Raw genomic sequence first — 144179 nt, 5'->3', positions numbered from 1 at the left:
TTTACGTAGATATATTTTCGATTTATAGTTCAGAATAATTTCTTAATTAAAAATTCAATTGCATTACCGAACGTTAAATACAATATTCTATGTCTAGTTTTTCTTTAAGTACCATTTTCTGAAGTTAGAACAAATGCTTGTATGCAACTACTGACAAAATTAATAACATATCATTTAAATCATTATTCGAAATTGTTATAGATTATTTCTTATAATCTACAAATTGCACGAAAATGTCGTATATTTTTTGGTTAATGGAATAAATAAAACGCAAGCTATCCGGTTGGAAAAATCGGCGGTAGTGAAATATATAGTTCCCAATTGCAATTACTTATTTATTTATTTTTATTTTTATGCACTGCAGATATAATGTGAAAAGCACCGATAATAATTTACTTCATCAAATAGACAAAAAGTTTTTTTTTCAAAAAATCAATTATACTTTACCTTGCATGATTAAGCTAGAAGAACTGTTTTACTTCGGTCTTAAGATTGATGTGTTTTTAAAAAGTGTACCTTAAATTCAACTTTACAACCGTTTGTATTGCTCATCTGCAAAAGAAAGATTTTATCATTTTATTTTAGTGTTAAAAAAAAACACTTCCAATTCATGTAGTGTTTATGTGAAAATGCCCATATCATACTTTAAAATACAAATTCGGTATCGTATTTCTATGTGATTGAAATATATCGTCATTATCATTTGTGATACATTTTTCGCTTATCATTTATATCAAAACAAAAAGATAAGCTGTCATTTTAAGAGATTGACAGGAGAATATAAATTCAAAATGTGATCATAATACTGTTACTTGTCCTCACTAGCATATATTTATAATCTAATGCACTTTTATTTATACCGATATAATAACTCGATTGACACATTTAAGATAGATACGGTCTCTTCCTGCATGTTGGTTTTTGAATTACTAGAAAACAATTGGGCCAGATCTTTAATAAAATGTGCAAATGTTTAGCGCAGCAGGTAATTCATGTGTAGGAATTTTAATTTTAAAAATGACATGTTTTATCATATATATAGTTGTCCATATAGTATACATATTTGTTTAGGGGCCAGCCGAAGGACGCATCCGGGCACGGGAATTTCTAGCTGCATTGAAGACCTGTTGGTGACCTTCGTCTGTTGTCTGCTCTATGGTAGGGTTGTTGTCTCTTTGACACATTCCCCATTTCCATTCCCAATTTTATTGTATTTTTTCAAACACTTTTGTTTGATTGAATTTTTTTCCAGCTTCATAAGGGGAGGCAACTCAAATATAAAGGCAGATAATTCAGATAAAGTGACTTTTACGATAGGATGTGTTAGGATTTGACCTTTTTTTATTATGTAGCAAGAAAATGAGACACGTTACCCATTTTTGGTTTTTCTTATCTGAAAGCATACTATTAGAACTGTCTTCTAATATTATATCTCGTGCCTTGCTGATCATTTGGCTCTAAACAGTTCCTTAATATCTTCTATAAGTTCAGCCAGAATCACAAAATTAACCGAATATATTTTTTGTTGATACATCCACAAATAACACAAACAAGTGGTTAAAAAACTGTAGATTATCGGTTTGCGTTATTCTGCCTTCTTTTTATGAGCACAACAAATCGTACTTTGTAAACAATCACATGAATTCAAACAAAATGTTCTCTGAAAATTACAAAATCAAGATGTTTAAATGTTCGTTACGTTTGCAGGACGCATTTTCAGTATAAGAATTCAGTGCGAATCTTTATTGTTTGTAAACAAGGCCATGTGAATGCCCAAAAATGCCGCATGACCCTATGTTTTTATTAGTGCAAAAGATAGGGCTACATTTGTACTTTCATGAATGTTATATGAAAGTTTCCAATTTCTAAAGGTAAATCAGGTATAAATTTGATTCCATACATAGATTAGGATTAAAGTCAATGGGAAATTTTTTACTGAATTTACCCCTATAGGAAAATATGCACTCTTTCACTGTACTTGTCGAAGGCCACAAAATAATCCACAAACTCATTTCCTGTAAATTTGAATGTTACGGAAGGTTTTTTGAACCATTTGAAGTTGTTTTTTACACAAATTTCTATCTTAGCCGCGGCTATTTAGGATGCACTGAGTGTACTGTGAGAGGAAGCATGGGGTATATGTTAAAAATCAGTTTTTGTGTGCAGATTGAAAGAAACAATAGAAATGACTCTTTAGAGTTATGATATCAATGAAAGGCACAAATATCCTCCCCATTTACATCACATTTTGCACATATTTCTCCTCATAATATATATAAATTCATATGAAAAAATGGATTACCTCCCTTTGACATAGTGATTTTTTTTTAGCTATGTTCCCCATGTTAAGTTGTAGAACAAGTGGTAAATAAGCACTTTTCTAGTATTTTAACACTCAAATAATCTGACCGCATGAAGATATTCATTTATTTTTACATAACGCATTGCGATTCTTTATTTAAAAACTATACTAGACAACTTTTCATGATTACATGTCCTTCATCTAGGAAACTAGTGTTGAAATGTTTGTAATTGGATTCTTTTGTTAAATAATTGCTTTTAAATATTCTAAATTGTTACTTTAATCTTCCAAATGCAAACTTTGGTTATATTTAGACTTATTTATTCATATTTGGCCCTTTTTTCTACTTCAGTTTTGGCTGTCTAGTTTTGGCGAAGAATCCATCCTGATGTTGGGGTAACAGGAATTTTCTGCAGAGTGATTGTCAATGACATTTTGTGAACTTTACTAGTAATTAAAACACAGATTTAGTATAATTAAACATAATTGTTGTTTTATTTGGTATCAAACTGCTTAAAAAAGCCTTTAAAAAGTCCTTTTGTGCTCTTTTCAGGGCATTTAATCAAAAACTTCCATATAAGGAAAAAATTAATTAAAAGTACACCAAGTCTTTAGTTTCTAGGTGTACTTGCAATACTGGTCAAAGCAAACACAGAAAACAATTCATATTTATTAAAAACATAGCATTTTACACCATTCTTTTAAAAACAGTCAATGTGCAACTTTATATACCAACTATACATTGGCCGCAGTATGGGCTGTAGTATAAATTTTGCTCTATCTTTACAAACTCAGCATTTATGACTGTTGTATTGAAACTGGAACTTGAAAATTGGATACCTTACATGTTTATTACAAAAAAAGAAGGAAAAGAAGTAAAAAAGTCCCTTATAGGGGTAAATTCAGTAAATGAATATACGTCATCAGGGACCGCCCATTTAGGGGAGAGCTTTCTGTATAACACTGAAGTCATATGCTCTTCTGATTGGTAGATAATGTTTGTAATAAATATTTTTGGCAGATGGATCAAAACTAGAGTTGAAAAAAAATAAAAAATAAATGCTAAATGTACTAATTTTTTTTACTAAAGGGTTGAAAAGTAATGGGGGTCAGTATAGGAATTCAGTGCGAATCTACATTGTTTGTAAACAAGGCCATGTGAATGCCCAAAAATGCTGCATGACCCTATGTTTTTATTAGTGCAAAAGATAGAGCTACATTTGTACTTTCATGAATGTTATATGAAAGTTTCCAATTTCTAAAGGTAAATCAGGTATAAATTTAATTCCATACATAGATTAGGATTAAAGTCAATGGGAAATTTTTTACTGAATTTACCCCTACAAAATTTTGTGCGATATGAGCATGCATAAATAAACTCATCATAGATACCAGGACTAAATTTAGAATGTGCATGACGCTAAATTGAGGAAGTAAAATGGTAATTAAATACTCTTTCTTGTAAGGGTAATTGATATTTGCTTTATAATGGTTTCATTAAACGCGCTTTATGACAATACCACTTATCAATTAGAATATTTTACACTGTTTTTAGAAATGATTTCGGTATGTGTTTCGACTATACCACATATACCATGTATACGGCAAACGAAATTATTGTTATGGTGTAAATAATGAAAACTTTTAGAATATAGCTTGAACTTTTTCGCTTATTCCGTATTTCTTATCAGACATCAGAATTTAAGTATTTATCATCAAGTTGAACATAACTACAGTGTTGTCATACTTCTTTATAATTGCGAATTTTATTGCATCAACAATCGGAATTGAAAGGATAGCCACGTACTGTATGTTTGTTGACGATGCTCTATAAGCCATCGAAAGAGAAAAGTAAAACGTTTGGTGATGTATTCTGCTGATCAATCTATTGATAAACAGCTCCCTATGCTTCTGACCAAATTGTAACATGCAGAACTAATAAATCTTTTGTCGAATTGTTTAATAAAAATTGCAGTTGAGGATGTTAAATAGATAATACGGATATTATTTGTTTTGCTTAAATTTGTTTGATATGAACTGTTTCAACAGATGACCGATGGATTGAAATGAAAATAATGCCGTTTTTTGACATAAAAAGCACAAATTAGAGATTCATTTGATTAAAATTTCAAATTGTTCGTTTTTTTCTGCAATGCAAGAACAAAGGGTCTATATTAAAATACTAGTTTGTGTATTTTTGCAAAAAATAAAGGAATAAAGGTGTCTTACTTATCAATAACGTAAGCATTACAATTGAAAATTGGAATTTAAATACTGTCATAACATTTTGCTAGTTTTGCATTGTATGGTTACATTTCTTTTTAATAAAGACAAACACATTATGGTAGATTGATACATGCAACACTAAATATAGAGGTCCGTCACAAAATGTTAATTTGTAAATATATTTTAAAGTTTATTTATGTGTTGATATAAAAAAAAAAGTATACTATTACAAATTATATTTGGTAAATATTAGGTAAATTTTGATAACCATTGCAAATTTCATCTGCGCCAGTGTGCCTAAAAACAAACAATAAAAACTAACTGCAAGATACAGACGTTAAAAGATATTATGATTCACGCTTTACGTGTAGTCGAAACTAATGTTGTTAACTGAATACATGTAGAACTTTGGTCTAATTATGTCTTTCTTTAATTTTACAAATGAATAAGAAAATACCTTATACTTTGTTAACGTATGTGTATAAACATCAACGAGTCTTATCAAGCGTGTTCCTATAGCCTTTTCGTTTATATTATCGTATGCATTGGAAAATTAAGCGATATCCCAACTTTATCGCTATCTGAATTAGAGCGTTTACTTAACCATATCTATGAATACAACTGATTGGAAATATTTTTGTTGCCTTATATCTTAATACTACTAAAACTCTATATCAAGTAGCTGTTGTTCTAACTTTGATGACGTTATTGTTGTGGGTACAAATGTGTTAGGGTTGTTTCTATAAATTATTTTTGTGTATGAAAATATGATAGTGTAATTTCCTTTAAACATATCTGGGACGAAATCAAAATGTTTATCTATACTAGTTAACTATAGTATGGGCTCTGTGAAATATATTCAATGAAAAAAATATACAAAAAACAAAATGTCATTTGAAAAATTTGCGGTAGAAATATACATGTGTAATATGATAAGAGTGTTTGATGGTCCTGTTTGACTTCTGGCAGCAAACTAAGAAAAACACTTGAATAAAACATAAAAAACAACTAACTGTATGAAATGTAGTATCCGATATACGTAGCTGTATTTAAATCATTATCGTGAATACAGTGTTTAGAAATAAGCTAGCTTCTAATTTTAACTACTTAATTATTTTTTTTTTTTTCGTTTAATATTCTTCATTTAACTTGGATGGCTAATATGAAATATAACAGAGTGAAAGCTGTCGGCAGATAAATAAATGTTAAGACACAACATGTTTGAGTAGCAATGTCTACAACTTCGATTTATAATAAACAGTGTTTCCTTCGCAAATCTGAAACGTAAAATTATTTGAAGATCGTAATGATTCTGTTTAAAAAAAAATATGTGTAGTTCCAAGGATTAAACCACATGATCTTATCAAAAATAACGAATTAAAAATATAATTCTTTTTTAAGTCTTGATGTTGATCAATAGTGTTTATAAACATATACAACGTAAGTGAGAATTATTTCTATGAGTTTGTTATATCATCGAGAAGAGCACATGATAGCAAAGAAATATGTTATCATTTTTTTATCAACAATCTGTTTCATATTACATTTTTTGATTCATTATTTACTTTTGAAAATGTTGTTTATTCTAAACCTTTTGGTAGTATTTGCGTGCAACAAATTTTGAAATTTAAAATGTAGTGATTAAACAGCTAGATAAACAAATCCCAAAATGAAATGATAAGACTTTCAAACGATTAACTTACATTAGAATTAGATGTATAATGATAACATGAGGCGTGAACAACAAATATATAAGTCGGGACGACAAAGTAATAATTAAGAACCCTTTCTTCCATAACATCGACAGTGTTTCTTTTTATATATAATACAATCATTATTCACCATTGATATATTAAACATGTATTTCTACTAACATGACTAAAGACACTTACAGAACGCGATTTTTGGATCATTTGTCAGTTGTCATGTGTATTGATCATATTCTATATAAATAAAGAATACATTTGTATTTTTAGTTTCCGATATCACGTGACTATATATTTATGAATGGCGTGATTCACACGGTATGCACTTGGTTATTTAAAGATCAGTACTTGTGATAGTAAACACTTTATTTGTTATAGTATATGATTCATATAACATATGTGCGTAATTGTTAGAACCCATAATTTAAGAACTAAAAAGTTTGAAGCGTTACATTATTTTATCACAAAACGATAATTTCAACACAACCACTCTTTAAATTAAAAAAATAAATATTTTAAGAACAAATTTGTTCTTATTACTGAATAGACATACATAGATATACAGTGTAATTGATGAGATGTATTTATACATCATATCTTAAGTGCTTATCACAATGTACTGTTTAACGATAAGTATATACCTTGGTGTTTTCAAATAATTAAAAACCAATGCATAGTTATTTTATGAGGACCATGCATATTCAAATTTACAACGATTGTTATGATCTGATTATTGGGTCTAATTCTATGAATGGAGATAATATTTCCCACGGTATTTACCCGATTACAGGTGAATAGTTATGATAGTAAATAGATGTAAGCAAATATCGTTTAACAGGCCATATCAACTAGACTTATGACGACAGAACACCTTCGCACTGTTGACCAATCAAATGACTTAACGTCACATCATTGTTGTTCACATTATCATTACAATCGACCCACAAGGTAAGTGTAAGGCAAAAAAATTGATAAAATGTAAACAGTTCAGCGATTGGAATATGTTTCTTTTTAATACGAAGAATATGGACCAACAATCGTGCATAGGAGAGATTGACGAATGGAAAATCAAAACAATCGGAACTGACTGGTTCAGTATATAAAGCATTATGGGTAATATCTTCAACAAGGAACAAAACATTCAACAAATGGACAAGTCATTTAAATAAAACTTAGAAAATTATACGTTATTTTCAATGTCATAAAATTAGCAAAAATGTAATGTGATATTGAATCTTTTTTTTTCTTCTCTTGTTTATTAAATACTTTATATCAACTTGTATATACATGATGTACTTTTTTGTGTTTTATTTTTGTCTAGAAAATTTGCTCAATGACGTTTTCATCATTATGTTCACACATGCAGTAGTCATATATTAGATCATTGGTTATTAAAACCAACAGGACGATTAAAACCAAACTATACATCTTTTTTAGACTTTTCCCATTACTAATATTTCAATCATAAATTATTACACAAGACATTACTGGGGATAGGGATACTATTAATAGAATAGAGAAAAATTGAATGGTTGATAAAAGTGGGTCTCATTGGGGTCTAAGCGTGACGCGGGATTGCCGATTTTTTGTAAGCGTGACACGTGAAAGTCAAATTATTGTATCGGGAAAACGGGAAATGAGGTCTAGCGGGACCCGGGAAATGATAAAAAAATGAGAATTGCTTACGTACATAGTGTAAGCGGGATACGGGAATCTGACAAAACAGTAAGCGGGATCCGGGATCGGAACCCCCCAATGAGACCCCCATAAAAAGGATAGAGCATAATGGACAAACTTAGTAAGTTTCTATGTCAGTCATACCTGCCAATATTTCAAAATGCCCATGGGGTTTTCATGTGCAATGTGGCTGTTAGTCCTTCAAAATCTTTAAATGGGGCTTCACATTTTTTTTTATTATTCTTCATACTCTATAGCCATGTCAAATTATTTGTTTGTTTGTTTTTCAATTGTGGACGTAATTGTTCTTTGAATTTGAGTGCTTTCATGCGGGAAAATATTTTATCATAATATTTCCCCGCAAATATTGACAGTTAGCAGGTATGGTCATATGGTCTCTGGTGGATTGTAATCTCATTAGCAACCGTACCACATTTTATTTTCATATTTAATAAAAGAGTAGAGAACATGGATTTAACAAAAAGAATACAGACATTAATTCACCCTCACCCAGGACCTCATTTATGACTGTTGGCTACTTATGTCTATACTCATGTGACCATATATTAAGTGTTACACTTGAATAACTCACCATGGACGTAACGACTGTCGTGGAACTTTTGAAATCTGACAGATATACAAAAAAGATATACAGATTTCAAAAATGTTATTTCCTACTGTGGATGCCAACGACAATTGTGCATGTATCTATGTATTGATTGATTGTTGATGTTTAGCGCCACTTCTGTACTATTGGCTGTTATATATCATGGCGGCCCTGTTTTATTTGTGAAGTATGTTAGAGTTCACAGAGAGGAGCACAAACATTAAACCTGGCGATCCTTGTCAGTTATGATAGAAGTCCAACACCATGTATATACACTATTAAGACAGCTCGTCCAGTGTATATGTTACAGTGAATTTGTATAATCAGTGATTACGTAGAATCCCTGAAATTTTTTAGGTATTATGTAGAATCACTGGCTAGTTTAGGGATTATATATAATCACTGAAATGTTCTGGGATTATGTATAATCACTAGAATACACGTCAGGGATTATACATAATAACTGAAATGAAGAAATAGTTTTATTTATAAAGAAATGAATAAAAGTCAAATAATTTACTCTGTAAGATCATATTAAAACATCTTTATAAACATATATTGTAAAAGTTAAGCACAATTAATCAAAATGATAACCCCTAATTTTTAAAATGTTAGGCACAATATATTAAAATAATATGCTTCACATTTGTTTTTACCACAACTTCCACATTTAAAAAAAACGTTTCTTTCACATATCGAATCAGATTGTTATCGTAACGCCTAAGAGAAATAAAGTGTTCAGTAAAAACATCTGAAAGTAAACCCCCGAAAAGGGAATTAGCAACCTCGAACTGGTTTGATCAAGATGCCATGTTTTGTTGCCAGGCGATATCCCTTTTCAGACTTTTTGTGAACAATTAGCATTATGCTTTTTGGGTTTCCCTTTCCCTTTTTTTACCCTGTGGAATTGCTATGAGAATATTACACCAAATTTTAGTTTCCTCTTAAATTTTGTTCTTTTTGTCAATCCTTAGTTCTGCCTGTTTTTCTATACAATTAGATGCGCAACTTCTCTCAGTTTGAATTTCTCGTTCATTTGGAAAAAAAAAAAAAACAAACACAAAAAAACCCACATATATATATAACATTTGTGTGCAGCAGAGCGTATCACGTTTAAAAACAAACTACACACATAAGCAGAACTAACGGAAAAGCAAAATTTTGTGCCGGTACCAAGTCAGAAAATCTGTTCCAGTGGGCTCGGGGCTTGTTGTCCTTGTTGAATTATACTCTTTTCTTTTCGGAGGAGTCGGGTGAAGATTTTTGGTGTTATCTCTGCATGGCACTGGCCAATATTTTTTTTATATTCCTGTTTAGTGTTATCGTTTTTGTATGTTTTATAGCACAAAAAAAAAAAAAGACAAAAAAAAAAAATACATAATCTCAAAATTTGTGGACACAGAAAAAGATAAACGAAAAAACGAAATATATTACTTATGTTTTGAACGTACAAGATACGCATTTCGACATTTAATCATTTCCAAAAAATAGACCTTGTGGCAAACGTTTGCAGTAAACTAGCCGCACACATTAGCTATGATGAACCCTAGCATACACTATGCAATTTTGTCATGCTTTGTTGGAAACTCCTTTTGAAAACAGTGAAAGACTTTGCATCAAGATTGTTTTCAATCCGAAATAAGTTATTGAGATTTATTGATATTTATTTGCATAAGGTCGATATATATTTGTCATAGCTCATGTTTATTGTACCGTACCATACTGTTAAGATATAAGTAAAGTACTGACAATCACTTATGATTTTATATATTTCAGAGATATATTATACGTATACATTTCCACTGTGTCTAAACCGGCAAAATTTGTTCGAACTCGATGGTACCTAACAACTGGCACAATGACGGAACATCAATTGACAGAAGAAAGACAGATTTCTCCTTATTTTCTTATTTTTTTTATGATATCGAAGAATATATAGAGAATAATACATAATCATTGCAAAATCCGTATCATATGTCGTATCATCCCGAGACATCAATATCAACCCAAGGGCCTTAAGGCCCGAGGGATGATATTGGTCGAGGGTGATACGGCATGTGATACGGATTTTGCCATGTATTATACGCTTTATCATATATCTAAACAGAAGAGTATTATATTATATGAATTGTTTTCTGATCCATAGCACTGGGTTACCTTCAGTTCTACTTTTTTCTTGTTTCAAAGGCCTTAAAAGAACTGCTCAATTACTTATCGGAAGCACCTGGGTTACCTTACAATTTGCGTGCTGTTGTTTTAAAAATATTTTGTTTAATATTGTATTTATTTGTGTGTTTTGTATTTTTTATAGTTGCATTTAGTGTGCCAAAAAATATGAAAACTTGACGTTCGTGACGTCACATACAATATGAAAACTTGACGTTCGAGACGTCATATACCAAACAATGACGTCATTCAAAAAATTGACCCATTTTGAGGAAAATTTTTCTTGAGCAAAAAAAAAAACAAAATTGACTTTATGTAAAAAAAAAAAAAAAAAAAAAGTAGGGGTGTGATAAAGGGTATGCGATAAAGGGTAGGGGTGTGATAAAGGGTATGCGATAAAGGGTGCGCATCAAAGTTGCGCGATATGGATTAAACAGCAGGCTATTTATCAAATATGCAAAACTACTGTATTTACTACGAAACATATGATAAATATACATATACAACTATTTTCTATTGTGATATGCAATCTAGGCCGTAGCTAGGCATCTTATTTTAGCGAGGAAAAATGATTGAGCCGAGCGAAGCGAGGCAAAATATTTTTTTGGAGGTATGAAATGAATGGTGCAAAATCCTGCATTCTAGGCATTTTTTAGAGAGTTTGATAATGTTTTGAATTTGGACACTTTTTATATAATTTTTTTATATTTTAAGAATTTACTAACACCAAATTTTTAACAACTTTATTTAAATTTATATGTAAGATAATCATCCAAATATCACTGATTTGAGTCTGCTGCCAGAACATAGAACAAACATCGATTCAGTAGAGTTTGCCAAATTTTTCCATGGCCGGTTCAGTCAAATCGCTTCAGAATCATAATTTGGTCTGCTGATATCCTTATCGCGATGAACATGACAAGCCACAATCTCTCGCTACTCATGCATGCTCTTTTCCAAGTTTTCAGTCGTTTCAGGGCAGTCTGTGTTTCTAAAGGAAGCACATTATCATCAATACAATGATCAATGTCTTCTTCCAATTCCTTCTCCATCAGCAATTTGGTAGCAGCATTGATAGTTACAGTTTTGTTTGCAAAAGGGAATTAAGCTTTCCTGTAAGCAACATCATACAGTTGCAGTTACAAAATATTAAACTCGCTTTTATGCTGACAAAGAGTAGACAAACTAGGGATAGAATGAGATAAGATAAATGTATATGATTCTATCTATAGTTATATATATATATGTGGGTTTTTTTGTGTTTGTTTTTTTTTTTCCAAATGAACGAGAAATTCAAACTGAGAGAAGTTGCGCATCTAATTGTATAGAAAAACAGGCAGAACTAAGGATTGACAAATAGAACAAAATTTAAGAGGAAACTAAAATTTGGTGTAATATTCTCATAGCAATTCCACAGGGTAAAAAAAGGGAAAGGGAAACCCAAAAAGCATAATGCTAATTGTTCACAAAAAGTCTGAAAAGGGATATCGCCTGGCAACAAAACATGGCATCTTGATCAAACCAGTTCGAGGTTGCTAATTCCCTTTTCGGGGGTTTACTTTCAGATGTTTTTACTGAACACTTTATTTCTCTTAGGCGTTACGATAAAAATCTGATTCGATATGTGAAAGAAACGTTTTTTTTAAATGTGGAAGTTGTGGTAAAAACAAATGTGAAGCATATTATTTTAATATATTGTGCCTAACATTTTAAAAATTAGGGGTTATCATTTTGATTAATTGTGCTTAACTTTTACAATATATGTTTATAAAGATGTTTTAATATGATCTTACAGAGTAAATTATTTGACTTTTATTCATTTCTTTATAAATAAAACTATTTCTTCATTTCAGTTATTATGTATAATCCCTGACGTGTATTCTAGTGATTATACATAATCCCAGAACATTTCAGTGATTATATATAATCCCTAAACTAGCCAGTGATTCTACATAATACCTAAAAAATTTCAGGGATTCTACGTAATCACTGATTATACAAATTCACTGTAACATATACACTGGACGAGCTGTCTTAATAGTGTATATACATGGTGTTGGACTTCTATCATAACTGACAAGGATCGCCAGGTTTAATGTTTGTGCTCCTCTCTGTGAACTCTAACATACTTCACAAATAAAACAGGGCCGCCATGATATATAACAGCCAATAGTACAGAAGTGGCGCTAAACATCAACAATCAATCAATACATAGATACATGCACAATTGTCGTTGGCATCCACAGTAGGAAATAACATTTTTGAAATCTGTATATCTTTTTTGTATATCTGTCAGATTTCAAAAGTTCCACGACAGTCGTTACGTCCATGGTGAGTTATTCAAGTGTAACACTTAATATATGGTCACATGAGTATAGACATAAGTAGCCAACAGTCATAAATGAGGTCCTGGGTGAGGGTGAATTAATGTCTGTATTCTTTTTGTTAAATCCATGTTCTCTACTCTTTTATTAAATATGAAAATAAAATGTGGTACGGTTGCTAATGAGATTACAATCCACCAGAGACCATATGACCATACCTGCTAACTGTCAATATTTGCGGGGAAATATTATGATAAAATATTTTCCCGCATGAAAGCACTCAAATTCAAAGAACAATTACGTCCACAATTGAAAAACAAACAAACAAATAATTTGACATGGCTATAGAGTATGAAGAATAATAAAAAAAAAATGTGAAGCCCCATTTAAAGATTTTGAAGGACTAACAGCCACATTGCACATGAAAACCCCATGGGCATTTTGAAATATTGGCAGGTATGACTGACATAGAAACTTACTAAGTTTGTCCATTATGCTCTATCCTTTTTATGGGGGTCTCATTGGGGGGTTCCGATCCCGGATCCCGCTTACTGTTTTGTCAGATTCCCGTATCCCGCTTACACTATGTACGTAAGCAATTCTCATTTTTTTATCATTTCCCGGGTCCCGCTAGACCTCATTTCCCGTTTTCCCGATACAATAATTTGACTTTCACGTGTCACGCTTACAAAAAATCGGCAATCCCGCGTCACGCTTAGACCCCAATGAGACCCACTTTTATCAACCATTCAATTTTTCTCTATTCTATTAATAGTATCCCTATCCCCAGTAATGTCTTGTGTAATAATTTATGATTGAAATATTAGTAATGGGAAAAGTCTAAAAAAGATGTATAGTTTGGTTTTAATCGTCCTGTTGGTTTTAATAACCAATGATCTAATATATGACTACTGCATGTGTGAACATAATGATGAAAACGTCATTGAGCAAATTTTCTAGACAAAAATAAAACACAAAAAAGTACATCATGTATATACAAGTTGATATAAAGTATTTAATAAACAAGAGAAGAAAAAAAAAAGATTCAATATCACATTACATTTTTGCTAATTTTATGACATTGAAAATAACGTATAATTTTCTAAGTTTTATTTAAATGACTTGTCCATTTGTTGAATGTTTTGTTCCTTGTTGAAGATATTACCCATAATGCTTTATATACTGAACCAGTCAGTTCCGATTGTTTTGATTTTCCATTCGTCAATCTCTCCTATGCACGATTGTTGGTCCATATTCTTCGTATTCCTGTTTTGTTATCCAGTACGATTGAAATGTGGATAAAGATCCTAAAATAGATCCACCAATCCACACTGAGGATTTACGTTCTGGGTAAGCTATCACTTTCACTTTCGTTGTTTTTGGAACAAACGATTCTATTCCTTTCCTAATTCTCTCAGGAAAACCTGATTATTAAATTAAGAAAAACACCAACATTTATTAAGTATTACATGTTCTTAAAGGAATATATATATCTGCATGGACATTTGTGCGGAGTGTTCTCCAGTTTGGACCGAGACCACAATTATTTCGTAGTGCATTTCTTTTAGAACATAAATGAAAATTAAACAAGAATGTGTCCAAAGTACACGGATGCCCACTCGCATTATCATTTTCCATGTTCAGTGGACCGTGAAATTGGGTAAAAAAACCTAATTTGGCCTTTAAAGTAAAAAGATCAGCCAATAGGGAATATGTGTACTAAGTTTCAAGTTGCTTGGACTTCAGCTTCATCAAAAACTACCTGGACCAAAAACTTTAACCTGAAATGGGACGAACGGACGGACGGACGAACGAACGGACAGACGAACGAACAGACGAACGTATAGACGGACGTACAGACCAGAAAACACAATGCCCCTCTACTATTGTAGGTGGGGCAGGAAGGACGCACAGACCAGAAAACATAATGCCCCTCTACTATCGTAGGTGGGGCATAAAAAATCCCACCGGCGCTTTCTCAATGAAATTTTTACAGTGTGTTGTACTACTTTTGGGACAGATTATATCAAAATTATAGAAAACGTCATCGGCTCTAACTCAAAATATGGACAATTTCATGTTTAGGGCTTCTTGAAGTCTTTTGAAGTCTTCCGAAGTGCTAATTTTTAACCTTTTTCAGCTGGACCAAATCACTACTTTCCTTTAAAATTCTGGACCCAAATTTTTTTACAGTGTAATTTCACCCCCTACTTGCAATTTGATGCATTAAACATGGAGAAATAAATTTGGAAGGGGTATAAAAATTAATGGCAAGTAACCCACTGTCAACACTAGGGACTATATTAAAATCAAGGACAACGAAAATCAAGGACAACGAAAATCAAGGGACGACAATTGTGGTCTCGGACCGTTTGTTAACTTCAAGGCGTTATTTTCCTTTATATTAAATAACAAATTCAATATATTTCAATTCATGAATTACAACATGTACTAGTCATATCATTGTTTGTCAGGGATCGCATGTTTTATACTGTCTTTTTGTTGATGAGCAGAATTTTCATTAATTACTGTTAGTTATTCAAGTTTCTTTACAATTTTCCACTATAAGTTTGTATATTTTTATATACAAGATGGCCTAAGGCAGCAACCATTTGATTTTCTGGGGGGGGGGGGATTCTGAGAAAAAAAAATTGTTTGTTTCATCCTCAGCTGCCACTATATGTAATGCTAAAATTGAAAGAAAAAAATTGTGTTCGACTTGTCCCCCCCCCCCCCCCAGAAAATCAAATGGTTGCTGCCTAAAGAATCACTTGTTGACAATACAAAAAAAAATACGAGTGTGCTTGTAATTCGCATTACCTGGGTTGCGTTCAATATCGTAGCGGCTACGTAGTACTACGTAGATTTATGACTATTGAACGAGTAGCTAGCTTATAGTTTCTACATAGATATTGATATCAGACCCTGTTTTGATTTGTAATCTTAAGGAGGTGTTTTGTTTTTTTCGGTTGTTTTTTTATAAACATTCATCGTTGATTGACAGATGACCTATGCTAGATTATATCTTATCAGATATCGATTATAAAAATAAGGTCAACAATAGTTTACAAATGTTCGAATCCCGTAAATCCATAAAGAACATACGGGTTAAAAGAGTTGTCTCATTGGCAATCATACCACATCTTCTTATATCTCTATATACATATAAACTTAAAAAAATTGAGGGAATCACGTGAACTCAAATACGATATCGTCTGCGTCGAAAGGGTGTGTGTCTCCAGCTATGCATCATTCAACTGCCATGTTAATCTACACGGAGTCAAAATGTTTCAATGAGGAATAATACACAACCTGCAGATTTAAAGATAGACATCTTTGCTTTACATATAAAGATCTGGAACCCCGAAAAACAGCTAGTGAGTTGAGAAATCGTATCTCAATAATACTATACGGAGACCTAGTTTTAAAAGTACATATATAACGCTGTTTTGAACTAACAATGGCATTTTTGGCAGGGAGTAAACAAATACCTCATGTGAGTTGAGACATCACATCCCAGCAATCCTATACAGATAACAAGTTTTGCAGTACACTTTTAAAGCCGTTTTGAAATTACAATGGCATTTTTTGGCAGGGAGTAAACAAAAACCGAATGTGAGTTGTGACATCGCATCCCAGAAATCATATACAGAGAACAAGTGTTAGAAGTACATGTGTAGCGTTGTTCTGAAATTACAATGCTATATTTTGTCATGGAGTAAACAAAGACCGCATGTGAGTTAAAACATCGTATCCCAGTTATTCTATACAGAGAAACTGTTTTCAAAAGTACATTTAGAGCGCTATTTTTAACTTAAAACGACATTTTTAGGCACGGAGTAAACACAGACCAAATGTGAGTTGAGACATGGTATCCCGGTTATCCTGTACAGAGAACAAGTTTTAGAAGTACACATGTAACTCTGTTTTTGAACTTTCAATGGCATTTTTTGGCAAGGAGTAAAATTATTTATGTTTACCCTGCCCTGAACATACAATTTGCTGTATATACTTACCAGGGAACATAGTAGTTGCTCCTGACAGAATGACATTACATAATAAATCTTTTTTGCAGTCTACGTCTGTTGAATCCAAATTACTCTTCAACATATCCACTATACCTCCAGATCCTACACCTACAAAGATGCAAAAATGTTTACAGCAAGTTTAAATTAACCGGCTAAATACAAATATGAAATGAAAAAAATATTTGACGGTCTATCATTTTTAAATAAACATAGCCTATGTGTATGTGCCCCCAATGGTGACTGGGTCACGTGGACACTGGTATTTTCCCGATCGACAGTAAAATGCTTGCCAAAGTGGGGCATTCGTTTTGCTTTGCGGGATGTACAAGTTTGAAGCCACATCTGGTCAAATGGGGGACGTGAAATTCGATACCGCGTGTCCAAATTTCCCCGTGCTACATCCCTCTATGGCCTCTATTACCAGACCGTTTGTATTTATTGTTCACTTAAGCTTTTTAACATTGAAGTGCATTAGAATGAAACGATAACGCAATGTAACCGTAGACTCAAATAGTACTGTTACATTCGTAAATAATCGGTTACTTACTTACTTACCCATCACTGCATTCCAGCAATTAGTCTCCAATGTAACAATAATTATTTTGTAACATTTTCAAGTAACCGTAGTCAGTGCCATCAATATATGTGTATGTTCATGGTCCAAAGACCGTATGCTTAAAACAGTTCAAATCATAATGAATTTACAAGAATATTCATTATGTTGAATGAAGACAGTTATTTGAAGAAAAAGAAGAGCATGCTTTTGTGTCTTTATATTCCAAATGATTTGACAGAACCTTCACCACAATTTTTATTCCATACGGAACAGTCAAACAACTGAACGGGTTTGCATCCTAACGATCAGACGGACACACTAGCAATATGCCCATGCATACTATCAATCGGCAATCCTCGGGTAACTCCGCTACTCTCCGTCTATCATATGAAGGTACGGAATTGGCCGAGTTGTGACAAATGCCCATAATATCCTATGAATACAACCGTTTTGTTTATTTTACCAAAAATCTTTAAAAACAAGCGATTGAAATACCGGAACTATTGAACCCGCTTAGGCCAGCCGTCGCTTGAACCCCTAAATTGTGAGTACGTGCGAGGTGGAGAATCCGAAACAAGTATAGCAGACTACTATAGTATACGGTATGGGTTTTTCTCATTGTAGACGGTCGTACGGTTAATTGCCTATACATGCTTACACCCACTTCATTTGAACTTTGGTGGATAGTTGTCTCATTGGCAATCATATCGAAATGAAATCTCCTTATATTAATATAGTAGTAAATATATCATTCAACATTCTATTCTGCCTTTAAATTTAGATCATGGTCGAAGGTTTGAACTGTGGCTTAACCTTTAAGCATTGACTAATCAATTTACATTGTTCTAACCCGGGATAGGTCCAAATAACGCTTCCGGGCACATAAACCTCTCTTTCCCGATTGTGATTGTGTTTCCATCCGGAAGTTCAAATTTCTCATCGCGAACATTTCTGGCCTCTTGTTCACAATCTAAAGCTACATAACACAGCTTTTCTTTCATTTCTCTAACAATCTCCAATTCAGCTGCAAAAAAAATAAGAAAATTAAATTTGCAAATATATTTGTCATTATTAAACGTTTTGACACTGAAACCTTGTTTCTAAGTATCAGTAGAACATATATGATAATCTTCTTCTTCTTCTGTAAGTCCACCCTATCTGCAGGGTCACCACATTTAAAAAAAATTATCTATTTTCAAAATTGCGTTTTTTTAAATTTTATGTACTAGTTAAAATTTAAAAATAATAGTAACAGAGTTAGAATAGGATAAAACTAAATCATTTAAGTAAATTAGTATATTATTCATCATACTAAACATACTGTAACATGTATAATGATACTCTTTCCAGTCTAAGTTTACATTAGGTTTGAAAGTACCATTTAAAAAAATAATGTCAATGTTCCATGTATTAATTTGTTTCGTTTACATTATTAAAATCTAACAAAGCAACATTCATCTTTCAAATAAGCTGTGCTGTCCGCTGTTCTGGATCGTTTGTTATTGTTTTTAGTTGGTATTTGTTTTGGTTTTTTTTCCTTGCTCTCACTTAGGTCCGAGACCACAATTGTCATCAAATATAGTCCCTAGTGTTGACAGGGGGTTACTTGCCATTACTTTTCATACCCCTTCCAAATTTATTTCTCCATGTTTAATGCCTCAAATTGCAAGTAGGGGGTTAAATTACACTGTATGTAAAAAAAATTAAGTCCAGAATTTTAAAGGAAAGTAGTAATTTGGTCCAGCTGAAAAATTAGCACTTCGGAAGCTGTCAAAAGATTTCAAGACGCCTTTAAAACATAAAATTGTCCATATTTTGAGTTAGAGCCGATGAAGTTTTCTATAATTTTTATATAATTTGTCCCAAAAGTAGTGCATCACACTGTAAAAATTTCTTTGAGAAAGCGCAGTTGATATTTTTTTTATTTTCATTTATGTTCTAAAAGAAATGCACTACAAAATAATTGTGGTCTCGCACCACTTCCTTGTTATCATTTCTTTTGTTTCTTTTATTCCCCTTTACTAATAAATTCTGATAAAAATAACTATTCATCGATGGCCCTATCAATATTGGCTCTCTGTTATGCTAGTATATTCCCCATTCTCCTTTTAACCCTATTATTTTACTTACAATAATTTACAAAATCATATCCTTTCTCGTGCAGCAATTTTTGTAGATTCAGTGTCAAATCCCGTCCTCCAAAATCAAGTCGTCTTGTAGCCGGCATGATACAGTGCCCTGAATATAACCAAAACTTTCTAGTTATGTGTAATCAGAAATTGCCACCCTATCCTTCGGCTGTAGTCCCTTTCATTAACGCCTGAATTTTTCAGCTATGTGATAATATTTTTTTGAGAATTTTATAGATATTTTCTAAAACTATCAATAATCAACAAAGGTTAAGAATCAATTCCTCATAAAATTTATAATTAAAAGGTATTCTTGTCATTTCAAAGCTTTAAAAGCGATAAAAGGGTTGATAGATGAATACCGTCCAGCGGCAAATATTCCTCACTTATCCAGAGCGAGAATATATGATTTTTGTCCTATAATGTGGTTCTTGCTTTGAACTAGTCCGACGCCAGGTGCTGGATAGTTGTCTCATTGGCAATTCTTCCACATCTACTCATCTAATATGATATACTAAATCGTAATGTAACAGTTTGTTGGAAGTCATGCCGCCCTTACCTATCAAATATCCAGAGTGTGGGAGCCGAACAGTGTTTCATATTTCATATAAAATGCATGCTGTTCGCTCAGCGGAGAATCAGTGTATATACATTTTCAAGACTTTTCTTTCGCCCCTCCTCTCCAAACAAAACACATTTTATCGATTTACGGCAATAGTAGGACCAAAATTCAAAGCTTTCTGAAAATCCTATTTTCTTTTGATTTTTAAAAGCCGAACAGGATATTTGTTACCTTCATAAATCGTCATAGCATATGAAACACCGTCTCCTACATCCACAGTGATACCTGAACCACGACCAGAAGCGTATAAGGCAAGTTTGGACGACAAGGCAAGAAAAAAGGCGCACGCATTCAATTTTTCAAACATCACTTGAACAGTCTTTTCTTTTTGCATTTTTGGATTTAACGGGGGTTCTGTCATAATTATCGGATGGTCCGCCGGGTCTACCCTCAGTTCGTCCTTAAAACAATGCTGCCAAATTTTCTCCATGTCGTCCCAATTCGTAATGATGCAATGTTCTATTGGATAATTCAAATTAAGCGCTGAACGTCTGTGCTGAGCCTCGTCACCGACATAAAACTCCTTATGGTCCCCGTCAGATACCTATAAGTGTAACTAGTATATAGAATAGAAAAACAATGATATATGATATAGGGTATCCATTATTACACAAAATCAGTTTACATACAAAAACGAAAATCAAGGGACAGCGTTTTTGTTTCTGTTCTTCATATCAAATATAAAAAAGAAGAGATGGTATGATTGCCAATGAGACAACTCTCAACAAGTGACCAAAATGTCACAGTTTAACCTTCAACACGGAGAAAAAATCAATGGCCCCTAGCTAGCACCGATTTGAGTGGAATTGTTAGAAAATTGAAGATCACGCCACAACTGTGAATTGATAAAAAGCCTTCAAGGAAAAAATCAATTAAATAATCTGGCAAAGAAATCAAAAATTATCTGTATTAATTTAGCCTGACGAACTTTTTTTTTATATTTAGATTAATATAAAGAAGGCACAATCAGAGCAATCGAAATAAATTTTCGAAAAAAGACAGACACCGCAATGACAAATAAACATAAAAAGAACAGACAAAAACAGCCCACTAGTACTATAAACATATAGATTACATCACTGCAACAAGTGTTACGATATTTCTCCACTCGAGACAGCTACATTTTAATATAAAAGCGCAAGATATGCCGATCTGTTTAAAATTTTTTAATTTAACTGTTGAGAGTGGAGAAATATCGTAATACACAAGTTGTATAAGGGGAATCTGCATGTAACTCTAATGATTTTTATCCTTCCTTTTCAAAGATTTGCAGAAAGTTGTGTTCTTTATATTTGACGTTATCAGGCATGGTCGCTTTTTTTCAGGATAAAAAATCAAGGAAATTTATAATCAAATTTCGGAAAATTATTTTACTTAAAACTGATACTTTACTATCGACAAAATATTTTTCACTCAAGAAAAATTAGAGAAATGCAATTTACTGGTTGAACATGTATCAAGGAACAAATAACTATATATATAGTGAATTCGTGTGCTCAAGACGGCAAGCAGTATGGTTTCCTACACCACTATGGCACCCGTCTTGTTGCTGACAAATAAAAAGTAATGAATAGTTTATAAGAATCTAACAATGTATAAATGGTTATTACAGTGCATGGAAACAAATTATTTCGAAACAACTTTACACGAAAAAAAATCAGTGTTGATTCAATTTTGATAAAAGACTTCCGATGTCCCCCACGTTGCACATATTTATTTATCAATAGTACAATGGTTATAACAAAAAAACATTCAAAGTTGTAAAAATGAATGCTGAACAGAAATTAAGGTTCAATATTCGATATAATTAATATTTCAAAGGTGCATTACTCACTTCAAATATATTTGACCAGCACTTATTTTCAAAAGTGGCCAAAACATTGCTGAACATTGCTGATATGAACCAATGATATCACTGCTATAACGTTCTGGAGAGATGACCCTTACGGCAGGGGCATAAAAAGCAAAACAAAAAAAGACTAGCACTGCAATGTTTAAATGTACAACACTTTTACAGGGTCCCTAATTTATATATAAAATGATGATATGGAATAGTCAGGGCTAACGTTAATTAGAATCTAATGATTTTAACTGAAAGCTTAAATGAAATACCTGATATGCTGGGCGACTAGGTCGTCCAACTACTGTCGAGAAAACAGATCTATGGCAATCATCTCCCGCAAACCCCGCCTTGATTTTATAAGAACCGTTGTCAATAACGACAGCAGCTACGTCATCATCTGTCATGGTATAGCTAGCTTGTGTCAATCAGCTTACATTGTTATTGTATTTGTATAATGCATTTGCCTGTAAGTTAACAAATCATCATTATTACATACTGCATTTATGTATGATAGTCTGGGTGGGGTCCTCCATTTCGATATCATTTAATTTGTTGAGCCTTTTTCTCTATTCTATATATGTTTGCCCATTATTCTCTATTATTTATATTTAAACATCTAATTATTCTTTAATTTTTTTTTCTATTGTTCGGCGTATATTTTGCAATTTGTCTACTATTTTCTATATTGTAAACCCCATTCACGGAGACCCTCGTGCATACCAGAATTTTACTGGTGAGTAAACTAACCCTCTCACATGTAAACTGGATGAGGTGAAACTTGTTTGGTTGTAAGTTATACACCAATAAATTCTTTAATTCGTATTTTTTTTAATCTACTAGTATATTGTATAAGGGAGATGCTATTTGATTTTAATGAAGGACAAGGATAAAATTTGAAACAAATAGGTAGGACAGGAGTTTTGAGTAAAAAAAGTCAGGATGAGCAACTTGGCAAAAAATGACAGGATAACAATTTATGTAAAAAAATTCAGGATAAGCTAATAAAAAAGCAGGACCGAATAGAGTGAAAAATAAAAGGCAGGACAGAGATTACAACAACAAAAAATTCAGGACATTTTTTTTCATCCTATAGTCCCCACCCTTCATAGCTCCATAATCTCTACAGAAATTAAAAGTCTGCAATATGGATAGTTTACTACATGTATCACATAAACGTAACATTATATATTATCATTATAAATGATGTCTTGCTCAGAAAAACACTGTCAAACAGTCATGAACAAACTTCAATCGTAGCATGCATCACATATAGTTAGCCTACTGTTAGTGCTTATAGAATCCGCGAAACATTAGTACGACCATTCAGCATCTTTTCACACCAGACTCAAGCTAGCGAACAATAAACCAGCGAACAATAAGATGCATCAAGCTAGCGAACAATAAGCCAGCGAACAATAAGGAAAACGCGCCAAACTGATCATGCCTAAAAACCGAAGACTTGCAATAACACGAAACGTACTGATAAATATGACGACAAATACTTTCCAGTAGGAAGATGAAATGTTATTCCATTTTAACACAGACATAGTTTAATTATTTGTTAGTGTATTAAATACAACTTTTTTAAAAGCCGGGAATCTAAAAAAAACTTTTTAGCTAAGTAACCCTTTCTCCTTTCTCTCTGACATGTCTGATACAGGATGGGTTTATGTTTGTATAATGATAATAACAATTGATAGCAACAGGTTACACTAAACTAGTGTAGCGATACAATTAGATCTTATTATAGAATTAATAAATATTAATTAATAAATTATAGAAATTATACGATTGAAAAATAAAGCTGATAAGCATTATATTCACTTTTCGCCTAAGAACTAGCTAGTTCACGTAATTATTCAAAAGTAAATAGTCACTCTAGTAATTTATTTATTACATTCTTATAAGAAAAGCGATAAGTGTAAGAACTACACACGTCAAATAGAACGAAAACGATTTGACATAAATATTTTGGTTAATCTAAACAAAAAATTATTTAGATTCAAGCCTATGTAAAATAACTATAATCCGTAAACATTTCCCTACGGCAAAGTCCCGCATGGGGTAGGGTGACCCTACCATCACATTTCCCTACCGCAAAGTCCCGGATGGGGTAGGGTGACCCTACCATCCCCCTTCTTTCGTTCATAAAATTTTCCCTACGGCAAAGCTTTTTTGCCCACTAGGTACAAATGACAGGCACTTGCCTAAGGTTGCCTGGGCCAAAATACCCAGGTGGGTAAAGTTACGGAACTTTTTTTTTAGGTCCAAAGTTGGGTGACCCTACCATCCCCCTTCTTTCGTTCATAAAATTTTCCCTACGGCAAAGCTTTTTTGCCCACTAGGTACAAATAACAGGCACTTGCCTAAGGTTGCCTGGGCCCAAATACCCAGGTGGGTAAAGTTACGGAACTTTTTTTTTTAGGTCCAAAGTTGGGGTAGGGTGACCCTACCATCCCCCTTCTTTCGTTCATAAAATTTTCCCTACGGCAAAGCTTTTTTGCCCACTAGGTACAAATGACAGGCACTTGCCTAAGGTTGCCTGGGCCCAAATACCCAGGTGGGTAAAGTTACGGAACTTTTTTTTTAGGTCCAAAGTTGGGGTAGGGTGACCCTACCATCCCCCTTCTTTCGTTCATAAAATTTTCCCTACGGCAAAGCTTTTTTGCCCACTAGGTACAAATGACAGGCACTTGCCTGAGGTTGCCTGGGCCCAAATACCCAGGTGGGTAAAGTTACGGAACTTTTTTTTTTTAGGTCCAAAGTTGGGGTAAGGTGAACAACGTACAAAGTTGCGCACCCTACATTGATACATAATATAGTTCTCAGTCATTAAACAAAAAGAAGGACGAAATCTGCTTTTTCAACAGAAGTAAATTTTCTCAAACGCTTTTGTTTTTCAAGGTTATCGTCTAAATAGTTTATACATTGTCTTTACGTTTAATATACAGAAAATGTTATTTTGGGAACTACTTGACAGGATGCCGAAAGTAAGGAAAGCCATTTTACACAACACATAATTTCTAGTTGGAAAATTGATAAATAATAGGAACACCGTTTACACTTTAGATGCATTAACATAACACAGAAATGTATCAGCACAATATAAACAGTCAACTGACGACAATAAATAATAAGTAGATCTTAATGAGCAATTTATTTTTGAGGAGAGTCTTTTGTAAAAGTAAACGAATGTCGGCGGCGGACGACTACGGATTACAAACGACGGACACCAATTTTTTTGAAAAGCTCACACTGACCCTATAGAGCAGGTTAGATATGATAGTGAATGTGTATTTATTAATACATAATATTACTTTAGACTATTATTTTCCACTAAGCTAGCCTAATAACCCCGTATATTTGATTAAGCATTCTCGTTACTGAAAAAAAAACATATTGTTAGTGAAGCTGATAATACTAATTTGTTTTTCTTTTATAGTGTGGAACTGTAGATTCATGTGACATAAACATTTGTTTTTAAATACAGTAGTAGGGAACAACAACAGAACATGTTTAAAAACTTGCCATTTATGTATTACTGGTAAAATTATTAAGCCAGTGATTTCTTTACCAAATTACTTAAAAGCTTTACTTTATTCTTCCCTAGATAAAAAGCTTTGTTGTACCAGTAGAAAATTATTTCAAGCGGAAAAGAACATCCTCATTTTTACGGAAATATTGTTCACCGTTCCCGGAAATTTAGAAACGATCCTGATATACTTATCGATCCGTCAAATAAACTTGTTTTAAAAAGTTACCAAATCAACACTGTATATTGTTTTCATGGGTATCAGTATCGATTTTATTATCAGTAAATTAAAAGCAAACTAAATATTACTATTATGTTATATACATATACCAATTCATAGATCTACGATCTGTCGATACCTGTATCGTCATAACACAAGGTTATGTTTTTCTCTAACTGTTTATGACGTTATTACACTAAATCCATTGGATGTTGGATGTGTACTGATTGATAAGTTAGTCTCAGATGCATGATTTTTTTCATTAGTTGTTAGTGGCTTTGAACTAACGGTCAGTAACTGCGAGTACTATAAGGTATGTACTCCAGTGTTTTTTCTTGTTTTTAGGATGTAAAAGTACCAGGCCATGGCCACGCCCAATCGTATTTTCAGTATTTGTATTTTTATCCATCTGATGAGTTAAACTTTGTTCAAATGATTTTGATAGTTCGTTCTTAAATAGTACTGTTATACCAATGTCCCAGGTTAGTAAGGGTTGGAATCCCGCTTAAATGTTTAACCCCGCCACATTCTGTATGGATGTACCTGTCCCACGACAGGAGCCTGTAATTCAGTAATTGTCGTTTGTTCTTGTGTTTCAAAACTGTTTTTTTCGTTCATTTTTTGTACATAAATTAGGCACGATCTCCTAGAAGTTTTTAACTAGTCTAATAATGTCTATCAACAAAATGGACTTCAAGAATCATATATTTTTTAACCTTGTAAACATCGTAACAATGATGACCCAGTTCCTTTATCAGGGTACTATCAGGTGCAGCCTCCATCATCGGCTGTTTCGGCGCTATTCAACACCAACCTGCAGAGGTGCGCCGGCTCAGTCTGACTCTGAAACTGGATGGCCTACGCTGCACCCGATATGTCAGCTGATGTAACTTTTGCACTGTCACTGAATGATGCTTTCACCAGAGCTGTTATACAGTCTCTTCTATCATTAGTTCATTATTTCCACTAATTGTCTTCAAATCATTTAATATCTCTAATTGCTACTTTTACAGATCTCATCGCTCTCCCCTATCTTCACTATGATGACAATTCCACCTGTCTATACAATTCTGAAATTTAACTTCTCACTATCTGCCCCTCCCAATCCTAAGGTTCTGAGAGCTTGTCATATTGTCTATTCCACAAAGACCCCTGCACACTTCTTCAATAGCAAAGCACCAAGTTCTCCATCCCTGCTCTTGGCAATTTGATACAAGCTGCTGGACTTTTACCCTCTTCTTTTCGTGTACCTCATACATCCTTTCTTCACAAAGGACTGTCAGTTCCAGCAAGACTGTCTGAACAGTTCCCTGTGACCATAAAACCATATCTGGTTTTGGCGATGTTGCTGCTATTGCTGCAAGAAAGCTCATACATTGCTGGATATCTGTAGAAAATTTCAGTCTGTTGTTCTTGCATGGATCCCATGGCCTTCCGGTGTGCTGACATGCTCTCAAAAGTGATGTGTTATCTTTACCTTTTTCTTCTTCCTCCTGATGAGGTACAACCTCGCTGCTAATGTGTTCAGTGCACTATATCATGTCTCCATGTGTTCCTAAAAAATTTCAGTGCCACTTGACAAGATGACGACAACACATGTTGTAGAGATGCTGGTTCGTCTTTGCAAAAGGTGCACATTGGGTCTTCTATCAACCCCTATCCATAGGGATTCGATGGACTTGGTAGAACATCATACACTGATCTCAAATTGAAGCTGAAACGGTATCCCTCCATACTCCAAATATCGCTCCAGGCAAAAGGCCCCGCTTCTAGTTCCTTGCCAAATAAACCATCTACCTTGCTGCTTCATGACTTCCGCCTTGCTATTCCTGCTCTATTATTTTATCTGTCGAACTTCCTGCTTCTTGCTTGCTTCTTGTCCGGATCCTCACTTTGACATCTTTGCTGTTCCTCTACATCATGACCTGTCGTGTTTTTGAAACTTTAAACTCTTAAGTCCACGCATTAAGTGAGTGGTAATTTCTGTTTAGTCACATCATTGTAAAAGTCAACGATGCTGAAACTTCTTATTACGCCAAACCAACGTCACTATTTTTTTTCTTCTTAAACTTCAATTTTGGACACGGAAAAGTCATATACCAAGAACGGCCACAGTGTTCTTGGCAAGACACCATGTTAATACATCCAAGCTTTGTATCTTCCTGGCAGACACTTTGGTCTGTTTTCTACAGCCAATATACCTATATCAGCTGCCTTTGTATTTATATGGTGGTTTTTCTGTCTACTTGTGTCAAACTTTTCCCAAAGCATTTTATCTCCAACTGTTGGTAGAATTTCCCTGCTAATGCTAAGTTTCATCTCTCACTTTGCCTTAACTCATAACTAAACTGCTTGAATTTACTGGGTTCGAATTTCATTGTTGCCCAATTGATCATTCCTGTCAACTCCTGTAAGGTCCATTTTCCCTCTATTTTTGGGTTTGCTGTAACAGTCATGTCATCTATAAATGCTCTTATTGGTGGTTGTCTTCTTCCTGATTACATTAATGGTCCTCTTCTTGGTTTTTCCACTGACTTCATAATAAAGATTCACAGCTGCTGCAAACAATATTAGGACAATGTACATCCCGTTAATATTCCTTCTCATAGTCTCAGCCAAGCTGTGTTGAAATCTCCTACTGTAAATACTTCTCAATGTGATGAAAGTACTCCTGTAGCATTGTCCTTTTGTGGTTGGCACAAAGTACCTCTGCAATGTCAAATTTACCAGTTTGTGATGAATGAATCCGTACGCATAAGCAAGATATAGCCAAAGTCGCTTTTCTTCTCCTTTGATTCTCTTAAGATCTGTGTCAAAACACTAGTATGTTCAATACATCGGGATACCTCTGGCATGCCTCATTTCTGAACCGATAAGTCTATGCATTCATTACTTAGCAGAAACCTTGTTGTTCTTTGCTAAAACTGGTAGGATTTTACCCTCGATGTTCAGTAAAGAGATGGTTCTAAACAGCTTAACTTTTATGGAGTTATCTCCCTTCGGAATAAAAAATCCATCTGTTTTATACCATACATCTATCATCTTTCTTCTACTCTCAAAGACTTCTACAATCGTCTGCCGGTTAGCTTGGGACATTTTTTGTACCCGATACTGAATACTATATGGCCTTGGTACTGATGCTGCTCTTGCTTTCCTCAAAACATCCTGCACTTCGTTAAACTTCAGTTCTGACTCATCAATTGCAAATAGTTATATTGGTTCCTCTGGTGTTGCCAGTTTCTCACATTCTTCCAGATCTTCCTCCAGCCTTTCATCACTTTGTGTCTTTCTTTGGTGTTCTTCGACTTCATCCTTTGAGTTTCCCAATAAACCAGATCCTCTTGTTCCAAATAATCTCTTCATATGCAGAAAAGGTTGTGCTGTGAATTGAACTCTTTCCTTTGCCCCTTTCTTTCTGTATGTTACCAGTATATGTGTTTTTGCTCTTGTTAGTATTTGAAATTTTCTTAGGTTTCCTTCCTTAACTGTTGTTACCTTTCCTACTCCATAGCATCTCTATACCTCTTCTCTAACCTTCTGAAGTCCACTCTCAGTTCCTTTTTCTTCTACTGTCTGCGGTTACTCTGAAGTTGTTTTCTTTCTCTTTTCCCAGATATAATCAACCCAAAATCTCTCATTTCCTATGAAGTAAATAATGGACGTCACTGCTCTTACCTTTTCCTGCTAATATTGCTTTTAAGATGTTTTCGAGATCATCATCGAAAGCTTTCCATATCACTGTGTCTGCACTAGTTGACTACTTAATATTTTCCTTCCTTGGCTGTAACATTTTTCTTCTGACTGTTGGTTTTATCAGGTTGATCTCTTCTCCTTCCGTGAGGTGTTCTATCTTTGTAAGCTGATCTGTTTCTTATCCTAACCCTAGTTCGCATGGAGGTTATGATCACTGTGATTTGCTTTCCTTTTAAATGGTCTGACCAGATATCACTGTGCATCGATTGCCAGAATGTGGTGGTACACATTTCATTCCACATTGATGGATCTTCAAATATCTAGCATTCTTGCAATATCGAATTATGGTTATGTGATGGATGTATAGAGCTAGCTTCGATATCAAATCGAAATCGATTCGACTATGTCGATATCGTCGATATCAACATCTGGTATGTCTGAGTTTGTCATAGATGTCTTATGAAAATTTCCTATCATGTCGACATTGTTGATATTTACATCTGGGTATTTCTTGTTGTGTCATGGATGTTTAATTTGAAGCAACCATCAATAACGATACGATATCATGTCAACATTGCCTATATTGGAGATATTGATATGATTGACTCAAATGCATCATCTAATAGTAATCAGGACAACTTTGTGCCTTAAATTGTATATGTATCTGATGTTGTTCGGAGCGTTTTTGCATACAGATTTATTTTCAGGAATTACAGTTTTGCCATAGGGATTTTTCTATGAATTAAAGAAGAGAGGTGGTAGGGTCAACATACCCAAAAGTTGGACCTCAATTAAAAATTTCCATCACTATACCAACTGGGGTCTTTGCGTTCATGCAACCTTAGTCAAGAGCCTATCTAGTGTTCCTAGTGTGGACAGAAGCTTTGCCAAAGTGACTTTGCTATGAATTAAAGAAGGGAGGTGGTAAGGTCACCCGACCCCAAAACTGGACCTAAAAAAAAGTTCAGTAACTTTACCCACCTGGGTCCTTGAACCCAGGCAACCTTAGCCAAGTGCCTATCAATTTTACCTATTGGGGACAAAAGCTGTACCGTAGGGGATTGTTTTATGAATAAAAGAAGGGGGATGGTAGGGTTACCCTACCCCAACTTTGGACCTAAATTTAAAAAGTTCATTAACTTTACCCACCTGGTTCTTTGAGGCCAGTCAATCTTGGAAAAGTGCAAATCAATTATATCTAGTGGGGACAAAAGCTTTGCCGTAGGGATTTTTTTATGAATTAAATAAATGGGCTAGTAGGGTCATTCTACCCAAACTTTGGACCTTAAAAAAAAGTTCCGTAACTTTAACCTCCTGGGTATTTGGGCCCAGGCAACCTTAGGCAAGTGCCTATCATTTGAACGTAGTGGGCAAAAAAGCATTGCCTTAGGGAAAACTTGATGAAGGAAAGCAGAGGGATGGTATGGTCATCCTAACCCAACTTTGGACCTAAAAAAAACGTTCCGTGACTTTACCTACCTTGGTATTTAGGCCCAGGCAACCTCAGGCAAGTGCTTATCATTTGTACCTAGTTGGGAAAAAAGCTTTGCCGTAGGGATTTTTTTATGAATTAAAGAAATGGGATAGGTCACCCTACTCCAACTTTGGGCCTCAATTAAAAAGGTTCCGTAACTTTACCCACCTGAGTTTTTAGGTTCAGGCAACCTTAGACAAATGCCTATTAATAATTCCTAGTGGGACAAAAAAATTTGCCATCGGGATTTTTTTTTAAGAATTAAGAAGGGGATAGTAGGGTCACCCTATCTCAACTTTGGACTTAAAAAAAAGTTCCGTAACTTTACCCACCTGGATCTTTGGGTCCAGACAAGCTTAGGCAATTGCCTATCGAGTGTATCTAGTGTGGACAAAAGCTTTGCCGTAGGGACTTTGCTATGAATTAGATAAGGGGGATGGTAGGGTCACCCGACCCCAACTTTGGACTTAAAAAAAAAGTTCCGTAACTTTACCCACCTGGATCTTTGGGTTCAGGCAAGCTTAGGCTATTGCCTATCGAGTGTACCTAGTGTGGATAAAAGCTTTGCCGTAAGGACTTTGCTATGAATTAAACCAGATGCTCCGCAGGGCGCAGCTTTATACGACCGCAGAGGTTGAACCCTGAACGGTTGGGGCAAGTATGGACACAACATTCAAGCTGGATTCAGCTCTAAATTTGGATTGTGATTAAATAGTTGACACAGCATAGGTTTCTGACACAGAATGAATGTGGTCTAATGAACTTAAAAAAAAATGTTTGCCTTTGAGCAATTCACTATGCTGTTGAATATTAATCCTCTCAAAAAAATGTTTGAAGAAATTTTCTTTTTATTTATGAAATCTGAAATGAAAAAAATTGACCATCCAATTTTTTTTTCACATCCCCCTTTCCCTTATTTCAAAACTGATCTCAATTCAAATTTCTAATGAAGTTTGCAACAATAACTACTCATTTAAATACATCATAAAATATTAAAATGTAAAAAAAGTGCTTGTTATCACTGAATGGTAAAGATTGTTTTAATCTATCAGTTGGTAGTAAAAGTGAATATACATTGTATATTGTATAAAACAATGATTTAAGTTGATTCAACTACTATTCTGGACAAAGAAAGATAACTCCAATTGAAATCCAATTGGAATTTCTTGCTATTGCACAATATTGTGCAATTAGATATTTCTTGCTATTGTGCAATACTGTGCAATTGAAAATATTTGCTATTGCACAATACTGTGCAATTGAAGATTTCTTGCTATTGCACAATACTGTGCAATTGAAGATTTCTTGCTATTGCTGAATACTGTGCAATTGAAAATTTCTTGCTATTGCACAATACTTAATATAATAATTTTGGATCCTGATTTGGACCAACTTGAAAACTGGGCCCATAATCAAAAATCTAAGTACATGTTTAGATTCAGCATATCAAAGAGGCCCAAGAATTCAATTTTTGTTAAAATCAAACTTAGTTTAATTTTGGACCCTTTGGACGTTAATGTAAACCAATTTTAAAACGGGACCAAAAATTAAGAATCTACATACACAGTTAGATTTGGAATATCAAAGAACCCCAATTATTCAATTTTTGATGAAATCAAACAAAGTTTAATTTTGGAACCCGATTTGGACCAACTTGAAAACTGGGCCAATAATAAAAAATCTAAGTACATTTTTAGATTCAGCATATCAAAGAACCCCAAGGATTCAATTTTTGTTAAAATCAAACTAAGTTTAATTTTGGACCCTTTGGACCTTAATGTAGACCAATTTGAAAACGGGATCAAAAATTAAGAATCTACATACACAGTTAGATTCGGCATATCAAAGAACCCCAATTATTCAATTTTTGATAAAATCAAACAAAGTTTAAATCTGGACACTTTGGGCCCTTTATTCCTAAACTGTTGGGACCAAAACTCCCAAAATCAATACCAACCTTCCTTTTTTTGGTCATAAACCTTGTGTTTAAATTTCATAGATTTCTATTTACTTATACTAAAGTTATGGTGCGAAAACCAAGAAAAATGCTTATTTGGGTCCCTTTTGGGCCCCTAATTCCTAAACTGTTGGGACCTAAACTCCCAAAATCAATACCAACCTTCCTTTTGTGGTCATAAACATTGTGTTTAAATTTCATTGATTTCTTTTTACTTAAACTAAAGTTATTGTGCGAAAACCAAGAATAATGCTTATTTGGGCCCTTTTTTGGCCCCTAATTCCAAAACTGTTGGAACCAAAACTCCCAAAATCAATCCCAACCGTTCTTTTGTGGTCATAAACCTTATGTCAAAATTTCATAGATTTCTATTTACTTAAACTAAAGTTATAGTGCGAAAACCAAGAAAATGCTTATTTGGGCCCTTTTTGGCCCCTAATTTCTAAAATGTTGGGACTAAAACTCCCAAAATCAATCCCAACCTTCCTTTTGTGGTCATAAACCTTGTGTTAAAATTTCATAGATTTCTATTCACTTTTACTAAAGTTAGAGTGCGAAAACTAAAAGTATTCGGACGCCGACGACCCACCTATGTCTTTGGGTCAAGGCAAGGTTAGACAATTGCCTATCGAGTGTACCTAGTGCGGAATAAAGCTTTGCCGTAAGGACTTTGCTATGAATTAAATAAGGGGGATGGTAGGGTCACCCGACCCCAACTTTTGACTTTAAAAAAGAGTTCCGTAACTTTAACCACCTGGATCTTTGGGTCCAGGCAAGCTTAGGCAATTGCCTATCGAGTGTACCTAGTGTGGACCAAAAATTGTTGTAGGGACTTTGCTATGGATTAAATAAGGGGGATGGTAGGGTCACCCGACCCCAACTTTGGACCTCAAAAATAAAAGTTCCGAAACTTTACCCACCTATGTCTTTGGGTCCAGGCAAGCTTAGGCAATTGCCTATCGAGTTTATATAGTGTGGACAAAAGCTTTGCCGTAGGGACTTTGCTATGAATTGAATAAGGGGGATGATAGGGTCACCTGACCGCAACTTTGGACCTCAAAAAAAAGTTCCGTAACTTTACCCACCTGGATCTTTGGGTCCAGGCAAGCTTAGGGAATTGCCGATCGAGTGTACCTAGTGTGGACAAAAGCTTTGCCGTAGGGACTTTGCTATGGATTAAATAAGGGGAATGGTAGGGTCACCCGACCCCAACTTTGGACCTTAAAAAAAAAAGTTCCGTAACTTTACCCACCTGTGTCTTTGGGTCCAGGCAAGCTTAGGCAATTGCCTATCGAGTGTACCTAGTGTGGACAAAAGCTTTGCCGTAGGGACTTTGCTATGAATTAAATAAGGGGGATGGTAGGGTCACCCGACCCCAACTTTGGACTTAAAAAAAAAAAGTTCCGTAACTTTACCCACCTGGATCTTTGGGTCCAGGCAAGCTTAGGCAATTGCCTATCGAGTGTACCTAGTGTGGACCAAAACATTGCTGTAGGGACTTTGCTATGGATTAAATGAGGGGGGTGGTAGTGTCACCTGACCGCAACTTTGGACCTCAAAAATAAAAGTTCCGAAACTTTACCCACCTGGGTCTTTGGGTCCAGGCAAGCTTAGACAATGGCCAATCGAGTGTAACTTGTGTGGACAAAAGCTTTGCCGTAGGGACTTTGCTATGGATTAAATAAGGGGAATGGTAGGGTCACCCGACCCCAACTTTGGACCAGAAATAAAAAGTTCCGTAACTTTATCCACCTGAGTTTTTGGGCCCAGGCAACCTTGGGCAAGTGCCTATCATTTGTAACTTTTGAGCAAATAAGCTTTGCCGTAGGGAAAATTTTATGAAGGAAAGAAGGGGGAGGGTAGGGTCACCCTACCCCATGCGGGACTTTGCCGTAGGGAAATGTTTACGGATTATAGTTATTTTACATAGGCTTGAATCTAAATAATTTTTTGTTTAGATTAACCAAAATATTTATGTCAAATTGTTTTCGTTCTATTTGACGTGTGTAGTTCTTACACTTATCGCTTTTCTTATAAGAATGTAATAAATAAATTACTAGAGTGACTATTTACTTTTGAATAATTACCTGAACTAGCTAGTTCTTAGGCGAAAATTGAAAATAATGGTTATCAGCTTTTCTTTTCAATCGAATAATTTCTATAAGCTTGAAGATCTAATTGAATCGCTACACTAGTTTATTGTAACCTGTTGTTATCAATTGTTATTATTATTATACAGATAATAACCCATCCCTTATCAGAGAGAAAGGAGAAAGGGTTAATAGCTAAAACGTTTTTTAGATTCCCGGCTTTAAAAAAAGTTGTATTTAATACACGAAAAATAATTAAACTTTGTCTATGTTAAAATGGAATTACATTTCATCTTCTTACTGGGAAGTATTTGTCATCATATTTATTTATTTGTCATCATATTTATAAGTACGTTTGGTGTTATTGCAAATCTTCGGTTTTTAGGCATGATCGTGTTGGCGCGTTTTCTTATTGTTCGCTGGCTTATTGTTCGCTAGCTTGATTCATCTTATTGTTCGCTGGCTTATTGTTCGCTAGCTTGAGTCTGGTTCTTTTCACTGATCCGTGAAATCAGATCGAGGTCAGGTATACGTGAACCTCGTCTGGTGGAAATGCAGACCTTGCAAGGATCCCATAAAGAATCCATATTTACACCAAATATAGTTATTCAATAACTTATAATAAGCTGGGACTAGTATAAAAGTCCCAGTAATAAGTAAGTATTTCACATAAAAAAGATACAATATTTTTTAAGCAGCCAATGAACCATGAAGTTGAGGTCAAGGACAAGCGGCATATGAAAGACGGAAACATGTACATAAAGTCATCATACAGTTCATCGATACTTATTTGAACACCGACCCTCGAACGATAATTCTCTCCAAATTTCGTAACATTCCATGAAAGTTTGACAAATTTATTGATGTCTAAAAAAAGAATTAACTCTTTACCGCAGATGAGGGATACAAAAAATCACACAATCGAAAAAATTTCCAGCATCCGTCATGATTACCTGGACTAGAAGTACATGTTATAACCGTAAAAAAAACTAGCAACTTCATCTTTAACATATAGTTATTGATAAATGTGGGGGGATGTACTTCAAAATTTTTCTCTAGTTGTTTTCTCACATTAATACTAAAACTTTTTTTTATTTCATAAAATTATTTGGAGAATATAAAATGTATTTGTACTCGCAACGAAACAAGGACAAGCCTCACTTTTCTCTTGCTGTCTCTAGTATAGATAAAGCTCCATCCCTTCACTGTTAGAATATTGTATATTTATATTATAAAGTTTAGTGCTTGTCGATGAATCTAAAAAAAATAAGGCCAAATAAACTACATTTAAACAGGGACTATCATACAGTTTTACTTGTATATATCATCAGACATGTCACAGCCTTACTTGAGACGAAATTAATCGAAAATGTTCTGTTAAACTGGCTTTCCATAATAAAAAATAGTAGTATCAAGGAAACGAGAAATTTCGATTTTCACTAATACAACAGAAAAAAAGTATATAATACAATTAAATACATGTTGTTTAACAACTACGATGATCTAATATACCAATATCAAAATACAGTAACATTACCGTTCCCAGTTTAGGAAACTTGTTTTGAGGGCAATCCCGTCGCCATTACAATCCCATCAAGTTGTAAATAAATGTTATTTATGGTTATTTATAGATAAGAAACTCCAGGTATACTATTATGAGGGTCTGCATAGGATAACAGAATTGAGAATAATGATCAATATATAAAATGGTCAAGCACATAATGAATAGAAAATGACATTGAAAAATAACAGAAATTTTCAAAAGAGAATAATGATAATGGGCAGTTAAAGTTAACGAATGTCTGTGTAATTAAATAGTTGATCATACAATACTAATTACTGATGACTTAGGGTAGTAATGCCCTTTACCGTCAGGCGTTAAACGGCCATTTTCGACTACCGTTTAGTAAGTATTTCTATGATGAAAAAAGAAACAAAGTACATAAAAAAGGTATTATACCTAAACAGTGTACCAAATATGTAATGCTTAAAAAAAATACAGGTAAATCTGTGAAATTCTAATTAACCTTGAATTGTTATAAAAACAAATTATTTATCAAAACATATATTGTTATTTGCAAGTGGGAATAGAAGGAACAGTATTTTTAAAAAGTGGAAATAGGAGAAAGACACCGAAATAACATAAAACAAAAATTGGTGCACACTGAATAACGCGCGTAGCGGGTTATTTAACAGTGTGCTGTGTGCACCACATTTTTTATGTTATTTCGAATAGAAAGAAAAAATATTACAGTCATTTCTTATAATTTAATTCTAAATTCCATTTTAAACCGTAGAAAACCATGAAAAAACGTTGATGACGTCACGGTCAAATGACTAAATTATGTCTATGGGCTAATAACAAAATAACGTCAGCCAATCAGAAGACGCGTCACATCAAAAAATAAATTATTATTTAATATGGCATTAAAAATTTTTGGTAGATTACTTATAAGAGAAAAGTATAACTTACTCATACGTTGGGCCACTGGACGTAAAGCAACCAACAACAAAGCAATCGGCCAAACTAGCCTGCCAGTTGGTATCTTGGTACCATAAACTTATAAACACAACTGCTGAGTAATTTGTATTTTGAAAAAAAAACTTTTATAATCTTTATTTTAAATGCGATATCTTTTTTCTTAGTAATAATTCAATTATTTAAACCAAAATTCTTAAATGCAAATTATTTGTCTATTTTTTGATTTTCTTGTTTGTTTGTTTGTTTGTTTGTTTGTTTGTTTGTTGTTTTTTTTTTTTTTTTTTCCTGGATTTTATTATTATATAAATTTCAAAACTTTTTCCAATTATTAACGGATCTATTTTATAACTTTTTTTTCTTATTTTGTAGATGGAGATGATTAATGATTGTTCAACGTCAAGTTTGCCTCGATGGCCGAGTAGTCGAACTAGTGTGTCATTAGTCTGTCAACACTGAGGTTGTGAGTTCGAATCCCGTGGCATTAGTCTGTCAACACTGAGGTTGTGAGTTCGAATCCCGTGGCATTAGTCTGTCAACACTGAGGTTGTGAGTTCGAATCCCGTGGCATTAGTCTGTCAACACTAAGGTTGTGAGTTCGAATCCCGTGGCATTAGTCTGTCAACACTGAGGTTGTGAGGTCGAATCCCGTGGCATTAGTCTGTCAACACTGAGGTTGTGAGTTCGAATCCCGTGGCATTAGTCTGTCAACACTGAGGTTGTGAGTTCGAATCCCGTGGCATTAGTCTGTCAACACTAAGGTTGTGAGTTCGAATCCCGTGGCATTAGTCTGTCAACACTGAGGTTGTGAGTTCGAATCCCGTGGCATTAGTCTGTCAACACTGAGGTTGTGAGTTCGAATCCCGTGGCATTAGTCTGTCAACACTGAGGTTGTGAGTTCGAATCCCGTGGCATTAGTCTGTCAACACTAAGGTTGTGAGTTCGAATCCCGTGGCATTAGTCTGTCAACACTGAGGTTGTGAGTTCGAATCCCGTGGCATTAGTCTGTCAACACTGAGGTTGTGAGTTCGAATCCCGTGGCATTAGTCTGTCAACACTGAGGTTGTGAGTTCGAATCCCGTGGCATTAGCGCTCGACTCAGATCTTAATTGACTAGGACTTTGTGTTTTCCTTCCGAAGTTATGTGGTTCTCTCCGGCTTCCTACACAGATATCACAAATATTATAATTACTGACCGCTACGTCAAACTAAATACAAATTCAGTACGTGAACATGTTAGGGTTCATCATATCCAATGTTTGCTGCTAGTTTACTTCAAACGTTTGCCACAAGGCCTATTTTTCGGTAGGGGTTAAATGTCGAAATGCGTATCTGGTGTAATAACATTGGTACTGTTTATGTATTTATACATTCAAAACATAACTATTTGTAATATATTTCGATATTTCTTTCATCATTTTCTGTGTCAACAAATTTTGAGATAATGTTGAGGTTTGTTTGATTTTTTTTTTGGGGGGGGGAGGGGGCTATTCTGTATACAAATACGATAACACGTATAACAAAAAATATTGGACAGTGCCAGAGATCATAAAAACTATCTACAACCGACATATCCAAAAAAAAAACCAGATGCTCCGCATGGCGCAGCTTTATACGACCGCAGAGGTTGAACCGTGAACGGTTGGGGCAAGTATGGACACAACATTCAAGCTGGATTCAGCTCTAAATTTGGATTGTGATTAAATAGTTGACACAGCATAGGTTTCTGACACAGAATGAATGTGGTCTAATGAACTTAAAATATTTTTTTGCCTTTGAGCAATTCACTATGCTGTTGAATATTTATCCTCTCAAAAAAATGTTTGAAGAAATTTTCTTTCTATTTATGAAATCTGAAATGAGAAAAATTAAACCCCCCACCCCCATTTTTTTTCACATCCCCCTTTCCCTTTTTTTTAAAACTGATCTCAATTCAAATTTCTAATGGAGTTTGCAACAATAACTACTCATTTAAATACATCATAAAATATTAAAATGTAAAATAAAGTACTTGTTATCACTGAATGGTAAAGATTGTTTTAATTTATCAGTTGGTAGTAAAAGTGAATATACATTGTATAAAACAATGATTTAAGTTGATTCAACTACTATTCTGGACAAAGAATGATAACTCCAATTGAAAATTTCTTGCTATTGCACAATATTGTGCAATTAGATATTTCTTGCTATTGCGCAATACTGTGCAATTGAAAATATTTGCTATTGCACAATACTGTGCAATTGAAGATTTCTTGCTATTGCGCAATACTGTGCCATTAAAAATTTCTTGCTATTGCACAATACTGTGCAATTGAAGATTTCTTGCTATTGCTGAATACTGTGCAATTGAAAATTTCTTGCTATTGCACAATACTTAATATAATAATTTTGGATCTTGATTTGAACCAACTTGAAAACTGGGCCCATAATCAAAAATCTAAGTATATGTTTAGATTCAGCATATCAAAGAACCCCAAGAATTCAATTTTTGTTAAAATCAAACTTAGTTTAATTTTGGACCCTTTGGACCTTAATATAGACCAATTTGAAAACGGGACTAAAAATGAAGAATCTACATACACAATTAGATTCGGCATATCAAAGAACCCCAATTATTCAATTTTTGATGAAATCAAACAAAGTTCAATTCTGGACCCTTTGGGCCCCTTATTCCTAAAATGTTGGGACCAAAACTCCCAAAATCAAACCCAACCTTCCTTTTATGGTCATAAATTTCATAGAGTTCTTTTTACTTATACTAAAGTTATGGTGCGAAAACCAAGAATAATGCTTATTTGGGCCCCTTTTTGGCCCCTAATTCCTAAACCGTTGGGACCTCAACACCCAAAATCAGCTTCCTTATGTGGTCATAAACCTTGTGTTTAAATTTCATTGATTTCTATTTACTTATATTAAAGTTATTGGGCGAAAACCAAGAATAATGCTTATTTGCGCCTTTTTTTTGCCCCTAATTCCTAAACTGTTGGGACTAAAACTCCCAAAATCAATCCCAACCTTCCTTTATCTTTGGTCATAAACCTTGTGTCAAAATTTCATAGATTTCTATTTACTTAAGGGCATACGATACAGTTTTGAACCTGTATTTACAAGTTGCTGAAAATTTGCATATAGGCTATTTTTTACCTGATTAAATCAAATATGTAATTAAAAATATACCTTCATGTGCTACTTTTTGGGTAAAATGAGGTCGAAATTTTGTATATTTGCTCAAAATTCAGATTTGTGTCTGTATTTTCTTTTTCGAAAGAAAGACATAACTTTTTTGTTTTAAAAGATAAACACAAATTGTTTTTTGTTAAATAATCGGTAATTTCTGTATTTTATAAGTATCATTAAAAATTATGCAATTTTTATTCCGAAATAACTCTATATTTATCAAATGTTCATGAATAGAGGAAAAAACGTCATTTTTTTATGCATGTTTATCAAAATTAAAAAAATTGCGCTATTTACAGTTTTATAAAATTTGGGTCACATAATCTCCTTGCAAAATGAAACAAATTGCTGTTTTAAAAAATAGGGGTCCATGCACTCGTTTTCAAATTAAATCAGTTTGAATGATAAAAATCAGTCGAAAAATGCATCTTTTCCCGATATGTCATAGTTTGACGTCGCGAAAATAACATTTTACGTTAGCAACGTCATTACCTTCCCTGTAACTGTATCGTATGCCCTTAAACTAAAGTAATAGTGCGAAAACCAAGAAAATGCTTATTTTGGCCCTTTTTGGCCCCTAATTCCTAAAATGTTGGGACCAAAACTCCCAAAATCAATCCCAACCTTCCTTTTGTGGTCATAAACCTTCTGTTGAAATTTAATAGATTTCTATTCACTTTTACTAAAGTTAGAGTGCGAAAACTAAAAGTATTCGGACGACGACGACGACGCAGACGACAACGCCGACGTGATACCAATATACGACCAAAAAAATTTCAATTTTTGCGGTCGTATAAAAACCCACAATTCAACATCTTGACTTGGAAAAGGCACCTAATTGGCCTTTTCCGTTAGTTTTGTTTGTGTGTTTTTCAAAGCCTTTTGTTATCTATTTTTTTTTATCGTGATACACTCTATTCAATTCAGACACAACTTTGCTATATATACACTGGCCGAGCTGTCTCCATAGTGATCACTACAGATTATCTATACAAAGGTTGTGAGTTTGTATCTCGCTCATAATAAGTTATATGGTTCGCTACTGACCCCATACGGATCCAGAGAGGGTTAGTAAAATTCATAGTGGGTGAGGCCGGAGGCCGAATCCCCTATGGATTTTATTCACCCTCTATGGTCCGTAGGGGGTTAGTAGTTAACCGTATAACGAATTTATCGCACGCTGGACTTTTTCTGCTGCGTTATGTTGAAAAATAAACAATAAAACACAACAACATCGATAGATGACGTCACCATTAACTCGTCATGAACCCCCTATGAAATACGGTCTCATAGGGTGTCACCGAGTGACGGCGTTAAACCAATCACGTGATATTTTACCCGCGGTGCGATAAAAATAAATACAGGCCGCCATAATATAGTCAATAGTACAGTCAGGGCCGTAACTACATTGAGGCAAACGAGGCAAATGCCTCATGTTGGAAATTTCCAAAACAAAAAAAAAAAAACAAAAAAAAATGAAACAGGATTGTCTTCATATCAGCCTGAATTGTGTTCACGGAAAGTGTCTTGCAAGTCTTTCCGATGTCTCCCGTGCATTTTTTTCGAGATCCATGTTTCTATTTTACTTTTAGTTTTCAGAGTTGATGGTCTATTGTTTGTACTTCTGTGTCCCGGGTTTGTCTTTTGTTCATTTATTGTCCTACTTTATAACTATAGTCTGCAGAGTGTTGATTTTCATTCGTAAACTGTGGTTTTGCCATGTTGCATGATCACCGATGGCCAGACATTGTACGAGAAACTATTTTAAGAATATACGATGCTACTGGACATATAAAAAAAATGTCTTTTCTGCATGGAGAATAGAACTTGATATCAAAGAATACAAAACTGGCTCTTTTTTGTAGATGAAACTAGATAGCTGACATGGTTTAAATTACAGTAAGACCACCAATTTTCCGGTATCAAATCATCTTTAAAAAAGTCAATGTATTGCCATATGACCTTTTACATTGAAGGATTAAACTTGCATGAAGTCGTGTTTAGACTCTTAAACAGAAAAAAAGAATATGGAGTAAACGTGCACAGGACCTTATCTCACACGAAGTCAATGCATAGAAAAAATACAAATGATCAATGGCCAAAGTTTTTTTTTCCCTATTCTTCATCTTGATAGTTGATGGAGGGTCTTCAACAATAAAAGAATCATTAATACCATAAAACAAGGTCAAGATGGTCCTTAGTGTCGACTTAAGCAGTACTAGTACTTAAAATATAATACTGCACTGTCACTCTATTTCAATCTAGCCATAAAAAAATCACCAAAGTCTGAATTAAGCACAATACAAGACAAGAACAGACAGACACAATGATTATGAGAATTTCGGTTTTTGCTTTATTCTACATATCGGTCTACTTTTAATGTTGTCCCCGTAAAACCTAAAAGTCTTAAATTACAAAGAGTTTTTGCTTTGAGACAAGAATATTGTCAAAAGAAATAGATTAAAATTAATTGCGTTTCAATGTAAGAAAGAGTCCGGGAAACGCTCAGAATGCACGATCTTGCGTTATTTTTCTCAGAGCTTCTGGGGGCCTTAAGCGGCCCCGAGACCCCACGCATAATTTTTTCACCTCGCTACGCTCGGCGAATATATTTTGCCTCAATATTATAAAAAGCTAGTTACGGCCCTGACAGAAGTGGCGTTAAACACCAACAATTGATCAATATACACATAAATACGCAACTGTGGTTTGCATTAACAGTAGGAAATAACATTGATACACCTGTCGGATTTAAAAGTTCCATGGCAGACGTTTCGCCCATGGAGAGTTATTCAAGTGAAACACTTAATTTATGGTCACATGAATATACTAGATACATGTATCAGTACGGACAGTCATAAAAGAGGTCCTGGATGAGGATGAATTTATGTATGTATTCTTTTTTTAAAAGCATGTTCTCTACTCATTTCTTAAACATAAAATAAGAAGATGTGGTACGGAAACTAATGAGATAAAAATCCACCCGAGTCCAAAAGGCAGAGAATTCTACAACTTTTACCGATTATTCTCTATCCTTTATAATTCAAGGATCCAATTATTCTCTATTCTATCAATCTAATTCCTATCCTTTGTAATGTCTTGAGTAGTAATTTATGATTGAAATAAGTCTCAAAAAAATGTATAGTTTGGCTTTGATCGTCTGTCAGATTTATAATAAAGGGGCAACAATTTAACTTTAAACATTTTTTGTGAACATTTTTTTAATTTTTCGACGCTGTCAATAAAATTATTTTTTTCTGATTTTTTTCACTTTAATGTATGGGGGTAATCTGCATGCAGAATTTTTTTTTTTGTCATCTGCTTGAAAAATCCATTTCAAACCACCAATCCCCCACCTTTTGAAGTTAAATGGTCGTTCCCTAATCAATGATTTACTATATAAATACTGTGTGAATATAATTATAAAAACGTCATGGGGTAAATTGTCTACGAAACAGATATATAAAAAAAACCATACACACCAAAAGACATCATGTATATACAAGTTGATATAAAGTATTTAATAGACAAGAGAAGAGAAAAAAGGTTCAATCAATATCACAATATTACATTTTTTCTAGTTTTATGACGTTGAAAATAACGTATAATTTTCTAAGTTTTATTTAAATGACTTGTCCATTTGTTGATTGTTTTGTTCATTGTTGAAGATATTACCCATAATGCTTTATATACTGAACCAGTCAGTTCCGATTATTTTGATTGTCCATTCGTTAATCTCTCCTATGCACGATTGTTGGTCCATATTCTTCGTATTCCTGTTTTGTTATCCAGTACGATTGAAATGTGGATAAAGATCCTAAAATAGATCCACCAATCCACACTAAGGATTCACGTTCTGGGACAGCTATCACTTTCACTTTCGTTGTTCTTGGAACAAAATATTCTATTCCTTCTCTAATTCTCTCAGGAAACCCTGATTAGATAAAAAAAAAAAAAAACATTTATTAAGTATTACATGTTCTTAAAGGAATATATATCTGATTGGACATTTGTGCAGAGTGTTCTCCAGTTTGTTAACTTCAAGAATGGCGTTATTTTCCTTTATAAATAACGAATTCAAATATATTTCAAGTCATGAAATACAACATGTACTAGTTCCATATACCATTGTTTGTCAGGGATCGTATGTTTTATACTGTCTTTTTGTTGATACGCCGAATTTTTATTAATTACTCTGTTAGTTATTTAAGTCTTCTATATAATTTTCCACTATGATTTTGTATATTTTTATATAATTTAATTTTGGATGTAACGCGTCTTCTGATTGGCTGACGTTATTTTGTTATGAGCCCATAGACATAATTTAGTCATGTGACCGTGACGTCACCAACGTTTTTTCATTGTTTTCTACGGTTTAAAATGGAATTTAGAATTAAATTATAAGAAATGACTGTAATATTTTTTCTGTCTATTCGAAATAACATAAAAAATGTGGTGCACACTGTTAAATAACCCGCTACGCTCTTTATTTAGTGTCACCAATTTTTTTTTGTTATTTCTTCATAAACAGAAAAAATATTACAGTCATTTCTTAAATACAAGATGGCCTAAAGAATCACTATTTTGACAATACAAAAGCAAATGACTCATTTTCAATTGATTGCAGCAATGTTTTTTTTTCTACCTTTTTCCTGGCATTATTTGAGTGCAAAAGATATCACTAAGTTATAGGGAAAATTTAAATACTTCGTTAAAAGGTCATTAACTGATTATTGATCGCAAATTATTTACGAGTTTGATTCTAATTCGCGTAACCTTGCGTTCAATATCGTAGCGGCTACGTAGTGCTACGTAGATTTATAGGTATTGAACGAGCAGCTTGCTTATAGTTTCTACATAGATATTGATAGCAGCTACGTAGCTGCTACGATATTGAACCCAATCCTGTTTGGATTTATAAGCTAATCAGGGTTTTTTTCGTGTTTATTTTATAAACATTCATCGTTGATTGACAGATGACCTATGCTAGATTATATCTTATCAAATAAGGTCAACAATCTATAATAATACTAAAATTACGAGGTCCAATTTGTCAGCCGTCATCGGGTAAAAACGACAAATCAAAGAATTCAACTCTATATATAACTAATATAGGACAATGGTGTAGATTAAAAATTACACCACTCCAGACCCTTTTGTTTTCCACATAATTAATATTGCCAATAATTAACAAGTTCCGGGTCGAACCGATACCGATACCAATAGTATATTCACCTGTTAGCTATTACCTTATCTGTACGTTCCGCATTTGACAGGCGCACCACCAAACGGTGTATTTAGGATTTTGCTATATACACGGGTCATAATCAAAGGGCTGACACTACTAAATTCAATCATTGTCAAATTGTTCCCTATTGTAGTTTTATTCAGCAATCAGCAAGACTTTCTAAGATAACCAATATAGGACAATGCTGTTGATTAAAAAATACCCCATTCCTGGATAGCCAGGACCTTTTGTTTTCCAAATAATTCATATTACCAATAATTGATAAGTTCCAGGTCGACGGGTTCAAACAGAAAGATTTGAAAGCAGAGAAAACTGTGTATCTTATAATCGAGATGACTTTATCAGATGACAATACCAATTACTTAAACAAGGCTTATGCATAGTTATATACTTTACTCAGTCACGGACCCGCGATATCACGGGTGTGTACTTGTAGTTTACAAAAGTTCGAATCCCAAAAATCCATAAAGAACATACGAGTCTCATTTGCACTCATACCACATCTTCTTATATCTCTATACATATACATATAAATTTTACAAATATGAGGGAATCACGTAAACTAAAAGAGGAGCAATATCGTCTGCGTCGAAAGGGTGCGCGTCTCCGGCTATGCATCAATCAACTGCAATGTTAATCTACACTGAGTCAAAATGTCTCAACGAGAAATATTACACAACCTGAAGTACACTTTTAAAGTTGTTTTGAAATTACAATGGTATTTTTTGGCAGGCAGTAAACAAAGACCGCATGTGAGTTGAGATACACATCCCAGTAATCCTATACAGCAAAACAAGTTTTGAAGTACACTTTTAAAGTTGTTTTGAAATTACAATGGTATTTTTTGGCATAGAGTAAACAAAGACCGCACGTGAGTTGAGACATCGCATCTCAGTAATCCTATACAGAAAACAAGTATTAGAAGTACATGTATAACGTTGTTTTGAACTTACAATGGTATTTTTGGCATGGAGTAAACAAACACCGCATGTGAGTTAAGACATCGTATCCCAGTTATTCTATAAAGAGAAACAGTTTTCCAAAATACATTAAGAGCGCTGTTTTGAACTTACAATGGTACCTTTAGGCACGGAGTAAACAAAGACCAAATGTAAGTTGAGACATGGTATCCCGGTTATCCTGTACAGAGAACAAGTTTTAGAAGTACACATGTAACTTTCAATGGCATTTTTTGGCAAGGAGTAACTGTTTACCTGCCCGGAATATACAATCTGCTGTACATACTTACCAGGGAACAAAGTAGTTGCTCCTGACAGAATGACATTACATAATAAATCTTTTTTGCAGTCTACGTCTGTTGAATCCAAATTACTTTTCAACATATCCACTATACCTCCAGATCCTACACCTACAAAGATGCAAAAGTTAAAAGCAAGTTTAAATTAACTGGCTAAATACAAACATGAAATGAACAAAATATTTGACGGTCTGTCATTTTTAAATAAACATAGCCTCTTTGTATGTGCCCCAAGGGTGACTGGGTCACGTGGTATTTTTTCGATCGACAGTAAAATGCTTGCCAAAGTGGGGCGTTCGTTTTGCTGTGCGGGATGTACAAGTTTGAAGCCACGTCCGGTCAAATTTCTCCGTGCTACATCCATCTATGGCCTCTATTACCAGACATACCTTTTGTATTTATTGTTAACTTTTTAGCGTACATTGAACATTTGAAGTGCATAAGTATGTAACGATAACGCAATGTAACCGTAGACTCAAATAATATTGTTACAATCGTAATTAATCAGTTCCTTATTCAACACTGGATTCCGGCAATTAGTATCCAATCTAACAATATTATTTTATTATTGTTACATTTTCAAGTAACCGTAGCCAGTGCCATCAATATATGTGTATGTACATAGTTCAAAGATCGCATGTATTCTTAAAACAGTTCAAATCATAATGAATTTACAAGAATATTCATTATGTTGAATGTGGACAGTAATTTGAAGAAAAAGAAGAATATGCTTATGTGTCTTAATCTTCTAAATGATTTGACAGAACATTCATGGTAAACTTCCCTAAATGTTTACCTCATACGGGAAAGTCAAACAGCTGAACGTATTTGCATCCTAACGATTAGACGAACACACTTGTAAGCAATATGCCCATACTATCAATCGGCAATCCTCGGGTAAATCCGCTACTCTCCTTCTATCCAATAAAGGAACGGAATTGGCCGAGTTGTGACAAATGAAAATACTATCTTATGAATACAACCGTGTTGTTTATTTTCCCAAAAATCTTTAAAACAAGCGATCGAAATACCGGAACAATTGAGTCCGCTAAGACTAGCCGAGCTTGAATCCCTAAATTGTGAGTGCGTGCGAGGTGGAGATGTCGGAACAAGTATAGCCGACAACTAGTATACGGTATGGGGTTTTCTCACATTTGCCTATAATTGCTTAAACCCACTTCATTTGAACTTTGGTGGATAGTTGTCTCATTGGCAATCATACCAAAATTAAATCTCTTTATTTTAATATAGTAGTATATACGTAGCATTCACCATTCTGTTCTGCCTTCAAATTTAGATCACGGTCGATGTTTGACCTATGGCATTGACCTTCAAGCATTAGGTAATAAAATTACATTATTCTAACCCGGGATAGGCCCAAATAAAGCTTCCGGGCACATAAACCTCTCTTTCCCGATTGTGATTGTGTTTCCATCCGGAAGTTCAAATTTCTCATCGCGAACATTTCTGGCCTCTTGTTTACAATCTAAAGCTACATAACACAGCTTTTCTTTCATTTCTCTAACAATCTCCAATTCAGCTGCAAAAAATATACACAAGAACATACTGTAACATGTATACAGATACTAATTCTATCCAGTATATTTCTACATAAGGTTTGAAAATACCATTTTAAAAAGTAATGTTCCATGCATTAATTTGTTTTATTCACATAGTTAAAATTAAAATCTAACAAAGCAACATTCATCTTTCAAATAAGCTGTACTGTCCTCTTTTCTGGATCGTTTGTTATTGTTTGGCCGTGGCTATTTTGCCGGCTGCGGCAAAATAGCAATTTGAATGGTGTTTTGCTATTTTGCCGGTCTTATTTCTGTTTTTTTAATCAAGACTGTATGAAATATATTTTTAAGGAAACTATTAATGCACAAACGATAACACAAAGGTTCCTGGTTCGATTCCTGTTTGGGATGAGAATTTCAGGAACTCAATTTTCGGCTCTCCCTTGACACCATCTGCGAGTATGGTCTTGAGGAAACGATAATAGTCCGTCGGAAGGGGACGATTAATGGCTGACCCGTGTTAAGAGAGAGCCATATCTCTTGCACGTTAAAGACACCCTTGTAGATTTCGAAAAAGAGTAGGCTAATGCCGCTTTAAGGCAGCACTTACACCCGCAAAGTGGAAAGGGATTAATATAAGTTGCAAAACTTCATTTTTTTACATAAATAAGGCCGTTAGTTTTCTCGTTTGAATTGTTTTACATTGTCTTATCGGGGCCTTTTATAGCTGACTATGCGGTATGGGCTTTGCTCATTGTTGAAGGCCGTACGGTGACCTATAGTTGTTAATGTCTGTGTCATTTTGGTCTTTTGAGGATAGTTGTCTCATTGGCAATCATACCACATCTTCTTTTTTATATTGTTTCCCAATCCACTATAAATAAATATGTTTAAACTAAACAAATGATATATGTGGCTAGATGTCAATGACCTTTGTGTTCGCCTCGCCTTCCTAGTCATTCAATTTCGGTGAACTGCACTCATTTAATTACATGTACATACGTTAATTTCGGTTGAATATGAAAACAAGAGTGCACACGCTGAAATGTCTCGCCTCCTTTACTATATCATTTATATTACGTTGATAGTCCTAAATATAAAGCTTTATTACAACTGTCAAATAAACTCAACATTAACCAAGAAAGCTAAACATTTATCAATGAACCGTGAAAGTGAGGTCAAGGTCAAATGAAACCTGCAGGACTGACAAACAGACCATAAAATATTTCCATACACCGAATATAGTTGACCTATTGCATATTGTATAAGAAAAACAGACCAAAACACAAAAACTTAACTATAACCACTGAACCATAAAAATGAGGTCAAGGTCAGATGACACCTGCCAGTTGGACATGTATACCTTGCAGTTTTCCATACACCTAATATACTAGACCTATTGCTTATTGTATCTCAGATGTGGACTTGACCACCAAAACTTAATCTTGTTCACTGATCCATGAAATGAGGTCGAGGTCAAGTGAAAACTGTCTGACAGGCATGAGGACATTGCAAGGTACGCACTTACCAAATATAGTTATATCCTATTTCTTATAACAAGAGAGAATTTAACATTACAAAAAATCTGAACTTTTTTTTCAAGTAGTCACTGAAGCATGAAAATTTGTAAGGGTTCCGCGGAACCCAGTGTCTCGCCTACTTTTGCTGTTAATCACACACTCATCAAAAATGATGAAAAAATCAATAAAATTATTCCTCTCGATACTATCTTTTGATTGTCAGAAGCTTCTGTCCAAGTTTGGTAAAAATCCAGGTTAGTTTAAGAATCTTAAAAATGTTTTAAATACTTTAACTGCAGAGACTGTATGTAATGTTAACTGGAAGAAAAACTTAAGTCCATTTATAAGTAAAATACAGCCATGCAGCTCTTGGGCTGATATTGAACCTAGGGCTGATAATACATGCTATATGAAAAATGCCACACATGTAATAATCTGATAATATTCACCAACGGCCCTATAAATATAACCTCTCTGTTATGCTAGTATATTCCCCATTCTCCCTTTAACCCCATTACTTTACTTACAATTATTTACAAAATCATATCCTTTCTCGTGCAGCATTTTTTGTAGATTCAGCGTCAAATCCCGTCCTCCAAAATCAAGTCGTCTTGTAGCCGGCTTAATACAGCGTCCTGAATATAACAATCACTTTCAAGTTATGTATAATTAGAAATTTCCACCCTATATCCTTTGTAAACACGGATCTAGCCCCTTTCATCAACGTCTGAATATCTCAGCTAGTTGATTAGATTTTTTTGAGAATTTTAAAGACATTTTCTAAAACTATCAATAATCAACAAAGATTATGAACAAATTCGTCATCAAAGGAGTAGGTCCTGTAAGACCCCTTTTTGGCCCCAAAATTTAGAAGTTTTACAAAATTGTTAAAATGTAAACTTTTAGTTATTCATTGGACAGTAGAATGCTTCTGCTACATAAATATGGGCTGTTTTTGACAACACAATGCACATATATCGGTACCATTAAGTCATGCTAAATTACTGAAATCTTCACAATTCTAGCATTTTATTTAATTTTTAGACAGTTTCCGTGTAAAACGAAAGTGGCCGCATTCGTGTTTATCCTTAATATTGAAATGTAGGTTGTATTTGATGATAATACATAACATATATAAAGGTTGAGGATGAACACGGATGCGGCCACTTTCATTTTTGACAAAAAAACATCCGAAAAGTGACATTTTTCGGCATATTTGGTAGATTTTTCATAATTGAGCTTGAATCGGATCGTTTTTTAATGCCTAATCAGTTAAATACATTTGTATCTTTCACATAAACTAATGCAATAAAATGAAATAGACACTTAAGGGTTTAAAAAGTGGCCAAAATCTTTCGTCAGATGAACCTGAAATTTGAGGCCAAACGGTCCTTATCGGACCTACTCCTTTATAGTTAAAAGGGCTGTTTGTCATCTCTAAGCTTTCTCGATAAAAGGGTTGATAGATGAGTACCGTCCAGCGGCGGTGTTGGATAGTTGTCTCATTGGCAATCCTCCCACATCTACTCATTAGATACTAGATCGTAATGTAACAGTTCGTTGGAAGTCATGTCACCCTTATCATACACATTATCCAGATTGTGTGAGCCGAACAGTGTTTCATATTTCTCCAAATTAATGTATGCTGTTCGCTCAGCGAAGCATCAGCGAAGCATCAGCGAATATACATTTCATGTCTTTTCTCTAATCATTTCTCTCCAAACCAATCAAAGTTTTATCGGTTTACGGCATTCATAGGACTAAAATTCAAAGCTTTCTAAAAAAAAATACTTATTTCTTTTAATTTTTTAAGCCGGACAGGATATTTGCTTTCTTAACTCTTAAACATCACAACTACCAATCCAGTAAGTTTTCGCAATAAAAAAAATAAAACTAAAAAAACTTTGCGTTTACCTTCATAAATCGTCATAGCACATGACACTCCGTCTCCTACATCCACAGTGATACCTGAAACACGACCGGCAGCGTATAAGGAAAGTTCGGACGACAAGGCAAGAAAAAATGCGCATGCATTCAATTTTTCAAACATCACTTGAACAGTCCTTTCTTTTTGCGCTTTTGGATTTAATGGGGGTTCTGTAATGATTATCGGATGCTCAGCTGGGTCTACCCTCAGTTCATCATTAAAACAACGCTGCCAAACGATCTCCATGTCGTCCCAATTCGTAATGATGCCATGTTCTATTGGATAATTCAAATTAAGCGTTGAACGTCTGTGCTGAGCCTCGTCACCGACATAAAAGTCCTTATGGTCACTGGCAGATACCTACAAGTAAAACTTGTAAGATTTTTTCTTAAAAATTTGGATTTCAAAGAAGATACAAAAGATGGAAATTAAAATTAAAGAAAGAGAGGACCATATAGGAATTACGGTTCCGCTGCTGCAAGGAACACATAAGGTGATTATTCATTTGACCAAAGACGCGTTAGCAGTTCAAGTCCGGATCCTTCCCAACTATTTACACCCGTCTTATGTTGTTGATAGCAGATGACAATTCAAAAATATATACAGAAATAAATGTTTGTGATAGTGCATGGAAACAGACTGGTTTATATATTTACACCCGTCTTATGTTGTTGATAGCAGATGACAATTCAAAAATATATACAGAAATAAATGGTTGCGATAGTGCATGGAAACAAACTGGTTTATATATTTACACACACACACACAAAAACACACAAAAAAAAAATGCGTATTGTCATAATCTTAATTCAAATTTCCAATTTTGCAACCATAATTTCCCATAAGAATACATCAAAACAGTCTAAAAATAGAAAATGATTTACATAATTATGTCTAAAAATAAAAACTAATATTCCTTAATCAGCATTTTAAAGTAACTTCTAAAAATAGATTGACAGCTAATCATCTCAATACAATACAACATTTCTTTATACATATTTAAAAGCAATGTAAGGGAGGTAATCCAAAGATTGTGTTTGGATTAGTCTTTTCCACTGCTTTTTTAAAAATTGTCATATGTAATTGTCCATTAACCAGGAAACCCTTGTTTTACCCCTTTATGCCCTTAATTCCTGAGCCATTACACACATCCCCTTATTCATAAACTGTTAGGACCTTAACCCCCAAAATCATTCCCAGTTTTTCCTTCTATTAACTTATCCTTGAGTTATTATTCGGACGGCGCTGAGGACAACGACGACGACGTGATACCAAAACGACCGCAATTTTGTTTTTGGTCGTATAAAAAAAACCAGGCAAATCAAATCAACAAACTTTTCCTTTTATACAAATACATTGTACAACACTTTAGCATTGTCCCTGAATTGTCTATTAGGCAAAACAAAAAGGATGTGTGATTACTGTACCCCAACCTACACTATGTTTTATCACCTACCCTAAAGTTTTTTGGGCCATTTTTTATTAAGCACTGTTATATTAAAGTCGATCACAATGTTTCTCCCATTGACTCAATGTAAAAAAATTAAAAATTCCCTACCTACCTTACCTACACTGTTTTTTTTTCAGCATGTGACTTTAAACACACATACTTATTTGTTTGGCCTTAAATGACTATAGAATTTAAAGCATAAATGAAAACCTGATATGCTGGGCGACCAGGTCGTCCAACTACTGTCGAGAAAACAGATCTATGGCAATCATCTCCTGCAAACCCCGCCTTGATTTTATAAGAACCGTTGTCAATTACGACAGCAGCTACGTCATCATCTGCCATGATATAGCTTGTGTACACCAGCTTACATTACAGTATGCATTTGCCTGTAAGAAATTCAATCGTTATCATAGCATACATGTTCGCTAGCCAAAAGTTACGACCCATTCTCCTCCTCTCCTTTTTTTTTTTTTGCTCAATCAATAATGAAATGCAAATAGTCAATTCTAATATGACATGCTTCTTTAGCTTTGTGAACAAACCCCTGCTCTAAATCCAGTAAATGTTTGCACATCCGTATATTGACTACTGCAGAATAATCATGATTATGAAGTTTATCAAATTTTCATGCACTTAATATATTTCCTTAACTTTAAAACACTTTCAAACTCTTAAATGGTGCAAATGATGTTACTAATTCATTTGATTATGACTGTAATATGTTGCATTCCGAAATTGAGACATATTTGACCTAGATACGACAACCGTTCATGCTGGCTGTTCAAACTCCTAGCTCCCTCTGAAAAATCACAGTGCCAGCCGTTTGCCGATGAGTCTTTTGTAGACGAAACGCGCGTCTGGCGTAAATACAAAATTTAGTCCTGGTAAAAAAATCATTCTTGTACAGGTAAAAACGATGATAAACATTTATTTTTCATCTACAATATAAAATTAAACAGACCTAGGAAAATTCAACAGCACGTGTTTGCTTAATCTATGTATATCTATATTTATGTTGACATCGCTTTTATGTTCATCAGATGACTTTAGAGGTCAACTCGATTAATAATTAGATGGCGTCTAGACTAAAATACACACGAAACGAAGCTACGTATTTTCATGCCCGTGCCCTGTTAATTGTTTTTTTAGACTTTTAATATTTTGGATAAAAGTTTTACATAGTTATAAATCAAAGATGAGGATTTGATTAAAACTGATGAACATTAATTTGATAGCTAGTGCCCCTTTAACGTAAAAACACTGGCAAGTTCATCTTTCATAACATGTAGTTATTGATAAATGAGGGGAAAATGTAGTTCAAAATTGTTTTCTCACATTAATACTAAACTTTTTTTTTAAATTTAGATAGAATTATTTGGAGAATATAAAATGTATTTGTACTCGCAAAGAAACAGGAAAAAAGCTCGAAGAGCCTCGTTTTTGAGTTTTCTCTACTGAGCTGTCTCTAAACATTGCTAAAGCTCCATTCCTTCACTGTTCGAATATGTATTTTTATATATATTATAAAATAAAGTTAAACAGCTTGTCGAGGAATCTAAATAAAAGCACAAATAAACAACGTTTACACGGCGACTATAATGTATTAATTATGTCCCAGATTTACACGAGACGATATTAATCGAAAATGTTGTGTTAAGCTGGCTTACCGTATAAAAATAGTGTTATATTATCAGGGAAACGAGACCATTTAAAAAACAACAACATATAAACGTAAATAATATACTGAAATATATTGTTTTACAATTATGATAGAACTTATATTGAACTATTTGAACATATAGTTACATTACCGTTCCAAGATTACGAAAACGCCTTGTTTACGACGGCAATCCCCTCGCCATTATTATCCTCAAGTTATAAATAAATGTTATTTATGGTTATTTATAGATAAGAAAATCCAGGTATATTATTATGAGGGTCTGCATAGGGTTACAAGAGCGCAATTATTCGTAAAGCATTTTCCATAGGGTACCACTGGTGATCCGGTTTTTCTCACGAAGACTATTACACAAACTAGGGAAAACAGGTAGCAGTTCCTGTTACTAGAAATGCCAGTGTTGCATTACAACCCGGCAAAATATTTTAGGTCATGCGTCAAAAATTGTCTAAAAATGCAGTTGAAAAAGATCGGCTATTTTTTTTTTCGCTTAATGTAAGTGAGGTGTAAAATGCTGAAAAATGTATTGCACATCAATGGAGTATATTCATCTTGAGAGCAGTGGCGGATCCAGAACTTTTCCTAAGGGGGGGCCCTCTGACTGACCTAAGGGGGGCCCTCTCCAATCATGCTTCAGTGATTCCCTATATAATCAACCAAATTTTTCTCACGAAAGGGGGGTCCGGGTCCACCAGGCCCCCCCCCTGGATCCGCCTATGGAGAGTTTTCATTCGCATGACAGTATGTTTTGAGCGCATTTATCATTCACTAAATTTCGTGGATTTTTTTTAATTTTTATTTCATACGTGAATTTTAGAACGATATACATGATATATGAATTCTTTTTGTTATGCATTAGAATAACGGTTCTGTAGTTAACTTTCTTTTTCATTTCAAGTTAAACACAATGAAATTCAAATAGTGTCTGCACATGAATTACATAACATTTGGATTTAAATTACTTTGGAGGTAACTCTACTAGTAACATCCATTAATATGTTACGCTGTTCATCTCTGAATCTGCGCTAAATATAGATATATATCTAGATTTTTTTATTACGCTGTTGTTAATCACGTGATCATCAGTTTCATAATTTTTCTTAGTGATCATATTTGACTTTTTTCAAACGGCCAATCAAATTGGTGTATACAGTATTGTTAATTCACTGCTATTGATCATTTTATTACGTCAAATATTCAAATCTCCAGAATATTCATAATGTAAAAGTGACCAGTATCTGGAAGAAGAAATTGTGTAGCTAGGCAATATGAAATGCATAATATCATGATCATATTGGCGACTTTTATTGTTTTACTTTTATTCATGTGTGTTTAAATGAACAAAGATGAATTCGATCAATAACAACATTGTTTGCACAAGCCAAGTTTTTGTTAAGACATTTGGATGATATGAAATATCTTACTCATTTAGGAATTGAGCTTGAAGGAATAACTTTGCATACACAAATAATATATATGTTACAGGCATTTTCTGAATTTAGGCATTTTGTAAAATGACTGAATTTTTAGGCATTTTCTAAAATGCCTAAAGTTGACAGGCATTTTGTAAAATGCCTAAAAAACCCTAGATGTAACACTAAACGTTGCCTTTGCAAAAAGTCAGGACAAATGTGTAACAGTCGCTGTCATCCAAACATTACATGCAGCAACAAATAATTGTCATCTTCAGTGTTTATGTAAAAGATTGATTTAATTACAATTATAAAACTTTTACTGTTTAAATTTCATGCAATATTTAATGATAGAATAAAATTATTTATTTGATATTTTTAGTCGTAAAATTTTGAATACATTCCATTCAGTTTTAGTCTTTTAGTCATTTTGTAAAATGCCTTACCATATTTTCAGGCATTTTGTAAAATGCCTGAAAAAAATAGTCAATTTGTAAAATGCCTAAATCATCCAGGCATTTTAGAAAATGCCTAAAAATTTCAGTCATTTTACAAAATGCCTAAATTTAGAAAATGCCTGTAACATATACATGGCAGGTAAGCCACTGCTGAAAAAAATAATTTACAATATAACTTTTAAAATGTTTATCATGTTTATTTATGAGGTTTAAAAACAGAACGCACAGAATACAAATAACTTTATATTTCCATGGATGTACATATGTTTTTTATCCTAAAACTTACACCCGACACTATAAGGTTTAGTTGTTTAAAAACCAAATAGTTGTGACCGATATTTCTATGAAATAGACATAGTTTAAAAGCAGACCGCCAAGAGGAACCAAAATGAACTGTCACACAAATAGAGATATTCATAAAACTGTACGTTTAATTTACCTAAACATAAAACTTTGTATGAAAAAGAACAAAAACAGTTGAATATCTGGCCAACTGGACGTCGGATGACGATCAACTCCAACATATTCTGGAACCAAGTTCATATTTTAGAATACAACACAAACTCTTGTACTTGTTCTCAACTGTTCTGCACTAGACACTATATATGTATAAAAAAAAAAATGGTTTCATATCCGGTATCCTCCTCGAAGCGGTAGAGGTAGAGGGTTTAACTTGAGGGAATTCCTACATTATTTACTAGTATGTATGTTTTTTTTACTTTCTATACTATTCGTTGGTACCCAATTTTCTAGTATCTTCTATTTGTACAATTGTTGTTGGATTTTGGAATAAACATCTTTATATTAAATAGTTTTAAATCAGTTAATATTATAGTGTTATTAACTGGCTGGTATAGATTCGGGAGAGATCCGTTTGCGCCAAAAAAAATGCGTCCTTCTGCGCCACAACTTTTTGTCTTCAATACTACGTTTGTGCCACCTGTTTTAAAATTACATGGTGTCATTTGCGCCAAAAATAAAACATACGTTTGCGCCAATTACAAGAAAAAATGACTTCCCTCCTCCTTTATTCGGACTTGGAACCGGTAGTTTACACAGTAAATGTCCTTTTCTGGCACATACTTTCTTCTTACTGCTGCTGCATGGGTACTTCCCAATTTTATGTATGTAGTAGCTTGTAACTTCACTTTATTGTTTTTTTAAAAGTCAAACATTGAAGAATGAAATGCATAAAACAGTTCATAATGATTCCTGTGGAATGCTTTTGCTCCATTACTGGTACGTCTTGCCGTAGATAGAGTTTCAGTCCATACGGATGTTGGGAACAAAGCACTGTGTCATGAAAGTATGTGGCTAAAACATAATCAGCAATTTGAAGCTTCTATTTTCTTCTCTTTTGGCATATCTTGTATTAAATATTCAGAAAATCAATAAGTTTTCTTCTCTCTCAAACATGGACTGTCTAATGCATTTCAAGTAATTTCTCGCCAGATGCTCACCTTTATGGTGAAATATCTCCAAACATTTGATACTTTGTAAGCCGAGAATAAATATTAATCGTTAATATTTATGATAGATATGTGTACAGGCAAATTGGCGCAAATGAGTCCCGATTATTGGCGCAATTGATACATTTGGAAAACAAAATTTAGCGCAAATGATACCCCTGAAAAACAGCAATTGGCGCAAAAGGACTGCTGCTATAGATTCAAGGTTTGCTGTTTTGGCCTCGAGACCGTAGAATATATATATGATGTGAATATAAGGCCAATATTTTCAATACGGACTGGCAATTATGTGAATATAGGGCCAATATTTCCAATGCGGACTGGCAATGATGTGAATATAGGGCCAATATTTCCAATACGGACTGGCAATGATGTGAATATAGGGCCAATATTTCCAATACGGACTGGCAATGATGTGTATGTCGGTGATTTAGAGACAGTTTAACTTACGCGTCAAACGTTAACACTACTTTTAACGCCGTTTCCATTCACATTGTTAACGTCATCATATCTTCTGTTAACGTTGTTCTATTGTTATGTATCATGTTACTATATTGAGTTGAGATTATACGATCAAACGAATCAGACGTTGTTTTACTGCCTTGTCCAAACTTTTAGTTAACCCATCCGTCACATTGGTGTCGTGACCAGAGGATAATGACGAAAAAGAAAGCCATTAGAGTGGGTCATCGAGGAGCCGCAAGGAGATTAATTGCAAAGATTGAAGAGGAATTAGAGAAAGAAACAACACAACGCGACGAAATAGAAAGCCTATGTGAAACTTTGAAGAAGAAGAGGGATATTCTTTCGGAACTTGATAATGAAATATTAGAGGAGATTGCAGAGGAAAACATGGAAGCAGAGATAGAAGACTCAGATCGGTATGTTTTAGATATAGAACGAATTTTGACAAAAGTACGCAATTCATCAAGTTCAAAACAGAAAAACAAATCAAATGAAACTAGCTCTAATCAGAACTTAAATCCAAATGCAGCAGATTTTGTTTTTATAAACTCAACATCTACATGTAATACTCCACATCCTATGCAGAATAATGATATGCAATACAGATCGTCAATGAGCGCAACAAATTCTAGCATCTACCACAAGCTACCAAAATTGAATCTACCATATTTTAATGGCAATTTGTTAAACTGGCAACCTTTCTGGGATGCGTATCAATCAACAATACACGATAACCAAACATTAACAGACGTGCAGAAATTTACGTATTTGCAAAATCAAATTCAGGGAATAGCCGCGCAATGTATCAGAACCACAAAATCACGAACGCATATATTCAAAATTTAATTGATTTACCCGCACCGAGGTCAAACGCAGACAGTTTGAGAAACTTTTCCGACAGAATTGAGTGTAGCATACGCGGATTAGAATCGTTAGGAACAAACGAGAGTACATTTGGAGCCATTCTTACGCCTATAATATACAATACGTTGCCGTCCGATGTACGGAAAAACATAACCCGAGACCGCGGAAACGACGACTGGGACATCGAATCATTGAGAACAGCCATAAAGAGGGAAGTATGCGTACAGGTCGCAGGACAATCTACAGGTACAAGTAATGAAGATTTAGAAATATTACCGACCGCTTCGTTTATTGCCGAAACATTTCCCGGAAAGAACAGAAAACAGTCACGTAAGAAATGTTTATTTTGTGAAGAATCCCACCATCCAAATACATGCAAAAACGTGAAAGATGTTGAGAAACGAATAGAAATTGTGAAGCGAAAAAAGGTATGTTTTAACTGTTTCGGAAGTCATAGAGTAGCCGAATGTAAGTCTGAATTTAAATGCCGCCAGTGCGGAAAGAAACATCACACGAGTATACATGTCCAAGTACATAACACAGAACCAAAGAGCTTGACCGAAAACCAGTATAGTACACAAAAGACCGTAGCACATACCGCCGTAGAGGAAACGCCACTGGAGCTAACCACATCCTTACATTCTACTGTTACTGCACATACAGATGTTTTACTGAAAACTGCCGTAACTCCAGTTTGGTCCAAAAATCGATCGATAATGTCAAATATTTTACTTGACGAGGGAGCACAGAACTCATTCATAACTGAAGATTTAGCTAGAAAATTAGAAATTGAGTCCACCGAAAAGATTGCACTGAAAATATCTGGATTTGGAGGAAACGAAGGACAAGTTCGTCATCTTGATAAAGCAAACATAGCTATTGAAACAGTTGATAATCAAAGAATAGAAATAGAAGTAATAATTGTACCGAAAATTGCCGCTCCTATTCAGACAAAATCCCAAAGGGAAATCAAAGCACTGCCATACTTACATGGTTTACGACTCGCACATCCGATATGCGCAGAAGACAAGTTTAACATATCTTTATTGATTGGCGCAGACTATTACTGGTCAATAGTTGAAGATGAAATAATAAGAGGAAATGGACCGACCGCAGTTAAGTCGAAAATTGGTTATCTCTTGTTAGGACCCGTACTAACTAAGAACGGAAGTACTTCAAAACAATCGGCAATGATGAATATTTTGACTGATCACAGAGCCGTTGTTTGCGACTTGGAAAAGTTTTGGATCTTAGAATCGTTGGGGGTTTCAGGAAGCGATAATATTAAAAGTCAGTCTGAAGTTGTAAAAGAATACGGAGAAAAGTCTATTATACTAGAAAATGGAAAGTACACAGCTAAGTTACCATGGAAACCAGATTTCCTTCCGCTGCCGCATAACATGGAATTGGTGAAACAGAGGACAGGTAACGTTATTAGACGTTTAGCAAATAAACCTGATTTACTTAAAATATATGGAGATATCATAATGGAGCAGGAGAGAAGACATTTTATTGAAAAGGTTGAGGAAACAAAACTTCCTACCGATCGACCCGTACATTATATCCCACATCACCCTGTTGCCAAGGAATCATCTACTACGCCAATCCGCATTGTTTATGATTGTAGCTGCAAAGATGGAAGAGATAATCCAAGTCTAAATGAATGCTTAGAATCACACCCACCTGTTATGAATGACATTACGGGAATACTTATGAGATTTCGCGCTAAGAAATATGCTACAACTTCAGATTTAGAAAAGGCATTTCTACAAATACAGCTTGACGAGAAAGACCGAGATGCAACGAGGTTCTTATGGCTTAGCGATCCTACAAACACATCAAGTCCGCTAATAACATATCGCTTCAAGTCCGTACTCTTCGGAGCTACATGTTCGCCATTCATTTTGAGCGCCACACTTCTCAAGCACTTTAAGGAAAATCCGGGGAAACTTTCAGATACACTTGAAAATGGGTTATATGTGGACAACATTTTAACTAGCTTTGATAACGAAAATAGCGTAATAGATTATTACAGGAGATCGAGAGAATTACTTACGAAAGGCGGATTCAACCTACGCTCTTGGAATTCAAACAGTCAAAAATTACAAGAAATCGCTAGCAAAGAACAAACCTTAGACAAAGATGAGCTTACTAAAATTCTTGGTATGCAATGGAACGCTAAATCGGACAAGTTGTTTTATCAAAGTAACACGTTCGAGATGGACAAAAAAGGAAAACTAACTAAACGATATATTTTACGGCAATCATCCAAGATTTTCGATCCGTTAGGACTATTAAGCCCAGTTACAGTAAAAGCGAAAATCTTTATGCAATCACTTTGGAAGCTTAATTTGGAGTGGGACGAAATATTACCGGAAGATATCCAATCAAAATGGATATTAATTTCACGAGATCTGGCATCGAGCTTAGAAACAGAGATTCATCGAAGTACTCAGACACAAAACGAGAATAACAGAAATTTACCAACTCTTCATGTATTTACCGATATTTCAACTCATGCGTACGGCGCATGCGCGTTCATCATGTATGACAGAAAACCAACAATAGTAATGGCAAAGAATCGAGTTGCGCCTATCAAGACTATAACTTTACCAAAACTATAGCTCATGGGAGCTGTAATTGGAGCAAGACTTGCTGATCATATTTGCAAAAACTTTCCGGAAACTTTCAGTGAAATACAATTTTGGAGTGATAGTCAAATCGTACTTAGTTGGCTTGCATCCGTAAAACCACAGAGACAATTTATCAAAAATAGAATTGAAGAAATTAAAAGTATGTGTGGAGATAATGTATGGAGATATTGCCCTACGAAAGACAATCCCGCAGATCTGCTTACACGTGGTATAACATCTGAAGAATTGCAACAGAATGAAATATGGTTTAGTGGACCTAAATGGTTAAACAGCAAAGAAGATTGGCCGACGTGGAACGGAAACAATGTAACGTCTAGTGTATGTACAACAATGTCGGAGAACGATGACAAAATTGAAACAATGGAAAATAATCAAAATGTATGTATTGGTATAGGAGAAATCATAGATATCGAACGGTACAATTCTTATAGAAAACTAACCCGCATTACCGCATATGTAATGAGATTCGCAACAAACTGCAGAGCAACGGAAACTGAACGAAAGAAAGATTTATTACGTATTGATGAAATTGAAAATGCAAAATTCCTATGGATAAGATATAAACAAGGTAAAATATTTAGTGATGAAATAAATTGTATAGATAATTCTACAAAACGTAAAACACTTGTGCGACAATTAAAGCTCTTTCTAGACGAAAAGCAATTATTACGTTGTGGTGGCCGCCGAATAGACAATGCGACAGTAGGAGAAACAGTCAAGTTTCCATATCTGTTACCGGCAAAGGACCGTCTCACACATTTGATAGTGTTAGAAGCACATGAGAACACACTACATTCAGGTATAAATATCACTCTAGCATACATACAACAAACATTTTGGATTCCGAAATTAAGACAATGCGTGAAATCTATATTGATGAAATGTGTGACGTGCCGAAAAGTAATCGGAAAATCTTATCCCGCACCAGAAATTCCACCATTACCAAAGGAGATAGTTCAAGATGCTACACCCTTTAGCATAACCGGTGTAGACTTCACAGGAGCGCTAACGATAAGGAACAGACACAACGAAGAATCGAAGGCTAACATTTGCCTATTTACATGTGCTGTCACTCGAGCAGTACACTTGGAATTAGTTTACGATCTCAGCGAAGAATCTTTTTTATTGTGTTTCCGGAGATTTGTAAGTCGACGATCAGTGCCGAAAATAATGATGTCAGACAATGCGCTAACATTTAAAGCTGCTTCAAACGAAATTTCACGACTTTGCAATTCTAGAAAAATGAAAGAAAATATTCAGAATTATGGCATTGAATGGAAATTCATCCCAAATAGAGCTCCATGGTTCGGGGGTATGTGGGAAAGAATGATTGGCTTAACAAAAACATCACTTAAGAAAGTATTAGGACGTGCACATGTCAACGATGAGACTCTAAGGACTGTATTAACAGAGATCGAAGCCACACTCAACGATCGACCAGTGACGTATATTTCAACAGATATCAGAGATCCGGAGCCGCTTACACCATCCCATCTTATACATGGACGAAGAATAACAACTTTACCGTATGTTTCGTCAAATAGTACTATTGACAATCTAAATGTTTATGAATTAACGCACACAAACTTGAACTATCAAGCGATACGACAGAGACAACTGATTGAGAACTTCTGGACAAGATGGAAAGGAGAATACCTTACTTCATTGCGAGAATATCACCAAAGAGCTGGAGTCGACGTTCGGAAGATTAAAGAAGGCGATGTCGTTCAGATACACGACGAATCGAAGCGCGTGCATTGGAAACTTGGAGTTGTGCAGGACACTATTAAAGGCAAGGACGGTTTAGTTCGCGTTGCTATGGTACGTACCAATTCAGGAGTTACAAATCGACCCGTGACGAAACTCTACCCATTAGAAGTCAACATCATGGAATGTTATCTGAGACGAAGTGAACGAAGAAACTAACGTGTGTGAACAGACTTGTCAATTTTTCTTATTTGTGAAAAGACTGTCAAATTCAAAGATTTTTTTACGTAATCTAATAATTTAATATTTTTTTAATTATTTGTGAGATCAATCTATTTTTGTTCTTTCCGCATACCACTATATATCACAGCTAATGGACATTGCATCTGGTGGCCCCGAGTATGTCGGTGATTTAGAGACAGTTTAACTTACGCGTCAAACGTTAACACTACTTTTAACGCCGTTTCCATTCACATTGTTAACGTCATCATATCTTCTGTTAACGTTGTTCTATTGTTATGTATCATGTTACTATATTGAGTTGAGATTATACGATCAAACGAATCAGACGTTGTTTTACTGCCTTGTCCAGACTTTTAGTTAACCCATCCGTCACAATGTGAATATAAGGCCAATATTTCCAATACGGACTGGCAATGATGTGAATATAAGGTCAATATTTCCAATACGGACTGGCAATGATGTGAATATAGGGCCAATATTTCCAATACGGACTGGCAATGATGTAAATATAGGGCCAATATTTCTAATACGGACTGGCAATGATGTGAATATAGGGCCAATATTTTTCAATATGGACTGGCAATGAATCCCGAATTACATGCACAATATATGTTTACATGTAAATTTCAGGATACATTGCCAGTCCGTATTGGAAATAATGGACCGGAACGAGAAGCAATATAGATCACATAATTTGCATGACCAGGACGACGTCACCAGTATGACACATGCTGTTTTGGTAGTATTAAGGCTGTTTTAATCGTATTAATTAAAAAAAATCTTGAAAATCTATTTTTTTTATGAATTTACGGAACATTATCAAGAACTCCCACCCCTCCTAAAATAACAATTAAGAATGTGTTATTGTATTATGAGTTTTACTAATCATAAAAACAACTTAAGATATTATCAAGCTTATATTTTTGTCTAATATATATATCATATGTAAGTCATCTTACAAAAATGTACCTGAAGTATTCTCCCTTTATTATGTTAAGATATCACAATTTTCTTATTAATAATCGCGTTTAGATCGAAGTAGAATGATCATCCCAAGATTCGATTATGGTTAAAACTATGGGCTATGGTACAATTGCCCAATCTAATTAAAATATTGATCTCTGATTACGTTATACTACATATGAGCTCATATGTAGTATTTATAACATAATCAGAGATCAATATTTTAATTAGATTGTACAATTGCCCAATTTCATTTTACCAGAATACAGCTTTCCCCTAAAACCCCGTTATAAACCCTTTTATCCGCTACTGTCAATTGTTAGTCTGACATAAATATAAAATGTCTATTATAAAAGTACACAACTTTTGTTTTATATTAGTTATCACTTCATTTTCAGGAAATCGTCGGCTTTGCACACAAGAGAGTAACTTTTCATCAAGCAGTGAATTAGTACCTACTGGATTAATCTACAGGACATTTAACCATGCGGACTTTATCCCCGTTCATCAATTTACACTAGCTTTGCAAATACACGCGCAACCTTTCATTAGTAACAGTCACATAAGAATTCCTTATGCAACTGTGACGCAATTTGTACCATGTGGAATATTGTATAGTTACCAGTCAACAGAACCTTATGATGGAAGAAATTGTCAACTCATTCTCCTTCCGATTAACCAAGAGAAAATAGGAATACAAGAAACATCTAGACTACGATAGACAATATATGGTAAATTATTACAAGGAACATAATTTGACCAAAAATTAAATAAATGCAAAACCAATTTAAAAAAAAGCAATAAAGAGCTATAGCTAAGTACGTGCTGCAGCGACGATAGTGGTTCTCTGTACCTCTTAACCAAGGGTCTTCATGGCAATGAATGCATCGATGAGCTTTAATGCAAATCAATAATTTTAGCAATGATTTTGTGCTTCTCTGTGCTTTATCTGTATGGTATCTTGATGAAAAATGAAATTTACAATATCTACCTAACACTAAGAAACCTCTGCAATTTTATACGATGTATTAACAGTAAGCTCACTCATTTTTAACAACATCATACTTATACACAAAAAGTATTTCTTTATACAATTTTATAGCTTTCACATTTGACTGCATAAGTATATATCTATTCTTTTATATGTTATCTCAACCGACATTTTATGCATTTTTAATGCATATTTTTTTTTTATTGTGTATAAAATGATTATTAACTTCTCTGTAACCTTTGGGATCCCGCTAACATGTTTAACCCCGCCACATTATTTATGTATGTACCTGTCTCAAGTCAGGAGCCTGTAATTCAGTGGTTGTCGTTTGTTTATGTGTTACATATTTGTTTTTCATTCATTTTTTTACATAAATAAGGCCGTTAGTTTTCTCGTTTGAATTGTTTTACATTGTCTTATCGGGGCTTTTTATAGCCGACTATGCGGTATGGGTTTTGCTCATTGTTGAAGGCCGTACGGTGACCTATAGTTGTTAATGTCTGTTTCATTTTGGTCTTTTGTGGATAGTTGTCTCATTGGCAATCATACCACATCTTCTTTTTTATATTTGTACTTGCATGGTTTTATGAGAATACACTATCTATCTACCTACCTATATATTTGCATGATTCCGCACACCAATTATTGAACACGCAATTAGCGGTTATTCATGAATGACTAAAAAAAACTTAGAAAAAAAGCTGAAAAAGATAAGAACTAGAATAAGCTAAAATGCAAACCAAACAATTTGTTTCAACAGTAGAAGCCACTTAACTTAAATAAAATTGGGTTTTCGGAAATGAAAATAATTGACACCACTGTTTACAAAATAATATGTTTTTGTTACATTCGAGTTTTACATACTAATCATAACATGGTGTCTTGCACACCCCCCCCCCCCCCTCTTCAATAAAAAAGAATAATAAAATACAAAAAAAAAAATAGACAAATCATGAATCACAAATAGGACTATGTATAAGAATCATTAATGTGTTATTGGTATTGGACGCCTATCAATTTCTGATTATACATCTCTATATAATGATTAAAAAAATTAAACACAGTCTTGGTTTTCTTTTGCAGATTTACTGCCACAGAAGATAAAAGAAACTAAATATTAGTTGTGATGCATATACAGATTATACAATTAATATCTTAATTAACTGAACATGATAAATGTTTCATTCGTACAATTTATACCTTAATTGTATCATGTGTGCATGATTTAAATAAAAAAATATCATCAAATGTAAAAAAAGAAAATGTATTAGTCTTTAAGGAGTATGCCCTTATGCAGAAATAATTCTTCAAAATTGTATTATTTTTTCAGGAAGCATGTATAATCAACTCAGTGGATCTTAGAAAATACGGATAGCAGAGGCGGATTTAGGGGGAATAGGGCCCCCATTTTTGGGAAAAAAATTTGGTTGCTTATATAGGGAATCACTGGAGCGTGACTCGAGCGGGCCCCCTCTTAGGCAGTCAGTGGGTTACCACTTACAAAAATTCCTGGATCCGCCACTGGATAGACATATAGGGTGTTAAAACGTGTGACTTCGCCTTGTTATTCACTCAAGTTTGATATAAGACACTATATTTGTTTCCAAAAATATTCTTAAGGGTACAAAAATGTAACTTGATTAAATACATATTATATGATCATTTTAATCATAATATCTATATCCTACATATCTATGTCGTTTTCTATCCGAAATGCGTGTTTTATATGTTTAGATTAATAAATCTAGAGTAATTGTTATTTCTGACCATACAAAAATAAGAACCACAAACACATCAAATAATGCATCAAAACTGGAATAGTTATATTCCTGACTTGGTTCAGGAATTTTCTTATGTAGAAAATGGTGGATTAAACCTGGTTTTATAGCTAGTTAAACCACTCACTTGTATGACAGTCGCATCAACTTCTATCAAATTGACAACGATATGTGAAAAAAAAAACAAACACACATACATGTAATAGGTATAAATGTCTCTCTTCCTATTGGTTGTGTGTTTGCTACACATGTTATGCTATTTTAGGTCATTTTAAATCATAACTTATTAATAAGAATGTAAATACAAATGTAGTTATCAAAGGTACCAGGATTATAATGTAGTACGCCAGACGCGCGTTTCGTCTACATAAGACTCATCAGTAACGCTCATATCAAAATATTTATAAAGCCAAACAAGTATAAAGTTTAAGAGCATTGAGGATCCAAAATTCCAAAAAGTTGTTCCAAATACGGCTAAGGTTATCTGCCTGGGATAAAAAAAAATCCTTTGTTTTTCGTAAAATTCAAAGTTTTGTAAAATGATCACATTATTGATATTCATGTCAACACTGAAGTGTTGACTACTGGACTGGTGATACCCTCGGGGACGAAACGTCCACCAGCAGTGGCACCAACCCAGTGGTGTAAATGTTTGTATTTCATTTTAATTATTATCGTTATTGTCTTTTACTGTGGATTTACTTATTGTCGTGGGTACCAATTTTCGCGGATTAAGGAAATTTACATATTTGTTGATATTTAATTTCGTGGTTTTTGCCGAAGATTACATACAAGCCTATAGGAAATTTGGCATTCGTTGGAAATTTAATTTCCTGATTCACCTTTACAAATATCGAAGAAAATATGTAACTATAATGTACATATACTCCGGCATACTAGACATATCTAAAACGGTATGATTATTGTATTCAGTATATATAATATACACATTTGAAAAAGACAAAATTTAAAAAAAAAAGCTTAAGTAAATTTTAAATTTCACAAATTGTTTTTCCCTATCAACCGGTTCCCTATCATCTGCTTTTAATTTTATTATTACTATTTTCAACTTTTCGCGGGTAATATTCAGCTGATGATTACATCCCCTTGATCATCATGCTCATGGTTGTGTGACTTGTTTAGAGATTTGTTATCTATTTTTAGCATTTGTAGTAAACAACAGAGTATTAATACTTTGACTTTGTTGGATGTTTATACTTTTTGTGAAGAATTCTGAAGAACCAATGGATTGACAATAAGACAAGTATGTAAGTACTATTTAAAAACTGTAATTTCGGGGAAAATATAGTAATATAATCACGCCCTCCAAAAGAAATAAATTATTATATGTATGGAAGGACGTTAGAGTAAACACTTCATTCATATTATGATACGGTTTATTGAATCTATAATAAAGGTAATACAATGTTATTTAACAAACAAAAAGCCAATTCACCGAATCAAATTAACTAACATGACTAAAACGTTGTTCTATATTTTTAAAGTCAAAAGTTAACAATTTACAATGCATAGTGGTCGATAAAATGTATCAGCATTTTGTGTGTATTTTATTCTTGAAGTCATTAATTAACCACCGAGGTGACCGTTGAAATATGCCGATGTTCATATTACCCTATATACATATATATATATATATATATGACGAGGAAAAGTAACGCCGACCCAAAAAAGCTGTATTATTGTGACGCCTAGTTTGCCGAGTGGTCTAGCGTTTCGGATACAGTGCAAAGCGAATTGGTGTCACAATATCTCAGAAGCATGAGTTCGAACCCCGTCGAGGAAAGAACAAAATATTCGAAAGCAAGTCTGACATTGTTTGGCTGATGTTTAGACGAATTACTTAGTATATATATCTATACAAGTCTATATTGAAAACAACGTTCAAACCTATGATTGCGTTGGTTAAAAAAAACGCAATTTTTATACGAGTGCGAGTAAAAAAAAGTTGTAGAGGGGTCTAAATACAGCACGTCAAACAACGTTTTCCAAAAGACCAAAGAAGTGAAAAAGTATATTTTAACAAAACGCATTTGACTTACAGGTTAAACAACTGGTGTTCTTAAACCCTGCTGACTTCCATTGACGATTGCCCAATAAATTGATCACAAGATTTAACAAAATGGATCTTTATTTAAAGAAGTATGTTCGATAAGGTCCTAAAATGGCCCCCTTTTTTAGCGTAAATTTCAAATTCGGATTTGTTTAACAATATCACAATAAATTTTAGCTAATACATTGACTAGATAGGATATAAGCCATTTTATTGAAAATTTCACGTTTCTGCGTTTCATTATGACGTCACAAGTTGTACTCATATTGATTTTTTTACGAAAAAATCAATGAAAATGGGTAAATTTCCATACATTATTGGACAGGAAACATAGAGCGCATACGTCGACAACAAAGATCTTTTAAAATAATGTTTGTGAAGACATTTCACATGTCTTGTTTGAATATTAAGCTTGTCGACGCCTGCGCTCTATATTTCCTGGTCCTTTATTTGGTTGAAATCCAGCTGATTTTGTCAAATTTCACAAAAATCCCTTATCTTGACCTTTTTGGGATGTAAAAATCAACGTGTTAGAATTAAACTTTGACAAAAACGGTTCTGTTTAACTTTCTCACATGTCTTTAAGGCAACTTAAAGCATTTATTGTCTTGTAACTATGAACTTTATAATTGGGGCCATATATGGCCCTTACCGAACTTACTCCTTTAATATCAAACAGAAAACAATAAACGTGTGGCAAAAATGGTAAACCACACACATGAGGTGCTTATTGTTTTACATCATATCCGGATTTCGAAAATTAATGTCTCTTCAGTGATGTTAGTGATCGAAACAGTATTTGGAAGGCCATATAATTTACCACATTTTTTAATAAACTCTTAAATTTTAAAGAGTCGAAATAGGCTGAACGGATTATACAAACCTGAGGGAAAATATAATACAAGCCTAAACGAAATAAATATAAACAAGTCTACATTGAAAATAACGTTCAAATAAAGGCAACAGTAGTATACCGCTGTTCGAAACTCATAAATCGATTGAGAAAAAAACAAATCCTGGTTACAAACTAAAACTGAGGAAACGCATCAAATATAAGAGGAGAACAACGACACAACAGAAACACAACATTAAAATGTAACACACACAAAAACGAAATATAATATAGCAATGGCCATTTTCCTGACTTGGTACAGGACATTTTAAGAAAAAAAATAGTGGATTGAACCTGGTTATGTGGCATGCCAAACCTCCCGCTTTTATGGCAATGTTAAATATAACATTAGAATAAGAACATTATATGACAGGACTTCGATATAAATAAATGGGAGAACATATAGGACAGAGAAACACACGAATATTAGCTAAAAAAAGGTACCAGGTTTAAAATTTAATAAGCCAGACGTGTGTTTCGTACGTCCACACAAGGCTATAACCACTGACGCTCAGATGAAAAAAGTTCGAAAGCCAAAACAAGTACAAAGTTGAAAAGCACTGAGGACCAAAAGTTCCATAAAGTTGTGCCCAATACGGCTAGGGTTTTCCGTCTGGGATAAGAACATCCTTATTATTTAGAATAATTCATACTTTTGCAAACAGTAAATTTTATAAAATGACTATATTATATATGTACATGATGATACCGAAGTGGTGACTAACTACAGAATAACAACGGATGCATTACATAAAACAACCTAATCCAGCACATAGAAATACACAGCCGAGTTAGCCAAAGCCTCAACTTACAAAGTCACGTCACATTTGAAATTGTAAACAAATACACATAGTGACGTCACATTTGAATTTCTAAAATTATTTACTAAAAATACGATAGAATTAGGATTGATTCAAACCTATGATTGCGTTGGATAAAAACCGCCATTTTTATATGTCTTCATGTTAAACAAATTTTGTTGAAGAGGGGTCTAAATACAGCACAAACAACTTTTTCCAAACTGACCAAACAAGTGAAAGAGTATATTTTAACAAAACTGATATTCTTAAACCCTGCTGACTGCCATTGACGATTGCCTAATTAATAAATTGATCACAAGATTTAACAAAATGGATAATATTAATTTAATACCAAACAGAAAACAATAGACTTGTAATATATATATACAAATTGAAAGCGAACTCGTGCAACTGGATTGTTTTATGTCTGTTTGATTTCAAATTATATGTTTAAATAAAGGCAACAGTAGTGAACCGCTGTTTAAAATTATATGTTAATCATCGTTTTATCTGCATAAGACTGGGTTTTTAAGGATTGAATCAGTCAATCAGATGGGTTTCCCTTGTTTGACTTTCAATGTTCTTTTTTATATTAACTGACTACGTCTAAAACCTTCGTAACACATCTCTAGTTATGATGTTACATTGAAGGTCATGCTTCGAGGGTCATGCACATGAATACGGATTCAATGAGGTCGAATAATGCACTTACAAGTGAATAATTCATCAGCGATGTTTATAATCCTGGTACCTTTGATAACTATTCTTAGCTTATTTTGACAAAAAAAGACCGAACTGACGGAATTGTTTAAATGTCCAACGATAAATTAGTACTGCGATTGGATTTCTCAAGTGGTTTTATGCATACGGGCCATGAACATAAATTTCAACTTTGTCGTTTGCTCACATAGCCAAAAATTGCTTGATAAAGGTAAATCCAACTTAACGAGCATAGTTAGCAGGTTAGTCAACTGAAAAAAGTAAAACCACAAAAATACTGAACTCGGAGGAAAAATTAAAACGGAAAGTCCCTAATCACATGACAAAATCAAATTATAAAACACATATAACGAATGGACAACAACTGTCATATTTCTGACTTGGTAGTACAGGCATTTTCAAATGTAGAAAAGACAGATTGCATGATATGCCAGTCAGATATCGGTCAATATCATTGCGTTACCCTGGTCCTTTTACACGTTACTAAGTGAACGAAAATTGTAATTCTGATAGGGTAGATATGCTGTACAAGAGAAATAACATAATGTTCTTGTAACATTAAACTGATTATTAAAAATCATGCCAAATACAAGATGAAATTTGATATTCCGGGGCACAAAATGCAGTAAATAGTTTTGTGAAATAAAACAGAAAGATAAATTTCGGGCGTTTCTGTGTGGAGCGAAATAGATAAATCTGACTAGGCTTTCAGGTAAAAATTATTATTCAACCATGAACAATTTCCTACTTCTTTATAATAAAAAAAAACACACAAATTGAAGGCCGTACGGTTGTTATTTTCAGCCTTGTCTTTTAGTCTTTGATCTCCACACTTTGTATTTGTAAACAGAGACTCGTTTATTTATATTGTTGGAATTCTGCCTGCAAGACAGATTATTGTCTCTAAATTGGACAGATATTTCGCGCGATGTTTTTGTCTGTTGTTCTTATTTTACTCTTCATGTTTTATCTTATTCATCAATTAGTTTAATTTGATGAAAAAGATAACTTGTGGAATACAACACTACATATAAGTTAAATTATCTTTTCAGAATGTCTGTAGACGACGATATGCAAGCCGTTGTCATTGACAACGGGTCGGGTATGACCAAGGGCGGTTTTGCTGGTGATGATGCCCCGAGATGTGTGTACAGCACGGTAGTGGGCAGACCAAAATCATATACAGAATGTAAAGTAAGAATAATGTTTCTTATGAAACATAAATGCAATTTTAAACAAGAATGTGTCCATAGTACACTATTATTTTCTAAGTTCAGTGTACCGTGAAAATTAAAAAGATCATATCATATGGAAACATGTGTACTAAGTTTCAAGTTGATTGAACTTCAGCTTCATCAAAAACAACCTCGACCTAAAATTTTAAACTGAAGCGGGACAGAGGAACGGACGAACGGATGCATAGACCAGAAAACATAATACCCATAAATGGGCATAAAATCAACCAAAATCGGCCTCTTCTTCTGCCACAACATAAAGTGTTATTTTTATTGTTGTAAAAGTTGACCAGTTTAAGTAGGATATACAATAGGATATACATATAACTTCAATTTTGATGCACACAAAAATCGTAATCGTTAAAATGCAATTTTAGATAGATACGAGAAAAGGTTTTCCGCCTTCTTTTTTTCATTGCATGTATTACGGTAATACGGTTTAAATTCTGGATCTGCCTCTGCACATGTTACCATGGTTACTTGCAAGTCTTTATAGATACTGCAATTATAATTGTAAAAAGACAATAATAATTTTTCCTCAACTTGCAGGAATGGTTTCCATCAAATACCTTCTCCAGTCCCAATTTAACATTTGTTTTGCCCCATTAATAGGCTTTATGTTTTCTGGTCTGTGCGTTGTTCGTTGTCCGTCCTTCCGTCCTTCCGTCCGTTCGTTCGTTAGTCCCGCTTCAGGTAAAAGTTTTGGTTAAAGTTTTTGTCCGAGGTAGTTTTTGATTTTGTTGAAGTCCAATCAACTTGAAACTTAGTACACATGTTCCATATGATATGATCTTTCTAATTTAAATGCCAAATTATAGATTTTCACCCATTTTACGGCCATCCGTGTACTGGGGACACATCCTTGTTTAATACTAGGTGCATGTGTTATGTGTCATCACTTAGGGAGCTACCATTTGATTTTTATGGGGGGGGGGCTAGGATGAAATTTGAAAAAAATAGGCAGGACAGGAGTTTTGAGTAAAAAAAAAAGGCAGGATGAGACACTTTGCAAAAAAAAAAGGCAGGATGACAATTTAGGTAAAAAAGTCAGGATAAACTAATAAAAAAAAGGCAGGACCGAATAGAGTGAAAAATAAAAAGGCAGGACAGAGATTACAACTAAATAAAAATGCAGGACAAAATTTTTCTTCCTAGCCCCCCCCCCCCCCCCCCCCCCATAAAAATCAAATGGTAGCTCCCTTAGCTAGCTATCTGTGAAACTAATTTGACTTTGGCATTAAAATACTACTTTAGTAATGTGAAAGTATTCACATTATTCCAGAAAATATTGGATCCTATTAGTTTATTGAAGGCACATTAGCTGTCAAATCCTAATTGATCAATTTTAATAAATTTCTCACATTTGATTGAAAAATATTAAAGGGGCACTAGCTACGAGATATATAAAAAATCTAAAGTTTGATTTTTTTTTCTGTTCAATCAATAATGAAAGTGAAATAGTGAAATAACAATTCGCTTTTTGCAGCCAAAAAGGTTAAATTTTGTCAAATTACGCTAAGAAACATTGATAATTAGTTATTCACTTGCAAGTGATTGAGTCGACCTCTTTAAATCCGTATTCATGTGAACTTCAATTTAACCCCTAGCTAGAGATTGACAACGCATGCAGTTGGCCTAGCCAAGATCAGATGTGCATTTCATATTGGGTCTATGTTATAGGCTTGTAAAGACAAGAAGATAAACTTTACATAAGTAATACATCTTTGAACTGAAGAAGAGAATGTAGGGCTTCACAATGAATATCAAATATTATGTATAGGTGTTACCGTTTTGAAAAAAAAACACTAAAATACACGCTGAAAATGGGCAAAATTTCACGTTATGTTGTTTCATTTAAAATTTCGCTGTTTTTATCATTTGATAGTTAATAAGTGAACTTAATTTGAACTACATTATTGGTTCACTGTTACAGACAATTTATTCATCTTTCTTTTACTGGTTGTTGCAACAAAAAATCTTCAGTGGTTACAAAGTTATGATAAAAAGTTGAATACTATGCGCTTGTTATGCAATTTTGTACTTTTGATTTTAGCTTGCTCAGTGTAGTGATAAAAGAGAAAAATAAATCAAATTTATGCTATATGTGTTTTGTTTTCTCTTTTAGTATATACATTATAAAAAAATACCTCATTTATCAAAATTGCAGTACCCTAGCTGGAGATATATGCCATCAAAGTTGGATATACAAATAAAGTGAAAAAATGTCTTGTCCGTAGACATGCATTCCCTAGTAAACTGGAAGCATAATTACATTAATGTTACATTGCTAAGTTCCTGTTCTTTTGTAGATATGAAAACACTACTAACATTTTTTTCTACCATCTATTAATAGAGGAAAAAATTCAAAAATATGTGAGAATGTCTTGTCCGTAGACACATGTCTTGTCCGTAGACATGTCTTTTTATCAATATTGCTTGGCTTCATGGGTCTTAACAAGTCCTATGTGTTGTTTAAACTTAGAAATATCTTATTTTTAATAAATAAATGGTAATTTAAGTGTTCTCAATTTTTGTAAAATTACTTTACAGGAGTGGATTTTAATAAGTCTCAGATTATCAGTCATAAAAAGCATACCTTATTTTACTCCAATATTGTTTATTCCAGTTGCTGCATACCTTAAAAGATTAACTAAATCAAATGAAGAAAAAGTATTTCTCTCTCTTTAACTTTATCTTTTGCATTTCAGTATTAACAGCAGATGAGGAAGTGTCTACGGACAAGACACTTGTACATAACAAGTATTAAATTCAATTATATGTCTGCTATGGAATTTCAATCTTATTTATAGGTGATGAAAGTTATCCATTCAAATTAAAACTCAGTATTTTCAACATAAATATAGTCACATTTAATTCAAACAGATTTTTTTTTAACTGAAATTGTCTTGTCCGTAGACATCACCACAATATATTTGTATCCAATTTCCTTGAGTTCAGCATAATTTGATAGGTAAAATGTATGTTATTTTTTCAAGAGAACACATTCAACTATGTCAAAATTGAGTTTTAATAATAGTTTGATTGTTTTAAACAGTCAGATATATGGATTTCAGTTAAAAGAATGTGTCTTCATTCTGGCTTAATCAATAAATTATTGAGATATGTAAAGAATTGTGGATACATTTTTATATTTTCCAAAATTTAAAAAACACAACTTAAAATTTAATTAGTAACTTTTAATCTTAACTTTAACAATCATCTTTGAAAGCATTTAATTGAATATCAATAAAATGTCTTGTCCGTAGACATTATCAAAATGTATTTGTTTCCATTTTCCTCGAAGTTAAGCATCATTTGATAGATAAACCTGATAAAATGTATGTTTTTTTTCTTCAAGAGAACACTTTCAGCAATATCAAAATTAGGTTTTAATAATTCATTTCATTAAATATGAATACAATGTCTTGTCCGTAGACAAAACATATAAATTGTATTGCTAAGTTTGATTGTTTATTGTACGAATATGCATCAAGTTATTTTAATGTTCTATACACCAAAAGAAAGGTTTTTTTTGGAAGTTTTGTTATCTATAGATAAGTTTAGATACAGTTTTATCAGATAAGATTAATGATCAAAGTAAGCTACTGTTGTTTGAAATAACTGTGAGTTAAACATGTTCTTGTCAATTTTTTTTCAATTAAAATGTTTGATATTCAATAATTCAAAACATATTTTGTTGTCTTTGTCATTGACCAAAAATCTGACACTGGTGACAATGTCTTGAAGGCAACCATTAAAGAAAATTATACAGTTTTTAAACACCATTTATTTAATAAAAATATTAAATATTTCTTCCAAAACTGGATCTAATTATATAAATGCTTCCAGTGTTAGCCTAACGATGGCAATTTTTCATAATTTAAACCATTTTTGAACCAAAATATCAAAAGAGTTTTTCCCTGAGGTGATACTCATTTTTGACTTCATGTGAAACACAAAATGCACATCTGATTGTGGCTAGGCCGAGTGTACGTGTACTGGTTATTTAAAGAAAAATGATGTCAACAATGAAAGTGAAACTACGGTAAATCATTTGATTACTAATTCGATGCACATAAAATCATTCTTATACGGTTAAAAACAATGAGAAACATCTATTTTTAAGATTTAAAATAAAATCAAACAGACCTATAAAAATCCAATTGCACGTTTTGGTTTAATCTATTCGTGTCTTTATTTATGTTTACATCGCTTATATGGTCATCTGAGGTCAAATCGATAGTTAATTAGATGGCGTCTGGACTAAAATACACACGAAACGAACCTATATATTATCTACCCCATGCTCTGTAAACTGTTTATTTTAGACTTTTGATAGTTTGGATAAATGTTTTACATTGTTATCAATCAAATATGAGAATTTGAGTCAAATCGGTGACCATGAATTTGACAGCTAGTGCCCCTTTAATACAAATATCAAAATAACAAAAAGTAAAAAACAAATCTTCAGATGAAAGAATCCAAACAAATTTCATTTCATCAGATAATCTTGAAAATTTTTTGAATTTAGAATTTAAATTAGATAGATGTTGAGATCGAGTATCTTTTAGAACAGGACATTTTAAAAGAAAATGTAGTTCGTCTTCAACTGCGTTCTTACATAGCTTACACTTTCTGTCTTCATTTTAAATATGTTTCAAACATAAAAATATTTTTAAATTTTCTGTAAGTTCTTAATTTATTGCCAGATTGTAAATTAGTACACTTCCCAGAATTGCTTTCTAAACTAGCTAACCAGCTTTCTTTAAATTTAATAGTTAAAGATGTTTTTACTTTTTTTAGAATATGGTTTTGTTTAAAGTTTGACTGGTTAACAAATAGATATTCTAAGTCTAGAAATTTAAATATATGTTTAATGCTTCCTATCCAAGATTCCTGGTTATGTTTGTCCATAGAATGAGATAGATTTATGGCTTCCCTTAGAATAATATTTGAAGGTTCAATATCTTTCATAAGATGGATCCAATATTTTACCATATTCATTATTACATAATACAGTGTAGGGAGTGAACCCAGTTCTCCTCTACATGCCATATTTGATGTTTTTATATTAACTCCAAGTGAAAATTTACAAAGCTTAGTATGAATTTTCTCTAGTACAAGATAATCAGTTTCTTTTGATATAAAGTTAGCCAAATGTATTTGTTTCTTATGTGGTATATAACCCCAAATTTCAGATCCATACAACAAGATTGGTGGGATTGTATGGTTATAGATGTGTAATAAAGTACTAGGTTTTGGGCTTTCCACTGAAAAGGTCTTCCTTAATTTGAAATATGCTTTCATTCCTTTGTTATAAAGTTCTTTCTTTGCTATTTGGAAACTCCCAGATGATGAAAAATTTATACCTAAGTATGTGTAGTTCTGTACACATTCTAAAGTCTGGTTTCCTAATGATATTTTAATATTTTTAAGTCTTCCTGATTTGTAAAATACAAGAACCTTGGTCTTTTTTATGTTAACTGTCATTTTATAATCAACTGTAAATTTATTTAATTTGTTAACACAATTTTGAAGTTCTTGCTCTGATGATGATAAAAGAACTACATCATCAGCATACATTAAAATATTTAAAGGATGTGTATTTAATGGGATTGGGTCACATGTTTGGTCAAAATAGGTTGGCAAATCATTTAAATATATATTAAAGAGAGCGGGACTGAGATTATTCCCTTGTCTTACTCCTATATTTGATTTAAAAAGGTTTGTCCTGTGTTGGTCTATTTTTACACAAGTTTCTGTGTTTTCATACATACATTTTATAATGTCATAAAATTTTGTTCCAACACCAAACATATAATGTATATCAGTGTTTCGTGTGTCGGTCGTATAACCCGATATAAGTATAACTTATAAAAAAAGTAAATAGCGAACGTGTGCAGTTGGATTTATCTAGGTCTGTTTGACTTCCTATATTTTTATGTGAATCATCGTTTCATCTGTATAAGTAAGGCCTAGTACCTGCGTCACTTATATTCTTCTTAGGATTAAACATGAGGTCACATGTATACAGATTGAATGAGATTAAATTATTGACTTTTAATTCAAGAATACATCATCAATGTTTTTGAGATTATTTGACAAATTTGGGCCGAACTGACTACTTATAATGAAATTATATTGCGAAACTCTTTTTTTATAAATACTTGAAACTAAAAGAATCGTTATTATTTTTTTTTTTTTTTTTGGTCGAAATCGTAGCTTATAGCTGATGACATTTGATTCCATTACATTTGTTAACGATTTTTTAGTATCTCCAGAGTATGGTATTCAGGGATAACTATGTCGGAGATGAGGCACAGAAAAGACGTGGTGTGCTTTCTCTTGATTATCCCATAGAACATGGAATTGTTACAAACTGGGACGACATGGAACTTATATGGCATGAAATTTTCTATAATTATCTTCGGACGGAACCAGAGAAGCACCCATTTCTCCTAACAGAACCCCCTCTTAATCCAACATACAACAAGGAGAAAACGGCACAGGTACGTGGATTAAGTTGTACTTATGTACCAATCGTTCCGTAATCAGTGCTTTGTCACTGTCATGACGTATGGTAGACATTTCTGAAAGTTATTATGAAAAAGTTAGAAATTATAACTTCCTCAGACAAATATACATCTTCAAAGGTTCAGTATGCAGTGTTTAACCTCTGCCATGATTTGATTTGATTTGTGGTGTTTTTACGCCTCTTTTAAGCTCCGCATTTAGGCTATTTCTTGGCGGCTAGTTCTTATTGGCGGAGGAAGCAGGACTGCCTGAGAAAACCATTTCTGAAAATTATGATGAAAAAGTTAGATATTATAAAAGAGGGACGAAAGATACCAGAGGGAGAGTCAAACTCATAGATAGAAAACAAACTGTCAACGCCTTGGCTAAAAATAAAAAGACAACCAGACAAATAACAGTATAGAAGACACAACATAGAAAACAAAAGACTAAGCAACACGAACCCCACCAAAAACTTGGGGTGATCACAGGTGCTCCGGAAAGGAAGCTGATCCTGCTCCACATGTGGCACCCGTCGTGTTTCTCATGTTATTTCAACAGACAAATATACTTAGACTTCAAAGGTTCAATATGCAGTGCTTAATCTCTGCCATGATTTTAACATACGATACTTAACTTTTACGTTGATGAACTTGGAAATATTGATAAAATGACATGCCAAAAACCTTCAGCGAAAGTTAACTGAAGATCATTTAGCTATATTGTGTAGGTTTCGCGTGGTCTTTAAGTATTAATACAAGATTCTTGGGGTTGTAAAATGGAGTAATTGACCCAAAATTGCAATCTTTACAATTTTGCTTTGCATTTTCTGCCCATATGATAGTCTTTTAACATTTTTTGGATTCGACCGTCACTGATTAGTCCTTTGTAGACGAAACGCGCGTCTGGTGTAAGTACAAAATTTTCTCCTGGTATCTATGATGAGTTTACTTTTAAAAAAAATATCAACAGGAACGTCTTTGTTTTAAGCATTACTTCTTGTTTAAACATAGGAAAACTAATACAAGTAACTACAAACTATCATTGTTATTGATTTCAAATTAAAAATACACGTCAAGATATCGATACTTCCGATGATCGAAAGTCTAGCAAGGAGGGATATAATTCGTGTCTTTCATGTAATTGCAAAATGTTATTGTTCTTAACCTCAGTGGCAAACTTTTATTGTTTTTTTTCTTATTGAACATTTCTTTTTAATTTGAAAGTTGTTTTTATATATTTCATATAAAAATAGTTGTAAGATAACTTAAAATTATTTGTATGCAGATATTTTTCGAAAAGTATAATGTACCTGCATTTTACGTGAGCATGCAAGGTCTTTTGTCATGTTATGCATCGGGTAGAGGATCTGCAATCATGCTAGAAATAGGAGATGGTGTGACACATATAGTTCCTGTTTGTGAAGGTAAGTTTGCAAAATATGCTACATAAAACTGTCGGCCATTTTGGCTAGCTAAATTTCACATACATAAAAACGCATAGTGATAAAACAGTTCCATCAAAATAGTTAAAAAAGTAGGAAATCATTTCCAGGGCCGTAACTAGGGTTCGAATTCATGGGAGGCAGGGTTTGGAGGCCGCCGATTGAGACCCCCACGAGAGGGGGTTTTGGGTCGCAGCCCCTCCCCCTCCCGCCGGGTTTTTTTTTGGGTAAAATGGCTAAAAATAACCCGTATTCCTTCGATTTCCTTACTTTTAGAAACATCAGTATTGCTTGAACCTAGAAGCAATTATTATGCAAAAACAAGCTGTCTGAGCCTGAGATTACTGTTCGGGGTAAGACAAGGCTCCGTCTTGATGGCCGTACTTTGACCTATAATTATTAACATTAAGTACATTGTGACCGCCAATTTTTTTTTGTCGAAAGCAAAGTTTCATATGTGTTCTCGTACGAATATATTCTGAATAACAGACAGACGGCCACACGAAAAAATAAATAAAACTATACTGAAACGGTTAACTTTCGATCAAAAATCCGGAAAATGACAGATATATCACACGTGTATCATGATAACACTGTTAAAACTGTGAACTTGTGTTGTTTATAATATAAATTTAAGTTCTTCGTGTACATATTTCATTTTATTACTTAAAAAAAACATTTTGGTGTAGCTTGAAATTTCAGGGGAGGCACTGCCTCCCCTGCCTCATAGGTAGTTACGGCCCTGATTTCCATTGATGCTTTTTGTCATACAATGGAATTACAGTTCGTTGCTACATTATAACATCAGGACACCTAACAATTGGTCATATTTATGTTCGTTTCCGAAACATCAGGTCAAAACTTCACCACATTTGAACGTATATAAGATATATAATTCATTGCCGAAACAACTGTCATATACCTGACTTGGTACATCGTCGGTGAGAGACTCAAACGTGCTACAAAAAGGTGATGGTGTGACACATATAGTTGCTGTTTGTGACGGTAAGTTGACAAATTATGCTAAATAACACTGTCGGCCATTTTGATTTGTTAAATTCTGTGCACATAAATGACTACTCACAATGAACAAACAAGACCTACAAAGTAATTGAAAAAGGGAGCCATGACATGTGATTGCAAATCACCGGCAACTTAGACATTTTATGCTAGAAATTTAGTTCGTTGCTGAAACACATCGTTGAGACATCTGGACATTTGTTCAGCTCTAAGACATTCAATTTGTTGCTAAACCACTTTGCCAATGCATTTCGACATTTTTATATAAGATGTTCAATTCGGTACTGAAACACAAAGCTAAGGCATCTTAACATATACGATGGTCAAGAAAGGGTATCTCGAACTTGCAAATATCGAAACTGTTTTACTCGTTGCTGAAACACTAGGTCAGGTTATCTTGAACTTGTACATATCTAAACTAGTTCAACTCGTTGCTGAAACAAAAGGTCAGGAAATTTTTGACATTGTACATGTATATCTTAAATATTCAAATCGTTGCCGAGACACAAGGTAAGGTCATTTTTCACATTGTACATATCTTAACTATTCAAATCGTTGACGAAACACAAGGTCAGGGCATTTTTGACATTGTAAATGTCTAAACTATTCAACTCGTTGCTGAAACACAAGGTCAGGGCATTTTTTACATTGTACATGTTTAAACTATTCAACTCGCTGCTGAAACACAAGGTCAGGGCATTGTTTACATTGTACATGTTTAAACTATTCAACTCGCTGCTGAAACACAAGGCCAGGGCATTTCGACGTAGTACGTAATTATCTAAGATATTCAACACGTTGCTGAAACACAAAAACCCTGATTGGCAAATCACCAGCAACTTAGACATTTTATGCTAGAAATTTAGTTCTTTGCTGAAACACATCGTTGAGACAAGGCAAATTGGACACCTATTTTTCATTCAAAAGGTCATTTGACTATGAAAATTATTTAGATTTAAAGCACCCACAAAAACTTTTGTTAACAAAATACAGACTCAGCAAACACTGTTTAAGAATAGAAACTAAGGCAGACATGAACGAGTTACCAATGTATGTAGTAAATATGAAATATTACCTCGACATGAGAGGATATGTTTATATTGTAATTCAAATTGTATTGAAAATGAAATGCACTTTCTTCTGGAATGCCCTCTTTACAATAACCTCAGAAGAGATATGACTGATTATATAAAAAAATACCCCAGTTTAGATACTTTAAACAGAAAAGATCTTTTTTCATGGATCATGATTAATGAAGGTATTAGATTTTTATCTATTTTATGTGCATACCTCGATAAAGGCCAGCAACTTAGAAAATCAGAAAATAAGTTAACTTAAATACTCTTATAGATATCAAAATTATCTCTCCTTGACCACTGATCCTTTCCTCATGCATTTGAATTACATCTCAGCATTTGTTCGTTTATACGATAGTCAATTTGTTACTGAAACACCAAGCAAGGACAAATTGACATTGTAAATATATCAAAACTATTCAATTCGTTGCTGAAACACAAGACCGAGACGTCTAATATTTCATTTGAATAAGACACAACTAACCATAAACATACTCAGTGAATAAAGACAAAATCTGAAATTATAGTAAATATGAGATTAAAAATTCCAACTTTTATATATCATGGGAATCTTTTATGGTTACGTGTTGCAGATAAATGTACAACAAAAGTGAATGAATATGAAAAATGAGTTTACTAAATGATCATTATTCAAATTTTCTAGAGGACAAAATTCAGGTGTGATAGTTTTTGATTGAGAGGCAAGTTAATCTACGTATACATTTCTCTTCCCTTTTTATTCGATAATGGTATTAATTTCTTTTACAGGATTTTGCATGCAACCTGCCATTAGAAGGCTCGATTTAGGAGGCAGAGACCTAACATCTTATTTACAGACTCTGTTGCATGAAAAAGGACACGATTTTGTAACCACTGGTAAGTTACTTTACTACGAAAGAGATGATTTCAATCCCATTTTGAACCCTCCATTTCTCTATTCATCATCTGAAAATGCAGAGAACTTCTCTCCCCTCTCCTCTAACAAAAAGTTTACATTGCTTGTATTTCATATCCTGTTTTCATTGACAAATAATAGCGAAAGAGAAAGCCATCGAAACAAATGGTTAAAACCATCCATTTGAATGTATATGGAAGCCCTTCTTTTTCAAGTATAAAATTATGACAACACTGAGTGTAACTTGGTACCAAAATGAGCACTTTCAATGATTTACAGGACACTAGTCACTTTAGTTCAGCAGAAAATACATGTCCTTCAGTGATAACCACTGGCTTTTGGTTGAGTTTGTGTTGCTCATTTTTGTTTTTAATTGACCACCACTTATTCTAAAAAAGTACAAAAACTCCTTTCATTCTTATCTTGTATTTTGGAATAATACTTTCGAAAAAACAAACTTTGATTTTGTTACGTTTTTGGCGATTTTTTCAACGGATAACTGCTATTCCTATTCAATTGGAAGCAACTATGGCAACGCTATAAGTCAACATACTTAAAACAAAAGAAATTTAGATAATTGAATACTCAGGGAGCTGAATGTATAATGTAATACAATTCGAAAAATTTTTGTGATTGCCTATATGTTCTTCTCATTGTTTAGTTCAGTTTTTATGAAATGCTCACATATGTACTCAGTCTCATAAGAATGAAGGAATAAGCCAAAAAAGACCAAGCAAGTAATATAAGGGAGCTACCATTTGATTTTTATGGGGGGGCTAGGATGAAAAATTTTGTCCTGCATTTTTGTTTAGTTGTAATCTCTGTTCTGCCTTTTTATTTTTCTTTCTGTTTGGTCCTGTTTTTTTTTCAGTTTATCCTGACTTTTTTTTACCTAAATTGTCGTCCTGACTTTTTTTTTTTGCAAGTGTTTCATCCTGCCTTTTTTTTTTACTCAAAACTCCTGTCCTGCCTATTTTTTTCAAATTTCATCCTAGCCCCCCATAAAAATCAAATGGTAGCTCCCTAAAGAGCTTCAGACAGCACAAGATTGATAACGTGTTATTTTTGGTTCCCATCACAATTATGATACCGTTCATTTTTTAATTTAATTAACAACGATTCGATGATGTTGCGTTTTAATATGTCACAAAACTATTTATTGCAGGTGATTTTGAAATTGTAAGAGAAATGAAAGAAAAATTGTGTTATGTTGCTGAAGATTACTCAAAAGAAATACTATTGTCCGAATGCTCAAATGATGTTGATAAATCATATGAACTTCCAGATGGAAATTGTATTACCATTGGTAAGGAGAGATTCCAGTGCCCAGATCTTTTGTTTCGACCTATGAAAGGTACGGTAAATCTATCAACATATTTTTTCAACAGGTATTGAACTGAATACTTGCATATACTAGAGTTATCCTTCTTGTCTTGAAAAAGTTTACCACTATTGTTAGTACTTGTATTACACAGAAAAATTCTGGAATGAATAATACAACTCCAACAAAAACCAGTAATAAAATCATGGCACATGTCATGCCGTTTTGAAGCTCTTCAATTGTTTCGGCTTTCAAATATGCGGCTTTGAGCGTTCTTAGTGAAGGGAAATCTAGAAAAGCGATTTGGACGCATACAATTTGTAATTTGTTGTTTTCGTAAAGTCTTTTATCCCATGTAAGTAAAACACTTGACGTGACGTTCGAAGAAAATTAAAAAAAACAGATCGCTGAAACGACAAGTGTAACATTTTTGTGTCGAACTTCACCAGAAACAGAGGTATCAATACCCCATTTTTTTTTAAAGTAAAATCACTTTCCAGACCCTCATGCTGTGATTACAACAATTTAACAAAGTCTTAATTCATTAATTTATTGCTAGAAATTAAATAAATTAGTAAAAGCGGTTGTGCATGTTGAATTACTTCCACCAGGAACGCTCAAAACTTTGAATGGGAAGTAACGTTATAAGCTAATCAACATGATCAATACGCTTCAAATTTTATTTATATTTTCTCGATATTTAAATGCATTCTATAGATACGCTGTATCTGTATCTGTATCTGCAGAAATTTTACTTTGCTTTATCTGCGAAAGTATAAAAGGCATATAAATAAAGGCAAAAGTGTTCAGAATTCTAAATCGATTGAGAGAAAACAAATCGGGGGTAATAATAAAACTGAAGGACTTAAAATAAACTTCAGCAGTTCTGAAAGTTCTATCGTACATTAGCTTGGGGATTTTCTATCACATGACCTCCTTGATTTGTGTGTGATTTACTGCATTTCTAACTCCTTAGAAAGTCCACGATTTTGAAAAGAAAAAATTGTGATATTTTTGTTTTATACATAAACTTAAGCTGGATTTTGAAATTTTAATTCAGTAGAAGCATTTTATTTGTAAAGTGAAAAGGCCTCAAATACATACTAAGACAATTAAAACCTAATTTGGTATGTATACATGCATCCTGTGGTTGTAGATTGGTGTATATTGTCACAGCAAGTTCACACAGTTCAGTAAAAAATTTTTTTTATCAAAATTGAGAAAAGAAACAACAATTTCACGACCTCCTTGATTTGTGTGATCTACTGCATTTCTAACGATTTTGAAAAGAAAAAAATGTGATATTTTTGTTTTATACATAAACTAAAGCTGGATTTTGAAATTTTAATTCAGTAGAAGCATTTCATTTGTAAAGTGAAAAGGCCTCAAATATATACTAAGACGGAAGCAGGACAAATCGCCCCACTGGCAAAACACCCCACACCAGATCGCCCCACTTTTTCACCAACTCGCCCCACTTTAAAAAAAATCTCCCCAATCTGGTTTACCAACTCGCCCCACTTTTTAAAAAATCACCTCACTTGTGAAAAGGGTTAAATCCAGTTAACTTTTCCCCTGTCAACTCGCCCCACTTATTTAAAATCTACTTCAATATATAATTTTCAGTTCTACCAAGCCCCACTTAAATGAAAACTTAATTTGGTATGTATACATGCATCCTGTGCTTGCAGATTGGTGTATATCGTCCCAGCAAGTTCACACAGTTCTCAGTAATATTTTTTTTGAATCAAAATTGAAAAAAGAAACAACAATTTCACGAGGAAGAACTATTTCATTGCCGGATTCGGCCGACAACAAATCATATGTATAAAGTAAAAGGACGATTTACTCTCCTGATGTTTATGCCATGAAATAGAGTACACCTAAATCGCAAACTACTATTGCACATACCGGTCTGTCTATTTATATCTTTGTCATATCATCAAGTCACTTTTATAGTAATCGGTAGTCAACGAATTTATTCATCACGACAGTAAGAGTTGGTTTAGCCAAACATGCACGTGAACTGCTCAAACTTCTCACAATTCTTTCCTGATTTCATGCATTCGTACTTGATGAAACTTTTAGAATTCTGTTTCTTATTCAGTATGCTGGAAATAAGACTTAAGGAGTATGAATCCATTCAGTATTTATGAATTTGCAGCTGATTCCCTCTTTAAATATCAACGGAAAGGGTAAAGATGTTTCTAAATCCTTTGAAAGTATATCACATGAACAGTATTTGGGCTGAAGTAAAAAAAAAATAGCAACCTGACAATAAAATTGGATTACAAATTACAGCAATATTAAAAAACACAAATTCCTCTTATTTTATCATCATTGTCATAGTACCGGATATGACTGATATATCGAGTGTAAATTTGCATTGCTATTCGACGAGTTTATGTACCGGGTATTTTGAACATCCAACATTAATGTATTCATTTTTGAAGTTTCTGGTATGGTTTTGGTTTGAAAATCCGTCATGTCTTATCGTGTGTAGTCCAAATAATTACGAAATTGCCTTTCCTTAACATCATAGTCTTGAAAATTCTTTGGACGAGTACTGTAAAAAATAAATGTATAGAGCCCGAGATTACATTTTAGTAACGGCAGCGCGTCACTTTTATTTACTATTATTTTATTTGTTTGTGCGTTTCTCTGTGATGAGTGTGCTTGTGTGTGTTTGTTTTGAAACCTGTCACGTAAAATTGTCATTTCAGCGATTTTTTTTTATAATTGTCATAAAGCTGGAGGTTTGGCTAGCAGGTTCAACCCAGCAATTTTTCTTAAAATGTTCTGTACCAAGTAAGGAATATGGCAGTGGTAGTAAATAGTTCGTTTCTATATATGTTAGCTTTTCTTTTTATTTATGTACTTCAGTGTTCCTGTTGTTCGTTTGCTTTCCTCTTATATTTGATGTGTTTCCCTCGGTTTTGGTTTTTAACCAGGATTTGTTTTCTCTCAATCGGTATACTACTGTTGCCTTTAAGTAAGGTACTCCAAAAAATAGAAAATGGATCATGCTCCTTATGTTACACATGTCGTGTTGATTATTTAAGTACAAACTCGGTAGTAAGTATAATTTGGAAGTATGTGACGTTTAAAACCTGTTACGATTTTTGTTTTGTTTTAGATATAGGATCTGATGGTATACACAAGTTAGTGTACGACTCGATAATGGCAATGGACATGGACTGGAGAAAACATTATTATACAAACATAATTATATCTGGCGGTTGTACAATGTTCTCAGGTGATGAAAGACCGGATCATATTTACAATACACTAATTGTTTTTTTTTCTTTACATCTATGAGACGTCTCCACTTTTCATACATTGTGTATTTTATTTGTGAAGTCGAAAATAATACGCATTACTTTCCTCTGTCTCAGAAAAATTAAATAATTTTCATCTGAAACGTAACACTGCAAAATCATTTAAAAAATACAAGTCATTTAATTTCAGTTGTGAGTATGAACTCACTTAAATATCGGACTTGGGTTCGCTACAATTTTTTAATATGAGTTTCATATTATTTTGCAGTATACTTTTTCAGTAAATCTTAATTAATGGTACCCAAAAATGGCGCTTAATATTTGGTCTATATTCCAAAGCTAGTTCATACTTAGACATATGTTAAATCGATGTTAAAATACATGTTACAAGATTTTATAGAAATGATATATGTAAAATTTAAATGTATTGTAGGATTTGCAAAGCGTTTGCAAACAGAATTTGCAGCTTTGATTCCAGAACGCATGATAACAAAAGTAGTTGACCCTCCAGAAAGAAAGTATTCCGTGTGGATTGGTGGATCCATTCTTGCTTCATTATCAACATTTCAATCTTGGTGGATAACAAAAGCACAGTACGAGGAATGCGGACCCAATATTATCAACAGAAAATGTTATTAAATCATCATAATATTATCTTAATTTCTTTGTTGGTCCTAGTTCAGATTTTTAAAGTTTTGGGGCTTTGATATATCCTTAGACAATAGCTTCAAAGTGCAGTTTCATAGCTTTCTGGCTAACTTTGAAAAAAGACTATCAGAAACAATTGCTCGAAGTATACCAGTGTTGGCCGTAATTTTTCAGAATCTTTTGACTACAACGTACACATTACTACTTTTAAGAAAGGGCACTCCCTCCTTGTTGCTTTTTTATAAAATTTTGATATTTCAACGTACTGGCACTATATAGTAATGTTTAATGCAAAGTCGGTATTTCAACATTGAAACAATCAGAATATTTTGCATTCTGTACAGTTAAATAGTAATAAGCATTGAATTTAAAATATGTTGGCCTCAAACATCACTGAAAGACATTTATCGGTGAAATATCTAGTGCAGAAAAAAATGATACCATTAATTATACCCCCGCTTTGAAAAAAGGGGGGTATACTGTTTTACCTCCGTCTGTCCTTCCGTCAGTCTGTCAGTCAGTCCGTCCGTCCCATGAATATTTTTCGTCACATTTTTCTCAGGAACTACACTACCAGGATTTCTGAAATTTGGTTTCAGGCTTGATATAAGTCAGCTATACTGTGTGATGCGTTTTCAGATTCATCACTCGACAACTTCCTGTTTACCGAACACTTGTATCATTTTTACACGTTTCCAAATGCATATTTGGACGGGGGTATCATCAGTGAGCAGAAGCTCACAGTTTCACTTGTTTTACATTGTACTACTACCACTGTCTTGATGAACTGTTAGTTACACTAGGGCATCACCAACCCAGTAGCCAGTATTCCGGTACTGCATTGTATGAAAATAAAATTTACTGTTACAAAATTATTTTGAATTAAGGAATAAATCTTCCTCGTGCAATGCTCTGATTCCTTGCCAGGTTTTGTGTATACTTTTTTTGGTACTTTTTGGATTATAGCTCCGTCTTTTTAATAAGCTTTCAACTTTCAAGCTTTTTGGCTGCAAGCATCACTTAAGAGACATTTACCATTCGCTTGATGTGTTTGAACTTTTAATATTGACATTTGATTACGCACTTTCCGTTTTGAATTTTACTCGGCGTTTGGTATTTTTGTTATATTACTTTCTATTGTAGAAATTCACATCTGGTGGAGAACAATTGGTATCGTTTAGGTTATTCTATAAAGTTAATGTTTACGGTTGTGTTTAAGACCACAAATGTTAATTCCAGAAATGTAGTTTACTACTCCCGATTTTGCTATGTGTAATTCATTCATTAGAGTAGTCGAAATATGCTCCACAGATAATTGTGAGATTCTTAGACATTTTTCGACTATATTTACACTTCAAAAACTTACGAGTCGAATAGAAAATGAAAAATCCTCAGTTTTAAAATTAAAAAGGGGAAACAACGAAGACAAACAAGTAGAAATTATACTGTGGAATATAGAAAACTAAAAAATGAGCAACAGCAAGCCAAACAAAACTGGTGCTTTGGAAGAGTAAGCAGATCCTGATTCTCAAGTTGCAGTAGTAAATCTAAGATGAAGACAATATCAGATTTCAGATTGGCCAGTTATTTCTTGACCACCCGAAACAATTGATTTGATATGAGATATGATGTGTTTTCATTAGAAGAGAGGCAAAGGGAAGATCAATTGCTTAGAGTATCTGATATATAACATAAAATAATTGGTAAAATTTATCATTCAAGGCCAATAACTCCTACAAGAAGTTGTCTGACAATCTTGATTTAAATAGATAATTGTTAAAGCTGAACATTCTGAATTTTTTTGCTCATGTCAGATTTTTTTCTAGCCAAATAGACAAAACTTGCATTTAGTCATGGCAGCCACATTATTTGGCAGGCATTGTCAACCATAATTTTGAAACTAAATACCCTAATAATTATTGGGCCCATGTTTGGTAAAACAGGGATGAGAGAAGCTCACTTGCCCTAATCAACTGGTTAACCTTTATAACAAGAAATAAACTTAGAGGCTCTAAAGAGCCTGTGTCGCTCACCTTGGTCTATGTGCAGATCATAAACAAATAAAAATTACAAAATTTATGAAATTGTTTAAAATTGACTATAAAAGACAATAACTCCTTAAGGAGTTTATAATTGACCATTTTGATCATGTTGACTTATGTGTAGGTCTTACTTTGCTGTACATTATTGCTATTTACAGTTTATCTGTATCTGTAATAATATTCAAGATAATAACCAAAAGCTGCAAAATTTTCTCAAAATTACCAATTCCTGGGCAGCAACCCAACAACGGGGAGCCTGATTGGTCTGAAAATTTCAGGGCAGATAGACTGAACTAACGAACAAATCTATCTTTGCCAGATTTGCTTTAAATGATTTGATTTCTGAGATTTTAGCCAAAAAACTGCATTTTACCCTATGTACTATTTTTAGCCATGTCGCCCATCTTGGTTTGCAGGCATACCCTAATGATTGTGGACCAGTTAAGTTAAATTTGTCCTAGTAGTTTCAGGAGATTTTTATACAAGATAACAAAAATTTACGAAAAATTGACTATAAAGGGCAACAACTCCTTAAGGGGACAACTGACCATTTTGGTCATATTGACTTGTTTGTAGGTCTTACTTTGCTGAACATTATTGCTGTTTACAGTTTACCTCTATCTATAACAATATTCAAGATAATAACTAACAAGAGGCTGTCACAACGACAGCAAACCGGATTTATTAATATTTATTTGTGTCCTGGCAATATCACAAGAACCATTACTGATGAATGGTGAAAGTGAAAATCATCAATATCAAATTTGACCTCCATTTTGTCATCAGTATCAACATCTTAAAATTTGAAAAGCTTAGATTGAATGGTTCATGAGTAAATGCAACAACGTGAATGGAAACGCCATTTCACAATCTTTCAAGAACCAAAACTCCTGAACGGTAAAAGTCAAAATCGTCATTATTGAACTTGACCTCTAATTTGCCATCAGTAACAACATATAAAAATTTCAAAAGCTTTGGTTGAATGGTTCATGAGAAAATGCACGGACACGACTGGAAACACCATTTTTCAATCTTTCAAGAACCATAACTCCTAAACGGTAAAAGTCAAAATCGTCATTATTGAACTTGACCTCTATTTTGTCATCAGTAACAACATATTAAAATTTGGGAAGCTTTGGTAAAACAGTTCATGCGTAAATGCACGAACACGACTGGAAACACCATTTTTCAATCTTTCAAGAACCATAACTCCTGAACAATAAAAGTCAAAATCGTAATTATTAAACTTGACCTCCATTTTGTCATCAGTAACAATATATTAAAATTTGGGAAGCTTAGGTAGAACAGTTCATGCGTAAATGCACGGACACGACTGGAAACTCCATTTTTCAATCTTTCAAGAACCATAACTCCTGAACGGTAAAAGTCAAAATCGCCATTATTGGACTTGATCTCCATTTTGTCATCAGTAACAACATATTGAAATTTGGAAAGCTTAGGTAGAACAGTTCATGCGTAAATGCAGGGACACGACTGGAAACTCCATTTTTCAATCTTTCAAGAACCATAACTCCTGAACGGTAAAAGTCAAAATCGCCATTATTGAACTTGACCTTCATTTAGTTGTCAGTAACAACATATTAAAATTTTAAAAGCTTTGGTTGAACGGTTCATGAGTTAATGCACGGACAACATTTGATTCCCGCCCGCCCGCCCGACCGCCCGCCCGCCGTACATCCCCAAATCAATAACCGACATTTTTGTCACAAAAATCCGGTTAAAAACGGCAAAATTTTCTTAAAATTACCAATTCTGGGGCAGCAACCCAACAAAGGGCTGTCCAATTCATCTGAAAATTTCAGGCCAGATAGATCTTGACCCGATAAACAATTTTACCCCCATGTCAGATTTGCTTTTAATGCTTTGGTTTCAGAGATATAAGCCAAAAACTGCATTTTACCCCTATGTTCTATTTTTAGCCATGGTGGCCATCTTGGTTGGTTGGCTGGGTCACAGGACAGATACCTAGATACCCCAATGATGATTGTGGCCAAGTTTGGTTCAATTTAGCCCAGTAGTTTCAGAGGAGAAGATTTTTGTTAAAGTGAACGATGACGGACGCCAAGTGAGCTAAAAACATAGTTCCCATGTTTAATCTGTCAAAACCAAATGCAATTTTCTATATAACTGATATTTTTAATGCCATAAAAAATAGTTAAATATCAGCACCTATTTTTCAAACTTATAAAAACTGACAGGGACGCCCAGCATTTCTATGTCCCTGTCAACATGCCATATTCTTTGGTGGCACATAAAAATACTAAATAACTGTGGTTTGAGTTGATTTAATAAATAGCTATAAATATTACTACAATTAAAGGACACGTGTATATGGCAACTGAATATTAACACAACATATTACATCAGTAATTCCTAAGAAACTCCACAATTATACCAAACATAACAATATAATCACATCCATTTTTTATAATTTAAAAATATTAAATATCAAATTTGTTTCATTTAATGAATAATAATTTGAAACTACCATACATGATTTTAAGAGAGACCCCTTCACAAACATCAGAAGTAATAGTTTGTAAAATGTTTATTAAGTCAGTCCAGCTCCTAAATAAAATAAATTTCCCCCCCAAAACTTGAAGAGTTGTTGTTACTCAAATAATAAAGGTATTGCATTCTAAATGCTTATAAACTGAAAGATAAAGCAGATTTTGGAAAATATTTTTTAAACACTGCATTTTTAATACATAAAGGAACAGTTTTGGAAGAAAAGCCCATTTCTCCACCTATACACATTTAGAAAAGGGAGAAAGCTCGATAATTACAATATTTCATTTTTGACCAATACAACTTTTAGTCAAATAAGATTAAAGTTGAGCACTAATATAGTGAGAATAGTATGGCATTACATGATCTTAAACTATAATGTAGTTTGGAAACAATATCTACGAGATTCAAGATATAGTGAAACCTGGCTAAACTGAATCCTGCATAAACCAATAACATGTCTAAACCAAACATGTTCTTAAAAGTAGTCACATCAAACAGGAGATGTTAACCTAATCAAACTGAATGTCTGACTTAACAAAACAAAAACTTTGGTCCTGATGAAGTTCGGTTTAGACAGGTTTCACTGTAATTTTAACATTGCAGTTCACCTAAACTATTCTCTGCACTAATGAGTTCATGAACACAATGCCAACAAGTTGAACACGAGAGACAGACAGACAAAAGTTGACAAGAAAGAATAACACTATGATCCACACATAAGACAGTCATCTTTGTTCTGCAGTGAGCAGGCCATAGCTGCCATGTTGTTGTCTTGTTTATCTCCTTCGGTCTTTGACTCTGATTTCTCGGCAGATTTAGTTGTGGAAGACTGCTGCAGCTTTTTCTTATCGACTGTGAATTGAATTGCTTGGGCTGCTGCCTTGGTTCTAAGATAATACATTCCTGTTTTACAACCCTGTAAAATATGAAAATATATATGCATTAATATAACACAATGTCCTACTCCATGATCAGTGAACCATGAAATCTGAATCAAAACATAATTTGGTACATATTTACAAACTAAAAAATGAACATATTTTTTTTTTATTGTTTTACATTTGAAATTTTTGCCTTTTATAACTTGCTTATATGCATATGGGTATTGCTAATTCTTGAAGGTTGTCAGCAACCTATAGTAACATCTACATCATTCTGTCTCATTGGCAATTATCTAATCTCATTTTCACAAGTGCATTACGTTTCAAGTTCCAAAGCATACAACAAATTTATAACTAATATGTAAAGATAAAAAAGAGAAGATTCTTCTGTTATATAGAAAATTTATCTGCAGTAAAAAATCTTGATGCATTCATCAGATTTTTTTCAAAAATGGAATAATTGCTTTCCAGCATAATTTTATTTTTTATTTTTTTTTAAACATCACAGATAAAAGGAGACTTGTTCATAAATTTTCATGGTTTCTTTTTTAAATGATTCACAAAATATTGAAATATCCTAACAAATTTCTAGGCATATTATATTGAAAATATCCTTACCAATTTCCAAGCATAAAAGTGCATGCTGGTCAATTTTCCGTAGTTTGGTTCAGCTATATGGATGTTGAGAGATTGGCTCTGGTCAATAAAAGCACCTCTGTCGGCAGACATTTTGATGATCGTCTTCTGTGATATTTCCCATACAGTCTTATACAGATTCTTCAGTTTTTCTGGGATTTCATCAACATTCTATAATTTCAAATATTTTAAATTAGAGAATTAAATTTATGCTATAAAAGGAAGAAGCTTTAATTACAACATTTAATTCACCAAAAATTTTAACCCTTACATTAGGCCATAGTTATTTTATTTTTATTTTTACGAATCCGCCGACCCCAACTTTTGCCGAATTGGGAAAATAAAATTGGAAAATAATATTTTTTTATTATTTTTTCGCCCGCCGCGGTGCTTTGCTGTAAAAAAAATTAATTTGGTTATTAGTTGCATTTTTCGATCCGACTCTGTACAGCGCTTAGCGATCGATGTTAGAAAGGACTTGAATGTTTTTGTCCACCATGGCACAAAAAAAAAACCTCATACACAAACAAGATTGGAGTCTCCAACAACTTTGGAATCTAAATTGTATTTTTCAGTTTAAAACAAAATTACTATTATATATATTTAAATATATTAAAAATGTACAAGGCAGAAAAAGTGGTATGATATGATTGAATCACTGGCATGAATGCAACAATTTCTGAGATTTTTTTCATCTTTTATTTTAAATAGGTATCACACAGGTTTTCAATGATGTTTGCTTTTTTTCCGGGGACTTTGAAGACATTGAAAACACTCCTGAAATAGTTGAGCTCAATGAAATTAAATGTTCAATGGACAACAAATATTCTATAGGCTTGTATGCAGACTTTGGCAAAACCACGAAATTTGATATCCATGAACAGGAATAGAAATGGGTGTTTATTGCCCCCTGCTGTTTTGTCTGTAGGTTGACAACTTTTTTCATTCGATTGGTAAACTATGAAAAAGCCTTATCCTATTCCAGAACTGGATCACGTATTAAATTTCTGGTTAGTAATAAATTTTGTTTCAGTTGGATATATTGTTATTTGTTTAACACAATTTTGTAACATATTCAGCATTTAGCTAGCAGCTGAAGAAAAAGAATAGTGCTGACAAGAACAAAAGCAGGTGAGAATGTAATTTGACTTTTTATCAGTGATTTTTTTTTTTTTTTTTTTAGATAAGCGAGATACAGTATAAATACTTTTTTGGGGTACACATACTGTAAATTCGGAAATTATAGCAAAGTTTTATTATTGCGAAAAATGTGAGTTATAATCACAATAATTAAAACTCACAATTTGAATTTTTTTTTATGAATGAAACAGAATTTTTCTGAATATTGCATTTAAATCTAAAATGACAAAATTGAAACATTAAATGCACGCAATTGTCTGAATTTATAGAACACAACTTATGTCCCCTGCACATTTTTCTGACATCATAACTTTGATAGTATTTTAAAAAAAAATATTTACAGCTTTTTTCAAGTTTGGGTTGTTGTATACCATGACAAATTGGTGTAAATAAAGTTTCAACAGTTAACACAAGTATTCAGATGAGGGTCTTTTTTATTATTATTAATTCTCTATACATTTATCAACAAATATGAAATGCATTCTATAGACAATAACATGTTTTATCACAAGAATATGTCCTGCTTTGTACATATCAATATGTCTATTTAACAAGCAGCCAAATATTTAAGCTGGGAACAAGGTATTATTTTTTACAAGATATTTTGTTAGGGAAGAGATAAAATGTTAAAGGAACAAGATTATTTTTTCTGAGAACAAGATGATATGTTTAGGGAACAAGTGACAATGTTTGTGATTTTTTTTATTTTGTATAAGTGATAGCTTACAACAAAATAATTCAACTCAGACCAATACTATAAAATACAGTCTGCTAGAGGAAAAGTAACATCAATTTTATTTACCTCTTTATCTGTATTATCTTTTTTTCCCCCTACTATATAAGGCTAAAAATAAAGTATTTATGTTTTTACTGTCACATTTATTCTATGAGAGCAACATTGCGACTTTAACAGTGCTTAATCAGAAGTGGCAAAAAAAACTTTAGGGTAGGGGATAAAAATTAGGGTAGGTATTGTCCATTTGACTTCTATATATTTGCAGAAAATAATTCTTAAAAATTCATTTTTATAAATTAATATTTTTTTCCTTCATGTATGTTAATATATGATATATACGAACTCCGACTATTAATTTCATAATTTTTTATCAGTAATAAAAAAAAATTCCCATCAGGTCTCTATGTTAATTATATTTTTTGAAGTGTTGAATACCTGATGGAGTAAGTATAAGTAGTGAAACAGCCTTCCAAAACAAAAACAACATACATGTGCTTTTAATGTTTGTTTATTTGTACCATGTGACTATACCGATTTGAATATTTAAGGACACCAATGAAAATGATCATCACTTGATAGTTTTGATTATTGATTTTATATCATTATACAAGTTAACTATACATAACCTTTTCACGCTTTTAGCATGGTGAGTTGTACAACAATACAAAGAGGCTCTAAAAAGTTAATTAAAAAAAACAGACTAAAGTTAATATACATTCAGTTATTTATTAATGTGCAAAATGCACATCTTGGAAGCAAACAATTTAGGAAAATAAAAAAAATAGTTTTTATAGTTGGTAAATTCTGTCATAACTCATGTCCACTAACATAACAATATGAAAGTAACGTTAACATATAAAACAATATTCATTTTCATATCCTTTGCCTATAAAGTACTATGTTATAATAGTTTATACTATATCTAATATTTTTTAAACAGAAAATAGAAATTGCAGTTTCCTATCATATATATATAACAATTATTACAATACCATGACATGAAATCTAAGTTTGTTTGGTGGTCAGTAGAGGTCATCTTAATATGTAAATATACTTAATCACATGGTACAAATAAACAAACATTAAAAGCACATGTATTTTGTTTTTGTTTTGGTTGGAAGGCCGTTACACTACTTATACTTACTCCATCAGGTAATCAACGCTTCAAAAAATAAAATTAACATAGAGACCTAATGGGAAACTTTTTTAATTATTGACCAAAAATTATGAAATTGATAGTCAGAGTTCGTATATATCATATATTAACATACATCGAGGAAAAAATTATTCATTTATAAAAATGAATTTTTAAGAATTATTTTCTGTAAATATATAGAAGTCAAATGGACAATAGGGGTAGAGTAAACACACATACTTTTTTTGCCTAAGTAACATACCTGGATTGATCCACCATGAGCAATAATCTTATTCTTCATATCTTCATTCCACAATCCCAATTCTGTCAGATCTTTTAACAAATGGTGATTTACAATCTAGAAAATATAAACTTTATGTTAAATCAACAATTGTGTATACCCTCACTTTTCATCTTTCAACTTGTATCTCATTTGAAAATTTTAATTTAAGATAGAAAGGAATATTGACTTGAACGAGTGCATCAATATTTTTTTATAGTTATAAAAATTTTGTTCATAGTTTAAAAATCAGAACAAAAATGTTTTGATACAGTAAGAGACCAAATTTAATGGATAAAGGTGAACCACAAATCTAAAATTTCAACATTTTTTTCTTAATGCTAGTGTACAGAATTTTACATAAGTACAAAATAGAATATCCATGAAAACAAGAATGTGTCCAAAGTACACGAATGCCCCTACTCGCACTATCATTTTCCATGTTCAATGGACCGTGAAATTGGATAAAAAATACAATTAGGCATTAAAATTAGAAAGATAATATCATAGGGAACATGTGTACCAAGTTTCAAGTTGATTGGACTTCAACTTCATTGAAAACAACCTTGACCAAAAACTTTAACCTGAAACATGCACTTTCATTTTCTATGTTCAGTGGACCGTGAAATTGGGGTCAAAAGTTTAATTTGGCTTTAAAATTAGAAAGATCATATCATAAGGAACATGTGTACTAAGTTTCAAGTTGATTGGATTTCAACTTCATCAAAAACTACCTCGACCAAAAACTTTAACCTGAAGCGGGACAGACGGACAAACGAACGGACAGATGAACAGACAGACAGACAGACAGACGAATGGACGCACAGACCAGAAAACATAATGCCCCTCTACTAACGTAGGTGGGGCATAAAAAACAAAATTCTTCCAATCATAAATGGATCCAATGAAAATAGATAAATCCATAATTTGACTTTGATATAGTAATTGCATGTTATACTTTTTTCAACGTACCTGGAATTCTCCCGACAATACCCTCCTGCTGTAGATGTTACTGGTGTAAGCTTCTATAGACTCGTTGTTACCTAGGATCTGTGCAGTGGAAGCTGTAGGCATTGGAGCTAACAATAAACTGTTCCTTATTCCATGTCTAGAAAAATAAAATAAAAAGGATTCTATTTCACTCCTTCTTTGTTAACTAGATGTGAGGTTGACTCTTTTGAATTGTTTTACGTTGTCATTCGGGGCCTTTTATAGCTGACTGCAGTATGGGCTCTGCTCATTGTTGAAGGCCGTATGGTGACCTATAGCTGTTAATTTCTGTGTCATTTTGGTCTCTTGTAGAGTTGTTTCATTGGCAATCATAACACATCTTCTTATTAAAATTCTCTTCAGCAATGTACATACAGAAACGCAAATGGGCCAAAGAAAACAATGTGTGTTTCTTCTTAATGAAATATAGGATCAACAAAAGTTTTAATAGATCTTCACCGATTCTAGTTCTTGTATTATAGATATTGTTTTACAGTGACACTTGTAGCCTTGTCAATGAATAAAATAATGATTAATAGTTTTTCTCTTGCTTTTTCATGCTTTCTCCACATTTATCAATTAGGTTGAGAAAAATGTTTCTCAATTCTAGAAAATCTTTGTTCTCTGCAATTGATTGGCGAAATTTCAAAAATGCAGTCAAATTTTTGTGGTTTTGTCTAAATTTTCCTCGAGTAAATTCATAAATAAGCAACCATGTCCGATGGTATAAAGAACACAACTTTCTGAAAATCTTTAAAAGGAAGGATAAACTTAAAATTATTTAAAGAAACATATTCCACATATGACTATGATATTTCTCCTCTCTCACCACAATGTTGAATATTCACAAAGCTCAGGAAGCCTCCAAGACATGCTTCAAAAACATATTAAAATTTAACTGTCTCAAGTGGAGAAAAATTGTAACATGCTTGATGCAGTGGTTTAATTTATATTTATGTGTAGTTTAATAGATTCCAGAGAAAGAACTGATATGCTGTCAGAAGGAAATTATTAGAAGTGCTAAAAATTTGATTTTGGCAGAAACTCTTGGGGCTGTTCCATTAAAACAAAGATGGTACACAGGGAAGGCACTTTAAAAACACAGTGACCACCCATAGAGTCCTGCATACATTTAAGGTCCATTAAACACAATACTTCAAACCCTGGTTGCCTTCCCTGGGTCCCATGTATGTTTTTATGGACAGCCCTTAAAGGAGGGGGGATAGGACCTTTATCGGGACTCCGGGATCGGGTGTTTTTAAGCTCGGGATTTCGGTATTGACCCTTTCGGGATCCGGGAATTCTATTTTTCGAATTTCGGGACCTCAGGATTTCATGTTTTTTAGCCCAGGATTTCAGGATCAGGACCCCTCCTAACCCCCCTCTTAAAGGTAATTTCCTCCCCAATAAATGAATTACAAAACAAAACTTTACTTTGCAATCTTCTTTCTTAAGGTATCCCAGTCATTGATGCCGGTGTCTTTAACATTCCACATGTCATGTTGCATCATCTAAAATACATAAAGGAGGGAACTTCTATACAAGTTTCAATATAATACTCAATACTCACAATCTCATTTTATTATCAAGTTATATATAATGTCAAATATATTAAACAGTCAGGAAAAGTTTGGACTTTGGAGCTGTACATCAGATAATTTCTTAACAGTAAATTTCACTTCCAGATTTCAATCAATTAGGAACTTGTAAGTCTACTTCCAAAAAATGAAATATTCATATTAATTAAATTATTTCAAATCCTATTAAACAGAACTTACTTGCCCATATACAAGACATGTTCACATTGGAAGTTAATTTGTTGTTGGTAAACCCCAAAACACTTTAATTGTACACACCCCTTTACTGACAATTGAGCCAATTGTACATACCCCTTTACTGACAGGTGAGCCTTTGTATGTTTCATATGCCCCTAATTTCTCTGCTAGATCACAACTGGCATCCAATGCTGCATAGTAGATAGTGTCAAAGATTTCCCGGTTCAGTTTCTGGGCCTCTTCACTCTCAAATGGGAACCTCATCAAGATGAAAGCATCTGCTAGTCCCTGGACTCCAATACCAATAGGTCTGTGTCGGAAGTTAGACCTTTTGGCCTAAAAATTATAAATTTAATTTTAATTTGCTACTGAGTCAGAGAAATATCACAACTTGGAAATTGAGAACAAAGATGTCAACTGAAGAAACTAATGTGTGAAATTTGTTGATCACTTTCATGAGAAGAAACAAAAATTATTTTAACTCTTGCATCAGTTCTTCTCAGAAAAAAAATAAGGATTAGTAGGCCAGAATTTGAATGGAAGTTTTGCTCTACCTTTTTTAATTACTTTCAATCTATTAGGAGATCTGCAAGTTTTGACAATTCACCACAGAAAAAATGTCAATAAAAACTAAAGGATAGACATTTTAATGCATTAACCCTTAGACTGCTGCATTGATTTCTATTGTACTTTTGTGTAATGCTGAGAAAAAATTTTAATCACTGATGAAATAAACATGTTCACTTACAATTGCTGTATCTTTGTAAATATTGAATATTCATCAATAAAAGTTATATAAAAAAGTATTGTTAGATTCTGTATTTTTAATTTATTTTATTTTTGTGTGAGTCTCTGGTCATGTTTTACCTGTACAGGTGCGAAAATAGGTAAACAAAGGTAAACTTATTTTTTCATGTTTTATTAAACGATCCATCAATGTAAAAGTATCCATGACTTCAGAATTGAACCAATATAGTTTAAAATCTCTTTTAAGAACTAAGTTCCATTGTGATTATCAAAAAATAAAAGTTTCTTTTCAGACCAACGGCCTTTTTTATGCAAATATTTTCCGGTATTTTCCTCCAACTTTCACTGCGCCGACTTTTACTTCCATGTACAAATATATTTACACGACAAGTTCATTTTTAAAGCTTTCATCAATATATAATCTTGACAAACTTAAAGTTCGGGTCTATCGATGTTAGTCAATATTGATTCACATTTGAAAGGCGAAATGATAAACATCGCAAATCCTGTTTCATGTCATCCATTTTGAACAATGTCTGGGAATCCCCGTAATTCTCGCTTTAAAAGTCTTCTGTTTGCAGTTTTGATAGAATACTTCCATTTCTGTCTATTATATCTTCGGTTCTCGTCCAAATCCTTTTAATCGTCCGCCGCTGTTAAATCGTTATCATTGAAATACTTCTGAACGTGTTGGCCATTTCTCAAAACAATGTCCGCCATTTTGTCACTTTTTTCATCAAAAATTTTCACTTTCGGTTTATCGCTTATACCTGATTAAAAGTCAAGAGACACTCGAAAGAACGCAGATTTTAAGCCAATCAGAATCCATACAAGTCGAAACTGCCGCAATCTCATGAATATTGACTCCGCCCATTCCATGGTAACTGTGTAAACAAACGAGTACGGAAAACGACTATAGTCGCGAGTAGCAGTAGCGGACTGTCTTATCGGAACGACAATAGTCGCGCGTAGCAGTCTAAGGGTTAAAAATTTGCCAAGGAGTGAAACACTTTTTATTTTGGTTAAAGTACTCAACTATCTTATAGATGGGACAATATCCCTAATGCGCCTACTTATGAGGAACTCAAAAGTTTAGTGAAAACAAAAAAAATCTCTGTGTAGTGATATTGGACATGCTATTATGTTTTACAAATGACTGAGCTTAACCATTTGTGGTGATTAGGAAAGTAGAGGAACATAGAATGAATGTGTAACAACTTTGAAGCTATGAAATGTGTTTAAAGTATTAAAATTTCAAAGAACTTGTGTTAAAATGGGATTTTTTACCACGAGAAGCTGCATCACGAAAGGATTTTCGGGGTATGCTCATTAACGGAAAAAGTAATCTCATTTCGTATCCCAAAAATTTAACCACACATGTGGAAATGTCACAGCTTCACAATGAGCTACCAAACATATCCAGGTTTAGGATATGGACTGAGCTACAGGGGAATTACCATTACCGCCTATGTAAAAACAATTAAAGATATTGACCCAGATGTCTTACCTCAGGAACAGGGTAATAGTTGACTTCTATGATCTTATTAAGATTCCGTACAATGACTCTGGTCACCATCTTTAGTTTCTCAAAGTCAAATGTTTTATCTGGTTTAACATACATATTCAATGCTATGGATGCCAAATTACACACTGCAACCTGAAAAGAAATGACTCAAATTATTAAATATTTGAGGAAAGTGAAATATCAAAAATACTTAAAGGAAAATTTCACAAGCTCAAACACATCATATGAATAGAACACAACTGTCATATAATGGACACTTCAAACTATCCTATTCATTGTTTTGAAAGCTGATGATTAAGGGTTCTTCTTGTGACAGCTTATAAAAATGATATAACTCTATAAGATTTTTCTTTAAATCGAAAATGTTAATACTTTTTAACAATGTAAACTACTGTAAATTCAGAAACTATTGAGAAAATTGCGACAGGGTTATGATCACAATAATTTATTAAACAGGATTTTTCTCAATATCGCAAAAATTAGAATCATATTACAGTATAAAATAACAAAACGCAGTAATAAATTCATACAATAATTTCTGAAATAACAGTATCCAAAACTTTTAGTCATCCCATGACTGAGGAAAACTAACCTCATCAGGTCTGCTGTATTACACTATTTCTGTTCTCTACAGTTACTACATTTAATGGTTACTACACCCCCCCCCCCCCTTTTTTTCCCACCTTAACCACCGCACAAAATTTGAGTGTGAACAACCCATTAGGCTTTCCACATATTTCTTACTAACCTCATCAGGGCTGCTGTATTCCACAATTTCGGTACACAAGTTACTACATTTAATAGTTCCTAGATTTTGTTGATTTGACTTCCTGTTACAGTGATCCTTGTATAACATGTATGGTGTACCAGTTTCTGTTTGAGATTCTATGATGGCATACCACAACTGTTGGGCTTTAATGGTTTTACGTCCACGTCCTTCCTTTTCATACCTGGAAACATTTTCAAAATATATATTAAACATGCCCTTTTGATTAATTGATTTTTTGTGTTTTAACGCTACTTTTAAGCACCGCTTTTGGGCTATTTCATGGCGGTCAGTTTTTATTGGAAAATGACGCAGTCATTGTTCCATTACTGGCGACCTGAACTTCATTACATTTCTCTGCCTACCGCGCTTGGTTTCGTATTTACTATTTTCTATACAAACTGGAATCTGCTTGTGTAATCATTAATTATGCATGAGAGGTCATTGTGTAGTAATCAGCCAGGAACCAGTTTACAAACTAACTGGTTTCTGCTTGTATTCCACTACACTCGGACAAAGTGTTGTAGTTTGACGGGAACCAGTTTAGAATTTGTAAACTACAAAACGTAATCGGTTATTGTTCATTCCGTTTTGGTGTTTCATACCGACTTTTATGGTTTGAATAAGCTTAAGACCCTTCAAACATTAATGTGATAGGTATATTAAAGACTGTTTTACAAAAGAATGGAACTGTTTTGCTTTCAAAGTCGTACTATAGTGATATCTGTTATGTACGGATTTCCACTCTCACCGGTTAATTTCTTTTTTTACACGTGCTTTTGAAACTTCCTGTTTAAACATCGCAAGTTTTAAAATTGTTTTTTGAGTGAATTTAACTTATTTTAACAATCATGAAGCGTTCCAGAATCATTTTCAAGCAGTTTCTTCTTCTCTTTGATGATGGAAAAGAGGTTTTTCTCAAGAAAATACCGCAAACGATCGCAGAGGAATTGAAACGTACAAGTCAAGTCGGCACCTGGTTAAATTGGCATCTAGTCAAATCGGCACCTATTTGACGTCAATTCGGCATCCAATAATATTTGTTATAATATTTTCTATTCAATTAATTAATAACTGTTACCAAGTACATAGTGAATATGTTGTTGTGTATTTAGGTAAACAACGAAACCAAAGTGAAATTATGTTGTTGTGTATAAAGGTAAACAACGAAGCCCTTACCCAAGCTGTTGTTTTAACAATTAGACAATTATTAAAAAAAAAATGGAAACTATGAGTCCCTTTCAATAAATCAAACTTTCATGCCAAATAATAAGCAAATTTAAGGTGTTTTTTTTTTCCAGTAAAGTTTAAAAAGCATTAAACAAACAATCCTGTAAAATGCTCAACTGGTTTAAATAATGCATAAAAATATCCAATATCTCATGTATTAGTCCAAATAATTATGACGTCTGGCAAGGCTATTTTATTTTTTTTCTGTGACGTCTTCTTACGAAGTTCGTAGGAAGGCTTTCTTAGGAAGGCGTCCCAGAAAAAAATTAACATAGCCTTGCGGTCATAGAAAGGTGTCCCAGAATAAAATTTAAAAAGCCTTGCCAGACGTAATAATTATTTTGACTACTCATATATACATGTATATCATTAAAAATACACCAAAAATGTCATTTAGTTGAGAAAAATAAATATATACAAAATGTACAATGAACACCCAAAAATGTGAAAGTTAGTATTTACATGATTTAACTCTTTTTGCTTAAATACTGAAAAAAATTCAGCAACCCCTTACTCATTTTTACTCTTTTTGCTTAAAATACAGTTAAAATATATATTTAACATGGGTGACGAATTGACTATATCAGGTGTCGATTTAACCAGGTGCTGATTTGTCCAGGTGCCAATTTAACCAGGTGCCAATTTAACCAGGTACCGGTTTGACTAGAATTCTTTGACAAATGTTTGAAATTACCTGAGTTTCATTAGACCTTTGATAACAGTAATAAAAAGATTATTTACTTAATATTTTGTGGTATCAGGTCTGTTCGCACCCAATACACTTTCGCACCTTGCAGGTTCGCACCTCGCACGTTCGCACCCAAGGTATGTTCGCACTCTACTCATTCGCGCTCAATTTTAATTCAAATTCAAGTTGAAAAATTACTGAATGTATTTATAGTTTGGTATGAGTAAAACATTGAAGATTTTAAAGGAAAAACACAAAAGATAATTGTTTTTAACAGCTTGGTCCCTTTGATCTGAAACAACGAAACAATAAAATATAGGAACCAAAATATAGCAATCCACTATTATAACCAAAACATGATAAAATCTATTCAACACACAGAAAAAAACATAGTCAGAATCTCACTTCATTTTGAAAGAAGTCAATGAAACAAAGTTATAGCAATACACTAACCAAAACATGATTAAGAGTTATTCAACACAAAATAAAACGTTGACAAAATACCACTTTAATTAGAAAGGATTATTATTATTTTTAACAATACGCTATCCAAAACATGATTAAGATTTATTCAACACAAATAAAAATGCTGTCTAACTTTATTTTGAGACAATGACAACAATTATACTTATAAGAAAACACTTGCTTACAGAGTTATTAAACACAAAACTAATTAAGATTGGGTGCGAACATTTAGGGTGTGAAAGTGAAAGGGGGCGAACATGAGTGGGCGCGAACGGACCCGGATTCAGACTATGTACCAGTGAGAAATATACAAGCCTTTCTACGGTATTTATTTGTACAATTCAGGTAGTCTTGACCTATTCATTTGTCTTAAAAAAACAGCCAGTTGTCACCTTCACTTCACACACACACATATATACGAATATCAATTATATGCTTACGAGACATGTTGCATTGTTAAACTAATTACGGTATGTGAAAATCAAGACTTGCATAAATACTATCCCAATATTAGAGACAGTGGCGTCATTTTTCTTCAGAGCTTTCAGCTCTTTGATTGGTGGAGGAAGCTAGAGTGCAAAGAGAAAACCACTGACCTTCGATATGAAAACAGACAATGCTTTTCAATTAAGATTTGAGTCCAGTGGGGGTTCGAACTTACAACCTCAGTGTTGTCCTTTTGATGATAAAGGAGAGATGTAAACCCGCTAATAAATTCATGCTCACCTTTGGCGTGTCTTAATCAATTTAAATAAGTGTTACAAATTTATTTGATTACCAATGATCAATGAATACGAGGTCATGGTTAGATGAACACGGCCAGAGGGTCATGTTCATCTTCAAATTAAAAAAGAGTTAGTATGTAATAACCAAAACTTGACATTAGAAAAAATTCCTGTGATATGTCCCAATATCACACAGGTGTTTCATGTCAGAACGATTTCTTCATGTTAAAGAATAAAATACTTAACCATTAATAATTTACTTCTGAATTTGAATAATTAAATAGGCTATTAAGATAACACAAAATACTGATTTCGCAATTAGTGCCTGCCAATAGCCAATGCTGCTCAATTTGGGGCTGGGTCCTATAGATTAAGCTGTAAATAAATGTCTTAGTGCTTGTGTCAATCTTTCATATTGCAGCAGGTTGGTTACCTAGATTTATATTTATAAAAGTTGTACATATATCGATGTAAGTTTGTTGTGTTTGTTAAGAAACACATGTTTACGCTATTTATAGATAGGTCTGTTTGATTGGATATATAAAGTATGCAGGTAGAATTTCATGCATGGGTTATTTGATAGTAGTAAAAGTCATTTGAGTCATTGCAGTCAAGTGTTCTAGGGCCTTTTTTCCAAATAAAAAATAATCATCAAAAATATTTATTTACAGGTTGATAGTCTAAGATCGGTCTCAAACAGTGATGTGCTAGTCAGCGACAGACAATTCTCACTGATATAAAATGAATTGTGTATTTATTACCTGAATAAAAATGCACTTGACTTTTGCAAGTGGCTACTCCCAAGTGAGAGTTTTGTATTAAGTTTTAATAAATGTTTTATATGTTTGGTTGAGGTTATGAATTAGAACATAAGGGATATTTTGCTGCCCTTTTTTATATTTCTCCTGGAATTTTTTCTCTTAAAGTCATAAGAAACCTCAAATTAAAAAAAAAATATGCATGTTTTTTATAACTAAATGGATAGTTTTCATTATACAACTTATGTACATATATTTTTTTCTGAGGAAAATTCTTTAATTTGTCCACATTTAGAAGAAGTTTACTTATTTTTAATTGCTTGCTTCCAGGAAGCAATTCGCCGACATATTTTCAGTATGCATAGTGACCCGAGCGTAACCCTCGTCGTAAAAATCCAATGATCGCAATACGCATGGATCTGTCATTGAAATAAACAAATATCTGATTATACATGTTAAACACGTGCTCAATACCCATGCTTTTTGTGATTTGTTTACTATAAGGTGACAATCGGTAAAACTCTGCTTCAAAACACAGCATTTAATGAGCAGCCATATTTGTTAAATCATAACAAACAGAGAGAAAAAAAATTGACGATTATATGATATATTTGGGAAAATAATGATAAAATCGTGCACAGAGGACTAAGTTTATGATATATACATGCATTGGTTCAAGAATTGGATAAACATTATTTTTCACCACTCACTCGTTTCATATGACTTTAACTAAATAAGCATATTTACCCTGTATATAACTTTTCAAATTCTTCTCCCCAGCAGTCGGCCAGTCCCTTACATTCATGAGGACACATCAGGGTCCAATCACCATTAGATTCTACCCGCTTCATAAACAAATCTGGTATCCACATGGCATAGAACAAGTCTCTTGCCCTCGACTCCTCCTTTCCAGTGTTTTTCTTGCAGTCCAAGAAATCAAAGATATCTGCATGCCATGGTTCAAGGTATATAGCAAAGGCACCTGGTCTCTGAATAAAACAAAATTATATATTTCATCAACATAGTGCTCTAAATTCAGAAATCATTTGCATGCATCAATTATTGTGATAGTTTGAAGGACAGTCCTTTTTTTGCAAGTTGTTCAAGTTGTCTTTCGTTCATTTCTTCAGTTGTGGGATTAAAATCTCATACTACATAAGACACTCACATCCATTTCATTTATAGTAATTTTCTCCGATCCTTAACCCTTTCACCGATTGCTGCCCAGACAGAAGCTACTCTGAGACGATAGCTTCCCTGGCTACTTTTACTCAAGTGGGAGATCTTCATAATAAATGTCAATTAAAACTCGTTTGTAGTTATTTGTGTATTTATTTCATTCACAAACACCATGTTCACAGTTTTGTTTATGTTTTGATAATTTTTTCTTCATAAAATATTCAAATTTTCAAATTTTCGGCATTATTTTTGTGAAATTCTCAAAATTCTGCTTTTTGACCCCAAATCGTAATATTTCAACCCAAAACGGCAAAATTTTGAAAAAATTTATGAGGCTGTACAAATTCCTCACACTTGAACGATGTCCATTCCAAGTGTTTTGTACATAAAACGACATTTTAAGTAAAAAAAGTATACTAGTTTGGCTTCAATTCTTCCATGTTCTTTCAAAAAAAATGTTCCCTCATTTCAAATTCTCGTAAATTCCGTAAATTTCCTTCGATTTTGACAAGGTTTTCAACAAACGGAAGCGCTATGTTTACACTTTCATCCAGGTATTCATCAAAGAAAGATAACTCATGTTTGCACTGTTTTGAGCGGGAAATATAAAAGATGTATTCTGATCCCGGTAAAACGGGACTCATCGTCAGCTGTCTGAAGCGTGAATCCCGGTAAACCGGGACTCGTCGGCGAAAGGGTTAATATGCATCAAATATTTGCCACTGAGGTTAAGTTAACAATCATTATATGCACATATTTTAAGGTGGTTTTTTCGTGTCTGCTAGGTTTTTTTTTAAATTCACATAACTGCTAGAAATCTTTTACATCTTTTGCACTTAATATTTTTCTACTGTATGAAGCTATTTTCCAATAGGTACATACAAGTAAATACATATATTACAAATCTGAAAGATATTAGAACAAGTATTTCAGTATGCTTTGCAAGTATTAATCAATGATTTGGAAGATACTGTAAACAAAATTATTTTCGTTAGAAAAAAAATAATGCGAATACAAATCTTCGTGAATATGTAAAACTTGGATTGTTCCTTATTAAACTTTATCTAGTTAATCAGAAAATCGCGTAATTAAACAGCTGCGAAGTGGACTAAAAAGGGTAAAACGTGAAATAAAGTATCCGCGAAAAAAATAAGTTGGTTGACAATAAATCAAATCTTCATTTTCAAAGAAAACTTTCAAAACTATACTAGAAAACAAAGTTATGAGATAAAGTATAATCAATATTGTGGAAGATCAACTAAATCTTTCATTTTTATCAGGAATTTTTAAAACAATACAAAGAAATTGAGAACACTTTGCCTTGTTACCTTATTGCCTCCTTGGTCAACATATCTGGCTGTGTTGTTGTAAACTCTTAACATTGGCAACAGTCCGTTTGAAATTCCATTTGTCTACAATAAAACAAAAAAAAACAAAGTTCAATATATTTAGATATAAAATAGGTATATGTTCATTTAGTCTTCAAATATGTGTATTTTGATCATACAAGAAACTTCATATTTACAGGTTAATTTTTATCCTGAAAGTTGAAAAAACTTTTCCATCTTACGAAGAAAAAAAATTCTGTTGCCAACCTTATGAAAATCGACACATATTTCATGTGTCTACTAATGCATCCTGTTTGATAAAAACAACTTTTACTCAAAAAAGAATTTATAAATTTTAAACAGAATAAAATTATTGTGCAACATTTATTTTCTTAACCCTTTCGCTGATGAATCCCGGTTTACCGGAATTCACGCTTCAGACAGCTGACGATGAGTCCCGTTTTACCGGGATCGGAATATCTCTTTTATGTTTCCCACTCAAAACAGTGCAAACATGAGTTATCTTTCTTTGATGAATACCCGGATGAGAGTGTAAACATGGCGCTTCCGTTTGTTGAAAACCGTATCAAAATCAGAGGAAATTTACGAGAATTTGAAATGAGGGAACATTTTTTTTGATAGAATATGGAAAAATTGAAGCCAAACTAGTATACTTTTTTGACATAAAATGTCGTTTTGTGTTCAAAACACTTTGAATGGACATCGTTCAGTGTGAGGAATTTGTACAGCCTCGTAAAAATTTTCAAAATTTTGCCGTTTTGGGTTAAAAAAATTACGATTTGGGGTCAAAGAGCAGAATTTTGAGAATTTCACCGAGATAATGCCTAAAATTTGAAAATTTGAATATTTTATGAAGAAAAAATTATCAAAACATGAACAAAACTGTGAACATAGTGTTAGTAAATGAAATAAATACACAAATAACTACAAACAAGTTTTTATTGACATTTATTATGAAGATCTCCCACTTAAGTAATAGTAGACAGGGAAGCCATCGTCTCAGAGTAGCTTGAGTCTGGGCAGCAATCGGTAAAAGGGTTAAACAAGTTATACTGTTGAGGCTATTCCAGAAAAAATAATGTTTGACATCACTTTTTGTTTGTGTAAATAGAACTACCCAAACTTTTAATTTTCATTTCTAACAAAATCTATTGCTTCATTAACCCTTTCAACGCTATACACGGCATATGCCGCGATGACGTACGCCGTTCGCCACTGCTATTCGCGGCATATGCCGCGATGAAAAAGGATTTTTCATAAGGACTCTTAAACCATTCGGTTTTCATTCGGGTTCTCTCTAATTTTTCCTCGTTTGAATCTAGGATATGCAAGGTCTCATTTGCGCTTGAAATCCCGACAATTTTTATAGTAAAATCATGCAGTAGAAGGAAAATAGAAGGAAAATAAATACAAATATTTTGACAAATGCAAATGGCGGAAATCGGAAACGAAGCTGTAAATATGGAAAAATTTCAGCATTTCCTTGGCGAAACTTACAACGAGGATTAGTTAAAAGGTTTCTTGTTATCTCAATGTGTTTATTACATAAAATTCGTGTGGGAAATATGATTTGATCGATCATTACGAGACGTAGAAAAAGGGGGGAAACCGGAGGTTGACTGAAATTTTTTAGGACGGAGCTATTTATTTGTGCCACGATTACATAAAACGTTATGTATGGTACAATACGCTACGGAATCGGGCAACTGGTGTCTTCTTTACAATATGGCAGATAAAACAACAAAATAAATGAAGACTAAAAGTAGTTTTTATTCAAAATTCAACACAAATGTAATAAATTACACCTTTTACCTGTTAATTACCTGAAAACGCAGGTAACCTGATAAAAATTTCAGTAAAATAATTGCCTAACATTACAGTTCATGCTCTCCTGAGCATTTTTCATGCAATAACTTTCTCTGTATCTCATATAATAAAAAAGATACAGCAGTCTGAAAAGGAAAATACTGTTCTAATGAATGTACTAAAAAAAAATGCAGCAGCAGCAGCCATTTTTCTATTTTTTTGTGTAGCGTTGAAAGGGTTAAAAAATTTAAAAAACACTGAAAAACATGTAGTTTCCAAACCTCCAATACAATTTTTTTCCTAAAATAGACCTTACTTCAAATTAGCAAAATACCATGACATTCTAATTTCATATAGTTTATAACAAACTTCTATTCTGCACATGAAACAGAAGGGCTATTCCATTAAAATGTATGTGGGAGGGTAGGAAGGGACTTTTGAATTATCCCTAAAACCAGAACGTTTTTTTTTTATAGATAATTTTGCATAATGGTAATGGAAACTTACTGAGGCCACATTTAAAAGAATGTCGGTTTCCCCTCCCCCGGATCTACCCTTTGTAAACAGACCAAGAAGGCAGGTTCTTTTTTTTTTTTTTTTTTTAACTGAATGTGATTGTCATAGCATGGTCACATGAATGGTTTGACTTGTCCAATCCAGGCCACTTATCAGTTGTTTGTGCTCAATTTGAGTGTATTTATTTAGATTATCAATCCTTCTGCTTTCAAGCACTTTCCAAAAATGGAAACATTATTTTCTGGAAAGAAAAAAATAATTTCGATTTTTTTGTGGAAAATAATTTTTTGACCCGGGGGCTTATTTTTGACCCGGGTGGGGGAGGGGAAACAAACATATTTTTAATTTTGGCCTGAAAAAGACATATGACCCACATTCAATAAGTAAACTTTCCTTCCTACCCTCCCACATACATTTTAATGGAATAACCCCAAGACTATTCCAAATATAACTATACCCCAGCAATGTAGCTTCCTGTAGCTCTTATGTTATGTACATTAAGTCCTATCCCGCCTGCTGATTTGGATATAAGGGCACATTGTTTCAACGTGTCGTAGATCCCCTCAATACTGTCTGAATGCATGGTCAATAAGAAACAGCTGAAAAACAAAATTGACAATACAATACAAGAATCCAGTTACTGTGGACTAATATTCGTTGGATACTAATTTTCGTGGATTTCAAGGGTACAGGAGAACCAGGAAGTTTAACGAATTACATATTTTTCTTATTTAAGGAATGTATGCAGAACTAGCCAAAACAACAAAATAAACATCCACGGATATGCAAGTTTTCCTCAATCCACAAAAATTGGCACCCAAAAAAAAACAAGTGAAACTGTGAGCTACTGCTCACTGATGATACCCCCGCCGCAAGTGGATAATTTTAATAGTGTAAAAATATGCAAGTGTTCGGTAAACAGGAAGTTGTTGAGTGATGAATCTGAAAACGCATCACACGGTATAGCTGACTTGTATAAATCCTGAAACCAAATTTCAGAAATCCTTGTATTGTAGTTCCTGAGAAAAATGTGACGGAAATTTTCTACTTGTTTATCATGTGTAAAATAGTACAAGTGTTCAGTAAACAGGAAGTTGTCGAGTGATAAATCTGAAAACGCATCACACGGTATAGCTGACTTAGATAAACCCTGAAACCAAATTTCAGAAATCCTTGTATTGTAGTTCCTGAGAAAAATGCGACGAAAAATTTTCATGGGACGGACGGACGGACTGACTGACGGAAGGACAGACAGAGGTAAAACAGTATACCCCCCCTTTTTTAAAGCGGGGGTATAATGAATCCACAGTAATTCCTATCATTTAGCATCTTATTCAGAAGTCACTTATGCTTCAATTTTTTTTTAATGAAATCATAAATCTGTTTCCATAGGAATTATATATCCATTTTCAGTGAGCAATGAAATTTATTCAGAACACTTATTCTAAAATTCACTTTATTTACAACTCATGTAAAGGACACATGTACTTGAAAACCTTCCACTATAATGGGATAGTCCAAGGAAAATGCAGATTCAACTAATTTTTTTATTTAAGATGTTAAAATTCTCAAGCAAAAAAATGATGAAGTCTAAGAGTTTGCTACCAAATGCATAATTGTATATTTTTAGCCACAAGCATTTGTTGATTACTTAAAAATATCTTCTTTCTAGCATTTATAAAATTGCAAGCAATATCACCTTCTCTAATAAGGATTCATGAAATTTCTCGACTTTTTTTCTGTCTCAATTTCAATCCCATTTAGAAAATATACAATATTCACCTTGACAGCTGGGGTCGACATGTTCCTGCATTGAACAAGGTTGGTGAGGCATGAGTGAACCATTTCTCTGACAACAAATTGTATGTCTGAAAGAAAACAAAAACATCTGATTTTTACGGCAAACATGCAAATTCCAAAATCATGATTATATTGGTAGTTAAAATCATTAGAATTAATGTTGCTAAAAGTGGGAATGACAATTTTGTGCTAAACAAAAATGTGTTCCCAGTACACGGATCACAGTATCATTTCTATGTTCAGTTGACCATGTAATTAGGGTAAAAACTTTAATTTGGCATTAAAATTAGAAAGATCATATCATATCATAAGGACCATGAGTTCAAAGTTTGAAGTTGATTGGACCAACTTATTAAAAACTACCTTGACCAAAAACTTTAACCTGAAGCCGGACAGACCAGAAAAACATAATGCCCCTCTACTATTGTAGGTTGGGCATAAAAAAATAACCGCTGAAGAGATAAATAATTGAAATGACTTGGGAGGGTCTGAAAATGAGGGTCTGAGACATGGACACCAAGGTAGGTATGAGTGTATTTTGTATTTTTGACGATAAATATTTTCTACACTATAACGATCATCCAATGAATATTTACCTAGTCTTGCAAAAAATAAAACAAACATTCTGCATCCTGATCCATCTTTAAGTGTGAAATTTCCCACTTAAGTCCAAATGTTTAAAAGAGGACACCCATTGACAATCATACCACACCTTCAAGTTCTTTTAATACAAGTATTGACACTGTATCAATCTATTTAAAACTAAAGATGGTGTGTTCAAGGATCTGAGAACTTTTTTACTTTCTGTTCAGGTAATCAGCAAAATAAATTTTAGCAATCACATTTTTTAATCTCATGGGACATTGAACCCAATTTAATTCTATATTCCTACCTCAATAGCAGCCTCTATATCATTTTCGTGTATTCCTACAGCAACTCTCATTAACATGTGTTGGGGACGTTCAGCAACTATAATAAAATAAAACAAGTCATTTTTAGTTGAGACATGTAAAATTATTATAACTAAACAATTGTTTATGAAACAAAATTCAACCTTAGATTGATTTTTGTTTCCTTTGTTTCATTTTGAGTGTTTGCTATGGGGTAAATAACATTTGTTGGTGGTATGGGTTAATAATTTACTATATTTCTTATCTAACAAAAATTAAAAGGTGCAAATATTTCTAACAATCAGATATGAAATAACGAAGTATCAGGTCTCTAACCCTTTCAGTGATTTTGTACCTTTCCAGTGATAAATTAGTTATGACCTTTGAAATGCCTTACCTTTCTGGTCAATTTTCAACAGATAAGACCTTTCCAACGTCTTGAACCCAAAATAGTTGTAGCTGAAATCTCTGTCATAGATCATTGCTGAATTCAGTTTCTGTAAAGTTTAAATAAATCATATAAAGAGATACAATAATTATTGATATTTTTTTGCATTCAACATTCGTTTTTCTTTAAATTGAATTTTTTTAAAGTTAATTCAAGTCTATTATTATTAATTATAAAGCAATCTTAATTCTGTATGTCTGTGCCTGTCCCAATTCAGTAGCCTGCAATTCAGTGGTTGTTTGTTTATGTGTTACACATTTTTTTAATGTTCATTTTGTGTACATAAATCAACATGAACTTCATGAAGCGGGACGGACGATTGCACAGACCAAAAACATAAAACCCCTAAGTGAGGCATAAAAATGACTTGTACAGAACCTGAGACATCTGAGCTCTCAGTCATAAAACTTTACTCAGTACTCAAGAGTACAAAATAAGTGATCGAAACATAAAATCCTGATCAATACTTACATCTGCATGTTTCATGATGATTTCATGGGTTTCTTTGGAGATCATTGGTGAATGTTTTCCAGTTTTTGGATTTATCCATTTATATAAATCATCACTGACCTCTGAAAATGTAAATATTTGTTTAAGGCCATATTAAATATTAGTATCTCCTATAACATCTTTGTAAGAAAATAGGGAAGGTAGAATTTTTTTATTTTATCTAAACTCAAGATTTAATTTATATTGAGTCTACATGGTCTATGGGAGAGACATTCTGACAGTGCTTATTGAAAAATGACAAAAAAACTTTAAGGTAGGCTATTTCCAAACTCAAAATTTAGAGTAGGTAGGGAAATAAACACTTATTTTTTTATTTGGCCTAAATGTACATTTTTCCCCTGGCTACTCAGGGATGATTCCAGGTGTTTTCAAATGGGTCCCTTGAACATCAAATTGCAGGGCTCACGCTACCAGGCGACTTGGGCGAAGAAGTCGCCTTCCCGACCGTCACTTCGCTTTCCTCGACCCCCAAAAGCGAAAACAAGTCGCCCTGTTCTTGACGACAGTCGCTTTCAGTCGCTTCCGTCATCGGACATTTTCAATTTTTACCAAGTTGATGAAACATCAAATTTTTATTGATAATTAAAGAATTTCAGACATAAACGATTCATTATCTTTTGAAAAGAGGTTGAAGCATTGTCTTCGCAGTGTGTAGCAGGTTATTTGATAAAAATACAACTTTTTATCACTTCGTGGGTGCCACTTCGTGCATTTCTGCAAGTACCGGTGCTTGTTACTCGAAAACGTACATCAACCTCAATTTCGGCGGCAAAATAAGTTTGTTACTACATTTAAACGTGATAAAAGTTGCCTCCAGTAAATTTTAATCCATTTATTGCATTAAAAACGTCATGTTTCTTTCCACATAACTTGTCAAACATCGTTTATTTTTGTAAATTTTCTTGCATTCGTCCGCCATTGACCGATTTCTAATCTACGGATCTGAACCGGACCAGCTATGACCGAAATCCGTACTTTTACAACAATTACTACGGACGCACGGATGGAACAGCTGACAGAAGAATATTGATCCCAAAGGGAAAAATTACGCATTCCACACGCATTAAGAGACTTTTGGTTACATCTAATTGATTGGTGTATATAATTCCTTATATTTTTTATGGATTGTTTCAAACTATTGATTAAAGTTACTTAACTCTGAGACTATTATACTAATATCAATATATTATGGCCCAGCTTAATAACTTTTATATTTTTTTTATGAAAAACACTGAATGTCATACACAAGATAATTTTTAATTAAATTGTAATTGATATATTATAATTTCTTTACATTTTTTTAAATATTTTTTATTTTTTTAGTGCTAGATATTTAGTTGGTAGTTTCTCACAAGCTTAAACAACTTTTAATTTCAAATGTTACTTTAATTGTAATTTTTTTACTCAGATATGAATTGAACAGTATAAAAAAAACATTATTTACATATATGGCCCTTTATACTATTGTAAAATCCAAACATTGTATCGCACAGCGCGAATGAGCACTTCTCTTTCAAATCTCACCACTTCTCCCTATCAGTTTCAAAAAGAGAAGTCACTTCTCCCTATAATTCTGAAGTAGTGTGAGCCCTGAATTGGGAATTTTTATTCCAATTGGGAATTATTTATGCATAAAATCTAAGACGAAATAATATCATTTTCCTGTAAAAACTACCATTTGCATTACCAAAATCATTGCACACGATTTATCTTATAAATATTTTTTTCTGCGAGATATTTTATAATTAACATTATTTATAGTGTATAAGATATTTTATATAGTTTATAAGGTATCTTATATAGTTGATAAGATATCTCATATAGTTTATAAGATATTTAATATAGTTTATAAGATATCTTATATATTTAATAAGGTATCTTCTTACGTTATTAAGATATCTAATGAATATATTTCATATCTTATAAACAATATAAGATATCTTATAAACTTAATAAGATTGATATAGTTTATAAGATATCTTATATTGTTATAAGATATCTTAACTAGTTTATAAAATATCTCATATAGTGTATAATATATCTCATATACATGATATAGTTTATAAGATATCTTATATAATTCATAAAATATCTTATATTGTATATAGTGTATAAGATATCTCATATAGTTTATAAGATATCTTATATAATTCATAAAATATCTTATATTGTATATAGTGTATAAGATATCTCATATAGTTTATAAGATATCTTATATAGTTCATAAGATATATACTTTATAAGATATCTCTTATATTTTAAATATATAAAATTATTTTGAAAATTGTAAATTTCATAAATTTTATAAGATATCTTATATAATCTATAAGATATTTTATATATACTTACACCTTATGTAAGAATCCTGGATTTTGATTGGTTGATAGCTAGTGTATTTTTCACCAATTTACTGTTTTCAAATGAATATCGTTCAATTTTAACGCCGCCGGGGTATTTGCCAAAATGATATACCTTGTTTACCCTCTCTGCCGTTGTATTTGTCAAAAAATACTATATCATACTGAACGCTTGTAACGTCACGATCATCAATGCGTTTTTGAACATTAACATTCGGTGTAATTAAACAGATATAGCATGTTCTTGAGGGGTATTTGCGAAAAATACCAGTCTTGAGAATGAATTTCCCTCAAGTTACGGCTCGCGAAATTGATCATTCTCTCGACTGTTATTTTTCACAAATACCCCTCCTTAACATGATATATCTGTTTAATATCTTATAAACTATACAAGATATCTTATAAAGTGTATACGATATATTGAAGTTAAATTAAATAGCAAGACGGCTTGCAATATAAACCAAGCTGAAAAAAATCACCCATTTGGTATTTTTTCAACAGGTCATCTTTATAAATTTACTTTGATTCAAATGGATTTCAAATTGATTTGGCCCATTGTCGTATTCAGAAAAGCAATAACAAAATAGTATATACTTAATTGATAAGATATATTTAAAGCAATTGACCAGTGAACTTCAAAATTATTTGGAAAATTGTAAAAGAATAAATAAGTAAAAGAATAATTGTAATTAACTTAAAACGACATTATACAGGCATGAACCGGAAAGTAATTCTCAAAAAGTTGATGGTATTCCGTAACTAAAGAAGAAGAAAAGATCATTTTCATAACTTTTGAAACAGTTCCATATCTGTGACATATCGTATTTCATGAATGGTCTATCATCAACATTATTTTTCAAAAACGCTCAAACTTTTGTCTTTCGAGGAAATAGTGCAAAATTTAAAAATTTTTTTTTTACAAAACAAGTTTTCATCAATTTTCTTAACCAGTTCTGCTGGGCCATCTGCTTTAACGAGATTTGCGCCAAATAAAATGTATTCATCAATGTTATATCAAATTTTAAATTTGCTCTTAGCCAAGGTCTGCTTTGACACCAGTGACCTATTTTGACAAAAAGCATGTTTTTGGTCAACCTGCTGAGCGATCTACTTTTACGAGATCAAATACTCCCATAACATTTTAATCAATTGAATCCGGCTGCTAAAATTGTTTACCTCATGTTGACATTTAAAATCAAATCGTTGTTAAGATTCCACTAAAGTAAAAATATAAGACACTTCATAAACATCTAAACTTTGCTTATATTTTTCAACCTATAACGAATAAAGTCCTAAACTTTTCCAGAAATACCGATTTTTATTTTATTTTCATGAATTGGGAATATATATTCACAAATATTTTTTTGGGGCCGCTGGCCAATTTTAGGGCCGCTTGGCGGCCCTAAACTATATAGTGGAATCATCCCTGCTACTGATATGTGTTTCATACATAACTGCCTATAGAAGTACTTTTTTCACTTTTAATAATAATTTAACATAATTTTTTAATATTAAAACGACATGTAAATACAAAATACAAGTATCGTACCAGGGAATACACTTCGAAAATGGGATAATCATCAAGAGACAATTTTATTAATTTACAAATCTGAAATTTTCATTGTCGAAAATAACACCCAGTTCGGCAACTGTTTTAAAACATTTTATGTTTGGCCTGTTGTTGTAGACCTAATTGGTTTTTTTTAATTTGAACTTTAACAAGAATCTGCAGCTGATAGTAATAAGATAATATATTTAACTGTAAAAAAAATGTCATCATTATTTAAAATTGTCCCGTTATTACCTACCACTAAAGACTTTCTTTGTTTCCTTGTGCAAATTTGAGATAGCAATTCGGGCAGCCAGTTGGGCATAATCTGGATGTTTGGTTGTCATGGTAGCAGCAGTTTCGGCAGCCAGATTGTCCAGTTCCACAGTGGTGACACCTGGATATAACCCATTTATAACCTTCAACGTAATTGCTGCCTAAAAAAAGCAAGAGGAATATGCTATACACAACTAGTGAACACATGTATGTCAAAAAACAAAAAAAAAACATAAAAACTTGCATGGTATAAAATGTGTTTCTTTTTCAAGTTGCTACAGTACAATTGTTCCCAATAATCAATGATAAATTTGACAATATCATACTTGTAAAGAATATCAATGAATGAAATACTTACAGGGTCTACAAAATCTGAATTCAATCCATAGCACAGCTTCTGTATTCTTGAAGTGATCTTGTCAAACATAACCTTTTCTTGTCTCCCATCTGAAATAATGCACAAAGTTTTGTGAACCATGACTTTTGCCATGTAAAGCATCTTCCTGGTTTTAACCGTTTTAGTTTATTTTACATAATTAGTAACTTTCAAAAGAGTCACATAATTTTAAGATGGACATAATTTAAGGTCAACAAAGTCTTTATATGACCATCCTGTTTTCCACAATGCATTCACAGTTGTTAAACATTGATTTTTCTAGCTTTCCACATGGTCTGATAATCTGACCATTCCAGCTGGTAAATACCCCATATTTTCCCCAATTTTGGGAGGAAAATTCACAAACGATCTCAAAATTTATTGTCATCTTTATTATTAATGACAGCGATGTTCATTTTGTTCAACCAATAGCTATTGACCAGGGTCCTTTTCCCTAAAATACCTAGAAACAAGAATGTGTCCATAGTACACAGATGCCCAACTCGCACTATCATTTTCCATGTTCAGTGGTCTGAAATTGGGGTCAAAACTTTAATTTGGAATTAAAATTAGAAAGATCATATTATAGGGAACATGTGTACTAAGTTTCAAGTTGATGTGACTTCAACTTCATCAATAACTTCATGTACCTTGACTTGTCACCAAAACTTTAACCTTGCACTATCTTTTTCTATGTTCAGTGGACTGTGAAATTGGGATCAAAACTTTGATTTGGCATAAAAATTAAAAAGATCATATCATGGGGAACATGTGTACTAAGTTTCAAGTTGATTGGACTTCATCAAAAATTACCACGACTAAAATCTTTAGCCTGAAGCGGGACAAACGGAGGGACCCACAGACCAGAAAACATAATGCCCCTCTACTATCGTAGGTGGGCATATTAAACCTGTTGATTCTCATTGTCATTAATCAATATCTACCTAGACATACAGCACCATCTCATATGCACTTATAGCTGAGCATAGTAAAAGAATATGCATAAGTTTTTTAAGTGGCTTTAAGTACAATGTTAGAATATTATTCTTTGGGTGAGTGATTATAAAAGATTAACTACAATGTATAGGCAACTTGTACAATAGAATCAGGTCAGTTTTCCATTATCTCACTACAATTTTAGATGCAACTTATTTAAATGGCAGATCAAGAGAGGGATTTGTTCCAGGGGTTTGGAACACCACCCTCCCCCTTTTTTCCTTTTATTAGTGAGGATCAATATGCTTTTGAATGGGGACATTCCAATTTATCCAGTGTTTATCCCCTTTTATAAATGACTGGATCTGCCCCTGAAACGCAGGGCTCACGCTACCAGGCGACTTGGGCGAAGAAGTCGCCCTCCCGACCGTCACTTCGCTTTCCCCGACCGCCAAAAGCGAAAACAAGTCGCCCTGTTCTTGACAAAAGTCGCTTTCAGTCGCTTCCGTCATCGGACATTTTCAATTTTTACCAAGTTGATGAAACATTAATTTTTAAGTGATAGTTAAAGAAATTCAGACATAAACTATTCATTATCTTTAGAAAAGAGGTTGAAGCATTGTCTTCGCAGTGTGTATCAGGTTATTTGATAGAAATACAACTTTTTATCACTTCGTGCATTTTCGCAAGTTCCGGTGCTTGTTACTCGAAAACGTACATCAACCTAAATTTTGGCGGCAAAATAAGTTTGTTACTTCATTTAAACGTGATAAAAGTTGCCTCCAGTAAATGTTTAATCCATTTATTGCATTAAAACCGTCATGTTCCTTTCCAAATAACTTGTCAAACATCGTTTATTTTTGTAAATTTTCTTGCATTCGTCCGCCATTGACCGATTTCTAAACTACGGATCTGAACCGGACCAGCTATGACCGAAATCCGTACTTTTACAATAATTACTACGGAAGCACGGATGGAACAGCTGACAGAAGAATATTGATCCCAAAGGGAAAAATTACGCATCCCACACGCATTAAGAGACTTTTGGTTACATCTAATTGATTGGTGTATATAATTCCCTATATTTTTTATGAATGATTCAAACTATTGATTAAAGTTGCTTAACTCTGAGACTATTATACTAATATCAATATATTATGGCCCAGCTTAATAACTTTTATATTTTTTTTATGAGAAACACTGAATTTCATACACAAGATAATTTTTAATTAAATTGTAATTGATATAATTTCTTTACATTTTTTTAAATAATTTTTTTTTTAGTGCTAGATATTTAGTTGGTAGTTTCTCACAAGAACCTTAGTAAAACTTAAACAAATTTTAATTTCAAATGTTACTTTAATTGAAATTTTTTACTCATATGAATTGAACAACATAAAAAGAACATTATTTACATATGGCCCTTTATACTATTGTAAAATCCAAACATTGTAGCGCACCCGCGCGAATGAGCACTTCTCTTTCAAATCTCACCACTTCTCCCTTTCAGTTTCAAAAAGAGAAGTCACTTCTCCCTATAATTCTGAAGTAGTGTGAGCCCTGAAACTGAAGCATTAGTAAATATCATTATGTTCTAATTCGCCAAGCTTAACCGAACATAAATTATTTAGTCAATAAAACTCAACACATGTATACAATAGGAATGAGCTCTCCTTGTGAGTAGCACACTTATACTTTATTTTTTATTTTTCTTCAAACATCAAAACCATTTCATATATATTCATATTTCAATAGTCATTTAAACGTCCATCTGCATCAAATAACTCATCCAAGCAAATCACACAATTTTCTCAATACAACAAAACACCGTATCGGGACTCCATCCCACTAAAAATCAAAATCAACAACAATCTACAAAACACAATAAATACATTATTATTACAAGTTATCTTGTCACATCATTAAACTGTCTAACTCAAATCTATCAAAATGGGTGGGGTGGGTGGGGGATATGTATAACGAAACGGAAGGTATGCTACTCAGTAAAGGCAGAACGTTGAATAACTGGTTATAAAAATATCTTATATTCAGTGTTTTCCTTTTTTCACTAAGGTAAGGTGGGTGTTTTAAAAAAATAACTTGCAACCGGGTGGTTTTTTTTTAAATGTCCAACCTTTTTTAATTTACTGTGGGTGCACGTGGGGGTCACAGAAATAAAGATTAGTATAATATTCACATTTTATAGAGTTGAACAAACATAAATAGAAGTAGTCATATTAATTGTCAAATATTCTTTGATTTTATTTTTTCAAAAATTTATCTCTTTTATCTTATTTGGTCTAGTATTTTCTTTATCATCATCGTCATCTTCCTTTCTTTTCCCCCAATTGATTAATGAAAACATTGAAATTTGACGATTGGACACCATTTTTGTCAATGAAAACAAGGCGGAATTAGTATTCAAATTTTAAAGGTACGGAACCGAAAAAAATCCGGATTTTGAAAAAAAAGCCGACCACCTCCTAAAATCGAAAGGTGGTCGGCACACCCGGCTTAAATGCCGAATGGAAAACACTGTTTATTTATAATGAGATTCTGCACGAGAATCACGATCCTAACCTCGTACAAACGGGTAGAATACCTGCATTGCGACATACAATAGCCAATCAAATCATACAATAACAAACCAGGTATGCAACCATGTGCTCATCAACACGAGTTAAACATAAACAAACACAGACATGTGCTTCCGATACTATTACATAGATGCCAACCCCCTTTTGACACAATCAGTAACAAACTATCAAATTTTCCGTATTTTTGAAAAGTTTTCAGTAATCATTCATAAACGTGCATTTACCAATAAAAATTACTGACGAGTGGTTGCAAAGTGATGTACACTAAAATTTGTCATTTAACAAGTTGTCTGTAGTATGTATTCCATTCATTAATTGTTCAGATGTTCTCGACTCAACCATTTTTGTTTTGTCAAGGAGAAGTAGAGAAAGCGGGAAAGCTACTTAATAAAATGCAAGTTTGCCTCTTCGGAAGTCAGTTAGTTACCCAACAATAGGTTGATAACTCCCGAGAAACCGGAAGCATTACATTGGCGTTTCCTAAATACTGGACCAGGACAGAAAAGTAATGATAAAAATCCGCGTTTTACAAAATTGAACGTCGATGATTGGGAATCCGTAACTATTCGACTTTGACCGTAATAGCGTAGTTTTTATCGCAAAATCGGAAAAACTATGGAAACATCGTAATGGTTGGCATCTATGCTATTATATAAATATATTAAATGTCAGATTCACCAATTATTTTTTCATCACTCGAGGGCCAATTTAAATGAATCCAAGACCTTCAGGCGTCTTCAGCAGCAAGAAATCAGTGCATCCATATTGGACATGCAAATATCCACTTTTTAATGTGGATTATGAGCTCAGACGTCCTACGGCCCTTGTTTGACTGCTCAAAATCCAACAAAGTCAAAACTAAATGATCATAGGCGGATCCAGGGGGGGGGGGACCCTGCACCACCCCCTTTCATGGGAAAAATTTGGTCGATTATATAGGGATTCACTGAAGCATGACTGGAGAGGGCCCCCCCCCCCCCCCCCCCCTTTTAGGAAAAGTTCTGGATCCGCCACTGATGATTTCATGGTGATGGACTCCAAGGATGCTGTCAAAGCAAAAACTAAAACAGTGATCAAGACTTACTTCCTAATTACCCCAAACCTGTTGAAGCTTTTACAAGTTTATTTTTAACCACAAGCAGTATCAAGAAAATATCAATTTTAAAATTATGTGAATGTTTTTTAAAAATCATATTTACTTGTTTAGGTCAAACAATATAATGAGAGTTTCATTGTTACACAGCTTCTGACCTTTTTAGTGAAATAAACAATAATAAGTGTTTGGGTACGCCAAACAAGTCCGATTTTTTAAAGTTTCCTTTTTCATTTTTTTCAAATTTTCTTTATCTTTTTTAATGCATTATTTGTTTAACGTTTATTATTGCTCGTATTTCTTACCTCTTTTGTTGACAAACATTGTATCTGCTATAATTTTCAGGTAAATGAAAATAAATTCAAGATTTATTAAGTTTTTTGTTGGACGTTTCTTTGTCTTCTTTCTCAATATCTGGCGCCAAATTAAACTTCCCGCGGTTGATTACAACTTCCTGTTGACAACACGCCCTCTAGAAATCTTACTACAAACCAAATACGAACAAAGAGCATAGTACACCACGACGTACTCGTGGGCAACAGTAGTATACCGAAGTTCAAAACTCAGAAATCGATAGAAAAAAAACAAATATGGGTCACAACCAAAACCGAGGGAAACGCATTAAATGCAAGAGGAGAAAGATGACACAACATTAAAATGTAATACACACAGACAAAAGTTATCAAAGGTATCAGGATCAGTACTGACGCCAGACGCCGCTTTTAGTCTACACAAGACTCATCAGTGACGCTCATATCAAAATATTTATAAAGCCAAAAAAGTACAAAGTAGAAGAGCATTACGAACTAAGCATTAGACAAAATCCAATGAATATAACATTAAAACTTAATACCGATGAATTTGGGATAGAAAAGTACCATGACACGTCTTATGAATAATGTGAATTCACACTCAAATATAAGAGAAAAAAAACGACACAACACAAACACAACGTTAAAATATAACACACAGAGAAACGAACTATTATAATATAACAATGACCATATGCCCTACTTTACACAGGATATTTTTTAAAGAAAAAAATGGTAGGTTGAACCAGGATTTGTGGCATGCCAAACCTACCGCTTTAATGGCCATGTTAACTTATAACATTAAAATGACAACACAATATTACAGAACTACAATACAAATCATTGAAATAGGAGAACATATTTGACAAAAGAAACACACGAATAATAGCTAAAAAAAGGCCTCAGGTTTAAAATTTAATACGCCAGAAGTGCGTCAAGTTCGTTAATCACGCAAGACTTACTAGTGACGCCTAGATACAAAAGTTTGAAAGTTTGAATGCTATGCATTATGGTAATGGCATAAATAAAAGGTGAACGATTATAGAAGCCCTTTAATTATCCTTCGAAATGAAATTTTCGAGTTTAGTATGACGTCCATATAATATTTTGAATGAACAACTGAATAAAAACATATTTTTTTTATTACGGGACCAGCTGAGGCCTACCTCCGGGTGTTGGATTTTCTGGCTGCGTTGAAGACCCGTTGGAGTCCTTCTGCTATTATCTGCTCTCTAGTCGGTTTTTTTTTGTCTCTTTGACATATTGAATTTCCAATCCCCATTTTCAGTTTAAGTAGAATAGAATAGAAAATTTTATTTTTTTGTCGGGTTACATAAAAATATGTAATTTATAAATATTTTTTTACCAGAACGAGAATTACTTTTGTTGGTCACATTAGTCAACAAAATTAGTCAGTCTTCCCAGTGGCTCTATTGTTTCACTTTTCAATGTTGACATTTTTATACATAAATGAAGATGTTAAACACATGAGTATCCCATCTCTAGCTAAGAATTATAACGGCATTGATGGTTGAGTGAAAACGGATTTATATTTATGATTTGCAAGCCAATTTGATCAGATATTTTGAACTTGTTATGGAATTTTACCTTTTCCGAATCTAAAGGACTATGGGTAATCTCATTGTTCGTACACCAAAAATGATAATAACGTCACGTCATTGGTTGAATTTCCATTGTTTAGAACGTTTTAAACCAATCACAACGTCAGTTTGGTGTATGCTTTTGAAAATATTACCTAGAATGCATTATATCATCTGAAACGGCCAAATTGACCGGATATAGCGGAATATTATATGAAAATTCCTTTCTTATATATATTTGTTTATAAATATATGAACAAATCAACAATCTTTATTTTTTAAGGGATCTCTGGATTGGTTCTACGTAAACACATGCGCGAAGGTAGATCTATCTATCTTTTCCCTGTATATTTGTAATATATTGCTTTATCCGACTAGTGTTTGATTAATACAGAGACATATATACACATGTCTCTGATTAATGTCAGGGATTAAAAATAAAAAATAAAACCTGAATATAATAAATGACAGTTTTGATGTAGCCATGGAAACTAAAGATAATATTACCTGTCATCTAATTAATTTAAGCAAAAGAAAACATAAAACGCCTGTTTCGATATATGATAATCTATCTATATATTAATACACAGATATACGATATAGGAACGAGATAAGATAACATATTTATGCACCTATATATGTATCAATTGTTGATTTTGGTTACAAATGTTATTGTTACAGGCTAATTAATAACCAAGTTCACGTGAAGGTGGAGCAATATATATTGAATTAAAGGCTTATCTTACTGAAAAATCTTTTGAAAACAGATATTTAAATTTCTTAAATTATTAAAAATCGAATTTCAGAAAAAAAGAAGGATAAAGGACATTCGTCACTATATAGAACTGATAACACAACATGTGTTTTACTTTCAAATGCCATTGTGTATACTTCACAGTGTACATGCAGCTGAATCGGTTATTTGAGATTATCGACTACAAATTTAACATCTCATTCAGTTTTTACCAAACAGTATCTCATTGTACTTTAGCCAGATTGAGAGTTTACGAAGGTCGAGAAACTCCTATACTGCTTCATAATGTTTATACCAGATTTTTATTGGTTTATATGATCAAATTAAGCGTAACTTTACAGCCAATTACATTGAGTGTGTAGGCAGTGGTGGTATCTTACTTGGTTAGCTTACTTATTAGCTGAACCGTGCAAGAAGTTATTATTAGGGTAGGTAAACTACCCTCCTTAAATAGTAGACTAGTCCGACAGATAACTAATCTATATGTCTGTAGTACTAGGCTACTTCGAAAAAGGGTAGTATACCTTACCTAATAACGACTTCACGGTTCAGCAAGCAAGCAAGCTAAAAGCAGGCTAACCAAAAATATTACCTTTGTCTACAAACTCATTGTAATTGGATGTAAAACAAAACGACTGAATGCATCTTTTTTAAAAGTAAATGCAACATATTCGAAAACAAAATAAAAATTTATGATATAAAATTCAAAAAATTAGAGGGTATATACAAATCACAACTATTTGAGAGAGTGTCATAAGAGATAACTCAGAAATGATAACGAAGAAGATACATAAACTTCGGACGGTTTTGGTCGAGTATGGGAACTTTTTCGGTCAATTTTCTGTATATTCAAAGACACAACTCCGAATCGACAGACTGACAGACTTGAGAATATGGATTAAGGAACAAGAAGTCGAATTTTAAAAGAAGTTGAAATAAGGAGACCAGAATCATCGAGTTAAAAGCTAAATATGAAAAACACCTCATCAATCATATACGAGTTATGGTAGGGGTCCTCCAATTCTGTATCTTTTATGATTTTTAGGCCATTTTTCTATGTATTCTCAATCTAATTAAAAAATAGATCTCCCATTTCGTTATACTATATACGTTACTACATATATAGTAACGTGGTATTTCGAAATAGGAGATCTATATTTTAATTAGATTGATGTATTATTTTAATTTTTTTTATCCATATTCTCTATTCTGGTTATTTCTGAACCCGATTATTCTCTATTCTTTATTTTTTTGGGGCTTAATTTTCTCCCTTTTTTTTGTCTTCTGGCTTTTGTTCTACTCATTTTGCTCAAAATTGTTTATTCTGTAAACCGCATCAAGAAGCCAGCAATTCGTCTACAAAAGACTCATCAGTGATGCTCATATAGGAAAACCAAAATGAAGCACAAAGTTGAAAAGCATTGAAGGATTGTAAAATTCCGAAAGTTTTTTGCAAAATAAAAGCTAAGGTTGCCAGAGGTAGAAACTCCTTAGTTTTATTTTAACAATTCATAGTATTGTAAACAGTTTTTTTAAATTTATAAATATGACCATTTCAATTAATGATAATTCATGACACACAGTATATGGTACTGACTACTGAAATGCATTACACACCCTGGTCCTTTGTTTGTTTGATGACTCCCCGCCCCCCCCCCTATAAATTGCCCCATATCACCACCCTTTGTTGCTAGTTCGTGTGTGGTCGATCATAACATATTAATCTTAATCATCACAATGACACGTCCATTGACAAGAACAGAAACTATGGAAGTATAATATTGGCATTTACCCTGTCAATATATAATATACTGCCATGCTAAAACTAATCATACAATAAAGATAGAAGTGAGTTAGGGTTTTGAAATCCTGAAACAATATTAATATTGGAAGTCATGTACTCATGAATGTATGTCTGCCTCTAGAAAATGAGAACAGGCTTAGTAGATTTTTTATTCTGCATCAATGTATTTATAATCATCTTCAATTTTTGTTGAAAAGGTTTTTCAATGGTAAATCGATCATCGAAAATATATTTCAAAATACATATCTCCATTCATGTTCTTGAAAAGTTTTTGTTAACTTGTTAATAACGGTAAATAGAAGAATGTGTTTCATTTCCCCCCAACATGAACGGACGTCCCTGTACTTAAAACCGGTAATCTTTAAACTCAGCCATATTTAACAATATATAATGTGTTACAAAGTGTCACATATATATAACTATACTTACATACTTCCTGATATACTTATGTATATTTCCTTGGCTTACATTTTCTGTCTGATACGGTGTATCCGTTCTGACTTAAACGTTATAAATATTTACATATAGCCTGGTATATACGCTTGAATTTTGATATTGTTCATCGTCATTTTCTTGTTATGAATACAAGGAAATGTGGTATGTTTGCCAAGACAGCTATCATCCACATAAATGTAAGCAGCTATACGACCTTCAACAATGACAATAACAGTTCCGGTGTTAGTCATCAATAAAAAGCCCAAAAATGACAAAATGGTTAGAAAACAAAAGTCTGTTTTGAAATATCTGCTTGGTTTGCTTAAGCTTCTTATCATATGGAGAAATGTGAAAACAGATATAACTTTAAAAAAGTGCATGTACCAAATCATGAATATATACAGGCGCCGATCCAGGGGGGTGGAGGAACCCTGGAACCCCCCTTTTTTGGCAGTTTTTCACTTTTTCCGTCGTTTGATTTATATCAGTTTGCAGACTTCCCCTTTTGAAATTAGCATTGGAGTTGGTATTTTCGTTATACTAGAAAACTTTTCCTAAGGGGGGGGGGGGGGGGGGCGCTGACTGACCTAAGGGGGGCCCACTCCAGTCGTGCATCAGTGATTCCCTATATAATCAACCAAATTTTTCCCACGAAAGGGGGGCGGGCCCCCAGGCCCCCCCCCCCCTGGATCCGCCTATGATTATGTGCAAGATGTTTTCCGTAAATCTTATTTTCATACATACTAAAATCAAGGTTTATTTTCCTGCAACTCATATCAAAAACAATGTTCAAAGCACAAAAGAATCCGTTAATTTTAATTTGACACCGTTATAATGATTTCTTTTAATTCACTTCAAATTACATCTAGCCTCGAGTCAAATTTCTACAAATTTAAGCTGTAATAAAACTTTGTTTAGCATATACATATACGACCACAAAATATATCATAATACTATACATGCATTAAAGTTCAACCAGCTGAAACAAAACAAAAAGTGTTCCTCAGAGTGGGAGACTAATATTAATTTACTTTTTTATTGGTCTTGTCAGTCGTTCTGGCAGATAAGAAAATAACATTTCATATTTCAGAAAACTTTTTTAATATAGCTAAGCAATTTAAGTTTGTATCAAAATAGTGCTAAAAATAACTTATAACTACAAGTTTACAAAAAAGTATAACTTTGAAAGATATCTATCGTATAGAACAGAACAGAACAGAACATATTTTATTTCCAATTAAGGGCCCACAAGGGGCATACAGAGCATACATGAATAAGGCAAAAGAATATTGATTTGCATAGATACATAGATACAAACAATTTTTCAATCTGAAACAATTCTTGACATACCCCACTTTTTCCCCCCCCAAAGCTTGCTCAAATATATCAGATAAAAAACATTAACAAATGCTCCTATATCTTACAACAAAAAAATGTAACAATATACTATAAATTACAATACAACACACGACTAAACTTCCTGAGCGGATTAAAGGTTAGAAGTTTGTTCATTATTATGCAGGTTTTATAAAATATCTTCCGCATCAAATGTAAATATTTTATAGTTTTAATGGAATTAAGGAAGAAAAGATTTCGGTGTTTTTATCCGATTTTAAATTGAAAATCCGGGTTTTTATTATATTCTCTTAAAGTATGAGTTGGTGTAATTTCCGAACATAGTTCCTTCGTATTTCCTATAGATATAATATAATTATACAATTAATAAAAGTAAACTATTAAAGGTCAAAGTATGGCCTTCAACCTATAACTACTTATGGTATATACACAAAATTAAAGCTTTTTCTCGGTGAATAACTCTCAATTTATTCATTTATTAACCTATATGATTTCACGTCCAGTGAAGAGTATCACATGTGCCACAATAGAATAAAACCCTTTTATATATACAAGAATAAGATAACAATGGAATCCCCCTTCTCTCTCTCTCTCTCTCTCTCTCTCTCTCTCTCTCTCTCTCTCTCTCTCTCTCTCTCTCTCTCTCTCTCTGTCTCTCTCTCTCTCGCTCTCTCTCTCTCTCTCTCGCTTTGATAAGAATAAGATAACAATGGAAGTTCCCCCCCTCTCTCTCTCTCTCTCTCTCTCTCTCTCTCTCGCTCTCTCTCTCTCTCTCTCTCTCTCGCTTTGATAAGAATAAGATAACAATGGAAGTTCCCCCTCTCTCTCTCTCTCTCTCTCTCTCTCTCTCTCTCTCTCTCTCTCTCTCTCTCTCTCCCTCCCCCTCTCTCTCTCTCTCTCCCTCTCTCTCTCTCGCTCTCTCTCTCTCTCTCTCTCTCTCTCGCTTTGATAAAAATAAGATAACAATGGAAGTTCCCCCTCTCTCTCTCTCTCTCTCTCTCTCTCTCTCTCTCTCTCTCTCTCTCTCTCTCTCTCTCGCTTTGATAAGAATAAGATTACAATGAACAATGGGAGTTTCACCCTCCTCTGTCTGTCCGTGGAGTTTCACCCTCCTCTGTCTGTTCGTCTATCTGTCAGTTTGCCTGCCCACCCACTCCCTCTCTCTCTCTCTAGATTTATGGCTTTCAAATATGGGAGTTTCGCCCTCCTCTGTCTGCCTGCATGTCCCTACCCCCCCCCCTTTTCCCGCACTGGTTTGGAAATATACCGTATTCGTCTTAAATAATAAAAGTACGATCTAGTTTTTGTTACAAACAATTAAAGTCTCCTGTAGGTGTTTCAACTTTTCATTTTGTTCTTGCTTATTCGCACAAATTATATAGTTGAAATATATATATCCATTGTTAGAAAAGGTTGTCATAGTAACGGAAAAGTGTCGCATTAATGTATGCTATATCTTTTTTCATAACTATAATTAATAAATATATATCTCTTTTCATTATTATCAGATAATCAATTAATCGGACATCAAACAATTGGCATTAGCTGAGTGTAGTCATCAAAGTCATCACACAATGATTCAACCGCTGTCTCATCAAAATATAGTTCTCTCGCGGAGGAATATAATCGATGAGCACTCCCAGTACTTGAATACTGTTCACACTTCACTTGCTTGTCTGACTGCAGCGAAGGAAGACGTGAATTTAAATTGTAAGTTAAAACTTAAAAATACATTTCCTTATTGTCAAGTACTAGCATTACTTTTCATTTTTAAAAAGGGAATTTAAATTATGCAGATTACTATCTATTGAGGCCGGTTAAACATTCAATGCACGATTACACATATATATGTTAAAAACTTATTATATTATAAATAATATTTATTTTGTAGATTAACCATGGCAGACAAACCAGATCTCGAGGAAGTAACTAAGTTTGATAAATCAAAATTGAAGAAAACAGAAACACAAGAGAAAAACCCTTTACCGACCAAAGAAAGTAAGTATATATTTTCTTTTCATATTTTTTTTCTTTCATCCTTATTTGTTAGCTATTTCAGAGAAGCTTTTGTATAAGCCGATGCGGTGCTGCCCGCAGTGAAATGGCCCTCTTGTTATGTAAATATTATATTTATTTATTATGACAGCTTCTTTCACGCAACGCTTCTTTATTTGTCCGAGTATTTGCCAAAGGATAGAGGTAAAATAGTTTTACACTGGTGTGTGTTACCCCCTTGTTGAACTTTAATGGTCTTGGGTTTTTTAAACAAAGAAGAGTAGACGCACCTTTTAATCTATTTGCTTAGGTCATTTTACTTTTAACAGGGATATGTATTAAAAAGTAAAAGTATTTCTACAATTTCTTCTCACTTCCTATGTCTGCAGGTGGGGCACGCCTGTCGGCAAATTGGTATCATAGTAGGGACAAAGGTTAATCCAAGTCAAGAGGCCACTAAATAGCCATATAGTTTTATGGAGGAAATAACATATCATTTTACGATATAATTTATAATAATCAAATTTTTCTCTGTTTTTGATCGATTTATTAAACGGGAAATTATAACCCTCGTTTGACATCGTCTGCTAGCTATAGACAGATGTTTCCTATGAGTCACATGTAATGCATTTTCTTTCTACTGTCGTATGCAAATTCCATTCATTTTATGTAGAAATTAAGATGTTATATTTGACTGTTGACCCCAAAATACTTCCTTTTTGTTACATAATCTTGTGTGATTCAATCTAATTAAGAATATTTATCAAGCGAAATGCATTGTTAATTGGCGGCAAATATCCTTGAGCAGACGATGACAGATATGTGTAGTGGAATAGTACATGCATGTTGATCTTTACCATGTTTACCGTAGCATTAATGGGTCGAATATGATGAATGTTCCATACCCCTACAAAACAAAGATTTTGGATATAACAAATATTCTTTTTCAAACAAGGTTAAGACCCTATCCTATATGGTCTGCTGTAATACCAGTCGCTTTGTTCTGTTTTCATGCTTATACTTTAAAATCGTTACTCCATTAGAAATGTGTTTCCTTGTCTCATTTCCGACATATATGATTTCCGCATAAAGTTGCAAATAAAGTCTAGAGATATATGCGGATCCAGGATTTTGGAAAAAAAGGAGACCCCAAAACTAGGTAACGTTAGGAATAGAACATATTAAAATAATACGCATTAACTCTTTATGTTATCAGTCTGCAGAGGCAGATTTAGAGCCAGTGCAGGTGGCTCTACCCTTGTGTTGGAAAAAATATGATTAAAGGAATCACTGTAGCGGGCCCCACTTACGTAAATTTCCGCTACTAGTAATCCATAAAGGGACAGACCCTCCCTACCCCTTTTCCTGTCTGAAATCCGCCTTTGTCATGACGAGAAACGTTTTATTTCAGACGTTTTGGGGAATTTAAGAAATTTCTAACGTGAAAAGTGATTTTAATTTAAATGGAACCTAAAGTACAACTGCATGTTAACCCTCCGATTATGGATTTATTCCAGGATTACACGATTATTGATCAAGCACTGCTACATATACTTTTTGAATAGTTTCCATATCAACGTTAATCAATTGGGCAAAAACAATAAATACTGTGTTTAATATAACAATCCAATCTTTTTATACACTGCTCTATTTTTACCTCAGTCAACTGTCTCGAAAGATGGATTGATTTCGTACACATAATCGTAATTTTGCGGTTATCCGTTTATCCTGAAAACCAGACAGATATTTTTTTGCATTTTATGCTTTATGTGGGATGATTCACATTCTCGTTCACATTTTTTAACCACAGCATATGAATTATTTTCATGTATTTTAATCAACAAAATGAACTCCGACAAATGAAATCGATGATGATAGACGGATGACTCAACTGAAATGGAATTTTTAGAATTTCAACATCAGCAGCAGACGAACGTTTCAACCATTTTCTCATCATCTCGGGTTTCTATTTTTCTGATGACTAAGAACGGATTAAAGGAAAGTCTTATCATGCAGTTATCATATTATTTATCAAAAGCAGATTAAAATCATGACACGCTATCTGGTTTCCGTCTGCTCCTGGCTATTGAGGTTGTGACCCCACATGAGGTCCATCCTGGTCATTAGTTGTTAATTTATAACTTTTAATTATTGATTTGATCAATGGGTGATCGAACAGATAATCTGTTAATGTACTGTTATACTCCTGGGTAAATAAAGATAACGGATTTATATGCAGCGTCTTTTTGTAGCAACGAGAAGCTCTTAGGAATCCGACATTTGGTCAAATTCTGCATATTATCATACCCTAATAATCAAGTCGACTATCCAACCTGAATAGTCCAGACGTACATGGTAAATTCCTTCCACTATCATCTCTCGTTGGGATACTGACCGATAGGGGGTACATTATACGAGTTACAAGCTATCATAAAATTTGGGTTCCGAATAAACTATTCTGCACTTAAAAAAACGTCAATATCGTATGCTGTAAACATTATGCATAGGGAAGTATATTTTGAAAATGTGAAAGGGGGCGTATGATCCAGTTAAAGTGTATTTGTAATGATTTGTTTGAAAATTTTAAAACTGAAACAACTAATCTTAATATTGCAATATTTTAAACAATCACCGTACTTTTCATAGGAATTAGATTTTTGTTCAGGTCATAAACATTTTTGTTTTGATTTCCATTTTATTGTTTGTTTATTTATTGTTTGTTTTCTTTTATCTTTTTAGCAATTGAACAAGAGAAGACAGCATAGTTGTCAGTTTGTGATGCTACAGAATCTTGGAGGTCTTTTCATTCCATCCACACCCTGAGAATTTCATCAAGCCAGGGACTAAATTTGACTTTTGTCTCCGAAGATATATACGTGCTCATTATATTTATGAATTTATGAAAGAATTCCATTTTGTATGATGTTTTTGTTAGGCAACAAGCATATTTTTTTATTTTCATGCAAATTATTTACATAAACTTGCGATGGGTTCAAAATGGGGAAACTATCATAATGTTGAAAATTCATTAAAATGCTTCTTAATCAGCGGCTTTGAACTAAAAAAAAAAAGGTGGTTCAAGTTGAACGGGTGTGATCCGATGAAAAGAAAAGTATTGTTGATGCAAGCAATGTGATTATCAGATATGTAGTGGCCCTGTTTTAATCACTTCATGCAAGCTTAGGTATTTAATAAATTGTATAACTTTTTATAAACATCTTGTTTGTTTGGTTTATTTCATTTCCATTATTAAGACATTGCACGGATCACTGGTTTTATTATACATACACAATTCCTTACCTATGAAATTACACTATTACACTATTGCTTCAGATATAGCTACAGTACCGAATTGTGAGGGTCTGGTTGGCAGCCCTTCATTCAATTTGTTAATATTTCCCCCCATTTTCAATCTCTGATTGATGTTACAGTTCCCTGTTATTCTCTATTCATTATTTTGGCCCTATTTTCTCTATGATTGGCAATTTATTCTGCACATTTCTGTAAAGCCCATCCAGATCATCATGGATTCAGACTACATATTTAAAAAGTTGAATTGGTGATTAATGTGTTTAGCGACCTTGACTGGCTTAAACAAAGTTGAATGTCGATTGGTTTCACTTTAAGCTTAGCGGTGTCACGTGAGAAGTATGGAAAAATGCAGAGGCGGGCCCTCATTTTTGTGAAACATAAATTGGAAGATTATTAAGGGAATCACGAGCGCGTATCTCCTATTATGACAGTCCCTCCCCCTTGTGAATTCTTCTGGATCCGTAACTGAAATGGGAAATAAGTACAAAAATATGAAATAACAAGAGATATTGAAGTCAAGAGACAGCAATCCCAGGACAAATCAGGAACAGGTGCGAAACCAGCCATTTTGAAAAGGGAGTTTCCTAAACCCAGGACAAAGTTGGGGATCCGCCACTGAGGAACATGTATATTGATAGTGATATTGATATATATGTTCCCAGGACACATACAACAACAAAAAGCTATGATAATAGAACAAATAATATAGGGTATCGATGACACAAATTTAGTACAAGCACAACAAAAAACATGAACCATCGGCAAATGAACCGCACTTTTATTGCTGTTCTTCATCTCGAGTCCAAAAAACAGGTCCACAGTTGGCAGAATATTTAAGGTTATATGTAAATGTTGAATCTCGTAAAATCAATTATGTGTTCATGCAGGCGGAATATTTCTTTTTAGTGTAAATGTTAAATTTAAAAGTGAATGAGGCTTAAAAACTTATATATCTTGGTGAGAGATGATAAAACCTTATCCTTGAGAAAATACATTGTACAAAAAGGAATAAATAAAAATCAGCTCTTCATACTAGTTTGAAATAAGCGTGGTCTTCCGTGTGTCGTGATAAGCCGACTACGGAAAACTATTTTTACGCCAGATAGGAATTATTTCAGTTGTCTATTGACTGAAAAGATAACAAGTACGGTCGGTTGCCTTTAATTTCTTATATCCACTTCATTTAATTGAACTTTGGTAGAACTCGTTTAAGTTGGGCTTGCAATCATCTCCGTCCTACTTGGTCAAACAAATTTGCGTCACATGCACTTTTCAGAAACTATTAAACAGAACGACTTCCTATCCATGGTCAACAGCATGACAGTGGTGAGTGGTCAACAGCATGACAGTGATGAGTTGTCAAGGTGTTCGGTTTTTTGATACTTTGAATTACGGTGCAGTGGCGAATCCCGATTGGGTCCGGGGGTTAGAACCCCCCTGTTTTGGGACGATCAATGCATTTGAATGGGGACATGTAGTTAGAACCCCACCTTTGTTTGGACGATCAATGCATTTGAATGGGGACATGTAGTTGGAACACCCCCCTTTTTGTCCTGGGTTGGGACCCCCCTTTTAAAAATGGCCGGGTCCGCCCCTGACGGTGAGCCCCTTTAAAAAAAACTCTTTAATTCGCATCGGTTAAAACTTATTATGACTTTATTTTGTTGTTGGGATGCTGAATCCATAGGGCAGTCAATTTGTCTTTCAAGAAATTCATCTTGCCCTTTACAATATTATATCCTTAAGAGTGTCATGAGATGTTATCATGATACTTTGATTCAGGTTCATGTGGACTCTATGGCTAAAATGGCCGTATTTTCACCTCAAAATTTACTCTGAGTACAGACAAACCTGCGCAGTTGTAAATTTTTTTCAGGCATAGCATGCCATAGCATGCCCTGGATAAATGAATTTTAAATATGTTTTATGTTTTACAAAAATAAAAACTTACCAGGATTTTGACGTGCACTTTTTTCAGTCCTCCAGAAGATGCCAAAATAAACCAAGTTGGGAAACAGGTTTGAGAACTTCCCCACCGGTAAAAATTAAAGTGAGCATTTTTATTTGACATGGACATTAGATGGACAATAGATACCTGACAATAATTGGTTATTTAAACTGTGTACCTGAGTGGACCATATCAAGGTAAACTCAACTGTTCGTTAATTTTATCATCTTCTACAGAGACGAAAAAAAGTGTACGGCAAAATCCAGTTAAGTTATGAATTTTCTAAATCATACAATGCATTTGAATTCTATTTATCCAGGGCATGTTATGCCTTAAAACTTTTCCAGATGCACAGGTTTGCCTGTACTCCGAGAAAATTTTGAGGTGAAATAACGGCTATTTTAGCCATATATAGGGTTCACATGAACCTTAATATCTCTCTTGAACACAATTTTAAGCAACACGATCGCAAGTCGTCAATTCTGAATTTCAGTCTTCATATGTACATATAACCATGGAAGTAGTATTATAAGCAAATTGTATGAAAATTGATACTATGCAAAATACGCGAAACAGACAAAGTAGACAGAATTGAAAGACGTTATTGGCTATTTGTCAAGCGAGTAAATATCGAATTAGATTCAAGCTAGATCGGTGAAATCTACTTTACCAAACAGTTAGAACAGAGTCAGACAAAACATACATGTCATAGCATAAGAAAAGCGTTTAAAAAAATCATAAAATCATATGCAGATTGATTGATTGATTGCTGGTTGCTTAACATCCAGTGACAATTGTTTCATGCATATTCAGGACGAGAACAAAGTGCCAATGTATGAAACATGTGGGTTCTGTAATAGAGGGGTAATTTGGACTGCCTCTGTAAATTAAGGTATATTGGCATGGATAAGGACAGAAATTAAGCATTACAACATACCACCTACAAAGAGTTGTTGCAAGGGTGCTTTACGTGCAAAATCAAAGGGCGTGGCACTCTCTATACACGAATCATCAGATTCAATGTCCCCATTCTTGACGGACGTGGCTGAAAATTTGTACATCCCGCACAGCCAAACGGACCCCCGACTTTGGTAATGGTTTTACTGCCGGTCGGAGGAAGACCAACGATGACCATACCTCTATTCCCCAGTCACCTTTGGGGTATAAATACAGATTGAAGAAAGGTTTTGTTATTTTAAAGCAGTATGATAAGATAAGATATTTTTTATGTATTCTAATTAAAGGGCCCATGAAGAGCGTGAAAGTAATCTATTTCAATGATTTTTTATGTATGTGTTTTTGATATTTTTTTTATTCTTTCTTTTTAAAATTTAATTTGAATAAGTAACTCGATTAAAATTGTCATACACGCACACTTTACGATCACCATACCACACAGTTCAAGTACAGGACAACGGACACGACTCATAATATTCATCAGAGGCGGATTTAGGGGGAACCCGACCCCTTTTGTGTGAAACATTTGATTATATATGGGGAGTCACTGAAGCATGACTGGAGCGGCCCCTCTAAGGCAGTCAATGGGCCATCTCTTATAAAAATTTCTGCATCCGCCACTGCTCATGCACTTGACGAATTTTTAGATTGCACGTAAAAATTTACGTGGCAAATATAATGAATGAAATTCAAGGACACTGTTTTGACAAAAATATTACTATAACACTGTACAGTCTGTCGATCTTAAATCCTAAATTTCCATAGGCGGCTCCTGTGGGGCCCGGGTCCCCATTTTTTGTCTGTCAGCGCCCCTCTTCTACAAAAAGTTCTAGATTCGCCACTGATTTCTATGCAAGTGTTTATTACAACTTCCATCAAGTAAGTTATCCACTTAAAATAATCCGTAAACATTAGCATATATTTATAAATACTTGTACAACATTTCAACACATGGATAACGTGTTTCAACAGATGTTTCATACTTATGAAACTATGTCAGTCGCAAACTAAAAGTATGTAAAATATCTTTATGTATGTGTACTTTATTTATTGTTGTTTAACCTTGTTTTTCTCTTTCTTTACAAATCATATTTTAAGCGTTCATGCAGTTCCTGGAATTTACCGCATTATTAAAAACTACCAAAGAGCTCATGCATAAATTTTGTGTAATATATCTGGTTTAGTTTGGTTTTAACTGACTTTTTAAGTAATTATGAAAATGTGACTTTTTTTTAAAACGGATACATATTTTAATTAATATGTCTATGCTCATAAGAGGGTCATTGTGGGGATCTTCATTTTTGTTTTTAATCTTTGTCATTTTTCTTTTCTTTTCAATTATTTATATTTTTCATATGTCAGCATTCCATATTTTTTCTTAGCCCAAAAGGAAGTAAAATAAGTCTACTCTCATGACAGTGACGAGACACGTATTGTTTATAAGTTGTTTATATGTGCACGATTGATATGATGCAGGGGCGATAAGTACAAATTGTGTAGGAAAAGCTACGGGAACCTTCGGGGGAGGGGCACTTCCAAGTATATACATAATACAAGGTGATAGGACGTGTCGCTGGAATAGGTCACCTTTTCAAGCTTGAAAATATATATATGTTTCTCTGTAAACAGTCACAGTCTATTTAGTTTAGAATAAAGTATATCTATCTATTTATCTAATAGGTCGGAAACGAACTATTAGAAATATATGATTAGGTCAATTAAGTTCCTATAACTTTTCGTCTGTTATCTTTCTTGGTGTTCCTGCATGGTTGTTTTTATCATCGCAACCAATTTTTCTCTTTTTACACTTTGATATTCCACTCTTTCATTACAGACCAATACACACTACATGGAACCCAAGCAATATGGGAAAAGGTTACATTTTTAACTACGTTATATATGAAAAGGCATACATTTTTAGAAAAGTGAGGTAACAGAACCCCAGCGGCACCCCTATCAATAAGTATTGAAGTAGCCCCCCCCCCCCCACTTTTTCCCGAGACGGGAACCTATATATTTGTTTGTAACTAACAAATTATGTCGACAGCCGACCGTGCAAGGGCTGTATAGCCAGTCAAGGTAGTTAAAAACTTCCATTTGTTGTTATGTCGACAGTCCTAGTATTATAATGGTTCTTCAATTCAAGCATGGTTTCGTATAAAAATCAACTTTTCTAAAGTCTGCATGTATCAAAAGGCTACGTTTGTCGCCCGGCAATCGTATTTTGTAATCTCAATTAAAGCATCAACTGCATATACTTTAAAAAGAAAACTTAACCATTTTGATCCGATCGATTTTAAATGTCCGAATTTTTTGTTTGAGACAAGTGCTTGTGAGCTGTCAATGACTGAGCAGGCCAGACTTTTCAGTTTGGATTTTTTTTTGGGTTTTCCGTCAGTACCCGTTTAAATGCAGAAAATATTTCTAAATATTTTATGTATAATATAAATATTAAAAAAAAAAAAAAAAAAAAAAAAACATTTGTCTTTACCTACCTACCATATTTTTTTGGCCAAGAGAAAAAGAACGTTTTAAAAAGCATTTTTTTTTTTTTTTTTTTTTTTTATGGTTTTTCAAGTTTTATTACCCACAAGGTTAATGACAGATTTGGGTTTTAAATTTTCAAACTTCACATCTCCGTTGC

At 33.5% G+C, this 144179-nt stretch overlaps 4 protein-coding genes across 9 annotated transcripts; 1 reads left to right on the top strand and 3 right to left on the bottom strand.

The window, feature by feature from the left end:
- Positions 1 to 13994: 13994 nt before the first annotated feature.
- LOC143042754 (actin, muscle-like) lies at positions 13995 to 36752 on the bottom strand. Of its 2 annotated transcripts, XM_076215208.1 has the most exons (7): positions 36690 to 36752; positions 22456 to 22650; positions 20515 to 20887; positions 19723 to 19830; positions 18443 to 18616; positions 17025 to 17144; positions 13995 to 14432 (listed from the first exon to the last, which is right to left on the bottom strand). In XM_076215208.1, the coding sequence occupies exons 2-7, from the start codon at positions 22588 to 22590 to the stop codon at positions 14230 to 14232; spliced, it is 1113 nt and encodes a 370-aa protein (XP_076071323.1). In that variant the 5' UTR covers positions 22591 to 22650; positions 36690 to 36752; the 3' UTR covers positions 13995 to 14229. The 2 variants fall into 2 exon arrangements, with proteins under 2 accessions (XP_076071323.1, XP_076071325.1); XM_076215210.1 differs by lacking the exons at positions 22456 to 22650; positions 36690 to 36752 and adding an exon at positions 22178 to 22258.
- A 7661-nt stretch (positions 36753 to 44413) lies between these two features.
- LOC143042755 (actin, muscle-like) lies at positions 44414 to 55619 on the bottom strand. Of its 3 annotated transcripts, none has more exons than XM_076215211.1 (7): positions 55546 to 55619; positions 53942 to 54120; positions 52269 to 52641; positions 50882 to 50989; positions 48681 to 48854; positions 47306 to 47425; positions 44414 to 44742 (listed from the first exon to the last, which is right to left on the bottom strand). In XM_076215211.1, exons 2-7 carry the CDS (start codon positions 54074 to 54076, stop codon positions 44540 to 44542), a joined length of 1113 nt encoding a protein of 370 aa, XP_076071326.1. In that variant the 5' UTR covers positions 54077 to 54120; positions 55546 to 55619; the 3' UTR covers positions 44414 to 44539. The 3 variants fall into 3 exon arrangements, with proteins under 3 accessions (XP_076071326.1, XP_076071327.1, XP_076071328.1); XM_076215212.1 differs by having other exon boundaries at positions 55541 to 55596; XM_076215213.1 differs by lacking the exon at positions 53942 to 54120 and having other exon boundaries at positions 55546 to 55599.
- A 13918-nt stretch (positions 55620 to 69537) lies between these two features.
- LOC143042768 (uncharacterized) lies at positions 69538 to 90335 on the top strand. Of its 3 annotated transcripts, none has more exons than XM_076215229.1 (8): positions 69538 to 69680; positions 73952 to 74093; positions 80416 to 80643; positions 81935 to 82073; positions 84956 to 85063; positions 86248 to 86436; positions 89540 to 89659; positions 90115 to 90335. In XM_076215229.1, the coding sequence occupies exons 2-8, from the start codon at positions 73953 to 73955 to the stop codon at positions 90318 to 90320; spliced, it is 1131 nt and encodes a 376-aa protein (XP_076071344.1). In that variant the 5' UTR covers positions 69538 to 69680; position 73952; the 3' UTR covers positions 90321 to 90335. The 3 variants fall into 3 exon arrangements, with proteins under 3 accessions (XP_076071344.1, XP_076071343.1, XP_076071345.1); XM_076215228.1 differs by having other exon boundaries at positions 69538 to 69684; XM_076215230.1 differs by lacking the exon at positions 89540 to 89659 and having other exon boundaries at positions 69538 to 69684.
- Positions 90336 to 94661: 4326 nt separating this feature from the next.
- Positions 94662 to 127526, bottom strand: LOC143042753 (ribonucleoside-diphosphate reductase large subunit-like). Its single transcript, XM_076215207.1, has 18 exons — positions 127368 to 127526; positions 122419 to 122507; positions 122044 to 122221; positions 117840 to 117940; positions 117318 to 117417; positions 116923 to 116999; positions 116013 to 116098; positions 114688 to 114829; positions 111888 to 111971; positions 110128 to 110369; positions 105497 to 105698; positions 104731 to 104880; positions 102591 to 102812; positions 102136 to 102212; positions 100684 to 100819; positions 99694 to 99789; positions 96403 to 96591; positions 94662 to 95819 (listed from the first exon to the last, which is right to left on the bottom strand). The coding sequence occupies exons 1-18, from the start codon at positions 127384 to 127386 to the stop codon at positions 95607 to 95609; spliced, it is 2403 nt and encodes an 800-aa protein (XP_076071322.1). The 5' UTR covers positions 127387 to 127526; the 3' UTR covers positions 94662 to 95606.
- Positions 127527 to 144179: the final 16653 nt, after the last annotated feature.

This window comes from Mytilus galloprovincialis, chromosome 8, assembly GCF_965363235.1.
Source record: "Mytilus galloprovincialis chromosome 8, xbMytGall1.hap1.1, whole genome shotgun sequence".
Taxonomy (NCBI): domain Eukaryota; kingdom Metazoa; phylum Mollusca; class Bivalvia; order Mytilida; family Mytilidae; genus Mytilus; species Mytilus galloprovincialis.
Note: the sequence above shows the minus strand (reverse complement) of the source record. Positions and strands in the feature narration are given on the sequence as shown.

Excerpts from the sequence above, each read along its gene's own strand:
- LOC143042754 (XM_076215208.1), bottom strand. The coding sequence starts at position 22,590 with ATGACAGATGATGACGTAGCTGCTGTCGTTATTGACAACGGTTCTTAT. Across the intron at positions 20,888-22,455 it reads CTAGTCGCCCAGCATATCAG|GTATCTGACGGGGACCATAA; the intron begins GTATTTCATTTA and ends TTACACTTATAG. Across the intron at positions 14,433-17,024 it reads AGCAACTACTATGTTCCCTG|GTTTTCCTGAGAGAATTAGG; the intron begins GTAAGTATATAC and ends TTTAATAATCAG.
- LOC143042755 (XM_076215211.1), bottom strand. The coding sequence starts at position 54,076 with ATGGCAGATGATGACGTAGCTGCTGTCGTAATTGACAACGGTTCTTAT. Across the intron at positions 50,990-52,268 it reads TGCTATGACGATTTATGAAG|GACGCTGTATTAAGCCGGCT; the intron begins GTAAACGCAAAG and ends TGTTATATTCAG. Across the intron at positions 44,743-47,305 it reads AGCAACTACTTTGTTCCCTG|GGTTTCCTGAGAGAATTAGA; the intron begins GTAAGTATGTAC and ends TTATCTAATCAG.
- LOC143042768 (XM_076215229.1), top strand. The coding sequence starts at position 73,953 with ATGTCTGTAGACGACGATATGCAAGCCGTTGTCATTGACAACGGGTCG. Across the intron at positions 74,094-80,415 it reads AATCATATACAGAATGTAAA|AGTATGGTATTCAGGGATAA; the intron begins GTAAGAATAATG and ends TAGTATCTCCAG. Across the intron at positions 86,437-89,539 it reads TTTGTTTCGACCTATGAAAG|ATATAGGATCTGATGGTATA; the intron begins GTACGGTAAATC and ends GTTTTGTTTTAG.
- LOC143042753 (XM_076215207.1), bottom strand. Across the intron at positions 104,881-105,496 it reads AATACAGCAGCCCTGATGAG|GTTGCAGTGTGTAATTTGGC; the intron begins GTTAGTAAGAAA and ends ATTTCTTTTCAG. Across the intron at positions 102,213-102,590 it reads GCTCACCTGTCAGTAAAGGG|ATGATGCAACATGACATGTG; the intron begins GTATGTACAATT and ends TATGTATTTTAG.